General features: G+C 39.1%; 2 protein-coding genes and 1 pseudogene across 6 annotated transcripts; all 3 read right to left on the bottom strand.

The window, feature by feature from the left end:
• Nucleotides 1–1,599: 1,599 nt before the first annotated feature.
• PGGT1B (protein geranylgeranyltransferase type I subunit beta) lies at nt 1,600–56,069 on the bottom strand. Its single transcript, XM_006047270.4, has 9 exons — nt 55,902–56,069; nt 44,811–44,929; nt 30,980–31,047; nt 26,890–27,041; nt 24,859–24,991; nt 17,616–17,661; nt 12,613–12,797; nt 6,906–7,014; nt 1,600–3,884 (listed from the first exon to the last, which is right to left on the bottom strand). Exons 1-9 carry the CDS (start codon nt 56,039–56,041, stop codon nt 3,703–3,705), a joined length of 1,134 nt encoding a protein of 377 aa, XP_006047332.1. The 5' UTR covers nt 56,042–56,069; the 3' UTR covers nt 1,600–3,702.
• Nucleotides 26,941–90,699, bottom strand: CCDC112 (coiled-coil domain containing 112). 5 transcript variants are annotated; one of them, XR_003112484.3, is made up of 15 exons: nt 90,380–90,699; nt 80,622–80,743; nt 76,985–77,106; nt 71,033–71,122; nt 68,765–68,840; nt 68,006–68,396; nt 64,185–64,595; nt 62,327–62,422; nt 61,012–61,130; nt 60,616–60,783; nt 58,986–59,007; nt 58,708–58,823; nt 44,807–44,929; nt 30,980–31,047; nt 26,941–27,041 (listed from the first exon to the last, which is right to left on the bottom strand). XR_003112484.3 is itself a non-coding variant. In XM_025296427.3 (10 exons), exons 1-10 carry the CDS (start codon nt 90,491–90,493, stop codon nt 60,753–60,755), a joined length of 1,572 nt encoding a protein of 523 aa, XP_025152212.1. In that variant the 5' UTR covers nt 90,494–90,699; the 3' UTR covers nt 60,178–60,752. The 5 variants fall into 5 exon arrangements, 1 of the variants encoding a protein (XP_025152212.1); XR_006543096.2 differs by lacking the exon at nt 58,986–59,007 and adding an exon at nt 44,435–44,570; XR_006543095.2 differs by lacking the exon at nt 58,986–59,007 and adding an exon at nt 44,435–44,570 and having other exon boundaries at nt 44,811–44,929.
• LOC112587939 lies at nt 75,614–76,978 on the bottom strand (annotated as a pseudogene).
• Nucleotides 90,700–121,896: the final 31,197 nt, after the last annotated feature.

The raw sequence follows: 121,896 nt of genomic DNA, 5'->3' as shown, positions 1-121,896 counted from the left end.
TATGTAATTCTTAGCTTTTCCCATTTTTACTGATCTTGTTCTGAAACTATACGTTTCCTGTCGTAATAGTTTTTCATAGTGTCGTGGTCATGTCCTTCTGGTGTGCTTTCGCTGTCTGAGGGACGCTGGGCTCTCCTTCTGTTCCTTAAGACAGTTTTGAATAGGACTTGACAGTAATCCTTCTCAGGTTGTTTTTGGCAAAGGGAGTTTTCCTGTACTCTTACGGGGGAGCGGTGCCCTAGGACGCCTTTTCTTTGTTCTCTGGCCCTGTAAGCTCCTGTTTCACTTTCACAAAGTGATCACCTATGTCCATGTATCGTGTCTATGTATGCTGACGTTTCTTTCTATATATCTGGCCTCTCTTTTCTCTTGGTCCTGTGGTACCTATCTGGGCCACTTTGGATTCTAACTTGAGCAGGGCTTTGTCTCATTAGGTTTAAGGTGCAAACAGGACAGGGCCCAGGCTGCTCCCGCACAACGATTAGACCACACTATACTGATCTAACACTTACGTGCACGTGGGGACCTGTACGACCCCTTCCAGTTCCAGCTTGTGCTCTCAGACTGGCCCGCTGCACGTTCTAGTGAGAAAACTGTGGGCAGTGTGATAGCTCTGTTCTCAAGGCTAACAGAAACCAGCTGCCTGCCTTTCACTTCCTCCCACACACATGCTGAAACTACGCTGGTCAGTGGGTTGCCCCACACTGTATGTTGAGGTTCACGGGGACACCCTGTCAGCTGGTTTTGTAGAATGGGGTCTGTGGTAATCCTAGTTCCTCTAGGGTCGAATGGGAGACTCAGAAGCTACACTGCTACCATGATCTTTCTAGAGTTTAAATTCTGTGGGATCTCTATTATAGAAAAGAGAGGTTTTAAAAACAATTTGAAGATGGTTATAACAGAAATTATAATTAGGAGTTTACTGTATTCAGGTAGTATGCTAAGTACTTAATATGTATTATCTCATCTGACCTTCTGGAGAAGGAAATGGCAACCCACTCCAGTATTCTTGCCTGGAGAATCCCCTGGACAGAGGAGCCTGGCAGGCTACAGTCCAGGAGGGTCACAGAGTCGGACATGACTGAAGCGACTTAGCAATGCATGCATCTGACCTTCAGAAAACCTTGTTAGATCCCCTCACCTCACTTTATCAAAGGGGAAGTTAGGGTCCAGCATGACACTGGTGAACTGGCAGGTGTGGGACTTAAACCCCAGTCATCCGACTCCAGAGCACCTCTTTACGATAATGACACTGAAATATTATCAGACCCAACAAACCACAGTTTCAAACGATGTACCCCGCTGGAAAAAATTTCTATTTGAGTTTAAATATTTATAAATGATTATTTAAAAGATCTAATTAAAATGTACACATAGGTCAAGTCTAAAAGCACTTGTAGATGATAAATAGGTTGAATCGTGTTGTAACGACCTGATCAACCTTGTTTTCGTGCAGATGTCCAAAACAAGGGTTCTCCTACCACAGTTTAAAAAAATACCATACTGGAGGTGGGGAAAGAGCATAGGGAACAGATTGCGACTTCATAATCCCCCTTCTCGTTCTATTACCACTGCTAAAGATCAAGTATACATATGAAACAGTGCTTATAATTTATTTTATTCATACTTTCCTGTAAGTAACTATTTAGAAAAAGTTCAGAATAGCTTCTCCACAATTCACAATGGCCTGGTGGTTTTTTTGGTCAATATGCTGTTGTGGAATTGAACATTCACTGGCCAACAGTTTCTTAAGAATGCCTCTCAAGAGCATGCTAATTAGAATCGCACTGACATATGTAATCTTATGCTATTAAATTACACAAGGAGTTAGAAAATATTTAGCAGTTTTATGAAATACTTTTGACCTTGGAATTCTACATCATACGAATACAGATACTAACTTTTTTACACTTTCAACCACTAATGGCAATTCAGAATAAAAAACATTGGGGGCTTTTCATATAGTTCTAAAGCTATTACATATATGTCATTTTAACTCCTGATGTCTAAGAAATGTCTTAGTTTGAGATGCAGGTATCTTAATTTGTCAGGATTTAAACCAGTGCAAACTGGAATAATTCACGGGAGGATGACACCTGTTGTTAGGTTTATTTTTTTCCCCACCATCAGTTCTCTGATTTTATTTCTTTTAAAAAAAAAGAGTTAACTTTGGCAAATTGAGGTTTAAACTAAGCATGCAAATAATAAAGGAATCATTTTGTCATGTATATACTAGGTTTTCCCTGGGATCATTATTTAAGGGTACTTTTTTTCACCACTAAAAAATAAAAATTTAGATATTACATTACCTAAACAGTGATACCAGTAATTTAGTTTTTATCCTGATACTTGTAAACCTAAAAATCCAACATTTATTTTCACCAAGATTTTAACTTAAACCTAGTCCCTCAGGTGAAGTGTTTTCCTTCTCTGTTTCAGAACTACTCTCGTAACTCTGTCACTGAGCAAACGGTGATGGGTGTGATTCAACTGATTACTAATAAAGGGAAGTTTTTACACCACTCCTTTACAATTCAGGTAGGTCACAAAATGAAGAAAACAGAACAATGAAAAGCAAACCCCAGTCCTTAACCTCTAAGGGATACATTACCTTCGCACTTAGCTGAAAATATTACAAAAATATGAATGACTGTGTATGGAGCTATACCATTAAATTTAATTGAGAGGTGTTATTTTTTTTCACTTAAATGTTTACTTATTTAACTTCAAAAAATTAGAAAATCATCAGTTTGAAATCAGAAAAGCTAAAACACTGGGAGCAACAACAACAAAACCAAATGGCTAAAAATAACTCAGTTATAAAAATACAGTTTAAAATTTATCTCAGAAAAAGAAACAAAACCACTAAATGTTTTTCCCTCTAGGTAAGAGGGCTTTCCCTGGAGAAAGGAGGAAAAAAAAAAATGACTAATGATTCGAGATTAAAAGCAAACATAACTGTTATTTACCCCAACAACATCTAAAATAGATGACCCACACAGCACAAAACTTGCCCATTCACAATCACATACAGTTAAATTACTTTCTCCTCAGTTACATAATAGTCTTTTTATAACAATCTCCCTTTAGGAAATTACTGTATTAGTTAAGCCTATTCATTCTTGCTATGAAGTTAATTTCATTTATATAGGCCACAAAAGTTTAATTGGCACATTTTACTTAAAAATAAGACAAAATAAATCATTCTTTTTTAAAAAATTATGGGATCATCTGTTTTCAAAGAATAACCCCAGATACTTAATTCATTAAAGCAATGTTCCACCATAAGCAGTCAGGCTTTTTAAATGATCACTAAGTGCTCACCCGAAGACTACCACTGCTATGTGAACTTCTTTTGAAGATTCGTGTCCATTTGATAATATGATACAATTCTGTATCAAGTTTTTTTTTTTTAAAGATAACCTACATACATACAGTTAATTTGCCTCAAAGAACTTAGAAATACAGTATAAACATTTAAGAACCACGATGAAGTCCACTGTGGTTCAAACTTCAACAAAGATTTTCTTGAAACCTAGTACAAAGGTTACTGGCTCAAGACCATATCCCAAAGTGACATCGGCACAAGATTCGATTGTAAGACTACCTCTTAAAAAAAGAGCACACGTGGTTATCCATGGCTTTTAACCTTGAGCTACAGTTAGGCTACAAATCCTCCCCGGGCCCCCCGGCTAAAGTTAGTCATGTGGAGATGTGCACATTCTCTGAGCACTGTTTAGAGTCCTTGGTTTCCCAGCTCTGATGGAGATCTCGAAGGCGCTCAGAAGTCCGTGTGCTTACGTTCAGGGCTGGATGAACCTTACAAATGCCGCTTTCCTCCATTAGTGACAGGCCACAAATTCCAAAGTATGCATGCAAAGCATCTGAAAATAAGACATTTTTTTCATCACAACAGGCATTATTATTTGTACAAAATATTTAGCTACTTATCAGCTCATCCCTCCATTAAAAATACATTTAGAAAAATACTAGTTTTGAAATATTTGCTTTCTCAAACCTCAAATTTTTAAAAACTAGATGATCAAAATCAGATGATATTCAAGAAAATATCACTAACAAGGAAAACAGTTCCTAGCTTAAGAAGTGAGTCCACCAACATCTTCTGTGATTGAAGAATAAACAGGAAAAGTACTAGCAAAGACTCCTCACTTTAATGGGTTTTCTCTTTTGCTGACAACAGAATATGGAAACAAAGATGTTTCTATCATAAAAGGAAATTTTCTTCTTAAAAATGAAAATAAACAAACCTCAGAATCTAAGTAGCACTGCATTCCCTGCTAAGTTTTAACCCTGACAACTCCTAAACCACACAATGCCAACTCTGTGTTAAATGAAAGAAGCCTGAGCAAAATAACTCATTCTGGAATGCTGTACTATATTTAATTTTCCTATTTGAAGTAATGTCAGTCACTCTAAAAATATCCAACCTGAAAGTAAAAACAAACCCAGACGTTCTGTTTGGTTGTAATAATGTGGCTGTTCACACCAGAACGCCTCTGCGCTGGCCTCACTAGGGTCCCATCTTCCGGGGGCAGTAACCTTCTCCCATTAAATGACACTGCAATCACATGGCTGCTGCCTGCATGGCAGCCTCATATGGAGTCGTGAAAGTGCTCACAGTTCTGCCGTTATGGGAACACTTACAAAAAATAGATTTTGTACTAGTCAAAAGATTTTTCTATTTTTGAGTTGGTCATTATTTATAGCTTCATGGGCTATTAAGGTTCAAAACATCTTACCAAGTCAAAGTGTATCAAAAGAATGAAAGAGAAAGGTTGACTTACATAAATATCATTTAGTTTTTGCAACAGGAATGACAGATAGTTCTACTTATTCAGTGTTATTTGTGAAAAAGTTATTTCACCAGTTAGGCCCATGTTAATCCCCTTTTATGTTTTTTTCAGAGAATGCTTACGACTTCTTCTAGCTCACTTTCCTCTAATTTTCACACCAAAAAAAAAATTTGATTTTTCCTATTCTATTTTTCTTGCAGTTATGTTGAATTACAAAAGGCACAAAGCAACATTAAATTTTATTGTCTAGAAATGAGAAAACTTTTCTAGGAAAAAAATGCAACAGAAAATACACTCATAATAATGTAAAACAGGATCTTACACGTTCCAGGTAATGTAAAATTTTTATTCCTCAAAAGGATTTTTTATAAAAGCTAATGAAGTAGAAGTTAAACATTTCAAACCTTAAAAATAAATAATAATCTCATCTGTAGGTGGTGATGTATTCGAGCACTTTAGATGTAGAAATATACATTTTCTTCATAGTAAAACTTAATTCCTTTAATAAATTTTTCCTGTTAATGTATATAAATCTCTTTGTGTCAAATCTGTCAATAGACTGATTTATCAGAACCAAGCATAAGCTAATTTTAAAAAATCCTATTAAAATAATTTTTATAACTGCTCTGGAAACAAATCTTTTCCACATAAATTCAATTTATCATACAACGATTTCTACGCTCTGTAATGTATAGAATCGGAAGACACTGCAACATTTCTATAAAGAATATTACAACCAAGCATTTACACAAATATTAAACTTAGCAATTGACCTCTCTACAAAAAAGCTCTAAGAATTTTCTTTTAAAAAAGCTATTGTAAAAAATCAAAATGTATCTCAATATGTTTACATAAGAAATGCTTTTCAAGAATGTCATTTCCCTATTCTCATTATTTGTTAAAAATAGTACCATGTACTGGTTGAAAACAATGGAATTGATACCAAAACAATTGTTTTCTTGAGGGACTTTTAAAACATATTTACAGCTATGGGTTCCAGATGCCAAAATTTCTAAATATTCCCAGATGGCGCTAGTAGTAAAGAATCCACCTGCCAATGCAGGAGATGCACAAGACATGGGTTTGATCCCTGGCTTGAGACGATCCCCTGAAGTAGGAAATGGCAACCCACTCCAGTATTCTTGCCTGGAAAATCCCATGGACAGAGAAGCCTGGTGGGCTACACAGTCCATGGGGTCACAAAAAGTTGGATGTGACTGAGCAAGTAACACTTTCTAACACTTAGAAATAAAAAGCATTGCACTTTTTTTTTTTTTTAAAGAAGCATATTTTGCATGAAAAAACAAGTAAATATGGATATAAGGAAATATTCCTGCTTTCTACAGGTACAAAAATATGATTCCATGAGCCCTTTATTTGTATTTCAATTCAGGTACATATTCTGACCATAACAGTTCTATGACAAGAGATGAGGTAAAGAGGTTCTAGGCTAACAATAAAAACCATGATATTATTGAAATGTAAAAGCAATCATTTCTTGAATCTAGTTTCATGTATTTATAGCTAATACTTTGTCATTCTGCTTATCAAAAGTGTCAGTGTTCTGACTTATTTTTAACAAACTCTTGAATTGAGATTTTGGAGGCTGTAAATAGATCATTTTACTGGAGGTGAAACCTAAGAGGGAGGGGGAAGTAGCTTGGAGAATGACTTCTGAAAAGAGTAAGAATTAGTTCTCTTTTGGATTTAAGAGTAATTTATTCTATACATAGCTCAAGTGACAGCTAATACTCCTAAAGATTTTGGATGAACCAAATTATTCTATTTTGAACTGGGGCCATTCAGACCACCTGTCTTATTGTCTGCAATAACATAATACATTGCTAAGTGAAATATTTGGGAAAAAAGGCAAACTATACCAGTATCTTGATAATCAAACCCTTCCTTTACACCCTGAATATCCTAAATCTACTGTAAACTGAAACAATTTACCTTCTTAAAAACCTTACTTAAAGTAAGTTTATAACTGTGGCTATATTTTCTATCATATACCCTTTCTGACAAACGCTTAAAGATCTATTCAATAAATAAAACAAAGGTTGCTCTGGATTTACACAAAAAATAAACTACCTGGATGACTATCCGGCCACTTGGCAAATCCCCCAACGAGGCGATCTTGAGTTGATAAGATGTAATTTCTATTTTTCTCAAAGTTAGTATACTGGAAAATTTTCAGAAGCTGAAACGACAGTAACAAATATAAATTTACTGACATAAAACTTTCATATCAACCTGTGGCTCAATTTTCAGATATATATAATTTTAAAATGCTTTTCTCTAGTTAAGGCTCTCGAAGCAAGCCTAAGGGACTTGAACATTTAAAATTATCAACCACATTAACTTTTTAAAAATCATCTACTCTCATTTTCGTGACCCAGTCACTATTTCTTTCTTTTGAAACAGATCCAAATGACTTCTCTGCAACATATTCAAAACACAACTTGCCAATGTGTTCAACTTCACCAGTTATTTTTACAAGGGCAATTTTATTTACCCATATTCTAACTCTTATAATAGATTTCTGAACTGTTAGTTATGAACTATGCTGCTGCTGCTAAGTCGCTTCAGTCGTGTCCGACTCTGTGCGACCCCATAGACAGCAGCCCACCAGGCTCCCCCGTCCCTGGGATTCTCCAGGCAAGAACACTGGAGTGGGTTGCCATTTCCTTCTCCAATGCATGAAAGAGAAAAGTGAAAGTGAAGTCGCTCAGTCGTGTCCGACTCTTAGCGACCCCATGGACTGTAGCCCACCAGGCTCCTCCATCCATGGGATTTTCCAGGCAAGAGTACTGGAGTGGGGTGCCACTGCCTTCTCCTATGAACTATAGTAATGATAAGTAAAAATATTTCAAAAAAAAAGGACAATAAAAATTATTAACCACACGCTAAAGACAATTTTGAGAATAGTAAAAAATTAAAGCTCTTTAATTAAGAAAGATAAAAGGTGAGACAAATACAATTTTAGCATAAAAGATTAAGTAGCTTAAAGATTCAGGACATGTATTGCTCTTTTCCCCAAGATCCTATTAAATAGAAAAAACAAAGGATAAATCAAATTATGAAGAGAACAGGGTCAGGGGATGGTGGAAAGCTCAAGTGTCACAAAGCAGCTGAAGGTGTGCTAATAGTATTAGTCAGAGAGCCACAGAAAGTATTAAAGACCAACAAAGCAGCATCATGTCTCAAAAAGCAAAATAAGACCAATCAGAAAGTTACGGTACTAATAAGAAGCAAACTTACTCATTCATTTTTATTTAATTAATAGAATATAAGCAGAGACTCTTTAGACTCCTGATACTAGAAATGCTTTCTAGTATCAAGTGGCACATGGGTCATTATATAGAGAGAAGAAACTATAATCGTACTTAGTTAAGCAATAAAGAATATTTACACAATTCTAATAAGTGATTATTAGTTTTCAAATTTTATTATTATTATTTTTTAAATTTTATTTTATTTTTAAACTTTACATAATTGTATTAGTTTTGCCAAATATCAAAATGAATCCACCACCGGTATATCAACCTATAGGCAAAGCATAAAATATTTGATCATTGTTACTGAGCAAAATACGAATGTTACCTAACTTGACGTTATACAAAAAAGGTAAACGGACAGATTTAGAAGGAAGAGAAAGAGAAAAGGTTCAGAACTTAAAAAAAAAAAAAACAAAAAACCCAGTAACAATTTGCTGGAAAAAAGGGAGACCAAATTTTCATTTTTCACAACTGGGAATCAAAGATAATGTCTAAATGAGTCAAGTCAAGCAATCAGCATGTTTAAAGTTATTTAAAGTTATCCATAAGAATTAAAAATTTTAAAAGCTGCCTCTAGAAAGTTGTCAAAAGCCACCAAAATCATACAAAGAGACTCAAGAACGAACTTGAAGGGGCTTGTACTGGTCAGAGATGGGACAATCTGAGCATTAACAAGAACAATGTAATGGACTAAAACAGATACAACATTAAAATCTATGGGTTCACAATGGTACTCAAAGGGTAAAAAAGAAAAAAGCCCTAAAATCCAATTATTTTATTGGAAAACTGTAGAGGATGCTAGAGAACCAACTCAATGGATGGAATGAACATTATTAAAATTAAAATAAATAATCATCTGTCTTTCTCTGTACAACCACATCTTAAGTTAAAGTGAACTTCTTTACAAAAGGATACTCGTGAGTAAATTTACAGGGAATGATAGAATATCACCATTTAACAACCCCCAATGACATAATGGATTTAAGAAATGATCCTCGATAGCTGCTAAAACCATTCTGTAAGAAGATGATAAAGCTTTTACACACCAGCAACCAACAATCCAAAAGGAAACTAAGAAAGCAATTCTACTTGTAATGCTTCTAAAAGAAGCCACTAAATACTTGAGAATACATTTATCCAAGGAGGTAAAAGCTTTGTATGCAAAATACTATAAAACACTGGTGAATGAGATTAAAGATCTAAATAAATGGAAAAGCACCCCATCATCATGGATAGGAAGACACTGTTAAGATGTCAACACTACCCAAGCAATCTGTAGATTCAATGCGACCTCCATACAAATGTGAACAGCCTTTTTCCTAAGAAATGGGAAAGCCAATTCTAAAATTCGTGTGAAACTGCAAAAACAATCCTTAGAAAGGAAAATGTTGAGGACTCATACTGCTTGATAACGAAACTTACAATGCTACAATAATTAAAATAGTAAGGACCAATGCAATAGAATGGAGAGCATAGAAATAAATTCTCACTATACATCAGATGACTTTCAACAAAGGTGCCAAGACCACTTAATGAGTAAAGAACTGTCTTTACAATAAATAGTACTAGGAAAGCTGGATATCCACATGTAAAAAGATGAAGCTGAAGTCCTTGATTTACACCATTACAAAAATTAACTCAAAGTGGATCAAAGGCCTAAACTTAAGAGTTAAAACTAAAAACTGCTGTAATAAAACACTGGGGAAAATCTTCATAATATTGGATTTGGCAATGATTTCATGGAACAACAACCAAAAGCCCCGGCAACAAAAGAAAAAATAGATAAATCAGACACTTCTCCAAAGAAGATATACAGATGGTCAATAAGCACATCAAAAGATGCTTGATATCACTCATTATTCAGTTCAGTTCAGTCGCTCAGTCGTGTCTGACTCTTTGCGACCCCATGGACTGCAGCATGCCAGGCTCCCCTGCCCTTCACCATCTCCCAGAACTTGCTCAAATTCATGTCCAGGGAGGGAGGAGGGAGGAGGGTTCAGGATGGGGAACACATGTATACCTGCGGCGGATTCATTTTGATATTTGGCAAAACGAATACAATTTTGTAAAGTTTAAAAATAAAATAAAATTAAAAAAAAATTTATGTCCATACCCATCAGGATGGCTATTATAAAAATGGAAGAAACAAGCATTGGTGAAGTTATGGAGAAACTGGAGCCCTTATACATCACCAGGGGGAATGTAAAATGGTGCAGCCATTGTGAAAAACAGTTTGTTGGTGCCTCAAAAGGTTGAACACACAACTACCATATAATCCAGCAATTTCACTCCTAATTACCTAGAAAAAATGAAAGCAGGGACTTGAACAGATATTTTATACCAATGCTCATAACCACCTTATTCACAACAGCCAAAAGGTGGAACCAATCCAAGTGTCCACCAGCAGATGAACAGATAAACATAATGTGGTATACCTACAGTAGAATATTACTCAACCATAAAAAGGAATAAAATTGTGATATATATGACAATATTGATGGATCTTGAGAAATATAAGCCAGACACAGGACACATATTACATAATTCTACTTATATGATGTACCTAGAATAAGCAAATTCATAGAGACAGAAAGCAGAAAAGAGGTTACCAGGGGCTGGAGGAGTGGGAGAAAGGGGAGCTATTGTTTAATGAGCAGAGTTTATGTTTAGGGTGATGGAAGTGTTTGGGGTATAGATAATGGTAATGATTACACAACACTGATCCGTACACTCACAAATAGTTAAACTGATAAATATTACATTACATATATTTTACCACCGTTAAAAAAGGTGAAGAAAAACAGGTTGATGGGGAACTTTATAATGGATAAATCAGCTTTGACAACTCTGGAGCCCTTAGATCAAAAAGCAGAGACAACCAGAGACCGATTATATTATATTCCTCTTGATGTGACGCAATAGGAAATATACATTATCCTGACTTGATATTTAATGATATTAAGGAGTTATGGCTGAATTTTTAGAAGACAGAATATTACATTGCCATTCTTTAAATCACTACAGATGGTGACTGCAGCCATGAAACTAAAAGATGCTTACTCCTTGGAAGGAAAGTTATGACCAACCTAGATAGCATATTCAAAAGCAGAGACATTACTTTGCCAACAAAGGTCTGTCTAGTCAAGGCTATGGTTTTTCCAGTGGTCATGTATGGATGTGAGAGTTGGACTGTGAAGAGGGCTGAGCGCTGAAGAATTGATGCCTTTGAACTGTGGTGTTGGAGAAGACTCTTGAGAGTCCCTTGGACTGCAAGGAGATCCAACCAGTCCATTCTGAAGGAGATCAGCCCTGGGATTTCTTTGGAAGGAATGATGCTAAAGCTGAAACTCCAGTACTTTGGCCACCTCATGCGAAGAGTTGACTCATTGGAAAAGACTCTGATGCTGGGAGGGATTGGGGGCAGGAGAAGGGGACGACAGAGGATGAGCTGGCTGGATGGCATCACTGACTCGATGGACGTGAGTCTGAGTGAACTCCGGGAGTTGGTGATGGACAGGGAGGCCTGGCGTGCTGCGATTCATGGGGTCGCAAAGAGTCGGACATGACTGAGCGACTGATCTGATCTCATGTGATTCTTTAAAAAGCTATCTTTGTTTAATGATTGTACTGAAGAATTTCCAGATAAAGTAAAAAGGGGTTATCTAGGAATTGCTTTAAAATAATACAGTGAGGAGGAAAGTGAGTAGCTGTATGAATGAAGGCTGGCTTTGAGATGAGAACTGCTGAAATTGGCTACTGAACATATTAAGTGTTCATTATACAGCATTTTCTCTTTTCACTATGTTTGAAATTTTCCATAATTAAAAAAATTTAAATGGTGCACCAGATAAATGGTACTAGAAGTGAAGAGAATAGAAAAAACATTCTATTTTCTTTATTTATTTCAACCACATGCATAAAAAAATTAACATGTTATATAGATGATGAATATACTTTTGTTAGATTCCAGAATATCAGGCCTAGGTGATACTTGCAATTTTAGGATATAGAAAACTTGTGGGTACTCAATGGCTAATAATCTTATGGATTTACACAAATCAAAAGGTAGCAGAGATGGGGAAAATGTATGATCATATTAATGAATACATTTCAGAAGGCTTATACAAATAAATGAATAAAAACCAGGAAATTTTAAATGGTTTTTAAAGGAATTACCCGTGGTTTATCTTTTAAGGTATTTTCCCATAAATCCTTTACTGGTATGTTCAGACAGATCTTCCATCTAGATGGACTACTGGCAAGTTTCAGTTACAAGCTTTTTATAACACTACATAGGTTCTGGACACTAGAGTTCTATAAGAATAAAAATTTTTAAGTAGTAGAACAGGTAACTGAATTCTGTGGAAAAACCATACAGAAACCAGCTTTGCCAGAGCGACAGGAAAAACTTTTTGGCTTTAACCTAACAATATTTAATGAACATTAAAAAGACCAAACCCTTTAAGCACAGTTTTTATTAACAAAGAGTAAAAGTTTCTCATTTTTATTATTTCTCTTACCTTTAGAGTTGCTCCCACCCAAAAAGAGTAACAGGTGTCAACAGGCTTATTAGGTCTTCCATGATAACCATTCTGTTGTCTCATTATACACCACCTTTTTATTCGGTTCAATTCTTTTTCTGAAAAAACTTCTTCTAGTTTACCCATCAGGCACAGTGATGCAATGCCACAAAAAGTTGATCCTCCTGTTAATTAAAACCACACAGTACTTTAAACTTATTAGATGTCTAGGGAAGTAATATGAAATGATTAAAGAAAAAAAAAAATGGTTAAGTAATTCTAGAACGCAGTGAAAGAAAGGTAAAATTAAAAGAAATATAATTTTACTTTTATATTACTATTTTATTTACTTAAATCTCACTATTTAAAATAACCACTAGGCACTGAGGTCTTCAATATGCACTTGATGAAACAGAAAAAAGTTTAAAATAATTTAAAAGTATAAGAATCATTTTTTTAAATGAAAAACATAAGATTTAGAAAGTAGTTCAAAATTTTATGGTTAATGGGAGAGCTGAAACTAAAGTCTAGGACTACTATTTCCTGTCTACCACTCTTAAACACCTGAGTCTGATTTTAATTCCCTTAAAAATGACAGTGTACTGTTTATAACTAAGGTCCCATCTGCCTAAGCTACAGACTAATTTTTACATATAACATAAACTAGAGGCTTATATGCAGTCAGCTTCAGAAATTTAAGGAAGAAAAAGTGAAAGTCGCTCAGTCGTGTTCAACTCTGCAACCCCATGGACTATATAGTCCATGAAATTCTCCAGGCTGAATACCAGAGTGGGTAGCCTTTCCCTTCTCCAGGGGATCTTCCCAACCCAGGGATCAAGCCCAGGTCTCCCACACTGCAGGTGGGTTTTCTTCAGCAAAAATTATCTTAAGGAAGAAAAGTTCCTTAAAGGAATAGGAAAGGGAAAGAGTGTGTGTGTGTCGGGGGTGGAGAAGGAAACTGTATCTGGAAGTAGATGCACAATACGTATCAATGCTCACTATGCTAGACTGAAAAATGCCCCACCCCACCCCACCTTCCACCACTGCCCAGTGATACCCAGGTCCTAATCCCTGGAACACGGGCATGTTTCCTTATATGGCAAAATGGACTATGAAAATGTGATGGAAGTTAAGGATTTGAGATGGGGAGATTATCCTGGGTGGGAGACACCCTAAATGCAACCGTAGGTGTCCCTGCAAGAGAGGGACAGAGAGAGACTAAACTACAATCAAAAAGGAGGCAATGGAAGCAGAGACTCAAGCAATGTGATGGCAAACCAAAGAATGTCAGCAGTCCCCAGAAGGTGAAAGAGGCCAAGGGACAGACCTCCTGGCACCTCCAAAAAGAACCCACCCTGCTGACATCTTGATTTGAAGCCCTGTAAGATGCAGGTCAGACTTCTGGCCTCTGGAGCTATGAGAACAAATTTGCATTGTCTTACACCCCTAAGTTCATTAAAATGTTACAGCATCAAAGGAACCAATACAGTCACAAAGGTAACTCCTTTCCTCAGGAAATGAAAAGTCAGTATTTTTCCACATAGGAAAAAACAAACAAAAAAAATTCCACCACTTTCCATTGGCACTATCTGTTGTCAACTCCAAACAATCTGAAAATACTCCATATTTCCAATTTATTACAACTTCATCTATAGATTTTTATTGATTCTAGCTCTTTAAATAGATTGTTCCTAATATGCCTCATTTTGCAATTCTCCTTTTGGTGTTACAAATCTTGGTTATATTCTCTGGCAAAGGAAAAGTGAGCATTCGCTCTAGGAAATGTAAGGCAGCTATCACACTAAAATGGTCACTGTCAAAAAATAAAAACAAACAAACAAACAAATAAATAAAGAGTCACTGTAAGAACTATTTAGTCTTCAGATTTTCTTCCCAATGGAAAAAACAAAGAGGAAGATCTATGTTAGCAAGTGTATTAAAACAAAAGGAAAGCAAATATATCATAACCTTTTAATTTCTATTCAGCAACTATCAATCTTATTCCTCCTTCAATGACCTACTAGTTTCAATTTCTCTTTTAAGAAGCTGCCCATGACTTCAAGTATTACACATCATTAAATATAAAGCCTTTAACAAAAAGTACATAATTTTTAAAACTAACTACACCAAGAAATAAAGAGGTATTTAATTGCTACTCTCCAAAATAATTGTTGGAATTTTTTAAAGCAAGCCAGAACAATTCAAAATAAAAATACTCTTTACTTTGCCCAAACAACCCGATTTTGAAAATAACAACTTTTGAAGTAAGCTTGGACTCTGAAGAGCCAAACAGTTATTACAAAGTCTATGCTTTAAGCTAAAACTCACTTATCAACATTTATTCCTAAGAGGTTCCTATCTAAACAATTCTAAAAAACCAGTTCTAAAAACCTGGATTAAAAGTAGCATGGTAGAAGAGTGTAAGAGGCAGACATAAAAACAGCAAAAGACAGGTAACATTCTGACAGTAAGTATATTAAAAAACATTACTAAAACAGCAGGCACGAGAACTCAACTACAATATGCTTTTAAGGCTAAATATTAATAGGATTAGGTCAATGATTCCTACAAGCTTCAAAAAATTTCGAGAACATTCCATCATTATATTAAATTACAATTTAAGAACAGCTTCTCATAATAATGATCCAAATTCTAACCTTTGTTCATTATGCCTGAGTTGAAGAAGGTGATGTAAATAAATGACCTTCTTTATCGAAGGCAGTAAAAGAATATTAAGGCACATACAAGTAAGAAGAAGATTTCCAGATAGAGAATGGGATATGTATATATGGTTGGTTTGCAATTTTAAAAATGATCTGTGTTTGTCATTGGTTTGCAATTTTAAATAGGGGGCTTATTCAAAAATATCATTTGAGCCAATACCTGGAGGATGTGAAGACTGGGTGGCAACAGCAACTGTGTCACTGGTCACCAGTGCTTAGTAATGGAATACACTTGGAGCTGCACAAAGAGGCAATCTGGCGCCTGTAGGAATGTCTGAGAAGATGGGGTCTGAGCTCACTATTGTAAAGGATGTTAGTGGGCACCCTGGCTGAGGAGATACTGAGCAGTGCAGGAGACTTGGGGAACAGACACCAGAAAATGAGACTACGTTCTCTGGGATGTGAAGGAGAGAGTGCCGCTCAAATCTGATACTCTCTGATGGAAAGTAAGGAGAACAAACACGACGACTTCATAGAGTGCCCAAACTGCAGTGCTCGTTTTTAGAAAGAGGTCTCTCTTGCCAGTGTAGATAGGGATAAGACAAGGAAGGGAGACTATACCAAAGCCTTCCAGAACAGTACTTCTCAGCCTGTCTAACCTCACAGCACACAAGAACATTAAAACATCTGACATTTGTAGGACACTCAGTGGTGCCCTGAGGAGCTCTAGACACCCAGGTCTTGGCTGCCCCAAAAGCTGAGTGAGTAAGGAGCAAGTGAGCAATAGCTTGGCAGGCCTATAACCCTTCTGCAGCGTATCCTGTACCTTGGCACCCTGAGAAGGAAGCCCTCCCCTCTACAGCTTTAGTCCTGAAACGTACCAACCCAAAAAGAGAGGTAAAAAGAATATGTAAGCTTTTTGGCATGAACCACAGTCCATCAATGATGGTCTTGTTGGGTGAGAGCCTACTTGAGTCAAATGGACTCAAAATCACTACTTCTGTGACTCAGCAAGGCTTTTTTTTTCCATCAGAGAGTATCAGGTTTGAGCAGCCCTCTCTGCTTCACATTCCAGAGAGCGTAATACCGTTTTCTGGTGTCTGTTCCACAAGTCTCCTGCACTGCTAAGTATCTCCTCAGCCAGGGTGCTACTAACATCCTTTAGTAGAGGGCTCAGACCCGTCTCCTCAGACGTTTTTACAGATGCCAGAGTTCCTCTCTGTGCGACTGTCAGCGTGTTCCTCCTTACCAAGGGCTGAGGACCAGTGACACGGCTGCTACTGCCACCCCAGTCTCATACAGACTCAGGCACACACAAGAATTAACATGTCCTGATTACAGGATGGCTTCAAAGGAAAATCCCAGTGTTCTCTATGCCCCTCAGTGGCACACGCTCTACAAACACCACTGAAGGAGGGCGTGAGGGCATGAGAGAGGAGGAGCGACCCGAGAGGCCGAGCCCTAGGGGAAGCACAAGCATTACATTCAAAAAACTTTCATACCTGTCCTGTGGTTTACAAACCAGTTTCCCTCATATCTCTAACAAAGAAAGAACGCCTCTGAGGGACTCAGTGAGGAGCCTAAGCTGCACAGCGAGTGTTAGGGCTGACACCTGAATACAGATGTGTTCCGTCCACTCCCTCGTGCTAGCAGAGGGATGGACACGCCAAGGGAGCACAAAAACATGGCTGTGAGAAAGAGGAAATACGGGGTTCATTCAGAAAGCCTCCCTGATCTGAGCTCTTTTTTTAAGGAGCATGGAAGTATATTTTCTTCTACATGAAAATTTTCCACGTGAAGAGTTCAGGCTATTGATACGCTGACAGACTGCTGCTCACTCTTCTGGTTCTCCCAAAATTGAGGGAAAATGTGAGAGACTTGGATTAGTGTGTGTAGTGAACATATGCCATACACAAAAACGTTGTATCACTATGACTTAGTACAATTACATTAAAGAAGGTAAAAAAATGTTTTTTTTCACAAATTCATTGATTCATGTTCATTATTCTGTATCAAGCTTTTTAGTATTACACCAAGGAAAAGAACTTGCTCTTTTCTAACAATTTCTTAAATCCTCCCAAGATGCTTTCATGCAGCTAACAGTTGAAAAGATTACAGGAAAATACTGTTGAACATTCTGGTCTGAATAATCTCTGAATGATTACTGACCTAGAAGAGGCTCAAGTTGGCACAACAGTGTCAACAGGGAGAAGTAGGAAAGAAGACAATCAGGCTGCATCAAGAGTTGAGACAAACTTCTGAGGTCCTACATGTTGAAGATACCATGATGTTATTTAAAGACAAGAAAAACCACACATCCACTTATTTAAGATGCCTTACCATGAGATTCAAGTCCTGCTCCCTGTGCCAACCCATTGTCATAGGACTGAAAAAGAAAAACATATTCCATTAATACTGAAATAATAATAAATATGGTGTCTTGATGCAATTTTTCTTCTTGATCTAATTTTATCTCTCCCTTTTATCTTTCAAAATATGTATTTTTTCCCCACAATAAAATACATCTAGGCATTTTCAAATACCTGATCTTGTCTTATTCACCAAGCTGAATCAGTAAATGTATACACTAGGCACATTCTGAGAATAGACTGTTCAAAGATGGCATTTACATATTTAATCTTTACCCAATAAAAAGCCTCAACCTTTATTCCTCTCCCACTTGCAAGAGGTATGATTTTAAGGAAAACGTAAGGATTTCATACTCATATATATAACATTATAAATATAAAACAAATCTGTTTTGAGGCTTTTGGTTAGCTGAGGATAATGGTGTCCTACCTAAAATTTGAATTTCCCCACATATCCCACAAAATCAAAACAGGATAAGAATAATACAACTAAGCAATTATCCTTCAATTAAAAATAAATAAATATTTTTAAAAAAAGAATAATACAACTACATAGAACTGAAACTCTATCAAAGCTAGAAGACATGCTGAAGCTTCAAATTATCTGTCTACAGACAAAGAAACATCAAATCTCACACTCCTGACACACTTTTGCAGAGAGCAAGGGCAATTCATGAAAAATCGTAAGGAAGAGAGAGGAGGAATTACTGGCTTAAAAGGAAAGGCCTCCTTAAGTGTGAAATTATAGGAAATCCTTGTTTTGCACTCTTCCAATATACACTAATTCCAATAACATAGCATGCCTCACATTTCAGTAATAACAGTATAGTAACTATGAGCAACTGCAAAAAGTGCAAACTTGCTGCTAGGTCCTCAGTCCACAAATGACTACAGAAATAGCAGATGTGTATCATGAGCTATGAACATTCACACCACCTTTGTCCTAGTCTGTCTGTAACTGGTCACTGCACGTTATTCAGCACAGCAACGTATGTGGTTGTGCTGTTTCTTTGTATTTTAATGAATAACCAACGTGATGTTTGCAAAAAGTCAAAACCAAGGAAGAGCCTGGCCACCAAAGATAAAAGTGCAGTAAAGAAATGAAAAGCAGTAGCACTGAAAGTGAAATTGAGATCAAACAGAGTAATAGAAGACATAGTTATCATGATAGTGATGGTTGTTTGAGACTAGATATGAAGTCAGAAAAATTAAGTGAAGGCGAAATATCTACATGAATGAAGAAAGTGGCTATCATGAAAAGGAAGAAGATGTTCTAGACAAGTGATGTTGGCAAAAACTTCACATAAAAGGAATTCTCAGGTATTTCACAACAATGACAATGTAAAGGACAAAATGATGGAAGTTGATACAAACTTAGAAAAGGGTATAATCATTTACCAAGAGAGAAAAGATGCCTGCTCCATATTGTAAGTTATATGAGAAGACAAAGAATGTTGTTCAAACTACTCCTTATGAATTTTCTAAACTTATTCAACATTGCTAACTTCTTAAATTACAGTGTACTAACAAATATTGGTTTACCATTAAAATTTCTCTATACATTTATAACTGACAGTAACATTAATAGTTTTAAATGTTCTGGCAAAAAATTTATAAAGGTCACAGAACCAGTGTGGTTTTTCCCACTGGTGATTAAGATCACTTTGCATGCTTTCAGCCAGCACAACCATCATTATAGTCTGGGGCGACCAGTCAAAGCGAGGATGCCTGTACTGAGCACCGACCACAGGAAAGGGACTGAGGAGGGCATGCAAGTCAAGGTGGCAGTGTTCAAAGGGCGTAAGTCTGGTGAAGAGAGAAGAAGAAGAAAAAGGAAGAAGGAAGGGCCTTTTGAAGATCAGATAATAAAAGAAAACTCTAAGGAGCAAACTTTAAAAACCCAGGAAACAAAAAAGAACTCTCTCCTAGCAGAAAATCATAGAACTCACTAGCCTTCTCCAATCGCTAGCTACACAAACAAAAACACACTCTAAATTTAAAAAATCATACTTTGTTTCTCTGCACTGAAAAGATGGCACTCTTACTCAACTAGGAATTCTTGTAAGAAAAAACAAATCCACTAATGACTAAACAGAAAAAGACAAATCTACACAAAGGAATCTTGAGTCTCTGAGATGGAAACACGGCAATCAGGATGAAAACATCTCCATATAGGAAAATCTGCCTTCACCTCCAAAGTATGGTGAAAGCATAAGAAAATTACAGTAAAGCACCCCAAACTCAATTGTATACCCTCAAATAGCACTTGGGAAGTGAAAAGAGATTTAAAGTTAAAAAATGAAAAGGATAAACAGTAGGAAGAAATAAAGAAAATTAAATGATTTTAGGAAAAGACACTAAGGGGCATGTAAGAAAGGCTGAAAACCAAGAGAATAAAAATGAGATAAAGAAGTAAGTAAAAGGAGTTGAAGAGAAAGTGGTTGAAATGAAAGATGAGCAAAGAAAGAAATTTACACAAAATTGCAATATCTAAAGAAAAAAGAAAAACAATGGACTACAAGTAGGGGTCAGCAATCCGGAGCCTGCAGGCTAAACCTGGCCTGAGGCTGGTTTTCTGTAGCCCTGAAGTTAAGAAAACAGTCAATCTCAATCCTAATAAAATAAACGCAAATTTGGAAACACACCAAGGTATCATTTGTCACCCACCAGATTGGTAAAAATAAAAATACTGCAACAACATTCTATTGGTGAGTCTGTGTAGACAGGCACTCTCACACACTGGTGGGAATACACACTGGTTCCTATTTTTGGAGTGAAAATGAAAATTTATGTATGCATTTACTTTTTGATCAGGCAATTCCACTTCTAGGAATTTATTTTGCAAATATATTCCCAACAATACATAAGCATACATGCAGAAAGGATTAGTTTCAACACTGTTCGCCTTAGGAAAATACATACCCTATATATAGAATAGTTGGAAAAAACTATGATGTGCACATAATGGAGTACTACTAAACTGCAAAAAAAGAAAAACAAAGAATGAGGAGAATTTTTTTGACCTGATACAGGGTGGTTTTCAAGCTATACTGTTAAGTGAAAAAAGCAAAATGCAAAAAAGTACTCTTGAGTGAGAGAGGAGGATGAACTAGAAACTAAAGAGAACATTTACCTACAGAGTGAATGGGAACGTTGCGGCAAACACGGGAGTTAGGCCGAGGAAGGAGACCGAAGATAAGGGAGGCCCTTGCGAGTTACACGGTTGTGAACCTAAATTCTGACTTTCAGAAGCAAGTTAATATATCACATATTAAGGAAATAAAATCAACAAAGTTGGGGGGTGATCCTAAAGTAGAATCCAAACAAACAACTCTATTTCAAATAAATGACATAAACACACTAAAGGTTGGGGGTAAGGTGGTGGTGGAGGGAATAAAAAAAAAAAACCCAAGTGTGTTTTAAATATAACATTCTGACACTGTACCTGTGGGCTCTAAGCAAAAAGAACCAATGCATTCTGGATAATAGGAGTCAGGTTTGTCACCGTCCAAGAAGGAAGTTACACATGAAAAGAGGAAGATTGAAATGAACGGAATGGAGTTAAAAAAACGAAGATCATGGCACGCGGCCCATTACTTCATGGCAAATAGAAGGGGGAAGAGTGAAAGCTGTGACAGATTTGCTTTTTTGGGCCACAAGAATCACTGAGGATGGTTACTGCAGCCACAAAATTAAAACACGCTTGCTCCTTGGAAGAAAAGCTAATGACAAACCTAGATACGTAAAAAAGCAGAGACATCACTTTGCCTACAAAGGTCTGTATAATCAAAGCTATGCTTTTTCCAGCAGTCATGTAAGGATGTGAGAGTTGGACCATAAACAAGGCTGAATGCCAAGGAATTGATGCTTTTGAACTGTGGTGCTGGAGAAGACTCTTGAGAGTCCCTCAGAATGCAAGGAGATCAAGCCAGTCAATCCTAAAGGAAATCAACCCTGAATATTTGTTGGACTCAAGTTGAAACTGAAGCTCCATTATTTTGGCCACCTGATGAGAAAAGTGGACTCACTGGAAAAGATTCTGATGCTGGGAAAGATTGAAGGCAAAAGAAGAGGGCAGCAGAGAATGAGATGGTTAGACAGCATCAGTGGCTCAATGGATATGAATTTGAGCAAACTCTGGGTGATACTGGAGGACAGAAGAACCTGGCACGTACAGTCCATGGGGTTGCAAAGAGTCAGCGACTGAATAAATGGTGTTGGATTAAAATTAGTATGAACTCGGGCTGCCTTGGCGGCTCAGATGGTCAAAAATCTGCCTGCAATGCAGGGGACCCGGGTTCAAGTCCTGGGTGGGGAAGATCTCCTGGAGAAGGGAATGGGTACCCACTCCTGTATTCTTGCCTGGAGAATTCCATGGACAGAGGAGCCTAGCAGGCTACAGCCCATGGGATCAGAAAGAGTCAGACATGACTAAGCGCTTTCATCGTTTCATTAGCATGAATCCATGGTTTTTGATAAATAGATATAAACGTGTGGATGTGTGTAAGGGGATATCTGTGTATACATATACACATTTCCTACCTCTAAGAGAGGGGCTAGAAGCAATGACATCCTAGTACCAATGAGCACATTTTGTGCCCAAATCCTGGTTTCTAAATACCAGCCTTCAAAAAAAAGAAGAACCAGAATTTCTTGAAGAAATGACCAATTTTAGAACTGAGGCTGGGAAATTAAACTATGAACCTGGAATATTTTGTGCCAGAGAGCAAGGACGTGCTCAAAAATGAATGGGACACGTCAAAAGGGCTTAAGAGCCTGCATGACGGGGTTTTTGCTGGCTCAATCTGGGACACTATCAAAATAAATGATCAGTTCAGTTCAGTTCAGTCGCTCAGTCGTGTCCGACTCTTTGCAACCCCATGAACCGAAGCACGCCAGGCCTCCCTGTTCATCACCAACTCCCGGAGTCCATCCAAACCCAAGTCCATTGAGTCAGTGATGCCATCCAACCATCTCATCCTCTGTCGTCCCCTTCTCCTCCTGCCCTTGGTCTTTCCCAGCATCAGGCTCTTTTTAAATGAGTGATAGTTACAGATAATAACCCATTGAATCAAACAAGAATCTAGAGCTCCTATTGAAATTAAATAAATAAATATATAAAGGTAAAAGGAAAGCTTTTTGTAGCAGCAGAATTTTAACTGATAATTATAGAATGAATGGTAGAGCTGGAAAATCATCAATGCATGCTAACACTAGAGGATAAAAGTTTGATGAGGGACAGGAAATTTACATAGTCTCCAAGTATCGCACCATGAGATTCTAAATATAATCACAAAGGGAAAAGATGCTAACTTTACAGAGAAACATCTGGCATACACCACCTTAACCAAGTGATCAAAGTTAACATCACCAATAATAAGGCATATCAACAAGTTGTACCTCCAAATACAATGCACTAAGAAGAACGTGATATTATTTCTGCAATAATCATGCCACAATGCCTATCACTGTTAGGGAAATAGGGGAAAGTCTTGTTCAGGCTTCAGAAGCAGGACAGCAGCCCTCTGACCTGCTCTGACCTGTGTCGACACTGCCTGGATTCCACGCCTGCTGGCAAGCACAGCAAGTCAGGCAGCACTTCAGATTAGAAAGGGAGTTCATCTTGAAATTCTTGAGCCCCTGATGGTCTGGGCAATCCCTGCCCCCTCTCTGGAGGGTTTAATGAAATTCTATAACTCATAAGGTGAAACAAATCTTTCCACATTGTAGAAAGATTAAAGTAAAACCATACCCGCATTTTTGCACACAAACTGATAATGATATCAGCTTGTGGCCTAGGATTATGAACAGGAGCCCCCGAAACTGCGATTTGAAGTCTCACTGGTGGGTGGACGCACCTCCCCTGGACCCTTCTTAATTGGGCCTCCAGATTGCTGTTAACAAGGGACTTCCTAGCGCTGTTCAAGTCTGGATGTAGCTCAGCCCAATTTGGTGATGTATACACTGTTACTTCTATTTTTTATATTTCTTTTCAAATTATCTTTCTTCTATAAAAAACTGAAATTGTTTATGTGTGTAACAATGGTTTCAACAATGGTTTCTTTGGCTAACGAATCCTTTGAATGGAAAACAAAAGTAAAACTTTTGGCAAAACAATCACCCGTCTTTGTCTATAACATCAAACTCCTTTTGTCTTAAAACTTCTTTAAAGGTTTGTTCTTTCTGCCTCCCAAGGCTTTTAAAAATTTGTGCTATTGTATATTCTGTAAATTCTGATTTATATATTAAAAATAACTCTATTCCTCTAGGAACTTACATTTCTGCTCTGAAATATGGACTAGTAAAAGCTGAACTAACAGCCTAAAATATTTTAGTCTATAAAATAAAAATTTCATATTTAGTAAGTAAAATAAACCTGGGAAGCAGCACTTCTATTACTCTGATTTTATACGAAAGACTAAAAAGTAGAGCAAATGATATTTCTGGCTGAGACTAAAATTTCCTTACTATTGTTGATAAAAAAAAAAAAAGACTATATTGTGTGAAAGAATAACATTTCTACTTGATACTCTCCTTAAACCTTAGATTAAAAAAAAAAGAAAAAAAACAACCCACACATAAAACTATTTAGAAACCAAAAGTGATTCAAAAATCTATTGTCAGCCCAATCTTGCTACTTAAAACGGCTTAAGGAACATCTCACACCCAATATATAGGAATAATCTCACCAAGGGCACCACAATTCTCCTTTAAGTTTGGCTGTGACTTCTCAAGGAGCTCTACTAGGATAGGCTATCAACATTTACTTTGAGATTTTACTGTTTTTTTGCTTCCAAGGCTGACCAATTTCTTTCCACTAAAGACATTGTCTCTTTGGATACAATCAGATTATATTTAAAATTTAATGGCTAAAGAGTCAATCTGTCCTTGAAGATTATTTTTACATGGCTATTCTGATATATGATGTACCTAAAAAGCAATCTTATTACCCTATTTCCAAATTACTGCTATTAATAGGAGAGACGAGGCATGCCCCAGCTCTCATCAGTCGTGTCCGACTCTTTGCGACCCCATGGACTGCAGCACGCCAGGCTTCCCTGTCTATCACCAACTCCTGATGCGTGTTCAAACTCATGTCCATCGAGTCAGTGATGCCATCCAACCACCTCATCCTCTGTTGGCCCATTCTCCTCCCAGCTCTCCTATTTCAGCAATAATAACTAAAGGAGAGAGTCACTATCAACATAACTCACCATACTTCTTCTAATATAGTTGATAGTCTTTTTCATATCCATGCCAGACCAGTTGTTGAGCATATAGCAGATACAGGAAGCACAGTATACAAATCGCATGTCATTTTCACTGCCTTCAGGTACTGCACAAAAACTGAAAGTAAGAACAATATGATTTACTGTACTGTAATTCGTTTGTAGAGACAGCCACTTCATGTTTTCACTCGCAGAAAAACCTATCATTAATAATGGATTTAAAAATCATATACTACTTGTATTATTCAGTAAAGAATAGGACTATTAACTTGAATGATATAAAACTACCCCTAAATCATCACTCTGCTCCAAAGTTCTGGTGTCTGGGTAGCTTAACCCACGATCACAGCTACTCCTCTCCAGATGTCAACACTCCAGAGTAAGTTCGTCTACTCTCAGCCATGGAAAGCTGTGGCACAGTGGTCTGAGAATTCATGAGAGAAACAGGACCAGGTGAAACCTGGGAACTGTTGGTTTTGCCTATGTAAAATTTCTTCTCAATGTATATACAGATAACCAACATGATAACTGATCATATTGTTTTAATTTTTACCCATAAGTAGTTTTAGAGTCAGAGAAGGCAATGGCACCCCACTCCAGTACTCTTGCCTGGAAAATCCCACGGACAGAGGAGCCTGGTAGGCTGCAGTCCATGGGGTTGCTAAGAGTCGGACAGGACTGAGCGACTTCCCTTTCACTTTTCACTTTCATGCATTGGAGAAGGAAATGGCAACCCACTCCAGTGTTCTTGCCTGGAGAATCCCAGGAAGGGCAGAGCCTGTTGGGCTGCCGTCTATGGGGTCACACAGAGTCGGACACGACTGAAGCGACTTAGCAACAGTTTTAGAGAAGTATATAATAGTGTTTCATGTCTATTCTTTTATTTATAAACAAGGGTAAGATAGCAGTAACCAAAGACTATAGTGAAATACTGAGAAATTAGTGACATGTACTTGCTGTGTTAAGTATTTAGTTTTATAGTATTTCTGCTGCTGCTGCTAAGTCGCTTCAGTCGTGTCCGACTCTGTGCGACCCCATAGACAGCAGCCCACCAGGCTCTGCTGTCCCTGGGATTCTCCAGGCAACAACACTGGAGTGCGTTGCCATTTCCTTTTCCATTGCGTGAAAGTGAAGTCGCTCAGTCGCGACCGACTTGTGGCGACCCATGGACTGTAGCCCACCAGGCTCCTCCATCCATGGGATTTTCTAGGCAAGAGTACTGGAGTGGCTTGCCATTGCCTTCTCCATTATAGTATTTCTAATCAATGTCAATTTATCTCACATGTTTCCATTAATTTTCCCCTCATCAAGAGCAGTGTTTTTAAAATAATGACAGGAAAACACAGACAAGAGTAGACGGAACACAGATATAACATGGCAGGATTTGTCTGCCAAGTTTCCTCTTGAGACAGAATCACTACTGCTTTATTACTTCCAAGACTTAAAAAAATGCTTCACCTTAAAACTCTTTTTTGTTAGACCCATGACTCAAATCATCAAATATTAATGAACTCACTAACTTCTTTCTCTAGCCTTTAAAAATATCACAGAAACTACCTAAACTAGAATATAATATTCAACATTCATCCCTTTTTCCTCCTATAACTACCTTAAGGCATAAAAGTTTAGATTAAATAAACTTCTAAAACATTGAGACTAAATGTATGTCTGCTTCAAAATGTTAATTTTTTACCCAGAAGGTAAATTAAAGTAGATCCTAATCCTGAAACTATTAAACCACTTATTTATGGATCACTTACTGTCCTCTTAAAAAAAAAGTGAAATAAAAATGGAGTTCTATTATTGTGATTACTTTCATTTTCATTCACATAAGAAATATTTCATTGATTAGGCATTTCAACCATATTATACAGTGAACTTTTAGGTGGTTGGAATAAGAATTTATGACAAATTCTATAGGTCTACTATATTCATTTTTAGTTTCAAAAGATTTTTCTTTAAAAAAAAAAAAAAAAAAACAAGAGAGAGAGACAAGTAACAAAAAATGACCTGTACCTTCCATCTTCTAGCTGAAGGGCTCTCAAGCCTGCTAAGCAAGCTTCTTTATTTACCCGGCTTAGGTCGTCTCCAAGAATAACTAGGCATGAAAGGCCCGTGTAGGTCATTGCTATGTGGCCACTGTCGTAAGGATGAGCAGTCCCAGAATTCTAGATTCAAAATTAATATAATGTTAATTAGAAAACTGAATGAAATCTTACTCCATTATACAATTTGACAAGAAGTTTCAGTAAACAGTAAAATCAAATGTTGTTTTTACTGGCTTGTATAGACATCAGGTAGAGAAAAATAAAACTCAATTTCATGTATGTCTCAACATAAGTATTACTGCATACTATCCAGGCACGTAATTTTAAAATTTATCCTCAAGTTTTATGGAAGTAGATCTGATATTCAAATAAACCAAATTATTTAAACTTTCTATTTGATCAACCACATCAATTATTTAGAAAAGCATGTAGAAATAATTCTTTTCTGCCATACAAATTCAAATTAAGTGCCACAGTAGTAATTACCATTTACAAATAATACAAAACAATATAGTTAAAAAATCTTTTCCTATTCTCATACAGTTGAATTATTTGACTTTCTAATAACATTAACACTTAGAATAGCAAATAACAAAAAAATGCAAAGGCTTAAGATACTAACATTGAAAAATTCTCTGGAATAAAACAATCTAACTTTTAAAGTTTAGATCCCAAATGAGTACTGACTGTAAAGTGTTTTGTGAAGACTGTTAGACTAGTAATTGACCAGGCAGAGCTGGGGAATTAAACTAGGAAACTCATATTACCAAAATACTTACTGAATTAGTTTCAATGATTTGATGGTTCCAACAAAACTACAAAAGTTATCAAAAATCTCTTAAGGTTTATAAAATATGTGACTCCTTATAGGAAACCCTGTAGACTCCAGTTGGCACAGACACAGATAAAATTAACTTAAAAACTTTTTAAAATAAAAGTAAAAATGTAAAGCCAAGTAACTTAAGACTGCACAATACACAAAGCACTAAAAATTTTATAATTATTTTCAAATAGCCAATCCTATTAACTAATTATTTTAAAAAGCTAATTTCACTTAAAAAATTTTACATTGTACTAATTTATCTCTCTGTTAAGAAAGTTTTTATTTTGACAGACTAAGAGCACATTTTAAATTCATCTTTCTCACAGGCTTTCCTTCTGTTTTAGTTGGGCTCATCAATAACTACTTCAATACCTGAATAACTGCTCAAAATACTACAAAGTTAAAATGAATCTTATACAAAGACTTTGGTTAAAATAGACTCCATTGCTTTCTACAATAAATGTTAACCTCTACACTACTGAAAGGCATCAAATCCTGGCTCTATTACTCACGGGCTTGCTCATTCTGAAAAATGGAGATATTAGTGTCCACTTCACAGGGTTACTGTGAAGATTAAATAAAGTTACCGTCTATACAGATGCTAGTTATCTTACTGATGATGATGCAAGTGCAAGGCAAATACCAAAAGGGCCACTACTTCTTTGGAATCATGACCCAAGGGTCTTAGAACCACCGGTGACTTAATCAGAACACTTACCTGCTCACTGACCTTCTGTAGTTCTTTAGAGAATAAGTTGGTAAGGTGTTCAAATTTCCTCTAAATCTGAATTGCCCCACCTATCCAGTCTTACATATACAATTCCTTATACGGTCTCACAAATATGACAAGCAAATCTTCATTGTGGTGTCTCTTTCATTCTGAGTTTCTCCTTAGAACTTAAGCTCTGATATGCCTGGATACCTATTCCACATTTATAACTGACTTCTTAGAATTCTTTTTTGGTTGTTGTTGTTGTTCAGCTGTCAAGTCATGTCTGACTCTCTGAGATCCCACGAACTGCAGAATGCCAGGCTTCCCTGTCCTTCACCATCTCCTAGAGTTTGCTCAAACTCATGCCCACGAAGTCAGTGATGCCATCTCATCCCGTCGCCCCCTTCTCCTCTTGCCCTCAATCTTTCCCAGCATCAGGGTCTTTTCCAATGAACCGGCTCTTCACATCAGTTGGCCAAAGTATTGGAGCTTACTTAAACTAAATATCTGCTACGTTAAAAGCACTGTGGCAAATCCAAACATAAATCAAACATGTACCTTAATCGTGAAGGTAGAAGAGAAGTCTATTTAAGTACAGTACAAAACAGGATGCAGTATAAGTGTCATGATGGAAATACAATAATACATGGATAAAGATTTTTTTCTGCAGGATGAGAGAAGCTTGGTTAGGTACAGATGAAGAGGGGGCTTTAGGTAGGAGGAAAAGTAAAAGTAAAGCAGAGAAGGAAAAATCCTGGCTATGCAGTATGTGTTAAGGATAGTACACAGTTTCAAAGAGAATATGGGATTTGTTGGAAGAAAAACAGCGAGAAAAGGGGGTTGAGAGGATCCATCAGTGTTTCTCAAAATGTGTTCTGTGGCCACTAGTGGCCCTGAGCATTTTTCAGGTAAGTCAATGGCCTACAGGTGGTTTTAGAAGAAAAACTGATGATGTTATTTTATTTATATACTATATTAGAAAATCTTATTGCTCCCTCAGGTTCTCTTGGTTTCACCCCTCTCCTGGATTCTCAGCCACCACCCTAACAGACAACTCCTTGTGGGCCCGTATGATTCCACCAGAGCCTCTAGCTCCTTCTATCATTTAACATTCAGATTAATGCAACACAGAATGGAGTGGGACCCAGCTTCCCCAGAAAATGCCTAGGTCTCGATGAATTAGGGCCATAAATGGGTTTTAGGAGACTCTGTGAACCAAAGGCAAAAAAGGTTTCTTCTTAAACTTTATTCTTGTTATTTCAAATATGCTTTGGGGGAGGGGTGAGGGGGAAAAGGAAGCTGTTTCCTTAAAGTAATGTTATCAAAGAACTGTTTTACTCCAACAAGTGTAGGTATACATCTGTATACAGTATAGTGCCGTATAACGGTCATTATTATCAGGGTCATGACTTATAGAAATCCTGTCCATTATGACTAAATGCAGAGCTATCTCTAATTAGCACTGGCTTAAGTTGCAAAGTATGTTATGCATCAGATAAAAAGAACAATTTTTACGGATTTTTTTTCTAGATTCTCTAATAAAAGCAATGGGCATACGTGATTGGAGATACTTTAGCAAAGTCATATGACTCACATAGGCACGCTTGTCTACAGCTTAAGGCAAAGGAAGAAAGCTGAAGGGGTGCCTCTGTCAAATCATGCCACCTCCTCCAAAATCACTGCTATTTATTCCAAAATTTTGAAGCAGAGTACAGAAAAACTGGTAGCATGCCATTTACCTTCAGTTTGGAACCAGATACAAATCTTGATGTACTCAGTGTAGCCAGATATTGGCTTGTAAGCATTATATACGCAGGCCGATCCCATCTAGGAAAAAGTTTCTATTTTGTGAGGTCTTCTTCCACAAAATGATGAAGCTTTTCTCTGCTTTCTATTGTAGAAAAATACTTTGTACACAGAAGAAATACCTACAAAAGGTTGTTTGGGGTCTGCCTCTTTGAAGAAGAAAAAAGCTCCTGTCAGGACCCACAGATTTTCTGCACCTGCATGCACAGGTACCAAAGTCCTGCCTGAGCCTTGGCGACAACCTGCCTTTGTCATGAAGGTCGTCATAATCCATCACTACTTGGGCCTTGCATCAGTGCCTTGGCAAGAACGTTTTCTTTCATTCCTAAGAAATGTGAACCACATATATAAGTCCTACTGTAACACATGGAAGGTTTCTTAGAGAACAAATGTACTCGAGTACTTTATTCCCATTTTCTCCAGGAAATCACCAATAATTTGTACACACACACACACACACACACACACACGCAGGTGCAATAGCAACAAAAACATAATTTTTGTAACAATAGGAATTCCTGTGGGTTTATATACTGTGCATTATTTCAGGAAGGTGGGTACAGCTTTCCCTTAAAAAGTTACAGTTCATAAGACACACTTATTTAGCTACACTAAAACTTGGAAACCTGGTTCTTTCTATATACTTTCTTAGTTTTCTTTCGTACTAAAATCTGTACACTCCCCCTCCTCTTTCCTCCTAATCCAAACAGAACTAACCTTTGATGGATTGAATGGAATACCCAGATAGGAAGAGCCTCGGAAACCACAGCGATTTAGATTTGATCCTGGAAAATAAAAACATGTACTTTTAAAGTGTACCTTATTTTCACACAGATTCTAATGCAGTTCAGTTATACAATCTCTCAGAAAAAGCGTATTTTAGTACCAAAGCTTTGTCACTATCTCCATTTTGATGCTACCTAATGCTGAACGTCTGCTCTAGGAGCTTTACGCGGATTTCTTCATTTAATTTCCAAACCAAAATATGACTTCCTACCAGATATTTTTAATTTCAGCCTATGTCACTGAGTCAAAAATGTTTTCCTACCTTTTCTAAATGACGATTTTTCAAGTGATCAACATATTCAACCTCTCTTGCTATAGAACCGAAAGCAGATGCGCTGATCATAAGTGACATGTTCAAAGTAATAGCTGGTTAGCGACACAAATAGTCCCATCCAGTGTATTTTAACTTTAACTCACAGCTTCTTTACAGGGGAGAAAGGTTTAGGTATAAATTGTTCTACAGTTGCAGAAAATAAATGTACTTTATATTTTAGTATTAGATAGTCCTTCATTCTAAGTACAATACTTTGCTTTGTACAAAAGAACACTGAAGATAGAACCTGGTATCTGCTTATTCATAACATGCTTATTCACATAGATATTTTTCCTACTTAAAATTTTTCATTTTTCAAGATATCAATGGAATATAACTGGGAACCTAAGAAAGAAAATAGCTACACCCATGAGAAGGAATTCTTGTGCACTACTGATGGGAATGTAAACTGTTGTAGCCACTCAAAAAATTAAGACTAGAACCACCATGTGATCCAGCAATTCCACTTTTGGGTATATATATTTTAAAAAAATGGCATCATTTTATCAAACAGATTATCTGTAGTCCCATGTTCACTGCATTATTCATAATACCCCAGACATGGAAACCACATAACTGTCCAACTACAGAGGAATGGATAGAAAACATGTGAGGTATCTATAGACAAACATATATGTCACACACACAAGGGAGTATGACTTAGCCATCAAAAGATGGAAATTATGCTTCTTGCAACAATATGGATGAACCTAAAGGGCATTCAGTTCAGTTCAGTTCAGTCGCTCAGTCGTGTCTGGCTCTTTGCGACCCCATGGATGCAGCACGCCAGGCTTCCCTGTCCATCACCAACTCCCAGAGTTCACTCAAACTCATGCCAATTGACTCAGTGATGCCATCCAACCATCTCATCCTCTGTCGTCCCCTTCTCCTCCCGCCTTCAATCTTTCCCAGCATCAGAGTCTTTTCAAAGGAGTCAGCTCTTTGCATCAGGTGGCCAAAGTATTGGAGTTTCAGCTTCAGCATCAGTCCTTTCAATGAATATTCAGGACTGATTTCCTTTAGGATGGACTGGTTGGATCTCCTTGCAGTCCAAGGGACTCTCAAGAGTCTTCTCCAACACCACAGTTCGAAAGCATTCAGCACTCAGCTTTCTTTATAGTCCAACTCTCAAATCCATACATGACCACTGGAAAAACCCATAGCCTTGACTAGACGGACCTTGTTGGCAAAGTAATGCCTTGAGAACCCCATGGACAGCATGAAAAGGGCATCACATTAAGTGAAATAAACCACACGGAGAAAGACATACAGTGCATGTTACTTACATGTAGTAATCCAAACAAGCTGAACTCAGAGAGAGGAGAATACTAGTTGTCAGGGCTGGCAGGGAAGATGCTGGCCAAAGGGTACAAACTTTGAACTGTAAGGTGAATAGGATCTGGGGATCTAATGCATGTACAGCATGGTGACTGTACTGAACAATACTATACTGTATCCTTGCAAGTTAACAAGACCTTAAATAGCAGAACTTAAATTTTATCACCACACACACAAAAAGGTAATTCTGTGAGGGGAATGGAGCTGTTAACTAACCTTATTATGGTAATCATTTCACAGTATAAATGGACATCAAATAATCATGCTGTACACCTTAAACTTACATATATGTCAGTAATATCTCCAGAATGTTGGAAAGAAATTCAAAAATATAAATGAAAAAAATGGTCATACCCACATTAAAAAGATAAGTGTGGTTTTAAGAACTATTAGATGGAGAAGGCAATGGCACCCCACTCCAGTACTCTTGCCTGGAAAATCCCATGGATGGAGGAGCCTGGTAGGCTGCAGTCCATGGGGTCGCTAAGAGTCGGACACGACTGAGCGACTTCACTTTCACTTTTCACTTTCACGCACTGGAGAAGGAAATGGCAACCCACTCCAGTGTTCTTGCCTGGAGAATCCCAGGGACAGGGGAGCTTGGTGGGCTGCCGTCTATGGGGTCACACACAATTGAAGTGACTTAGCAGCAGCAGCAGCAAGAACTATTAAAAAATCAGCATGATAGAAATAGAAGGTAGGAATGTAGTACCAACAGACTGTATATGTATTACTATTAAAAAAAATCAAGCCAACAAACTATTACAATAGCTAGAACATGGAAGCAACCTAGATATCCATCATCAGATGAATGGATGAAGAAGCTGTGGTACATATACATAGTGGAATATTACTCAGCCATAAAAAGGAACACATTTGAGTCAGTTCTAATGAGGTGGATGAATCTGGAGTCTATTATAAAGAGAAAAACAAATATCGTATATTAATGTACATATATGGAGTCTAGAAAGATGGTACTGATGAACCTATTTACCGGGCAACAATGGAGATGCAGACATAGAGAAGAGACTCATGGACATGGGCTGGGGGGAGGAGGCGAGGGAGAAACAAATGGAGAGAATAACGTGGAAACACATACAGTACCACGTGTCAAGTAGATAAGCAACGGGAATGTGCTGTATGACTCAGGGAACTCAAACTGGGGCTCTGTGACACTGGTGGGAAAGGGTGGGGAGGTGGGAGGAAGGTTCCAGAGGGAGGGCACACATGCATCCCTACAGCTGATTCATGCTGATGTATGGCAGAAACCAACACAATACTGTGAAGCAATTTTCCTTCAATTAAAAATAAGCAAGTTTAAAAAAAAATAAGTTTGGGGAAAAAAATCAAGTTGACTTAAAAACTGGTTCTGAGGTGAGGAACTAGTTTCACATCCCTTCTGACTGGTGCACGAGTAATCATGATTGGTTTCAGGCACTAGACACTGTAACAGGGCTTCCCTTGTGGCTCAGCTGGTAAAGGATCCACCTACAGTGCAGGAGACCCCGGTTCCATTCCTGGGTCAGGAAGATCTGCTGGAGAAGGGATAGGCTGCCCACTCCAGTACTCTTGGGCTTCCCTTGTGGCTCAGAGGGTAAAGAATCCACCTGCAATGTGGGAGACCTGGGTTCAAAACCCTGGAGAAGGGAAAGGCTACCCACTCCAGTATTCTGGCCTGCAGAATTCCGTGGACTATACAGTCCACGGGGTCGAAAAGAGTCAAACACGACTGAGCGACTCTACCTTTAACACTATTCAGTTTTATATCTCCTGAAATACTTAGAATAGTAGCTTATACATTGATTCTCTGAGTAATTTAGGAAACTTCTTCCCTAAACTTAAAGCTCTGCACCAAGAATCTTCCCCCATTAACAACATAAAAAATTACTTAAAAATGAATACTATCTAATGGTGATAATGATTTTGATGACCATGGTTCTCTTACTTTTGCTAAAGACTTTTAAATTGGTAGGGCTTCCCTTGTGGCTCAGCTGGTAAAGAATCCGCCTGCAATGAGGGAGACCTGGGTTTGATCCCTGGGTTGGGAAGATCCCCTGGAGAAGGAAAAGGCTACCCACTCCAGTATTCTGGCCTAGAGAATTCTATGGACAGTCCATGTGCAAAGAGTCGGACATGACTGAGTGACTTTCCCTTTAAATTGGTAAGCCATTTAAGGCTTGCTAATACATCATGAGTCATAAAAAGGCTCATACCCTTTGACTTGGTAATGATCCACATGAATATCCACTCCAGTAACTTCGAAAATGAGATGATCATATGTGCAGAAACACTCAGGATAGTATTTTGATGATAAAAATTTTGAAGTGACATGAAAGTCCAATGGGTTAAATATATAACATATTTTACCTACTCAAAGAAAAGCAATGTATCTACTTTATTAAAAGCAATGATTTGGGAAAACTGCATAGTAACACAGAGAAATATATATGATCAAGTTAAGAGAAAAGCAGGGTACAAAAATATATGTGTATTGTGTTTATAATTAGGTGAAGTATCAGTTCACTTGCTCAGTTGTGTCCAACTCTTTGTGACCCCATGAATCGCAGCACGCCAGGCCTCCCTGTCCATCACCAACTCCCGGAGTTCACTCAGACTCATGTCCATGGAGTCAGTGATGCCATCCAGCCATCTCATCCTCTGTCGTACCCTTCTCCTCCTGCCCCCAATCCCTCCCTGCATCAGAGTCTTTTACAAGGAGTCAACTCTTCACATGAGGTGGCCAAAGTACTGGAGTTTCAGCTTCAGCATCATTCCTTCCAAAGAAATCCCGGGGCTGATCTCCTTCAGAATGGACTGGTTGGATCTCCTTGCAGTCCAAGGGACTCTCAAGAGTCTTCTCCAACACCACAGTTCAAAAGCATCAATTCTTCAGCACTCAGCTTTCTTCACAGTCCAACTCTCACATCCATACATGACCACAGGAAAAACCATAGCCTTGACTAGACGGACCTTTGTTGGCAAAGAAATGTCTCTGCTTTTCAATATGCTATCTAGGTTGGTCATAACTTTTCTTCCAAGGATAAGCGTCTTTTAATTTCATGGCTGCAGTCACCATCTGCAGTGATTTTGGAGCCCCCCAAAATAAAGTCTGACACTGTTTCCACTGTTTCCCCATCTATTTCCCATGAAGTGATGGGACCAGATGCCATGATCTTCGTTTTCTGAATGTTGAGTTTTAAGCCAATTTTTTCACTCTCCTCTTTCACTTTCATCAAGAGGCTTTTTAGTTCCTCTTCACTTTCTACCATCAGGGTGGTGTCATCTGCGTATCTGAGGTTATTGATATTTCTCCCAGCAATCTTGATTCCAGCTTGTGCTTCTTCTAGCCCAGCATTTCTCATGATGTACTCTGCATATAAGTTAAATAAGCAGGGTGACAATATACAGCCTTGACAGAAACTTATCATCAAAGCTTCAAAGGCAATAAATATAATATTTTGTGGGACATGAATAAAGCTGAATTTTGTCTTTGTTGTTGTCATCACAAATTACCACAGACTTAGCAACTTAAAACAATACTCATTTATTGTCCCACAATTCTGTAAGGTCAGACGTCCAAGGTAGGTCTCCCCAGGCTAAAATACCTGGTTTATGTTGTAGGGCTACATTCCTTATTGGAGGTTCTGGAGAACAATCTGCCTCTGAGTTCATTTAAGGTTGTTTGGCAGAACCAAGATCCTTGCAGTTGTAAGACTAAGGTCTCTATTCCCTTACCAGATGTCAGCTAGGGCACGCCCTTACCTCCCAGAGGGCACTCTTGCCATTTCCTGCATCTGGGCCCCTGTATCTCAGAATACAGCAATGGGGCCCAAATCCTTCTCATGCTTAGACTCTCTCTAGTTTCCCCTTCTGCAGCATCTCTCTCTTGTCCTCCTTCCCCGCATTTTTCTCTTTTGTCTTCTGTAATAAGGGCTTATGTGATTATACTGTGACTGTATGTGTAACAACCATAGACAACCTCCATATTTTAAGATTAGCTAATTAGTAACCTTATCTTCATCTGCAGCATCTGTAGTACCCAGATTAGTTTGACTGAATAAAGGGAACAGGAATTATGGGGGGAGAGGAAGTAACATCTTCAGAATTCTGCCTAATACTCTTTCCATACTCCAAACTAGATGTAACATTGTATTTTTTAAATTAAAAATAAATTATCCCCTCCTTACCAAGCTACGAGTGACTTTATCCTTTTAGGGTTATTTGTTTTAATCCATCTTGAATTGGGAGAGGGGTAATGTTAAACGATGTATTTTCCTAGGTCCTATATTTTATCTGAACCCTAAAATGTTTTACTATTATTATTTAACTTTTTCAATCAGCTTTTCCTTTTTTCCCTTTGGATTGCCTTTTTAAAAATCATCTTTTCAAGCTACTGATCTGCTGACAGTTCTCTATGAAAATCAAATCCTATTTCTACTTTTGATGAAAGAAAGCTGATTCCATGTTTCAGGTCTGAGTTCATACTTCCCTTAGGAAACCTTCTGGAGCCCCCACTAAGTCAGTTTCATATCGAGGCTGATATATAGTAGGGGCTTAATAAAGGGAAATTTCTTTAAAATAAAAATATCTTTTCTTCCATTTTCAAAAGGAAATCATCATCATCTTAAAAGATCACATCATCATCTTAAAAAATTCATCAGGCCATTCTTTTTGGTTCCTGTCAAGATTTGTCTGCTACTGTGAATTCTTTTATAATGCTAGTAAGCTTACCTATTTATGATAACTATTCAAGTACAAACATGCAATTTATTCCAAATTTACAACTGAATGCATATTCAGGATAAAGTTTAAACTTCTTTGGAGGGTTTTAGATAGCGCCCTCCAGTGTTCCTATGCAATACTAGCAAATAAAATGTGGTCTGGCAGATGAACATTATCAAATCTTGTTCGGAAAAATGTAGATGCTTTTGGGTCGTAACCTCGTCCACATCAAAACCCTCAGAGTAGGGCCTGAACTAATACATATAAGAAAGAAAAATAATCCCTGCCTTATTACACAGTCAGAATTGAGAACCAGTGATTTGGTGAATACATCCATAAAGTCTAACTAGTTTACCATGTTATATGGAAGTAGCTTAGACAGCTACGCATCATAAAAACCCAGATTACTTAAAAAATGAAACTGGGTCAACAGAAAGAAAAAGGAGCAGCAGCAAAAATGGGACTATGAATGGGTGTAATATACATATGGGTATTTATATGTGAGTATGTAGTTGTTGTCTAGTCACTAAGACATGTCCAACTCTTTTGCAACCCCGTGGATTGTAGCCCACCAAGCTCCTCTGTCCCTGGGATTCTCCAGGTGAGAATATTGGAGTGGGTTGCCATTTCTTCTTGAGCCAGCGATCAAACCCATGTCTCCTGTATTGGCAGGTAGGTTCTTTACCACTCGGTCACCAAGGAAGGCCAAGTATGTAGAGAGATGTATTAAAGAATAAAACATGTTTAGCTATCAATCATAAAGAAAAAAAATCCCTTTATCTGCATGCTTGCACATTAAAGATAAGTATTAAGCTACAAAGCTGACTTCTGCTTGATGACTGGGTCGTATCTGACTTACAACTTAGGATTTGGCTACTAAACTCAAAGAAACACCAGCCATGCCAAGCATCATAAAGACAATGTTTTCAGATATTCTCTAAAAAGCAAAGAAACTCACAGAATGTAAAACTTTAATGAGAGTTTAAAAAGATTTATTTTAGTCAGAAGAGTTACTTTGCTTTTCATAAGAAAATGCATTTGCCCTCTTTTAAAGAGAAAATTTTATTGAGACAAAATAAAAATACATAAAATATTATATTTAAATGCTGCCAATAAAAGATAACTCAAGCTAAAATATCACATCACTAGTGGTGTTGCGCTGCTTATATAATCCAAAACTTGTTTTGGTTATGTTCGTAACTTTCTAATTTTCATTTTCAAAGTTCTGTTATTGCACTATGCAAAAAGAATTCAAGTGAATATGGTGATTTTTTTTTTAATGTAAAAGTAGACATTTACATTTTATGGCTATAGAAATAATTTCTCACAGGTCTCAAGAAGCACAAGGTTTCCTAGTAAAAGAACATATCTTATATGACTCCTGTTAAGGGATGTCAATAAAGATCCACACAAGGTAAATAAAATGCTACATAGCTTAAAAAATGTTTTTTGTATCTATTTCCTAAATTCCACAGATTAGTTTTAGAATAGGACCTAGACCAGTTAAAGAGAAGGCAGGTGGGGGATTTTCTTTCATAGAAATTTGAAATTTAATAGCATTTTATCCAACAAAACAGTAAGCTGAGAATTTGGAACTGCAGGTGGGCTGTGAAAAGACTTGTGACACAGCATACCAGATAAGTGACTAAGGGCCGCCGGGGACATAAACCAACCCATGACTGGGACACTACCTTTACACAGAATTCTTGATCTACAATGCCTCCCAAACAAGTGTTCTATAATTTCTAAAATTTCTAACGCTCAGTTTAGCCACATGAAACTATACTTACATTTCCAGCATGTTGTTTAAAATAAAAAAAGGAAGCAAACTCACTGAAAGTCTACTAAAAAATTGAAATCATTGAACATTTTACATTTTAATATTAAACCACTTTATCTACATTTCCAAAGACTTAATTCTAATTTTTATGAGCTCTATTAAGGAAGAGATACCAGATTTATTTTCCTTTAGACACATAAGACAGCCTCAGAGTTCTCATGAAAAAATTCTTATCTCACAGAAAAATACACATGATAAAAAGAGCACTCAAAGCATGGGATCAGTATAGGGAAACCTGAAAATGAGAAACAGAAAGCCGTATTCTAACTTTGCTTCTAACATTAACTAGTTATATTACTGTGGACAAATGATTACTCTCTCTGGATACTCTCTCTGGATCTTAACATCTACTTGTAAACTGATGGACTATAATATTCCTTGTTTTGTTCTAGCTCCAAAATTGTCTGGTTGTGCCCCTGGTCAGAGAGGGTAACAAAGTCGCCGGGCTGATTCCTGGTGTTCCCTAAATACTTCCTGACATTGATGAGAAGGGCCCCAACCCTCCAATGGTCTGACCGCACACTTATTACTAGGATACCACTGGGATCTTTACACTCCTAGGATTAAATCGATGGCCAGGGGTAATTGTGATTAAATATTTACAAGGTACTTAATTGCCACACAGGACAGTTTCCACAAGGGACTATATACTTTCCCAGTATAGCAGCATGGGGACCTGGAGTCAGAAGCCAGGGATTCCAGTCTGACTCTCACTGACATTTGTGTGTGACCTCGGGCAGGCCTCTCACTCACTCTTCCTTTCAATATCTGCCCGACTTCTGGGAAAGGCAGACTGAGGGAAGAACAATGTGATGATGTATTTGAAAACTACAAAGTGTTAAATAATGCACTGAATTGTTCCTGCCAGTAGTAAAATGTCAATATTTGTGTACAGTCATATAAATTGGCTTAGTTTTTATTTGTGTTGTGTTTTGAAGAGAGGCTGAGATAAAGATTTCTTAACTCAAATTTTTAAAATACAGAATATTTATTGTCAGCATTCAAATAATGCAGAACTGTAGAATACAACAAAAGTACCTTATCCAGCCATCCCCTACCTCTGTTCTCATCTAGTTCCCCCTCCACAAAGGCTGTCTATGTATGCTTTTGGAGCTTTTCCTATACACTGATGTTAATAGGTTATTAAAACAAAACACCCCTGTACATGTTGGTATTTATCATTTAACTGCATCTGATGAACAGTTTCATCTAAGTACATATACAGATCTACCTCAATCACCTTACTGCGGGGGAGTACTCATTACTGGCCTACAGCTTATTTAACTGTTTCATTTTTGGTGGATACTTACTGTTTCTGACGTATTACTGTAACAAACAATGCCAACACATCCGTCTACACAGAGTTCTGTGCACATGTACTAGGTTCCTGAGGTTAGCAACAACTTACCACTAACCTGGAGGCTTTAATCAACAGAAATGTATTAACAACAGAAATGTATTCTCTCGTGGCTGTAGAGCCCAGGAGTTCAAAATCAAGTTGTCAGCAGGTTGGCTCCTTCCGAGGGCTCTGAGGGAAAGCCCAGTGTATACTCCCTCTTGAGTTTCTGGTGGGCATTCCTGATGCTCTTTACCACGCGGACCCACCCCTGAGCTCTGCGTCTGCCTTCACATGGCCTGTCCTCTGTGAGTAGCTCCCTTCCGTTCTCTCTGAAGGACACCAGTCACTCTTCTTGAGCTCCTTACCCTAATTATGCTTCCCAATTATGCTTCCAAATGCAGTCACCCTCTGAGGTTCTGGGTGCATATGCCTTTGGGGGACCATTATTTAACTAGATACAACACACACAAGGACAGGTGAGGGCAAAGACTCACACTCCTAAAATGCCCTTCCAAAGGCTACAACAATTTTTACTTCCACCAACAGAGTATTAAAGTGCTCCTTTCCCCACATTCTTACCAACTTTTAAAACCCTTTCAGTAAATTGATGTGTTAGGTAAAAAATAATGTTACTATTCTTGCTTCTACTGCATCTCCCTAATGTCTAGTGTCAGTCGACCCTCCCTTCATGTATCTAATGCCTACATGCGCTTCTTTCGTGAGGTGCCTATTCACACATCCCTCATTTCTGAGTGGCAGTGTGTCATCTTTTCCTCCATCTTTTAACAACTTCTTACAGTTCTGATATTAATATTTTGTCTGGTATATACAGTGGCACAATTTCCTCCAAGTCTGTTATTCATCCAACTTTATCTTTCACTATGTCACATTTAAAAATATTTATTTAATCAAATCTGCCAAATCTTTCCTTTATGGTCTCTGGGTTCTGTTTAACACTTTTAAGATTTTTGAGTCCCCTAGGATTTTATGTGATATCACAAAGTAGGACAAATAGAGAGTTATGAGTTATAGAAAGCATTCTATTCAGCTTGCAAATGCCCTACAAATGTGAAAATATTTGAGGAGCCAGAGGATGCTGTAGGCTAAATGTGAAAATACAGAAAAGAAAAAAAATAAGAAAAGGTATAAGTCATTTACAGTCCAACAACTGCTGATACGCAGTGATGCACTACGCATGAGAAGAGAAAAAAAATCTAAGACAGGTTCATTCACTGCCCTCCAGAAGTCTACAATTCAGACATAAGCAAAAATATTTTAAGCAACAGTTAAGCAGCAATGACTAAAAAAGTAAAAAATTAGCAATAGGCTTCAATCTATGAAGTACATGGAGTTGAAAGTACAATGGGAAAGAGAATTCTGATGGATCTCAAAAGAGATGGTAAATACACCCAAATTCAAAAAAATTTTAAACTTTCATCAAAGTATAATAAACAGCTTAATGAACTTCTTCAAAGTAAACTTACCTGTATAACCAGCTCTCTGCTCAGGAAAAAGTACATGACCAGCACCCAAGAAGCCCATCCTGCTTCCTTCTTGGCACTCCTCAAAGGCTCAGATTGGCTTTACTGACATTTTTACTTTGTATTAATAGAATAATATACTATTTATTTCTTTATCACAAAATATGTTTGCGACATTTATCCAAATTTTTGTATGTAGGTCTAAACTGTCCTTTCCCATGACTGTACAGTGATCCAGCGTGTGAATTCCGATACATCACTGATCTACAACACCAGTGATGGGTAGTTTGCATATTCCTACTCTGGGCTCCTGTGAAAAATACTGCTATGAATGACCATTCTAGTACATATCTTTTGGAGAACACATTTTTTCATTTCTGGTTGGCTACATACTGCTGCTACTGCTGCTAAGTCACTTCAGTCGTGTCTGACTCTGTGTGACCCCATAGACGGCAGCCCACCAGGATCCCCTGTCCCTGGGATTCTTCAGGCAAGAACACTGGAGTGAGTTGCCACTTCCTTCTCCAATGCATGAAAGTGAAAAGTGAAAGGGAAGTCGCTCAGTCGTGTCAGACTCTTAGCGACCCCATGGACTGCAGCCCACCAGGCTCCTCCATCCATGGGATTTTCCAGGCAAGAGTATTGGAATGGGGTGCCATTGCCTTCTCCGGGGTACATACTAGGGAGCAGAACTGCTGTCACAGAATGCACATTTGTTGCATTTTAGTAAATTTGTAAATTTAGTAACTTTGTTGCATTTTAGTAAATACTGCCAAACAGTAGCTATAAAATAGTTACAGTTGTGCAACATTCTCTTCAACATTTGTTATTTTCCACCTCTCTCATTTTGGTCATTCTAGTGAGTGCACAGCTAACACAATTATCAGAGATAATGGGACAGTTTCAGATGACAGTTGGCAAGGCTCTTGCAATAGAAGATCAAATGAGAAAAGTAAGAAGCCTTCAAAAAGAATATAGTATTAATTAGCTCAATCATGAAGCCAGCAAACAGTCCTTAAAGGCAGATAAAAATATAAAAGAAAGTACAATGAAAAAAATGACTAGTGTTCTGATAATTGTAACCTATAGCATGGGTTTCCTACATTTCTAGAGGGACCATAGCTATTTTATTCCAAGGAAATGAGTATCATAAGTAATGTCTAAAAGTAATATATTTTAGCACAAACTTCTTATAGAATAGCTTTGCTATATACCACAGTGTATAATTTCCTATCTGTACTATGTGAAATATATTTAGGAAACAACAATTTATAATTAGGACATGCACTGTTAGTAAACAAACAAAAATCACACATAATCTGTAACAAAACTACCTTACATCTGTTTAAGATTAATATCTAACTTTTTAAAAAATTTCAGACTTTCACTCAGACTAGTGAAAAAAAAAAAATTCTGATTAAAAAGGAAAATACAAATTACTTCCATTTTGCATGTGACTAGAAATTAACCTCACCTTAGCCACAAGCTCCTAGAGAATGAGAACCGTATCTCATAGTTTACAACAGTCCCTCTGTACAAGTTTAGCAGAGTATTCTTAGCAGAACATTCAATAAATACTACTCAGCAACATGTCAGAATCTATACTCATCAGTATATCACATATGCTGCTTCATGTCATTGGTGAAAAAGAATTAGATATTTATATCAGAATTCTGAAAGATCTAAAACTGCCTAATCATTTTTTAACAAGAATTCATTAATAGGCAAAGACTTTTTAAAATTATAAACAAACACTACAAACTTCAAGAATAATACAGTAGAAAGCTCAAACTATGTCCAAATGGCATCTGCTAATAGATCAAAGCTCTTTCTTTCTAAATAAAGCTTTGGTTTATTTTTTCCCCAAAGCTTACCTGGGTGAGATTATTCCAACCAATGAACCACATCATTAAATTATAAATGCTGACTCATAAAAGAAAAGTAAGCAGTGATCACACATAAGAAGTACATGACTTTCTGGGAGTTTATTTGGGCTTGATCTAATCCAACTCAATGTTAGCATTTCTAATATTTATAAGTTAAATCAATATTCGATACTTTAAACTTAATGGAGTGAACAACAGAGTTTATAAAACTTGTGTGTATTTAGCTGATCAGTAATTTATGAATTCTGATAATTAATTGATCAAAATATATAAAGTTTTAAGAACCATAAAAATGACTGAAGTATAACCAAGAGTTCTAAGAAACCATTAAAGAAACACTAATGGAACATTAGCAGGGAAAATCGTTAAGAGGCTGGAATGAAACTTTTTATGGCAAGTTTTTTTTCAGTGAAGAGACAAAAAGAATGGCTGAGAATGAAAAACAGAGTGAATGCTACAAAACTAACCAAACATAAATGTGGAATACAAGTCGTCGAGCAGATGTCAGGGTGGACATGCACAGCAGGACGGTGCACAAATTGCGAATCCCCGTTCAACCTCTGAGCAGTCGTCGCAAGGCACGATGCCTACCTTGGTCAGCACCTTGCTCAAACAGAAAGGGAGTGTCGCATTACAAGGAAAACGCAGATGAATAAAATACTGGGTTGGCCGAAAAGTTTGTTCGTGTTTTTCTATAAGATGTCACGAAAAACCCGAACGAACTTTTCAGCCAACCCAATATGATAATGGTTTGTGAGTACACGAAGATTTCCGAGTCCAACACACGTGTTACGCTAGGTACAGCTAGTCACACTAAAAATAAAATGCTAAAAACTCACTCACTGTCTTCTGTGGGAAGGACCTGCAGGGAGTAAATCCACTCTATTATATCATCCTTGTTCACCACATCTAAGGAGTCCAACATATCCAGCCCAGAGAGTGCGAAAAATGCAATAGTCAACCTAAAAAGAAAAAAATATAAAATTCCATCTTATCAAACCAATGAAGTCTTTCTGTTTCAGAAAAATAATAAACTCATTCTAACTTTACAATAATTTAAACAATAGCCCCAACTTGTGAAAACAGAAAAACCCAATTTAGTCTTATAATTTAATAATATCAATCAAATCTTTGTTTTAATTTCTAATAAAGGGATGTTTAAGGCTTAAGAACTCAATCCTACTCATCTGAAGTATACATGAATTCACTGAAGCCAGGTTATGAGCAACCTAAAGGCTAAAAGTAGAACTGAGAAAGAATTCCATGCACCTAGTCAGTATATATAAGGCCAAAAGGATGGAAAATATATACAAATCTCAATTTTCACTGATTCGCCAAGAGCAATTTATCAGTTCAGTTGCTCAGTCATGTCTGACTCTTCGCCACCGCATGGGCTGCAGCACGTCAGGCTTCCCTGTCCATCACTCCCGGAGCTTACTCAAACTCATGTCCATTGAGTTGGTGATGCCATCCAACCATCTCATCCTCTGTCATCCCCTTCTCCTCCTGCCTTCAATCTTTCCCAGCATCAGGGTCTTTGCCAAGGAGTCAGTTTTTCACATCAGGTGGCCAAAGTATTAAGAGTTTCAGCTTCAGCATCAGTCCTTCCAATGAATATTCAGGACTGATTTCCTTTATGATTGACTGGTTTGATCTCCTTGAAGTCCAAGGGACTCTCAAGAGTTTTCTCCAACACCACAGTTCTAAAGCATCAATTCTTCGGCGCTTAGCTTTCTTTATAGTCCTGCTCTCACATCCATACGTGACTACTGGAAAAACCATAGCTTTGACTAGACGGACCTTTGTTGGCAAAGTAATGTCTCTGCTTTTCAACATGCTGTCTAGGTTGGTAATAACTTTCCTTCAAGGGGCAAGCGTCTTTTAATTTCATGGCTACAGTCACCATCTGCAGTTATGCTTATACCTGGTGCTTAATTTTTAAGGATGTTAGAATAAATCTATCATTATTCAAATTTGTTTATAAATAATTTGATCCCTTGGGAAAAAAGGGGGAACAAGGAACACTAAAAATGCAAACGCATTTTAACTCCCATTTCCTAGAAATGAACAGTCTTTGATGAAATGGAACACTCTAAAGCAAAATCCTTCCCCTCCAAGATTGTGTGCTAACTCAGAAAGCTAAGCCTGTACTCTCATATAAAAACTGGCCCCCACAGTGGTTGCTTTTTACATGAAGAGTTTGTTACATATATAGTTCCTTTCCTGTTGAGATGCATTCTATGGTGTTGTCTGATTGAACATGGTTATCTCATTTCCACATTCTAATAATTCCTATGACTAACACTGACAAACTAGTACTTCAAATTATCTGGTCTAAAGTCTTCTTGCAGAGCCACTCAGTACATTCTATAACCTTTTATAGAGATCCCAAGAGAAAATTAAGCCTTAATGCACTAAGGCAATCACTATATATAATTAACCTCTCTTCTCTGCATTTAGAATGGTATTACTAACTTTAGGAGAAATGGAAAAATAGTCACTCATTTTTTTAAAGGGTATAATTCTCTCTCTAATCCCTGGTTGAAAAGGCTGGCATCCATTAGATAACAGGAGGAGAAATCAGAGAGCAATTTAATTCCAACCAAAGCTTTAATTCCAACCAAAAAATTAAAACTAGTGAGATATTGGTATATTCAAGAAGACACTCTGGGAGACTTACATTATCTAGAGATTGGAAAGTGGAAAGTGAAAGTCGCTCAGTTGTGTCTGACTCTTTGCGAATCCATGGACTATATATAGTCCATGGACTTCTCCAGACCAGACTACTGGAGTGGGTAGTTTATCCCTTCTCCAGGGGATCTTCCCAACCCAGACTTGAACCCAGGTCTCCCACATTGCAGGTGGATTCTTTACCAGCTGAGCCACAAGGGAAGCCCATTGAGAGATTATTATTATGTATTAGGCCCTGACCTGGAGAAGGAAATGGCAACCCACTCCAGTGTTCTTGCCTGGAGAATCCCAGGGACAGAGGAGTCTGGTGGGCTGCCGTCTATGGGGTCACACAGAGTCGGACACGACTAAAGCAACTTAGCAGCAGCAGCAGGCACTGACCTACAAAATTTCTCATTTATTATCTCAGTTTAATTCCAACAAGTCACTGAGATCCACTTGAATTAGAGAGGTGATTTATCTGAGTAAGATCAGGAATAAATGAAGGGGAGTGGAACCCCTTTATGTGGGAAGCAGTAGTTGAGAGCTCAGATGTGCAGTCAAATGAGCTAGCTTCAAATCCTCGGTTGGCCAATTTCCATCCATCTGTAATCTGGTTAAGTTACCTAACCCTTTCTAAGTCTTTTCTAAGTCAGCTTCCTTACCTGTAAATCACTGCACTTCACACAGTTATTGTGCTTACCTGCTCACAAGCAAGCACTAAATAAATGGAAGCTACTGCTATTGGTATTTCCTGATCTGAAGGGATAGCGCTAACATTCACCGTCTTAACACTACAGGCCTTTTCACTGGTTGGCAATCTCCACCACCCCCACCCCCAACCACTTCTCTAAAACCAAATGCTTTAGACGTGGGGAAAATTTCTACCTAACGGTACCCACATTTGAAAGTCACTTCTCTTGATGAAAATTATGTTTCATGAGATAAGATCTGCCTTGTGCATTGATATGCAGTCAAATAATTTACAGAATTAACTAACAAATAAAGGACCTGCAATATTACATCTAACCCTCCTGGAGAGCTATCACTGGGTTCAGTTTTGCTGAAATCTATAAAGTGAATGACTACAGTCAGGTAAAATAAGGCATCCAATAATTTAGTTTATTAAATCATTACTATGTGCTCAGTCACTTCAGTCGTGTCCAACTCTTTGTGACCCCATGGACTATCTAGCCCGCCAGGCTCCTGGGGTGGGCTGCCGCACTCTCCTCCAGGGGATCTTCCTGACCCAGGGACTGATCCTGCCTAGCCCGCATTGCTGGCGGAGCCTTTAAGCAAAATGAAGAGAGATGTAAGTGAGAGACAACGTGAAGACGTTGAGAGAACAATGATCTTCCCGTTACTAAAATATGTTACAGAAAAACGTAAACAAGGGGCTGTAAAAATAAGTAGGTATTATTTTTTAAATTAAAAGCAGAAGTCATCCAGTCCATCTCTTTCGTTTTCTAGCTCAAGATAATAAAATCCAAAGAACTCAGGTAACTTACTTCAGATTTCAGTGCTGGATCACCAACGGAAACCGCTGAAGGGGCTCTGAGTCAAAGGGTGTTTCTCAAGTATGGCGCAACTGGAATCGGCGTAAAGACAAACACCACACCAGCAGCAAATCCCGGAGGCCGAGACCTCACTACACAGCAAGGAAATCAGAAATCCTAGACGGAAGGCAGGGTCTGGAAGCTGGGGCGTGGGTGAGTGGGGATGGAAAGCAGTGAGCTTCTCGGTTGACTCTAGTGGGCAGCAAGGCTTACAGCACAGTGATGCTGCACTGGGCCAACACTGCTCCCAAGCGGCCATCCTGAAGACAGTTTGGTTCTCATCACTAGAGAAGGGTGCCCCTTGCTATCCAGTTGGTCAAGTGGGGTACGCTGCTATGATGCACAAGGCAGCACCATTCGAAAAAGAAGCATCTGGACCAAAATGTCACAAGTGCTGAGGTCTAGAAACTCTGCTCTCAAGTCTTACGGTTATCTGCATGCAAGTGTTACCTGAATCTTTTAAAATTATACTTGTACTATGGTATGGAAATCAGTCATCTGATGGTAAACTATTTTAAAACCTTGTATACTTATTAAAGGCTTCTTAAAGTCCAGCATTTTCAACCCATAGCACTTTAGACTAAGGTTTATAGGATTAACAGCACTATAGTGAAAAGACTGTTTATCAAATTTAGCATTCAGCAGTGGCTGGCAGAATAGAACCAAGAAGCCTTTGGAGCAAACATCCAGCCTTCCTCTAAGATAAGATAATAAGAAAATATTCTTTTGGGGACCATACTAGAGTTCTCAAGTAGTCCTAAAACTCTGAGAGCGAGATAATTAAATAATTCCTAGGGAATAAGAAGGAATTCTGGGCTGGGGGCCTCTGGGAGAAATAATGTGAGGTTTTATGGTGCCTGGGGTAGAGACCATCAGGCAACCTGTCTTGGTGCAGGCATCTAGAGGGGTGACTGCGCCCAGTACATGCTCCTAAGATGAGGCCAGGGAAGTACTTTTTACTTTATTACTTCTTCAGAGTGCATCTGTCTGTTTTCTTCCTTTCTTCTTTCCCCCAGAATTGAACTCTGAGTCTATAGCCTGAAAAACCAAAGTAAGCCATGTCTTCCTGCCCGTTCTCCTACTCTGAACATTACATATAAAAAGTTTAATCTTATATGGATGAAGAAGTAACATCTCCACCCCACTCCCCCTGAGCCCGATCAAGTTCCTTCACCAGCAGATCAATTTGCAGGTAAGAGACATGAACTAAATGATGCTTCCAAGAGGCCTCACATTTTTTAGACTTAAGAACAACTGTTTTCAGGCTTAGAAAACAGCACAAAAGAAATAAGAATTAAATAAAACCAAAAGAAAAAAGGAAAAACATTCTGTGCAGTGGGGGGGAAAAATCTAGCCATACTACTATTTGACTCTTGAATACAAGCTTGAACTGCATCGGTCCACTTATATGCTGATTTTTTTTTCCCAGTAAATGTGTACTACAGTGTACTACACACAATCTGAAGTTGTGGAACCTCTGGTAAGGAGAGCCTGGCCTCTGATATTCCACTGCACACCCTGGGCCCCAAGCCCCAAGCTGCTCAAGGACCAGCTGTGATATGATTTTCCTATGCTACTATCTGAGTATTGTACCATCAGGTCAGAGCAAGTGAATTATCATTTGGGGTATACCAGGAACACTGACTTATGGGAGTTAGGGATCAGGGCTTCCCTAATAACTCAGTTGGTAAAGAATCCGCCTGCAATGCAGGAGACCCTAATTCTATTCCTGGGTCAGGAAGATCTGCTGGAGAAGGGATCGACTACCCACTCCAGTATTCTTGGGCTTCCCTTGTGGCTCAGCTGGTAAAGAATCCACCTGCAATGTGGAAGATCTGGATTCGATCCCTGGGTTGGGAAAGATCTCCTGGAGGAGGGAAAGGCTACCCACTCCAGTATTCTGGCCTGGAGAATCTCATGGACTATATAGTCCACAGGTTCGCAAAGAGTTGGACACGACCGAGCAACTTTCTTTTCTTTTTTTTTTTTAATTTTATTTTTAAACTTTACATAATTGTATTAGTTTTGCCAAATATCAAATGAATCCGCCACAGGTATACATGTGTGCCCCACCCTGAACCCTCCTCCCTCCTCCCTCCCCATACCATCCCTCTGGGTCATCCCAGTGCACTAGCCCCAAGCATCCAGTATCGTGCATCGAACCTGGACTGGCAACTCGTTTCATACATGATATTTTACATGTTTCAATGCCATTCTCCCAAATCTTCCCACCCTCTCCCTCTCCCAGAGTCCATAAGACTGTTCTATACATCAGTGTCTCTTTTGCTGTCTCGTACATAGGGTTATTGTTACCATCTTTCTAAATTCCATATATATGAGTTAGTATACTGTATTGGTGTTTTTCTTTCTGGCTTACTTCACTCTGTATAATAGGCTCCAGTTTCAGCCACCTCATTAGAACTGATTCAAATGTATTCTTTTTAATGGCTGAGTAATACTTCACTTTCTTTTCATGGGAGTTGACTAGATTCTCAAATTTTGGGTCACTTGCTCTGCTACTTTTTACAAATTTCTTTACTGACATCTACCAGCATCTTCAACAATAGACTGCATTCCTGGCTAGATCTAAGGTGGGGCTATGGCCAAACCAGGGCTTTCCTGGTGGCTCAGTGGTAAAGAACCTGACTGCCAACACAGGAGACTCAGGTTCGATCCCTGGGTCGGGGAAGATCCCTTGGAGAAGAAAATGGCAACCCCTTCCAGTGTTCTTGCTGGGAAACCCCATGGACAGAGGCGTCTGGCAGGCAGGAGTCCATGGGGTCACAAAAGAGTCAGACACAAATTAGTGAGGACAACAACATGGCCAAAATCATGCTGCCGAAGAGCTCTTAATTATAAACAAACAGTTACATTAAGAAACAGAAGCACCACTGCTGATAAAATTAACAGTGGAAATGGAGAGTCTGGTAGTATACATTAGAAAGAATCATGAAGTTAAAATATACAGTACATAGAAGCACCAATAAATAATTATGAATGGATGGTAGAAAGATTCGTGATTTCCACAATTTTAAGCCGATTCTTCATTTATAATATCTTGAAACAGTAATTTTCAAGATATTGAAAATATCTTGAAATATTTTCAAGATATTAAAATATTTCAGCCTATATTTTACGCTTAAATATAGGCCTATAAATTGACTATTTAGAGTCAATTTATAACTAAATTATAATAGTTAGCTATTATAACTATAATAGCTCAGCCTATAAATATAATAGCTATAAATACATAGCCTATAAATATATAGCCTATAACTATAATAGCTCAGCCTATAAATATTTTCAAGAACAGTCACACATTTTTGGAATTAACATGCAAAATAAAATTTCTCCTGCAAACTAATTTTTAATAAGAAATGTTTACTGAATATCTACTACAGACTAGAAGTGAAATTCGTGTCTGACTCGGCCACTCCATGGACTATATATACAGTCCATGAAATTCTCCAGGCCAGAATACTGGAATGGGTAGCTGTTCCCTTCTCCAGGGGGATATTCCTAACCCAGGGATCGAACCCAGGTCTCCCGCATTGCAGGCAGATTCTTTACCACTACAGACTAGATGTCATGACAAAAATAAATAAGACAAACATCCTAAACTTAAGCAGGTTAAATTTGTGGGGAAAATTACGAAGTACCTATATCCTTCTGCCTCTTGTTCTCTAGTTGGCAGTTTCAACCCTAGAATTCTGGGATTCCTCCTTCCTTCTTCATCCTCTCCTTTCTATTCCTATTTCTGCTATCCCAGGACCTGGCTCCTGGATGACTGCAACAGCTTCAGTCACTACTGATGACTCTGGTTCTGGTCTTGTCCCACTTAATATAATAACCTATCTCAAGTCTAGTGATCACTCTGAAGTGCTTATCTAACCAGGAAGACTCACTGCTTGGCAACTTCCCATCACTCACATGATATTTAGTTCCCAGTTTCTTGACATGGCAAAGTCCACACCTACCCCTCCATACTAAATTCTAACCATACCTGCCTAACATTTTGAACCACTATTAAGAGAACTGACTGACGACGCTCTGGTCAACACTCGCCTATCTATCTTTATTGTCTTTGTCGTCCTTTTGCCTATAATCCACCCACTTACATGAAAACTCAACACATTTAATATTTAGCTCCAGGGTTACCTTTTTCCAAGAAGCCTCAGACTAGACTCTTCTCTGAGTCTCTCTTTGGGTGGAATTACACAGGTGCTTCCAGAATGCCCTGTGACGATCACAACCTTTGTGCGAACAAACTCACAGTGGGGCGGCAGGGGTCAGCAGCCTCAGCCTCACCTGGGAGCCTGTTGCAGCCGCAGCACCTTAGACCCCGCCCAGACCTACACCCTGAGAATCTGCATTTTGACAAGACCCCCAGGTGAGTCACATGCACGTTAGAGTTGGGGCGCACTGCTGCAATCATCTGTTTGTACTTTTGTTTCTTCTATTAGGCAAACTGTCTCAAATTTTAGTGGGCATGAGAGCCACCTGGGATGCCTACTATGCTGCTAGACTCCCAAGCCCACAAGAAAGTCCGACGCAGCAGATCTGGGGAGGGGCCTCAGGTATGTGTATTTTTATAAGCACCCCATTATCACTGATTGAGAGTCACACTGTCAGACTGTGATATACTTCAGATAAGGGAGGGAACCAAAGGACAGAGAAGTCTGTAGGTGGCTAAGTGGTGACATCACAGGATACACAGGGGATATGGGGGACACCAGAATAGAAACACTTTGTAAATGTCTTAAAAACAAAACGAATTGTCTAAACCCTTCTAGAAGAGCTGGATCTGTAAAAATAACATAATAGAATATGGTCAATATTTTGCTTCTCAATTTAAAAAGGCCTATTCTAATGCCCACTGCCCAAACACAAATGGCAACAATATCACATAACCAAAAAGCTCTCTAAACCATTCATGAAAAGAAACCTGCTCATTGATAAAGCTCACAATCCAAGGTCTATATTCACCTGAGTTAACTAGTAACTACCACTTTTCAGAAGATAAAAGAAAAACTTTGAGTGAACCTTTTAATTTTCATAAAGCCACTATTAGAAAAATAAAATAAAAATAAAATTATTCTATTGGTCAGGCTAAAAGAGAGAGAGAAATGATTTTGCCAAAATGATGTGTCAGAAAAAAAGAGTCTAAATATCTAGTTCAATAGTAGCCTTCCTAGGAGTCAGCTGCTTCCTATCTATCAGTAAAAAGAAATGAACACAAGAACACCTGAATCGTAGGTTCCGGGGGTCCCCAACCTCTAGGATCTAATGCCTGGTGATGTGAGTTGAAGCTGATATCATAATAGGAATAAACTGCACAATAAATGTAGTGTTCTCGAATCCTGCATCGAATCCCTCCCCACTCCCCTCCGTCCACAGAAAATCATCTTCCACGAACCTGGGTCCCTGGTGCCAAATAGCTCGGGTACTGCTGCTTTACACCATATCCTCATACCCAGACACATGGCAGCCCCTCAATAAATGCTTGTGGAATTTAACTACAATACTAGCTAACAGTTAGGACTTAGTTAACACGCTGTTTTATCTTAAGTAAAAATTTTGTGACTGATCCCCTTTGCTTAAAAAGTTGAAGCTTCTTTCACAAGCATCTTAAAGTCAGTTATGAATCACATACACCACAAAAGGATTTAATGCTGAACTAAGGAGAGTAAAAAGTTTGAATCAAGAAATACTGAAAAACTGCTAAAAAATCACTACAAAAACCAGTATGTGCAGAGTATCTTAAATGTGGTTATTAACTGAGCCATTAAAAAATCCGAAGTGATTAGGTAACAAACATGAAGCATAAAAAGAATATAATTAATACTTCTTTCCTAGCACAGTATATTACATATCTGTTATCTAATACACAATGCCTGGTGTAAATTCTAAGATTATATGGTTATTAAATCAATTGAAGTTAATTGTTTAATCAGATAATTTTTGCTGCTTTACTTATGCTATGAGCAAGATTAGAGTTTACTGCCAACATACATTAGTCTATATGGTTTTGTCCTTACTGAATTTTAAAGAGATCAAACACAGTGGCATTTTGAAAAAGCAACACAGACCTGTGGTAGCTACAAGCAAAGTTCAACTGTTCAACAGTCAAAACAGGATGACATTTTCAATTCAAATGCCTTAAATTCACATAAAATTAACCATCATAAACTGTGATTTACCAGTATATTTCTAAACATCCCAATCAATTGACTGAGTTTTGGAAATGCTAAATTTAATTTAGGTCAAAACATAGGCTCTACTAGTCAATCAATGCACATGGATGGAGAAAGGAATATAAATGATGCTTCACTCCTTCTTTAGCAAAAATCTGCTTATTTTTCAGGGCTAAGCTCAGAATGATCACCGAACAAAATTATGTACTTATTGCCTGCCTTTAGGCCAGATTAGTCAAGGATCTAGTGCAACGCTGTCCAGTAGGACTTTTTGAGATGACGGAAATGTTGAAACACAAAAGCCACAGGCCAATGTGGTGACTGAGCACTTGAAGTGTGGTAGCTACTGCAAACAGAGGAAGTGATTTTTAAATTTTATTTAACTTTAATTCAAATTTAAATTTTCAAATGTGGCTACCAAATTGGATGAAGCAGTCCAGGTGTTATAGAAGTAAACAAGAAAGACAAAAACTGTGCCTTCCTGAAGTCTACAATCCTGTGTGAAAGATATTAAACAAATCAATCAATCAATATATAATTTCAGGTGGTGACTCTTTTGGAAAGGGTGATTGGGGAAAGTCTAAGGAAATCTGGTTTAGGAACCTATTGAAAGCCCTATTGAAACTGCCTGCGTGTCTTGTTCAGCTGTCCTCCAGCACCTATATAATATTTCTTGACCGTGTATGCAGAAGTAATCTATAAAACTTCCCAAACTGACCCAGTCATGAAACGGTCAAACCGTTTAACCCCAGGCTCAGTTAAGAAAACACGGAGAGAGATCAGGGCAAAACCAATCTGCCTTCTCTTCCAAGCCAGTCCAAGGCATCTTTGGAATCTCACTTTGAAATACAGCAATGCAGAGCAAAGATCGCCTCCTCCTCTCGTTCTTCTCATCCCGACTTCTACTCTGAAGGGCTACTTTAGTTTCTTAGCCTCTGCCAGATCACAGTCCTCAGACAACCCTAACTCACAATACTACTGCAAATAAAACTTTAACAGGCTGCTCCAACCAACACTGCACCTTTTACGCCAATCCTTAGACTTATAATCCTGGAAAGTTCTTATCTACGGAAACCTTAGAGGCTCTCTGCCGCTCCTATACATTGAACGCCTTACAGACATTCAATGAAGAGTTAATGACCTTACGGAGGCAAGGGAAGCACTGGAGATTATTAGTTAAAATACGACAACAAATACTCTTTATACTCAGAAGTGAGGCCAAGTGACTCACAGGCTCGCGGAAGCAGCTCAGAGTTGATAGGAAAAAAATGTTTGCGAAGTGAAAAAGGGCGGAACCTGAAGATTCCAAAAGCCCGCGACTTCCAGCTCGTCCCACCCCTCTCGCCTTAGCTCGCGGGAGCAATGGGGACCGCACCACGGCCCGGGAGGCGAGGCAGTACCCAGTGGGCTGCGGCGCAGCCCCCTGCGGGCGCCCCCTAAGCCGCCAAGCTCCGCAGCGCCTTTCAAGGGGCCGGGCCCCGTGTCAGCCCCGCTGACTGCGAGCTACCAATTACCTGCTGGTTTCGAGCGAAGAGTAGCGCTCAGGCAAAACCTGGAGGCAGCGCTGGAAGAACCGCACGTGCCGGTCTCGCAGGAAATCCAACCGCTCTCCCTCTCCGCTCCCCGCCGGCCGCTCATCCTCCGTGGCCGCCATACTGCTACGGAAACGACGTCTGTGACGACCCGGAAGCAGTTGGCGCGGCTCGAAGGAAACCGAGGGGCGACACCTGGGAGGCGGCGTGCGTGGGGAGGGGGCGTGCGTCCGCCCCCACCCCAGCTGGCGATTGAAACTACACGCTGTCAACCGAAGGCCTTACGCGGCAATTTCTCCCTCAGATTTCCCCTTTGGTGGGGCACGATCTTTCCCTTTTGTACTCTAAGCCCAAAGCTTTGGAAACACCTCTTAAACCCTGTAAGATTCAGCCGACAAATCCTTCCAGAACTTTTATCTTCGTTCGATTTTTTGGGAAGAAGTGCAAGGTCAATAGCTTCAAAGTCGTTTTGAAAAAATTAGGGCCCTAAACAACATGAAGATGGTATATACGAAAACCGAAATAGGTCAGTATAGAGTTGCCAACAGATTCATTTTTGGAGGGCCACAGTTTTAAGCTGAATGGAGAAAATCTACAAAACTAATACAGAGATAACTAAATGCTCATTAAATCATTATCGACGCTACACAAGAGATGTTTCTAGTCCTCTAGAATACCAGGAATTGCATGTGCGTGCGCCCGCGCGTGCACACACACACAGCACTGTTGTTTCGCATAAGAGGGTTTGTATCGCGCACACACCACTGCTGATTTGCATACGAGGGTTTGTATCATTTTCTCTTAGGAGACTAGAGGTTTTACTCTTTAAGTCAGTGTGTCATCCAGCATCAATAATGCATCAATTTGCAACAGCAAATAAACGCTAGGTGTTCTCCAAATATGCATATGCTAGAAAATGAAACAGCATAAGCTTTTTTTAAATTTTCTTCAAAAAGAGGGATTTCAGTTGCTTCAGCCATACATTCTTCCCTTTAAAAGTTTATGAGGTAGTCTTAGGGGAAAATACCCACGCAAGGATCCGGTCTGATCTTTGCTCTGCATTGCTGTATTTCAAAGTGAGATTCCAAAGATGCCTTGGACTGGCTTGGAAGAGAAGGCAGATTGGTTTTGCCCTGATCTCTTTCCGTGTTTTCTTAACTGAGCCTGGGGTTAAACGGTTTGACCGTTTCATGACTGGGTCAGTTTGGGAAGTTTTATAGATTTTTACAGTCAGCTAATACAAGTTTACTAAAAAGCCTCTTGATGACAGTGAAAGTGGAGAGTGAAAAAGTTGGCTTAAAGCTCAACATTCAGAGAACGAAGATCATGGCATCCGGTCCCATCACTTCATGGGAAATAGATGGGGAAACAGTGGAAACAGTGTCAGACTTTATTTTTCTGGGCTCCAAAATCACTGCAGATAGTAACTGCAGCCATGAAATTAAAAGACGCTTACTCCTTGGAAGGAAAGTTATGACCAACCTAGACAGCATATTCAAAACCAGAGACATTACTTTGCCAACAAAGTTTCGTCTAGTCAAGGCTATGGTTTTTCCTGTGGTCATGTATGGATGTGAAAGTTGGACTGTGAAGAAGGCTGAGCGCCAAAGAATTGATGTCTTTGAACTGTGGTGTTGGAGAAGACTCTTGAGAGTCCCTTGGACTGCAAGGAGATCCAACCAGTCCATTCTGAAGGAGATCAGCCCTGGCATTTCTTTGGAAGGAATGATGCTAAAGCTGAAACTCCAGTACTTTGGCCACCTCATGTGAAGAGTTGACTCATTGGAAAAGACTCTGATGCTGGGAGGGATTGGGGGCAAGAGAAGGAGGGGACGACAGAGGATGAGATGGCTGGATGGCATCACTGACTCGATGGATGTGAGTCTCAGTGAACTCTGGGAGATGGACAGGGAGGCCTGGTGTGCTGCGATTCATGGGGTCGCAAAGAGTTGGACACGGCTGAGCAATTGATCTAATCTGAATACCAGTTTGGGCATAATTTTGTTAGCCTTCTTAGAAAATGTATTTCTTAAAAAGCATACCATGTGGGCTGGAGTTTTCACCAATCCAAAGCACCCTGAATAATGTTACATACTAGTAACTAATTATTCCAGGTATTCCTACATGTCTTTAACAAATACTGCATTAACAAACTGCCAGGTATGGGCAGAGGGCTGTCCTTGGTGCTTCTGTACAAACATGGAGGCCAAGAGTCATTGTCCATAGGTATGTCCAGTCTAGAGGAGTTTTCATTCCATGATTACAATGAAGATTTTTCTCACTTGCACAGATACACCACCAAATGGCTGAAGCTATTCAAAGCTCAGACAGAAAGACAATCTATTCAACCTGGCTCTTAGCAGGAAGCCAAATATTTCATCTGATTCTCAGCTCAAGAACCACTAATATGATCCAAATGGAGAAAATATTTCTATGGTGGACTCACTGAGAGAGAATATACTTCCTAGGCAAGTAATCACCCACCTTTTCATGGATGATTCTGACCATACAAGAATTCTGACATACATATGACAGAATCTAACCCTTCACATAGAATGTCTCTGCACATTATTAGCTAAAAAATGTAGACCACAAGTCTTCAAAGTATAGGAATCACAGAGTATCTATAAAACTGAATATTATTTAGCTATTAAATGATAATGTTTGAATTATATAGAAACAGAAAAATTGTACGTGCTGTAATGCTAAGTGATAATAGTATAGTATCTAAAATGTACTCTAAGAATAGCTATTTAAAATATGTAGGTATATTTTCAGAAGAAGTTACCTTTAGAGTAGTAGAACTGTGGGTGCTTTATAACATTTTTCCTTTAGTGTTTTTTCCTCAATTTCTTAATCCAGTGTAAGCCATGTTTATCTGACCTCTTTTCCACGAGCCTGTAACTGAAGACATTATGTTTACTCTGCATCCTTTATACAAAGGATCCATATGATAAATTCCTTATTTGTTTCAGATACAACTAGAAGGACAAGTTTCTTCAAAATACTATAAACAAAATTAAGCAAAAACTGTAAGAATCACCTCACCCAATACAATAGGCTTACCTTAAATGCGGGAAACAGAAAGCTGTATTTGTGTACAACAAAAAAGCAACATGTTAGAAAGCAATGCATAAGAAACCTTTACTTTGCTCTATCTTGTTGTTATTCAATTGTGTTTTTAAATTCTCTTGTCCTGTTCTTTGTATTTTATTTCTAAGCCACCTCAAATCATTTTAAAAAGTTAAGGAGAACAAGTGCAACAAATAAAATGGGCATTCCTGAGTAACAGTGTTTTATATTAATTCTCTCTTTTTGCACCAAGAATTGTATAAATAGAATTCAGTTTCCAAAATCTGGAAGCCATCTACTTTGAATATTAATTGTGAAATAAGAAAAGGTTTTAAACACTACTCCTAGTAAATTTGTATCTAAATCATTTGACCTAAATGATCAAATTATAATTGACATACTCTGAGATAAAAGTTATAAGAAATGAAGTTTCTTATATTTATCATGTATGTGATGCACTTCCTGTAAGGTGGGAACTACTTAAAGTTAGGAACTAAGATTTAAAAAAATTTTTTCATAAAATTGAGTCGAATGAAGTTTAATTGTGTTTTCATTTATAAAAGTTTGGAAATTTTAAAACTGACTCTTTTGACCAAACGTATTAGTCTAGCAATTTAAAAAAATTTAAATACTACTAAGAAATATCATAGTCCTTTAAAGTCAAGCTTTTCCGATGCTGTTAAAAACAAAACTTTCATATCTTGAGGCAAACAAAGCACCAAAGAAAACTGCATCAGCCGAGAAGATGTGAAGGACGCAGGTTTATAAACGTGTGGGCCCAGGAAGAAGATGTGAAAGACACAGGTTTATAAACATGTGGGCCCAGGAAGAAGATGTGAAGGACACAGGTTTATAAATGTGTGGGGCCGAGGAAGAAGATGTGAAGGACACAGGTTTATAAATGTGTGGGCCCAGGAAGAAGATGTGAAGGACACAGGTTTATAAACGTGTGGGCCCAGGAAGAAGATGTGAAAGACACAGGTTTATAAACATGTGGGCCCAGGAAGAAGATGTGAAGGACACAGGTTTATAAATGTGTGGGGCCCAGGAAGAAGATGTGAAAGACACAGGTTTATAAACGTGTGGGCCCAGGAAGAAGATGTGGGCCCAGGAAGGCTGAACGGAGACGTGGAACAGCTGAAGGAGACCAGTAAGATTGTATATCAATAATGCAAATAACAGAATATATAGGAGGTGAGAGGTGTATTTTTAAAATAAATATTTTCCTTATAAAACAAAGCATGCTTCAAACAAATACAAAATATTTGTTACACAAAAATGTAGTAACTGACAAATTACCAATCTGTTAAACTTAGAAAAAGTTCTAACTTATTTCATAACTCAAAAGAAAAAACTTAAAATTTTTGTTACTCAAGTTAATTTAGTTCCAAGTTATAAATGGTACAAAATCTTGGTTTAAAAATGTCACTCTATGATTGTCTCAATTTATTTTGCCATGCCATGACAAAAAAAAATCTTTCAAATGTTTTAAGTATTTAAATAAAATACTGTTTCTAACATAAACTTATTCAAAGAACTTTTACATCAGTAGGCCAACATGTATTAATTACCCTCTTAGTATAAACAAGAAATACTAATGACAATGCGTTGTAGAACTTAATACCTGCCAGTTCACATGCAACACAATAATCAATCTGAAGAGGCTAATAAAATTTTAAGGACATGGTCATTCTCTCCTCCTGTAACTCCATATGCTAACATTCTCATCAACTGAATGACAATTTCATGATCCCATATTTTCTAAACTCCTTGTCTCCAGGTTGGAATAGCCCTAAGGAGAAGAAGAAAAGAGTATAAATATATAGGGTATTTTTTTAAAGTCTTGATTAAATGTTAACTTTTAAAAAGTATATAGATGTGTTTTATCTATACACTCTTTAAAAAGTTTATAATAAACTATTTATTATAAAATATATATAAATTACATAAAATATATACAGTTCATATACAGTTTATTAGATTATTATAGAGTGAACACCCATTCTAACTCCTTCTTTACCTATGTGGGATATGTAGAAGTGGCCCAGAGCCTGTTGGTCCTATCTTTTTGGTCCGTTCTTCCCAACCTTTGGTAGGTTTGTAAAGTCTAGAGGGATCTCTACTAACATTGTTTTCAACCTGTAATCGGAAGTAAAATGAGTGTCAGTTAATTTAAACGAACTATTCAGTTTGTACTTGTAAGATCTTTAGTAACAGAAAGCAGGTTTAAGAAAAATATTTGATATTCCCTAGACAGAAATACAACTGTTAATAACCTCTTCAGTAAACTTCTAATTGTGCTCATACAGCTAAAATAAAATTTGGATTACATCAATCTACTAATAAAATGTTAATTTATTTTTTCTAGTTACTTTATTCTATTTTGCTGTTGTATTTTTTTGTATTTCTCTCATGAGGGAAATCGGAGAAGGCACTGGCACCCCACTCCAGTACTCTTGCTTGGAAAATCCCATGGATGGAGGAGCCTGGTAGGCTGCAGTCCATGGGGTTGCTACGGACACGACTGAGCAACTTCACTTTCACTTTTCACTTTCATGCATTGGAGAAGGAAATGGCAACCCACTCCAGTGTTCTTGCCTGGAGAATCCCAGGGACGGGGGAGCCTGGTGGGCTGCTGTCTATGGGGTCGCACAGAGTCAGACACGACTGAAGTGACTTAGCAGCAGCAGCAGCAGCATGAGGAAAATGTAACACAGCAAACTATGACAGACAATAAATTTAAGATAAATAACCACCAGTAAGTAGTCCTTTGTTTCACCTGTGAGAGTCACTAGTATCTTTATCACCAATGAAATTAAACAATGCTCATAGCTGCTATAGATCTAAAGTACAGGCTCATATAGGAAAAATGGGGGCTTCTCTGGTGGCTCAGACAATAAAGTATCCACCTGCAATGCAGAAGACCTGGGTTCGATCTCTGGGTTGGGAAGATCCCCTGGAGAAGGGAAAGGCTATCTACTCCAGTATTCTTGCCTGGAGAATTCCATGAACAAAGGGGCCTTGTGGGCCACAGCCCATGAGGTCGCAAAGAGTTATACATAAATGAGCAATTAACACTTTCACTTTTTTTTCACATAGGAAGAATGAAGAAAAGAATGAAGAGCAGGAAGAAAGAAGGAATTTAGGGTAAAAGAAAACGAGGTGCTTATAATGTGAAATGGTAGAATTAAAACAGTTGCTTTGTAATTTGTAAATAAATAAGTATGAAATAAAGGAGATGGAGATAAAAGAGAATTGGATTTTACGTTTGGAGCCTTACAAATAAAAGAAGTATGATAATAACAATGAAAATAATTAATCTCAGTGTACAGTACCTTTTCTTTTAATTTTGCCAGTTTTCTTTGTTTTTCTGCCTTCTCATCTTCCTTTAATTGTCTATTCAGAATTTTCAATTCAAGTTTATGTAAATCCTAAAAGACATATACCAACAAAAAAGATAACATTAAGAAGTAAAATTAACTAGAATTTATTTCAAAGTTTAGTTGCTTGCATATAAAATTAAATTACCTTAAACAGCGATATACCTTTAATATCAACTCTTCCCAAAAAAAGAAAACCTAAGAGCTTTATTTTCTCTGAATATCAGCGTAACACATGCACATCCTTTCTGAATCACTTTCTTTCAACTGTTTCTTTTCTTTTTTTTTTTTTATTTTTAAACTTTACAAAATTGTATTAGTTTTGCCAAATATCAAAATGAATCCGCCACAGGTATACATGTGTTCCCCATCCTGAACCCTCCTCCCTCCTCCCTCCCCATACCATCCCTCTGGGTCGTCCCAGCGCACTAGCCCCAAGCATCCAGTATCGTGCATCGAACCTGGACTGGCAACTCATTTCATACATGATATTTTACATGTTTCAATGCCATTCTCCCAAATCTTCCCACCCTCTCCCTCTCCCACAGAGTCCATAAGACTGTTCTATACATCAGTGTCTCTTTTGCTGTCTCAACTGTTTCTTGTTCTATTTTATGGGTCAATCTAAAACTTCCTTTCTTTTAATGGGTAAAATTTTCAGTTATCAATACAGAGATATCTGGTTTTAGATCTCTTGCATTATACTTTCTGTGCAATACAAGGTTTTCTTTTTTTCTAAGTCTTTTATTATATGACTTGCTTGCCTTTTTGCGGAATGGATCTTTGGTTGTTTAGGGAGATTTTTATTTTTATATATGAGCCAAAAGAAATACCATTAGTAATGTGTTATTTTTTATTATTTTCTTTGTACTTCCCTTATGTTTTGCTTTATAAGTGTTGCCTATATTTGCACATATATTTTGATGCAATTCATAAGTTATCTCTCACTTGTACTCTTTTTCATTTTAAAGTACCCTTCCTTGTCTTTTTTAAAATAATTGGACTGAATTCTGCCCTATCTGATGAGACTGCAACTTCTTTCTTTGATTAGGATTTTTCTTGTATACATTTGTTTAAAATCACTATAACCCTACCTCTCAGCAATAACCTTGATTCCTTTAAGTATATACTGAGTATAATGTGCTAGACCCTGGGGTAAAGCATGAACAAAAAGGACAAAACCTCTGCCTTCATGGAGCTTACACTATGGTAGGAAGCTGGACAGTGACCAAGGAAGCAAGTCACCTACAGGGAAAACCCAGCCAGTGTGGGAGAGCAGACGAGACCTTCATGGCCTGGACTGTGGCTGCCTTTCCAGTCTCGTCTCCTGCTGGCTTCCGTCTCCCCCTTGATACTGGCTTCCGTCTCTCCCTAAGAATACTGAAGTGTTTACAGTTTCCCCCATAAGCTACTGTTTCGTTCCTCCAAGCTGCCCATTCACGCTGTTCCCTCTGCTAGGAAGGAGCTCTCTTTCTTTCCCTTTCTTCTCTCAGGACTCAAGTATCGCCTTCTGCCCCACGCAGCTGTGTGAGCTTCCCTCGGTGCACTCCACCTCCCCAAGCTGTCTGTCCGCACCCCAAGCGCCACACTGTTTACCGTATCACAGCGAAGTCCCCTATTTGCACACCACTCATTCCCACTAGACTATAACCTACTAGAAAGCAGGGAGCACAGCCTACTTATTTTGGTGTACTAATGCTAGGTCCAGGCCAGATACGTAAGAAGCATTCAATTAATTTTTGCTGAATTGAGCCTGGAAGTAATACCTCCATGTGTATCACTGAAAAATTATTCAGGAAATGTATTTACTCACTCTTTCTTGAAACCTGGAAATTTCATCAGCAGCAGTTTTCCTTTTTTCTGCCTTTTCTGTCTTTTCCCGTATCTCCTTTTCAAGTCTCAAAAATTCTTCCTGTTCTTTCTTCTGTTGGGTGTAAGTCTCCAGCAGCAATTTCAGTTTACACTGGCGCTGACGCTCTCTCTGCTGTTTTTTCTCTTTCTCTTCCTCCTCTTTTAACTGGGAGGCGTTTTTCATTGACATTTCTATACTTCTCTGTTTTTTCCAAGCTTCAATGGCCAATTTTTGCTTCTTTCTTTGTTCTTCTTTTTGTTTTTGATTATCTTCCTGTTTATTATGAGAAAGTACTTGTATGCTGTCTTTTTCCTTTAATTTGAAAATTTCCTCCTTTTTTTGCTGCTTTTTGGTTTTCCAATGCTGAATAGACTATGTGGTTAAAAAACAACAATAGCAAGAAAAAAAAATTTTAATAACCAAAAGCATTTTATTTTTTATTTTATTTTAATTTGGCTGCACCATGAAGCATGTGGCATCTTAGTTCCCCAACCAGTGACCGAACCTGGGCCTCGACAGTGAAAGCACCAAGTCTTCACCACTGGATTGCCAGGGAATTCCCGCCAAAAGCATTTTAAAATACAACCTCAAATCCGTATCTCTTTCTACATAGTGACTGCGGTATGCTTGTTGCTTAGATTTGAAAAGTGGTTTTTTAAACCAATGCAACTTTTTTCTACTTCTCTTTGTAAAAAATTTAATGTATCTTTTAAAACACTAAATAATGGCTATTCCATTGGCCTTTCTCTTCCTCTTTGAATCACCAGGTACACAAGGACTACACCTCATGAAGTCTCCTCATCCCCTTTACCTCCTTCCTTGATGTTCAGGGGAAACAGTCCTTTCCTCTGATCATTTCACTTCTGCTTCCAAATTCTCTTTCTAGGCTTATAATCCTTTCTCAGTGACCCATCTCTGGTCAAATTCAGAAAAGGAGTTAAAAGTGAGGTAGGTGAGGATATGTGCTCTGAAGCCAGGTATCTGGGACCAAATCCTGGCTTTGCCATTTACTGGATGTAACCTTGGATGAGTCGCATGTGTCTGTCCTCATTTTGCTCATCTGTAAGTGGTAGGTAGCATTTCTCAAAGAGGGTTGTTCTGAAGTTTAAATGAGTCAGTGCCTGGCACATAGTGCTTCAAAAGTGTAAAAAAAAAAAAAGGAAAATAGCTTCATATCTTTATATGTGGGTATGTAAAGATTTAAAATTCTAGAGGCCTTTTCTATGCCATAAAGGAAACTGAATTACTTTCCCCTGAAGTTCCTCATGGTATATCATCCATTTTCATGAAATACATCCTTCTGCTGTGTGTACTATAAGCAAGACAATGTGAATAGGACCCACAGGTGATTAAACAATACCAGATGCCATCTACTCCAGTGCTACTCAAAGTACCAGTCCACAACAATATCAGGAATTCAAGCCGGAAGGTAAATCAATGTACTGCTTCTTTCAACGAGGAAGTTTTCTATGAAAAAACAGTCACTTGAACTAAATAGCATGCTTACTGGGTAGCTGATTCTTGTATAATCACAATAACACATTGAAGACCAGAAACAGTTTGCAAACTAACATCCAACCCATGGACCAAGTTTGACCAGCACCGCTCTAGGTGAGATAAGACATGCGCATAAATACTAGAACATATTTTAGAACATGCCATCGCATATCACACAAGACATATAAACAAGTGCTAGTGAAATTCTGAGGGGTGAGTAGGCAAAAGAAAGCAGCACATGATTTGGGCAGATGTAGATAAGTTAGCAGTGGAGGGTGGAAGAAAGAAGGAGGTTCCAGAAAGTGAGAACAAGATAAGCAAGAGGACGTGGACCAGAAAGTTCATGGAACATCTGAAAAGAAGTATGTTCATTTAGGCAAAACATACGATATATTAAAGGAAGTGGGAGATAAGAATGGTAAATTTTCTACTCAACCTTCTCAGCTCAACAGATTTAAAATGCATTTCTGGACTTGCCTGGCCACCCAGTGGTTAAGACTCCATGCTTTAATCACAGGGGGCATGGGTTTGATCCCAGCTCAGGGAACTTATAATATCCTGCATGCCGCAGGGTGCAGCCAAAAAAACCCCAAAACACAAAACTGCATTCCTGATGCTATACTCCCAAACTTCCCACTTCTCCTCGAACATGTCCTGCTTCCGTAAATGACATCTCCTCTTTCACACTCTTTCCTATATCACCCTGACATTCAATCAGTCATCAGGGATCAGGAAACACAGTGGCTGGGAACAAGAAGGGAAAGCCAGAATCTAGGTGGTTTACCTTTATTACAAGAAGCACAGTTAAGGAACACTGTCTGTTCCTTTACCCTAGACAGGTGGTTCTGAAACTTGAGCTTGTTAACAGAATAACCTAGAGGCTTTATTTAAACTCAGATTTTGGGGCCCCACCCCCTGACTTCAGACTAGGTCTGGGATTGGACCCTGCTAAATTCTAACAAGTTCCCAGGTGATGCTGACTTTGCTGGTCCTCAGACCACTTTGCTGGCCCCTGGAAAAAAATCTCAAATAATTCTTGTGTGTGAAATCACTCAGTCACGTCCAACTCTTTGTGACCCCATGGACTGTAGCCTACCAGGTTCTTCCGTCCATGGGATTTTCCAGGCAAGAATACTGGACTGGGTAGCCACTTCCTTCTCCAGGAGATCTTCCCAACCTAGGGATTGAACCCGGGTCTCCCGCATTGTAGGCAGACGCTTTACCGTCTGAGCCACCAGGGAAGTCCAAATAATTCTTATTAGATTGTTATTTTGAGTCTTTAAAAATGACTTATGTTTCAAAATGTTTTCTTCAAGTTTTAAGTGTCGACCTTATGAACATTCAACTTATTTTGGAGAGAAACAATAGCAACAACAAACCACCAGCTATTTCCTCTAATACTTTAAATGTAGAATCAAGTATTTCTTTAATGCTCCTTTTTGGGTATGTTGCCTGCTGAACCATCATACCTTTCTTGTCAAACCAAATCGAATTAAAGTTTATTGTGTTCAAGTCTACCAAAAAAAGCCTATGGTTCTTGACCAAGGGCAATTTCTACCCTCCAGAGGACGTCTGGTAATGCCTGGAGATATTTTGATCATCACATTTAAGGTGGTGCTACCAGCATCTACTGGGTGGAGGTCAAGGACGCTGCTCACCGCCCTACAGCGCACCGGACAGCCCTCACAGTGAAGAACTATCCAGTCCGAACAGTCACCAATGCCAGCGAGGAATCCTAATCTAAACCAGGGCCACAATAATATTTTTGTAAAAATGGGACCTTTTAGGTATTTGCTACAATTAAGAGTTACTCTACTCTGGGGTCGCCAAAACTTTGAGTCTTTTAAAATAAGTAGTGCAACTAAAGTTCCAAAACTATTTAGAAACTTTTGAGTCAAACAATTTTTTTTTCCTACTGCCCTCTTTATTTTCTGTTGAAAATAATGTAGACTTCACTAGTAAGATGACTTATCAAAAGCCTGGTTAAATCTGAATTTCCCATTTCCAGTGCACACAGGATGTTACCATTGTCAGATGTTTTCTGACTCATTGTATTATTTCTTAGAGTAGATTATGCTGGGTGTTGAGTATGTCAACTATAGTTCCACTAAAATGACTTAACTTCTCAATACCTCAGTTTCACCTGCTTTGAGACGGGGGAAAACTGTTAACATATCTCATAGGCTTGCACTAAAGTTAATAATATATGTTAAAAAGTGTAGCACAGTCCTAGTCCTAGAACACAGAAATATACAGTAAATAATAGCTATTACAATTCTTATTACCTCTTTTTTTCTTTCTTCCAGGGCCAGAAATTTTTGATACCATTTCTCATGCTGTTGAACTTCATCCTGCGTTCTTCCGGGAAGGTGCTCCAGAACTTCTCCCATGAACGCTGGCTTCCCTTTATGCTTGCTTCTCATCTTCACAAAGTTCTGGTGGTCATAATCATCCCAGCCCCCCTGGCGCCCTCCCGTCTGCTGAAGGAACGTTTCAAACTCTACCACTTCTTCTGGAAGAGCACTTGGTGTGACTTTGTCCACAGGAACTTTGCTCGATGCTGCTCTGAAAGCCTTCTCTGTTTCTGAATTACCCAAAGCCCATGTGTCAATTTTTCTTGATATGGCATTCAACTCATTATTAGTTGTTTTCTCTTCTTTAATAAGCTCTTCATATCTAAAATTTTAAAAATAAAAGTTTGAAAAATAAGATACAAACCAATCCATATTAGCCCTTTGTTTTCCTTCAAATTTTATTATTCCCAACTCTTGATATCTTCTCCACTTCACATTATTAACATTTATAAATCTAAGCCTTCAAAGAGTTTCCTCAGAGGAAAAAACAGTCTTCCAAACTCTTATTTGAAAATTCACTTTAAACATGAAAAGCAGTCTAAAACCTAAAGCAAAAGAGAAGTATTATGCTGCTTTTGTGTAAGACTAGTATTAAATTTGTAACAATAAAATAGTTTACATACAACTACCTAAAAAGTTATTGAAAAATAAAGGTAAATAATTTTAAATTAAAATGTGTTTAAAACATACATCAACCTCTGCTCTTCCTTAAAAGTGTTAATTGCATTTTCAATTTCCTCCATCATTTCTCTGAGCTTTTCAACAACTGTAAAAAAAAAAAAAGGAAAAATTATGCCATATTTTATTATGACTAAGAATTAAAAATTAGGAAGAAAATTAGAATGTTCTCTTAATTAAAAAACATTTCTCAGCCTAAAGGATAAGAAAAAAATGTACTTTTAAAAAGTAAATTTTTATGATTGCAATTTTTTTATCACAGATTTTTTCCTAAGCATACATACCTTACATATTATTTTTTTTTCCAAAAAAACTTCTATATCACATATGTTTTCTGTGACTTGCACTTTTTCTTTAACAATATGTTGTAATTAACTTTCCATATCAACATACATATGGTACTTCATTCTTTGTATGGCTACATGGCATTTTGTTGTCTAATGCTACCCTAAATCATTAATTCTCCAACTGATGAATCTTTAAATAGATGCAATGCTGAAGTAACTATCTTTGCATACTTCTGCATGCTCAAATAAGTATTTTTATTTTTTAATTTTCATTTTATATTAGACTGTCATCGATTAACACTGTTGTGCTAGTTTCAGGTGTACAACAAAGTGATTCAGTTACAAATATACATGTATCTATTCTTTTTCAAATTCTCTTCATATTCAGGTTATTATATAATATCAAGCAGAGTTCCCTGTGCTGTACAGTAGGTCCCTGTTGCCTATTTATTTTGCAGTACGTACATGTCAATGCCCAACTCCCAATCTATCCCTCCCCCCTCAAATAAGTATTTTTAGAGGATAACTGATCGCTATAAAAAGTATGCCCACTTTAGAGTATGTAAAATACTGTCACATTGTCCTTCAAAGAGGCTCGAGCTATTTACAGCTCCTGGGAGTGCTCCTGCTCATGTAATTCCAGCCATTTCCAAAATAATCAAAAATTTATTATCATTGATTTAACTGACATTTTTATAATAATTAATAAGCCTGAGCACTTTCCCATATGTGTTTTGTGTTTCTTTGGCTATAATATGCAACTTATAATCTTTGCCTATTCTCTTGATCCTTTGTTGCTCGAATTTGTAGACACTCTTTACACATTATGGATATTAGCTTTTTAAGTTACATATATATTGCTAATATTACCCTAATTTGTATTTCAACTTTTCTGATAGGTTTGTGGTATTTTTGAATGGTCAATTATGTCCACTTTTTTCTTTATGATTTCTGACTTTTGTCATAAATTATAATATAATCATAAAAATAGTAATCCATGTTCTTTTCTCATATTTTTAATGGTTTTGGATATTTACTATTTTAGTGATTATGCCATAAGCAGTGCATCAGTGCTCTACGTGCCGTCTCACTTCATTCCCACAACTCTGAGTTAGGCTGTATGATTATCTCCATTTCAGAGCTCAGTAAGTGAAAGTTCAAACAGACTGAGTAACTTGCCTAAAACCACGTACCTGACAATTCAAGGATTTGACCCAGCCTGTGTCTGATTCTTAAGTCCATGCATCTTGAGCACTTTACTGTACTGCTTTGATCTCTCAGGAATGAACGTTGGTATAAGGAAAGAGGTAAGGACACTATTTCGTCTTTCACAAATGACTGAAATTTGCCCTAATACTACTTAGCCATTTCCTCAGGTATTTGAAATGCCTCTGAAAGGCAATAATTTCAATTAGCAAATGATGGGAACAGTAGGCAAAGAATCAAGAATCGTTTCCTCTTTATCAGCTGAACCTGAATCTTTGCACACCAGATTCTTCATCTGAAGCTGCTGCTGCTGCTAAGTCCCTCAGTCGTGTCTGACTCTGTGCAACCCCAGGAACTCTAGTCCACCAGGCTCCTCTGTCCATGGGATACTTCAGGCAAGAAAACTGGAGTGGGTTGCCATGCCCGCCCCCAAGGGATCTTCTCGATTCAGGGATCAAACCTGTATCTCTAAGTCTCCTGCATTGGCAGGCGGCTTCTTTACCACTAGTGCCACCTGGGAAGCTCTCTTCATCCTATATATGACATTAATATCTGTTCTACTTCATAATTTATAAGCATTTGATAGCATTTTAAAGACTAAAAAAAATACATAAACAGCAGATATTACAGTTTTCCAGTTTCCTTATTAATCTCTAACAAAAAGTAAGGTTTAGCTCCTCCATTAATGCCAAACAGAAAAATTTATTTTAAAAGTATATATTTTTCTAATGAACAATAGGAAAAACTAATACATAAAAAAAAAAATAGAAAATGTAAATTTACTTACAATCAGGTGTAGGCTTCGCATCTTTTAACTGATGCTGAAGTTTCTTTACATTGTTGTATATTTTGGCCAACTGTTGCTGGATTTTTGCTCCTGTAAGGAAGAAGGACATCACCAGATGGTCAACACAGAAATCAGATTGATTATATCCTTTGAAGCCAAAGATGGAAAAGCTTTATACAGTCAGCAAAAACAAGACCAGGAGCTGACTGTGACTCAGATCATGAACTCCTTATTGCCAAATTCAGACTTAAATTGAAGAAAGTAGGGAAAACCACTAGACCATTCAGGTATGACCTAAATCAAATCCCTTATGATTATACAGTGGAAGTGAGAAATAGATTTAAGGGACTAGATCTGATAGACAGAGTGCCTGAAGAACTATGGATGGAGGTTCATGACAATATACAGGAGACAGGGATCAAGGCCATCCCCATGGAAAAGAAATGCAAAAAAGCAAAATGGCTGTCAGAGGAGGCCTTACAAATAGCTGTGAAAAGAAGAGAAGTAAAAAGCAAAGGAGAAAAGGAAAGATATAAGCATCTGAATTCAGAGTTCTAAAGAATAGCAAGGAGAGATAAGAAAGCCTTCCTCAGCGATCAATGCAAAGAAATAGAGGAAAAGAACAGGATGGGAAAGACTAGAGATTTCTTCAAGAAAATTAGAGATACCAAGGGAATATTTCATGCAAAGATGGGTTCGCTAAAGGATAGAAATGGTATGGACCTAACAGAAGCAGAAGATATTAAGAAGAGGTGGCAAGAATACACAGAAGAACTGTACAAAAAAGATCTTCATGACCAAGATAATCACGATGGTGTGATCACTGACCTAGAGCCAGACATCCTGGAATGTGAAGTCAAGTGGGCCTTAGGAAGCATCACTATGAACAAAGCTAGTGGAGGTGATGGAATTCCAGTTGAGCTATTTCAAATCCAAGATGATGCTGTGAAAGTGCTGCACTCAATATGCCAGCAAATGTGGAAAACTCAGCAGTGGCCACAGGACTGGAAAAGGTCAGTTTTCACTTCAATCCCAAAGAAAGGAAATGCCAAAGAATGCTCAAACTACCGCACAATTGCACTCATCTCACTCGCTAGTAAAGTAATGCTCAAAATTCTCCAAGCCAGGCTTCAGCAATACGTGAACTGTGAACTTCCAGATGTTCAAGCTGGGTTTAGAAAAGGCAGAGGAACCAGAGATCAAATTGCCAACATCTGCTGGATTATCGAAAAAGCAAGAGAGTTCCAGAAAAACATCTATTTCTGCTTTATTGACTATGCCAAAGCCTGTGACTGGGTGGATCACAATAAACTGTGGAAAATTCTGAAAGAGATGGGAATACCAGACCACCTGACCTGCCTCTTGAGAAACCTGTATGCAGGTCAGGAAGCAACAGTTAGAACTGGACATGGAACAACAGACTGGTTCCGAATAGGAAAAGGAGTACATCAAGGCTGTATATTGTCACCCTGCTTATTTAACTTCTACGCAGAGTACATCATGAGAAACGCTGGGCTGGAAGAAGCACAAGCTGAAATCAAGATTGCCGGGAAAAATATCAATAACCTCAGATATGCAGATGACACCACCCTTATGGCAGAAAGTGAAGAGGAACTAAAAAGCCTCTTGAGGAAAGTGAAAGAGGAGAGTGAAAAAGTCGGCTTAAAGCTCAACATTCAGAAAACTATGATCATGGCATCTGGTCCCATCACTTCATGGCAAATAGATGGCAAAACAGTGGAAACAGTGTCAGACTTTATTTTTTGGGGCTCCAAAATCACTGCAGATGATGACTGCAGCCATGTAATTAAAAGACGCTTACTCCTTGGAAGAAAAGTTATGACCAACCTAGATAGCATATTCAAAAGCAGAGACATTACTTTGCCAACAAAGGTCTGTCTAGTCAAGGCTATGGTTTTTCCAGTGGTCATGTATGGATGTGAGAGTTGGACTGTGAAGAAAGCTGAGCACTGAAGAATTGATGCTTTTGAACGGTGGTGTTGGAGAAGACTCTTGAGAGTTCCTTGGACTGCAAGGAGATCCAACCAGTCCATCCTAAAGGAGATCAGTCCTGGGTGTTCATTGGAAGGACTGATGCTGAAGCTGAAACTCCAATACTTTGGCCACCTCATGTGAAGAGTTGACTCATTGGAAAAGACTCTGATGCTGGGAGGGATTGGGGGCAGGAGGAGAAGGGGACGACAGAGGATGAGATGGCTGGATGGCATCACCGATTCGATGGACGTGAGTTTGGTAGACTCCAGGAGTTGGTGATGGACAAGGGAGGCCTGGCGTGCTGCGATTCATGGGTCACAAAGAGTCGGACATGACTGAGCGACTAAACTGAACTGAACTACTGAAGGAAGAAGGATGTACTTTAAAGTAAGTCTATGACAATTGTGGTTACCAATTCAGGATTCTTCACACAAGACTGATCACCCTCACCTAGTAAATTATTGAAGAACAATTAAAGAACAAAAGATGGTTTATGAGTGTTAAAATAGCCCGAACCAACTCTTGCTGTAAACAAAGCATCTAATTTTGTCTAATCTTTTAAGGCACAACAGGTTAAGTCTTATTATAACCTGTGCCAGGGAAATGTCCTTAGAAATATTTTTTTAACTCTGGAGACTGAGTTATTGGACACTCCAATACATGGATCAGTAGCATAATTTTAGTCATGTTTTATTTTTTAACAGTTTTTTCCTTTTTGCTATACTTTGCAGACATAGAGTTGATCTCAATTATTGTTAGAATATTAAAACTGTATTGCCAACATTAACACCCAGTGAGAATTAACTTTATCTAACCACACCATCTAAGGCGGGCTGGTGACACCCACTGGTGTCATAGTCATGGTCTTGAGGAGATGTCTCAGGTGCCATTTACTGGTGTCTATGCTATAGGTTTCGCTGTAGCTCAGATGGTTACGAGTCTGCCTGCAATGCAGGAGACCTGGGTTCAATCCCTGGGTCAGGAAGATCCTCTGGAGAAGGGAATGGCAACCCACTCTAGTATTCTTGCCTGGAAAATCCCATAGACAGAGGATCCTCGTGGGCTACAGTTTGTGGGGTCACAAAGAGATGGACACGTCTGAGAGACTAACGCTGCTATTGCTATACTACAGGCTGCCAAGCGCAGCCAAAGGACCAGTCTCAAGTAAGGTGCTAGGCCCACAATAGAAGCCTGAAGAACAAAGGGTCTCAAAGCCATTTTCAGATGCTCTGTATCATTAGCAGGAAGACTGGATTCTTCTTTAATATTTCCCTTCTGAAGTAGTAACCTTACTGTAATTACTTAAATTATTAGCATAAAGTCAAATACTCATATTTATATACATATTCATATAATAATATTTGATCATCCTCTTTGGGTAGTTTACTTATCCACCTCCCCCTTATTTTTTTTTGCAACTCTTCCACAAATGAACATGAAACACCAAACGGCTCTGTTCAAAAGTCCTTAAAAACAATCATTTTTTTAAAAAGTTTATCTTTAGGCTGGAAGCCAGTGCTAATATTCAAAACAAACCCAAATATGCATATATGACTTTGGCTTTTTCCATTTTTTATTAAAATTCCAGAGTTCTATAAAAGTAGAAACTTTACCCAATGTATTTTATAGGGTCTTACTCATTTTTAGGAATTTTAAGTCAAGAAACTTCCCTAGTAATCAGGAAAGTGTTTTCTGTTGTTTTACATTTGCCATAGTTTGAACAGCTACAATGATACCACTATAGAGAAAATGATCTTTTATTAATTCATTTGGAACTGACATTCTGCACTATAGGCAAAGCATTCAAGTACAACATTACATAAATGCATGCTAAAATGTGACATAATATTTGAGGTAAAGCATAGCTATTTAATGCTTTGGAGCTGAAACATGTGAAAGGGAAATTTCTATATCCTTATATTAATGCAGTGCATTCCTTCTTCTCCAAGATAAGATAAACACAAAGTATAAATAAAGAGAAGCAAAACTGTAGACAAAGGGAAATTAGAAAATAAAAAGAAGTGCCTTAAAAGGGAGAAAATCAAGTGACTTAAAATGCACAGAATGGAGATACTCTACTTAATGACATGATGGAGAGACAGCAAGATCAGCCTTTTTTGTCTGTAAAAGAACTGAGGGATATTAAGAAACATTAATATTAAACAAGGGATGCTCAGATTCTTCTATGAATCAAAGAGGAGAACTAGAAATCTGGCATTTATGTTAGGTCTCATCATTCCAACAGATGAAAGAGAATGATTCTTGCCACCGTCTGACAAAAGATGACTTTTTAAAATAGTGCAATCTTATATTCTGAAAGGAAAAACTTACTAAAAATTTCTTTTAATTAACTATAAAGGTGTCACATGAGCAGTATAATCTCTATGTAATAAGTCTTAATATTTTATAAAGCTCAGTTGGTTGATAACCATTGCTGTGCTGTGCTGTGCTAAGTCAATTCAGTTGTATCTGACTCTTTGCGACCCTATGGACCGTAACCTGCCAGGCTCCTCTGTCCACGGGATTCTCCAGGCAAGAATATGGAGTGGGTTATCATACCCTCCTCCAGCGACATCTTTCTGACCCAGGGATCAAACCCACATCTCTTATGTCTCCTGTATTGGCAGGTAGGTTCTTTACCACTAGCACCACCTGGGAAGTCCCTGAAAACCATTACTTTTCCTTTAATCAAAGTTAAGAAGTGTTTTTACTGTAAAATAAGGACTTTACAGTTTAAAAAATCTACTCTACAAGGAAACAAGGTATTCTTGTAAAATTCTTTTTAAAGGCCAACATTTAGTACAGTTAGTAATTATTAATATTCATAACAAGCAGTAGAACATATTCACCGTACAATCTCTAACACTTTCTTATATATTAGGTTGGCCAAAAGGTTCATTTGGGTTTTTCCATAACATCTTACAGAAAAACCTGAACGAAGCTTTGAGCCTACCCAATACTATTTCATCAGATGCACAGACAGCTCGCCTATGGTAGAAATGGCAGGTTTTATTAATATACCACAGACAAGTAAACTCAGGTTTAAGCAACTATGTGACTTGAGCACTTTAACGGTCATACAGGTTCTGAATCTGTTGATGCTTACTGAGTCTGGGATTCAGTCAATAGGATCCTGGTGATGAGCTAAGACCAGACACCCAGTAATCAGTTTTCCTTTATTTTTCAAATTTGTTGCCCATAATCAAAGCTTTATTTAAAAACTGACACCAAAATACGAGAGTGTTGTTCCAAACCTTGCAAAAAATTAAATATAATTACATTATCTTGGTAGATTAACTGGAATCACTGAACTGAAAAGGCTTTCTGCGACAGGACACAGATTCAGGAAACTGTGTGGATCATTAGTATTGCTTTCTTCTAAATGAACATCCTTCTGAGTCTGGCCTTTCCTCCTATTGGCTGGCACAACAGTTGAACAACCTACACCAAATACCACTGTGTAAGCCTGGCTGTAAGTTATCTTGTAGCTACCTGGACATTTTACATACATAAAGTAAGAATTTGGACTTTGAACCAGCTGTGTCTTTTTATGTTTTTTCTGTTCCTCTTCCAAGGAAGGCTACAGTGCACCTCCAGCTAAAGGCATGCTGATCCTTTTGCAAGCCCAGCCTGTGCAGATCTTTAAGGCACCTTCCTTTACTTTAAAATAATGTAGTATCATTAACTGATTTGACAACCAGAAAACAAAACCCTCTTTTTCCTATTAAGACGAAATATACACAGCAAACAATCCAGTTATAACAATCCAGTTATAAATATCCAGACTCAATAGTGACCCCCCCAAAATAAATATATATCCTTAAAAGATAAACTCATTACACCAACTAGAATGTATCTTGATAGAGACTGTAACAGTCACACACAAGGACAACGCACAGGGCAAAACTATGACTTTATATCTCTCAATGAGTTTTGTTCATCATGAGCTCAACTTACTTTCTGTTTTCCTGCTGTTAATCAGTTTATTTTCCAATTCTTCCAGCATACTATGTTCAATTCTGAAGTCACTTTTTTGGTTGTAGAAATGACTGTGTTTGTCTTTTTCTAGATTAATAACCCTTTAGGGAAAAAAACAAATAGTATAAATATGATTTAAGTACATTTTTAATTGTTTAAAATATGGATATACTTACAATCCATACTTTGTATTAATTCATCAAAGGATTCAAAATGAAATTACTTGGATCAATAAGGCTATGGAATGAAAACAGTAGTTAGGAAAGTGTTGTGTGTGTGTATACTAGTCGTTCAGTGGTGTCCGACTCTGTGACCCCACAGACTGTAGCCTGCCAGGCTCCCCTCTGCTCATTGAATTCTCCAGGCAAGAATACTGGAGTGGGTTGCCATTCCCTTCTCCAGGGAATCTTCCCAAACCAGGGATCAAACCTGGGTCTCTGGCATTGCAGGCAGATTCTTTACCATCTGAGCCACAAGGGAAGCAAAATGCACTACAGAAATGCAAGTTATTAATGCTAGTAAAACTAAAACTTCAAAAGGCAAACAATCTATGAAGGCAGGGATTTTAGTGTTTTTATGGGATATTTACATTTATGGGATATCTACATTTACTTCAAAGCTTCTTCATCTCATCCTTGCTCCTTGGCTTTAATCCATCTACCAGTAAGGACTTCTAATGTTAGCTTGAACCCAGGGGTAAAACAAAACAATTTACCATCAAGAAACTTTTCGGTTGGACAAAGAAATTTATTTTCTCAACATCTATTTTCTTTCTCCCACAAGGTGGAAATTAATATAAATACTTCTCCACTAATTCTGAATTTAATGAGTGGTAGAGTATCTCTGGTCACTGATTTCCTTTCCTCTATTCTGAGGGGCAACTGTATAAGGCAGAGTTTCCCAATCTTTTTCACTTGCCAACCAAGAAAAGAATTTAATATAAAAGGCACACTGAGGTAAATAGATGAGAATGCCACAGGCCCTACCTGGCTGCCCCAAGGTTGAGGGAGTCAGAACTTCAATCTATGTTGGGAGGGAGGAAGGGGGAGAACAGAGACATCAAAAAGCTTTTAGTCTGCAGGTCAGTCTAACAGGCTGCGGGCAGCTCCTGGAGCCCTGCACTGAGCGCCAGCCTGTCTCGACTCTGGCTGGGGTGGGGAAAGGCACTGAAATCAAACAGAAATGCCCATCATGGACACAGGCTATGCTACAACAGTAAGTCATGCTTTGTTACTCCTGGATTCGAAATATTGACCCATAAAGATATTCAAAATGTAATAATGGAGACAAATTGCCAAACAAAAAGAGATGCTCAACCTCTCTCGTAACATGAGAAAAGACTGAAACTATACCATGGTAACATGGTGTACCTATCAGACTGGTGGAAAAAAAAAAACACACAAGTTTAATATATTCTGATGATAAAACTGTGGGGAAATGGGTCCTCTCATATATTGTTGGTGAAATCATAAATGGCCTATCAAGGATAATTTAGAAATTATTCATTATTCATCACAATCATGAATAATCAGAAATTATTCATTACAATCGCAAATTCATATACCTTTGATCCAGCACTTCTACTTGTAGGAATTTTTCCTAAAGATACACTCATAGATGTGCAAAATGATATGAACCTCCATGGATGCTCCAATTAATTAAGCGTTTATTTACTATAACTTAACATTTTCTGTAATCTAATGTCTATCACTAAGGGGCAGATTAAATAAGTGATGGTACACGCATACACTGGAAAACAACGCAGTACCATGTTCTACGTACTGATAAGGAAAGATCTCCAAGATACACTCCTTTTTAACAAAAGTTTTACATGAAAATGTTAAGACATACTAGAGAATGGTAAACTGATTCCCCTCATATGGTTCCATATGATATACCTCATATCACTCTAACTCAACAATTTTACCTGTCTTTTCCTCTCTTTCATCTACCTTTTCTTATCTTTCTTCTTCCTTTTTTGCTTAATTACTCTAAAGGAAATCCACTACATTATGTACTTCCACCCCAACATACTTCAGTGTGCATTTCTAGAGATTATGAGTATTTGATTTGTATAATTATAATACCATTATCATGCCTGAACAAAACCAATAACTTCTTGGTATCTAGGATATACTCTTAAGTTAAAAATACAAAACAAGATGCACAAGAATGTATATATAGTATACTACCATTTATAAAAAAAAAAAAAGGAACCATTTGCATATGTATTTTTATGTCCTTAAAAAAGCATATAAAATACCTGTGAAGGATATACAAGAAACTAAAAATGGTTGTTTGGGGAGAAGGGAAATGGGTGATATGGGTCACAGGTGAAACAAAGACCTTCCACTATGGATCCTTTGATATGAATTAATTTTTGAATTATGTGAATATATAACCTATTCTGAAAATAAAAATATTACAAATGGTGTTCTTCCCTTTATATTCAATGAGAATTGTTTGATTCAATTTCAATGGATTTTTCTAATACTCTTTCAATGAGTTTTTCCAAAACGTTATAACAGATGAAGAAAGCCTAATCAGAGTTATAAAACCTATACACAGATAAGGTACCTATCTATACTGGCATAATCTAACTGGCTTGCTATATTTATGTACATTAATCATCTGGCAGATTATCTTATCTAGAAAGAAACATAAACCAGAAATCTTAACCTAGAGTCCAATTCTATCTAAGATAATGCATTTTATAAATTAAAAAAAAACTGTAGTTTATCAAATTCTGAGTATTAAAAATGAAAGAATTAAACCGATACAGTCAGAATTCAGTCTCACAAGGCTGCGCTATGGTATAACTTGTTAAAATTCAAACAGTATACTATTTATTGGTAGAATTTCTAAACAGACAACTGCCAATAATTCTGGTCCAGAGATCATTTCGTACAAAAGCCTCCTTTTCTCTTGGTTCTTCAGCAAATTGATACTGCATAAATCCAGAGCAGTGTATTATAAAGCCTCCAACTATAGGAGAGGGCTAGCTGCTCTGAGCTCCAGTTCTTTTACCTTTACTCATTATATTTATTAAATCATATGGTGCTACTAACAATGGTGAACATTCAGTAAACATCACTGGTTATTTAAAAATACATAAACACTAAAACTTAAATGCCACCTTCTCAATTTTTCTAGTCATAATGTACAGGGTAGATCTGAAAGAGACAGAGACCAAGGAAGGGAGACCAATTAAAAGGCCAATAAAAAAAAGAAACAAAAACCTCAAGAGTACAGTAGGACTCTTCATTAAAATTATTCACTCAAAAATATTTACCAAGTGCTTACTTTGCTAAGTCAAAATGTATCCAATCTGTTACTTGATATATGTGATCTAAAGAAATCCTTTATTCTCCTTGATATACACTGATGCAAAATAGTGAAATTAAGATTTAAAGAACTCTACTTAAAATTAACTTTATATTAAATAGTTTACTATCATTTGTATATTTCACACTTCTCACGGGCCCCTTGTTTTACATTTGAAAGACTAGTGACTAGTCTTTGGTATGGGATTAGATAGAGTGGAGGAGAATTAACTTTATTTGTTCGTAATAAAATGATGAGTAATGTTCCTTGAAGATAATGTTCTTATACTTACTGATTTTTATATTTTTCAGCTGTACGTATGAATTCTGCTTTCTTAGTTCGACTAACTTTCTGCTTCCAGTTTTGAAGCTGAAAAGGACGAATTCCACCTGAAGTACCGAGACAGCCATCATTCTGAAGAGAAAACAAAGATAAATTTATCCTCAAAAATAAAAATGGTGGGAGATGAACATGGAATTTTTTTCAGAGCGTCTGCTGTCCTTAGTTGCTCAGTGGTGTCCGACTCTCTGCGACCCCATGGACTGTAGCCCACCAGGCTCCTCTGTTCATGAGGATTCTCCAGGCAAGAACACTGCAGTGGGCTGCCATGCCTCCTCCAGGGCATCTTCCCAACCGAGGGATCGAACCCAGGGCTCTGGTATTGCAGGTGGATTCTTTACTGTCTGAGCCACCAGGGAAGCCCTTTTTTCAGAGATAAAACATCAATAATGGAGTTTCTCAAGGGATAATTTTGGGGCCAATCTTATTTAATTTTCAAAAATACAGCTCGTGGAAGAAGGAATATGTGTTTTAAAATGCTAAATTAGTGAGAAATGTAAAGTCTTCAGGGAGTTTTATAAAAATCTCTAATTCTTTCATTCATTCATTCATTCACCAATATGCATTAAACACTTACGATGTGACAGGTGCTGGCCTAGACACTAGGGAAACAAAGATGGGCCATGATAACATGTGTGCGCTGCGTGCTAAATTGCTTCAGTAGTATCCAACTCTTTGTGACCCTAGGGACCACAGCCTGCCAGGCTCCTCTGTGCATGGGATTCTCCAGGTAAGAATACTGGAGTGGGTTGCCATGCCCTCCTCCAGGGGATCTTCTGAACCCGAAGACTGAGGAATCGAGCCCACATTTCTTATGTCTCCTGCACTGGTAGGCGAATTCTTTACCATTAGTGCCACTGGAGGCCCATGATAATAGGGCCTCTGCCTTAAAATCTAGAGAGGGAAACAGACTTAAGAAAAGAGTAAATAAGCGATACATTTAAAAAAAAAAAAAAAAGCCAACATTGTAAGGCCTATTAAGGAAATAAACAGTGCTGAGATGAAGATAATGGGGCCAAGGGATTGTTTTGTTTTGTTTTTTTTTCTTTTCAGTTAGAATGGCCACAGAGGTCTATTTGAGGGGATGATGTTTAAGGAAGAAAGGAGCCAGCCAGGCCAAAAGCTGCAGGGAAAGGTGTGCCAGGCAGAGGGACCAGCATGTTCAAATGCCCTCCAGCAGAAAAAAGCTTAGCTGGTTCAAGCAGAGCAAAGGCAATTGTGACATAAGATGAGTGAAACGCAGAGCTTTGTAGGAGTTGAGGGTATAGAACCAGGCAAGTGGCATATCACACCAGCATTTTAAGGCACTACAGGAGTCTGAATTTTACTGAAGGGTTTAGAGTAGGAGAATGCCATAATACATTAATTTTTAAAGAAAATCTTTCTATTTTTTAAAGAAAAAATTCAGGGAAGTGGAGGAAGAGGGGAGGCAAGGCTGGAAGCAGGAGAATCAATAGACAGGTGATGCAGCAACAAAGAAAAGGAACGATGGTATTCAGGTCTACCAGGGTGATGGTGGAGACTAAAAGTAAGAAGCCTAAACGTATCTTGGAGGTATAACCAAGAGGAACTGCTGACAGCCTGAGAGATTAAAAAGAAAATAAAGGAACCAAGACTTCAAATTTCAAGGAATGAGCAAACAAGAATAAAGTAATGATTTTAGGTTAATACTTCTAAAATTGAGATTTACTTCACATACCATAGAATGTGCACATAAAGTTTACAATTTAGTGTTTTTTACTATATTCACAAAGTCGTGCAATCATCAACACTATTTGTTGCTGCTGCTGCTGCTAAGTCACATCAGTCGTGTCTGACTCTGTGTGACCCCATAGACAGCAGCCCACCAGGCTCCCCCGTCCCTGAGATTCTCCAGGCAAGAACACTAGAGTGGGTTGCCATTTCCTTCTCCAATGCATGAAAGTGAAAAGGGAAAGTGAAGTCGCTCAGTCGTGTCCGACTCTTAGTGACCCCATGGACTGCAGCTCACCAGGCTCCTCCGTCCATGGGATTTTCCAGGCAAGAGTACTGGAGTGGGGTGCCATTGCCTTCTCCGCAACACTATCTAGTGCCCGAATATTTCCATTATACCCAAAAGAAAGCTCGCACTCATTAAGCAGCCAGTTCCCATACCCTTTTCCCCACCCAATTCCTGGTAATCATTAATCTCCGTTCTGATTCTATGGATTTGCCTATTCTGGACAATTAGCATAAACAGGATCATACAATGTACAACCTTCTGTGTCTGGCTTCTTTCACTGAGTATAATATTTTAAAGAATCATTCATGTTGTACTGTGAATCTGTACTTCATTCCTTTTCATGGTTAAGTAATATTCCACACGACTCTAACATATTTTGTTTACTCATTACCTGACAGACAATTGGGTTACTTTCACTATTTGGTCACCATGAATAATGTTACTAAGAACATTTATGTACAAGTTTTAGTATGAATTCAATTTTCTTGGGTATTTCTAGCAGTGGAATTTCTGAATCACAGTTAATTCTTTACTTTTCCATTTGTGTTATTTTTTATTGTTACAGTGGAAGCATTCCTGTAAGTCCTTTATCAGATAAATGACCTGAAAATATTTTCCCCAATTCTGAGTTCTTTTCACTTTCCTGATAATATCCTTTGAAGCACAGAAGTTTTGAACTTTTGAAGAACTATCCAACTGTTTTCCACAGTGGCTGCATCATTATATAATTTTTACATTGCCATTAGCAATGTAAAGGAGTAATGTAAAAATGTAAAAAATGTAAGGGAGTTCCAGTTTCTTCACATCCTCACCAACATTTGTTAGTGTCTGTCTCTTTTACTATAATCATCCTACTGGATGTGAAGTAGTATCTCACAGTGGTTTTGATTAGCCCATAATGACTAATGATGCCGAGCACCCTTTCATGTACTTATTGGCTATTTCTTTGAAGGAATACCTACTTATATCTTTTACAATTTTAAAAACTGGGGTGTCTTTTTGAGTTTTAAGAGTTTTATATTTTTAGATATGTCCTTATCAAAATATGATTTGCAAATGTTTCTCTCCCATTCAGTAGGTCATCTTTTCATTTTGCTGATATTCCCTTTATTGTGCAGAATCGTTTCAGTTTGATGTAGCCTCCTTCATTTTTAGATAATTATTTTGCTGAACACAGAATTCTTGGTCAACAGTCCTTTTCTTTCAGCATTTCTAACAGCATAACTACGTCTGTTATCCCATGGGGCTTCCCAGGAGGGGCTAGTGGTAAAGAATCCACCTGCCAATGCAGGAGACATAGACATGCATTCGCTTCCTGGGTCCGGAAGATCCCCTGGAAGAGGGCACAGCAACCCACTCCAGTATTCCTGCCTGGAGAATCCCATGGACAAAGGAGCCTGGTAGGCTACAGTCCACAGCACTGCAAAAAGTTGGGCACAACTGAAGCAATTTAGCATGCACACATACTATCCCATACTTTTGAAGTCCAAGGTTTCTGTTGAGAAATCAGTTGTTAATCTTATTGAGAATGCCTAATATGTGTTGAATTGATTTCTCTGTTGGTGCTTTCAGAATTTTCTTTTTGTCTCTTTTTACAGTTTGATTATGACATGTCTAGGTATGGATCTTGAAGTTTACCAAATTCCAATAATGTGTAGATCAATACTACAGCCATCATTTCTTCAAAAATTCTTTCCCACTTTTCCCTCTCTCCTTCTGGGACTCTCATTAGCTGTGACATCTGATGGTGTCTCACAGGTCTTTAACACTCTGTTCACTTTTCTTCATTCTTTTCTTCTTTAGATTCCTCATTCTGGATAATCTAAATTGACCTACCTTCTTCTGCCAGCCCAAACGCAGTGCTGAGTCTTTCTAGTGAATTTTTCATTTGCATTTTTGTACTTTTTAACTCCAAAATTTCTATTCCATTCTTTTGCTATAACTTCTCTCTTTATCAGTTTGGTTCAGTTCAGTCGCTCAGTCGTGTATGGCTCTTTGCCATCCCATGGACTGCAGCACGCCAGGCTTCCCTGTCCATCACCAACTCCCAGAGTTTACTCAAACTCATGTCCATTGAGTTGGTGATGTCATCTAACCATCTCATCCTCTGTTGTCCCCTTTTCCTCCCACCTTCAATCTTTCCCAGCATCAGAGTCTTTTCAAATGAGTCAGTTCTTTGCATCAGGTAGCCAAAGTATTGGAGTTTCTGCTTCAGCATCAGTCCTTCTAATGAATATTCAGGACTGATTTCCTTTGGGATGGGCTGGTTGGATCCTTGCTGTCCAAGGGACTCTCAACACAGTCTTCTCCAACACCACAGTTCAAAAGCATCAATTCTTCGGCGCTCAGCTTTCTTTAAGTCCAACTTTCACATCCATACATGACTACTAGAAAAACAATAGCTTTGACTAGACGAACCTTTGTTGGCAAAGTAATGCCTCTGCTTTTTAATATGCTGTCTAGGTTGGTCATAGCTTTTCTTCCAAGGAGCAAGCGTCTTTTAATTTCATGGCTGCAGTCACCATCTGCAGTGATTTTGGAGCCCTCCAAAATAAAAGTCTTTCACTCTTTCCCCATCTATTTGCCATGAAGTGATGGGACCAGATGCCATAATCTTTGTTTTCTCAATGCTGAGTTTTAAGTCAACTTTTCACTCTTTCACTTTCTTCAAGAGGCTCTTTAGTTCTTCTTCACTTTCTGCCATAAGGCTGGTGTCATCTGCATATCTGAGGTTATTGATATTTCTCCTGGCAATCTTGATTCCAACTTGTGCTTCATCCAGCCCAGCATTTCTCATGATGTATTTTGCATATAAGTTAAATAAGCAGGTGACAATATACAGCCTTGATGTACTCCTTTCCCGATTTGGAACCAGTCTGTTGTTCCATGTCCAGTTCTAAGTACTGCTTCTTGACCTGCATACAAATTTCTCAGGAGGCAGGAGTCTGGTATCCTCATCTCTTTAAGAATTTTACACAGTGTGTTGTGATTCACATAGTCAAAGGCTTTGGCATAGTCAATAAAGCAGAAGTAGATGTTTTTCTGGAACTCTTGCTTTTTCGATGATCCAGCCGATGCTGGCAATTTGATCTCTGGTTCCTCTGCCTTTTCTAAAACCAGCCTGATGCATCTGGAAGTTCATGGTTCACATACTGTTGAAGCCTGGCTTGGAGAATTTTGAGGATTACTTTGCTAGCATGTGAGATGAGTACAATTGTGCAGTAGTTTGAGCGTTCTTTGGCATTGCCTTTCTTTGGGATTGGATTGAAAACTCACCTTTTCTAGTCTGTTTATAGATATTTTCTATTTGGTGAGACACCATTCTCATACTTTATTTTTTTAGAAATGGTTTTCTTTAGCTTTTTGAACATGTTTAAATCAATAATTTAAAATCTTTATCTGTTATGTCCAACATTTGGTCATCTTAAGGGACAGTTTCTTTTTACTATTCTGTTTTTTTTAATTCTTCTGTGTGTGGACCATATTTTCTTATTTCTTTGCATATCTCATAATTTGTCAGCAACTCAACACTTTAAATAATACACAATGTGGCAACACTAAAAATGAGATTTTTTTCCCCTCTCTCCAAGGTCTGCTGTTGGTGCTGGGTTTTTTTCAGTCATTTCTCTGAACTAATTCGGTAAAGTCTGGATTGTTTGTGTGGCACTGAAATCTCTGCTTTGTTAGCTGTCAGTGAATGATTGGTTGATCAAAGATTTTCTTAGATGTCTTGAACCTGTAAGTCCCCACACTTTGAGGGGGTCTGTGTGCAAGCTGGAACATGGCATCAGTACTGGGGCAAGCAGTTTACAACTCCACTTTAGCCTTCACTTCTTGTTGTACAGTTTCGAGGTCAGCCAAAGATGAGAGCTCAGGCCTTCTTAGGCTTTCTCTGGTTGCATTCATTTCCTATCACTACTGTAACGAACTTGCCAAAAAAACCAGTTTACCACAAATTTAAGAGACTTAAACACCACAAATCTATTCTTTTACTGTTTTGGAGGTCAAGTCTAAAATTAAGGTGTTGAAAAGACTGCATTCTTTCTGGAGATCCAGAGAATTTACTCCCTTACCTTTTTTCAGCTTTTAGTGGCCACCTTCATTCCTTGGCTCATGGCCGCCTCCTCACATCGCACTGCCTCTTGCTTTCACTGTTACATCTCCTCTTGGTTCTAATCCTCCTGCTTCCCTCTTACAAGGACTCTTGTGAATACACTGGCCCACCCAGATAATCCTGCATAAACTCCCCACCTCAAGAGCCTCAACTTAATCACATTTGCACAGTTCCTTTTATCACATGAGGTCACACTTTCACAGGTGCTGGGGGTTAGGATGTGACTATCCTTGAGGGAACCTAATGATACAGTGAGGATGCACACTGACTTACAATCCACTCTGTCTGAGGCAGATGGAAATAAATGGCTGACATGGGGCAGAGAAGGACTGTCCAAGCAGCTGTCTGGGACAGGCTTGCTTGTAAAAGTATATTAATAACAAAGGATTCCCCCTCCCCTATTTGTGCTTATTGTGTATTATTTGTGTTTGTTGTATACAACATTAAAGGAAATGTCAAAAGAGGACCAAAAAAAGGTGTGTGGGGGGGAATTCTTCACTCTGCCACACCTGGACATATACACAGCCCTATTCATTTGTGTGATCTTCTAGAGGAAATCCATTTTGAGTAATTATGTAAAGTCAGAAAAGTAATGTGGTTATTACTCAAGGCCCACCCCAGTCAGCTGAATGCCATTAAATACAGGTCATCACAGAGAGGGCACTAGAGACAAAGAGAGGACACAGCCCTACTCTGGAGCAAAACTGGGACATACACTCGTGTGATACAGCCAGAGATACGTCAAAAAAGTCATAATTCAATGTGCTAAAAAGATCAAGAGGAAGATGGCATCTAAGAGGAGAATCAAGAAATTTGTAGTCTTTGGTCTTGAAAAGCAATGGCTGAGAGGAATTATGAACAAATAATATACGAACATTAAAATACATAGATAGGGTACATTACTACTCTTCCTAATGATGAATCAGAAGATTTCACACTCTATGGAGGCTGTAAAATAAAATAAAATACAATATAGTTCTAAAACTTCAAAGATAATTGTTCCAAAATAATTTAAGGGAACTGGTATAGACTGAATTACCACTCCCCTAATTCACATGTGGAGGCCCTAGATTTGGAGGTGGTGCCTTTAAGGAAGTAATTAAGGTTAAATAAGCTCATAAGGATAGGGTCCTAATCCATCAGGACTGGTGTCCTTATAAGAAGAGGAACACCAGAGAACTCTCTCTCTGCATGTGCACAGACAAAGGGCCACGTGAGGACACAGCAAGAAGGCAACTGTCTACAAGCCAAAAACCAACCCCAACGGCTCCTTCATCTTGGACAAGATCTCGGCTGGATCTTTTCAGCCTCCCAAAGTGTAAAAATATATATATATATATATATATATATATATATATATATATATATATATTTCTGTAATCTAAATCACTCAGTCTGTGGTATTTTATTATGGAAGCCCGGGCAGGCTAATCTAGGAACCTTAGTGTTTTGGCAGATACCTCTAATATCATGAGGCTGTCACGAGGAAAATGATCTCTTCTCAGAAAAATGTTAGCTGTTTCACTGTCAGGGTCATAGATTCATGAAATCCTATGACAAGTATTCAAGTCCAGAGCTGGGCTACAGAATCTGAGTCTATAACGTGCATGTGTTTGTATGTATATATGTGTGTGTGTGTGTGTGTGTGTGTATATGTGGTATGTTGGGGGGTACAAAGAAGGATAACACATAAACTCCTCAAAAGTCACAAGATGCTAGAGATTCTAATTCTTTTTTAAAACCCAAACACCCTTGAGAAATTCTACCTCGTTACTGCCACAATAGCCAACCATGAGGCTCTGCCTTCTCTAAATTGGTGAGAGCGTATAAAATCGGGTGTCTCAACTTCAGCCCTACTGATATTTTGAACCAGGGAACTTTTTGTTGTGGGGGCCGCCCCTCAGCCTGTACCGGCTAGATGCTAGTAACACACACAACCTTCCCCACAGTCCACCTGCAGTTGTGACAACCCAAACTGTCTCCAGACATTGCTAAATGTGAGGGGCTGATGGAACAGTTGAAACAGCTCCATAGGTGATTCTGATCCAACACTGAGGAAGGCAAACCTCTGAGAATCACTCTAGTGGGCAGGAGTGTGCGTCAGTAACAATACTAAGCAACTTGTGAGATATGCAAACCAGGATGAAGTGGAATTTCTGGAAATACATAAAGACACTGTATCTCCTTAGAGGAAGAAAATGATGGAAGCTGTCATCAGCTCATAACAGCCTTCCTTCAGGTTTGGATTAATCCACAAACATTTAGGGAGTGTCTACTACGTTTCTGGAGTAAACAAGCATAGTTTTTGGTGCTGGGGATGTAACAGTGAATAAAATTTCCAAAAGTTTCTTCCCTCATAGAGGGCAGGGTTTACATTCCTAGATGGAGTGGAGAAAGACAACACACAAAAAATGAATATAAAATATGTAGTATATTATAGGATAAGTGCTATAGAAAAAACCTAAAAAGAGAACGGTGTGCTAGGTAAAGGGATTCAGTTTGGGGAGGTCAAAGAAAGGATCACTGAGCTGATTGCATTTGAACAAAGATATCTGAAGGTGGAGATGGTGCTGGCCATGAGACCAGGAAGGAAGAGCATTCCAAGCAGAGGGAACAGCAATTGCAAAGCTCCTGAGGTAGGAGTGTGCTCGCCTGTCTGAAGGACCACAGGAAGCCAGTCTGGCTGCAGCAGACCCAGAGCAGGGGACTGGAGATGAGGTGACAGGGAGATCTTGGGGGCAGCTCAGAGGCCCTGTAGAGTCTAAGGTGTGGAACATGGTGAAAACGTTTGCTTTCACTCTGAGGGATCTGGGCAGACAAGTGTCATTCCTGAATGGTCTGGTTGTTGTGAATATGTCAGGAAGGCAAGAGTGGGTGAATAGAAACCAACTAGGCAAGTGTTTCTGCTAAGGGAGAAATGATGGTGTGGACATGGGTAGTAGTGCTTGAAGTGGGATTCTTGACTTATTCTGAAGATAGGGCAGACAGGAATTGCCTGTGCTTTGGGTGTGGGCTGTGGGAGAATGCGGAGGAGTCGAGATCTTTGACAAGAGCTGCTGGCTCCAACGATTCTCCTCCGGGAATCCCCTAGTCTTTACTGCAGAGAAAGGGGTCCCAAGAAGATCTTTGGAAACACATCTGCCTCAGAGATCATCCCAGTTTGATTCCTCCTTGTGTTCCCAGCGCTGACACAATAATAGAGCAGCCATCAGTCACTGGGCAGATTCTCTCTCTAACCAAGCACTGTACCAGGGGCTTCCCAGACAAGGTGCACGGCTCAGGAAGGTGCGTATGATCAGATCCAACGCTTACAGAAGAAACGGAGTCACGAGAGGTTAAGTGTGTTCCTGTCACAGAGGCAGAGCCAGGGTTTCCACCCAGACTTTCTTGCACTCCCAAACCACCAGGGAGGGGGCTCCGTAACAGCAGTTAAAAATGCACGAGCGAACAAAGCACAAGGCTAGCAAGCGCCAGGCCCCGAGCGAAGGGAGGCTAACGGCCGCGGCTCCCGCCTCCCGGCCGCGCTGCAGAGGACACCTTTCAGCCGGGGACCAGTCCCGCGCCTCCGGCGCCCGCAGCCCCCTCAGACCCACCTCTGCCTCCTCCATTTATTTACCTGTTGCGGCACCGCGGCTCCCACGCCGGTTCCCGGGGCCGCGCCCGCCCCCGCCACAGCCCCGGCTACGGCGGTGGCAGCCGCCGCCACCACGACCGTCGTCAGGGCGGCCATCTTTTCACGCCGCGCCGCGCGCTCCAGCGGCGGCCACCCGGGTCTGGGGTGGAGGGCTTCGGTTGTGCGGAGATCCGGGCTCTGCCGGGGCGGCGGGGCTCCTCCACCGGGATGCCAAGCGCGACGGAGAAACGGGGCGGAGCCGGGCCGCGGGGCGAGGCGAGGCGGGGTCGGAACCAGGGCGGGGCCGGAGCGCGGAACGGAGGCTGGGGCGGGGCGGGGCGAGGCTGGGGTGGGGCGGGGCCGGAGCGCGGGACGGAGGCTGGGGCGGGGCGGGGCGAGGCTGGGGCGGGGCGGGGCAGGGGAGGGCGCCGAGCGGGGCGGGGGCTGGGGCCGGGCGGGGCGGGGCGGGGCGGGGTCGGAACCGGGGCGGGGCGTGGGGGCCGGTGGCCGGGGGCGGGGGGTGGGAACCCGGTCGCGGGGTGGGCTGTGCCGTGCTGTGTGGGGCGGCAGTATTGATATATCACCGTCCATGTATCTACTCTTACTTGGCAAAAATATTTCTCCTGCCCCCGGTTCCTTAACTGCCAGGAAAATTCACTGTCTTTCACTGTCATACTTAAATTTATTCATGTCATATATATATTATATCGGAGAAGGCAATGGCACCCCACTCCAGTACTCTTACCTGGAAAATCCATGGACGGAGGAGCCTGGTAGGCTGCAGTCCATGGGGTCGCTGGGAGTCGGACACGACTGAGCGGCTTCACTTTCACTTTTCACTTTCATGCATTGGAGAAGGACATGACAACCCACTCCAGTACTCTTACCTGGAAAATCCATGGACGGAGGAGCCTGGTAGGCTGCAGTCCATGGGGTCGCTAAGAGTCGGACACGATGGAGAGACTTCACTTTCACTTTTTACTTTCATGCATTGGAGAAGGAAAGGGCAACCCACTTCAGTATTCTTGCCTGGAGAATCCCAGGGACAGAAGAGCCTAATGGGCTGCCGTCTATGGGGTCGCACAGGGTCGGACACGACTGAAGCGACTTAGCAGCAGCAGCAGCATATATATTATATAAATAGGTATCTATATATTCATAGATATAGGTACTTTGGGCTTCCCTGGTGGCTCAGGCGGTAAAGCGTCTGCCTGCAACGTGGGAGGCCTGGGTTCGATCCCTGGGTTAGGAAGATTCCCCTGGAGAAGGAAATGGCAACCCACTCCAGTACTTTTGTCTGGAAAATTCCATGGACAGAGGAGCCTGGTCGGCTACAGTCCACGGGATCGCAGAGTCGGATACGACTTAGCAACTTCACAAAAAAACAAAGATAGATTACTTTACATAATAGAACTATTTTCTAGGTTTCTACTAAGTTCTGGTGAAACTGAGTATAAAATGAAAAAACACGATTGATGAGCCTGAACAATAAACGATATTTCACATTTTCAAACAAACAAAACAGAGCATGCCCCACACCATCAGATATCAGAAGCAGGAATGGCCCACTCCAAGGACTTGGCCAAAGAGAAGAGAAATTTCAAAGATACAGTGTTGGGAAGGTGGGGGAAAAGGCAGAGATGACTTCTCCAGTCAAGGCATGGGCAACCAGTCAAAATTCAGCTAGTTTGTGAATACCTTGCATTTTCTTCCTTTAAAGGAATAGATTCATCCATTAAATCAATATCCAGCTGACAGCCCTGGAAAATTAACTGTTGAATCAGGTGAACACACAAGGTTCCTTCCAAACTTCTAGCAGTGACTTCAAACAAGTAAACAGTGTATTTACTGAACATTTACTTTGAGCCAGCACTGTTCTAAATAATCTAGAGAAGTAGTACTATTATCATTTTCATCTCATGGATATAGTTAAGTAACACAAGATCATACAGGTGGGAACTAGAATACAAGCTTGGGTGGCCTGACTCCAGAGACCAGTCGGGTAGAAATGTTAAATAGGCAGATGGATAAATGCTTCTGGAGCCCTGGACAAAGACTGGAGCTAAAGATATGAATTTGGTCTTCATCTCCATAAGATATTTTAAGAAAATATCTTAAAAGACCTAACGAGACCACTCAGGAAGAGTACAAACTGGAGTCTGGAAAGTGAGGCCTAGAACTCTCCAACATAGATGACATGGACAGTGGGAGAGGTCCGTAAGAAGAGGAGAGGTCCACAATCCTATGGAAGGTAGTGTTTCAAGAAGGAGAGGATGATCAACTGTGCTCTGCTGCCCAGAGGCTGAGTGACATGAAAATAGAACTGATGGTTAGATTTGACAATGCAGAGGCCACTGGATACTCTTAAGGGAATGTGGTAACAATATGCAAAATACCTGCTTTAAGATTTTTCCTGTTTTGTTAGGATGAAAAATTCTCCAAAACAAAATGATTAAGAATCTCATAACCTTCATTATCTCCTCCACCATCTCAGCCAGGCTTTGATCCTGGTTCCTCAGTTCCTCCCTACTCAGAGTGGGTTATTCTGTTCCATGCCTCTCTCCTAGGATCTCTGGAGAGAAGTATTATTCCTTGGCTTGTGGAAACATTACTCCAGTCGTCACCTGTATGGTTGCATGGCCTTCTCTCCCCTGTGTCCGTGTCTCTGTGTCCAAATTTCCCTCTTCTTATAAGGGCACCAGTCATTGAATTAGGGTTCTTTATAATCCCATATGACCTGATGTTAACTTTATTACATCTGCAAAGACCTGGTTTCTAAATAAGGTCACATTCAGAGATACTGGGCATTAGGACTTCAGCATATCTCTTTAGAGGATACAATTCATAGCACATATATAATACTCTATACCTTACACTTTTTAACTTAATATATCCTGTAACTCTATAAAGAAAGCTGAGCGCCAAAGAATTAATGCATTTGAACTGTGGTATTGGAGAAGACTCTTGAGAGTCTCTTGGACTGGAAAAGACCCTGATGCTGGGAAAGATTGAAGGCGGGAGGAGAAGGGGACAACAGAGGATGAGATGGTTGGATGGCATCACCGACTCGATGGACACGAGTTTGAGTAAGCTCCGGGACTTGGTGATGGACAGGGAGGCCTGGCATGCTGCAGTCCATGGGGTCACAAAGAGTCTGACATGAGTGAGCGACTGAACTGACTGAACTGATTCTGTAACTCCTTGAAGTAAATTCACAGAAATATTCCTTATTTTTAAAAAATGAATGCATAATACTCTTATTCTAAAAAAGATTGAAGGCAAAAGGAGAAGGGGGTGGCAGAGGAAGAGATGGCTAGAATTTGAGCATGGGGACACAAAGAGTCAGACATGACTTAGTGAATGAACAACCACAATGCCCAACCACAGCTAGTCATCTATCTGGCTTCCCTGGTAGCTCAGACAGTAAAGAATCTGCCTTCAGTGCAAGAGACCTGGGTTTGATCCCTGGGTTGGGAAGATGCCCTGGAGAAGCAAATGGCAACTCACTTCAGTATTCTTGCCTGGAGAATCCCATGGACAGAGGAGCCTGACGGGGTACAGTCCATGGGGTTGCAAAGAGTTGGATACAACTGAGGGACTGGCATCTGGTCCCATCACTTCATGGGAAACAGATGGGGAAACAGTGGAAACAGTGTCAGACTTTATTTTTTGGGGCTCCAGAATCACTGCAGATGGTGATTGCAGCCATGAAATTAAAAGATGCTTACTCCTTGGAAGAAAAGTTATGACCAACCTAGATAGCATATTGAAAAGCAGAGCATTACTTTGCCAACAAAGGTTCGTCTAGTCAAGGCTATGGTTTTTCCAGTGGTTATGTATGAATGTGAGAGTTGGACTGTGAAGAAAGCTGAGTGCCGAAGAAATGATGCTTTTGAACTGTGGTGCTGGAGAAGACTCTTGAGAGTCCCTTGGACTGCAAGGAGATCCAACCAGTCCATTCTGAAGGAGATCAGCCCTGGGATTTCTTTGGAGGGAATGATGCTGAAGCTGAAACTCCAGTACTTTGGCCACCTCATGCGAAGAGTTGGCTCATTGGAAAAGACTCTGATGCTGGGGGGGGATTGGGGGCAGGAGGAGAAGGGGACGACAGAGGATGAGATGGCTGGACGGCATCACTGACTCGATGGACGTGAGTCTGAGTGAACTCCGGGAGTTGGTGATGGACAGGGAGGCCTGGCGTGCTGCGATTCATGGGGTCGCAAAGAGTCGGACACAACTTAGCGAATGAACTGAACTGAACTGAACTGAGGGACTACACTTTCACTTTCAGTCATCTATTGACAAACTGAGGATAGGTTACTTCCAATCTTTTGCAGTTACAGTGTTGGGGAAGAAATTTTTTTCCTCTGCCTTTCTAGGTTCTTCTTGTAGTCTAATAATTAAATTGACATGAGACAGATTAACAGAAAATGGTCAAATTTTAACTCCACACATATGGGAGTTCACGGAAATATGAGACTCAAAGAAATGACTAAAGCAGGCAGCTTTTATATTGTTTAGACAAAGAAACAATAGATTTCTTTGTGAAGAACTGACAAAGACACTTAGGCTTGGGTACTAATGAGTGAAGAAACAAAGCAGAGTCGTCTCTGTCTTGAATTTTCTATCCCTGGACATAAAGATGTCCCATGCCCTGGTGCTCAGAGGCTGCCTTTTGGATGGGAGATTTATTTCCTGATTTCAGGGGAAAGAGGGCAGGGTCAGAATGTCCTTCTTGCACTGACTGGTTCTCAACTTGAATTCAAAACAATCAATATGTCAAAGTAGCATACTTTGGATTGGTCTGCCCCGAACTCCATCACAAGTAATGATCATTACTTGAGCCACCAGGGAAGCCTGGTAATGATCATTAGTATTTCATATTTGGGGAAGTGTACCTTCAGTGGAATTGCTGAGTCAGATGATAAATGCAAAGGCAATGTAGTTAGATATTGCTAAATTCCCTTCCATAGAAAGTTGTACCATTTTGCACTCCCACTAGCATTGCCTAAGGGTGCCTGTTTCCTTATTATTTGCCATCACAGTTCTTCAAATCTTTGTATTTTAGACAATCTCAATAGGTGAGAAATAGTATGTGTAAGTAATGTTAATATGCCTTTCTCTTGGTATGAATGAAGCTCTTTTTTGTAAGTTGAAGGACATCGGCTTTTTCTTTAAATTCTGTTCATATCTTTCCTCAATGGTATTTGGTCTTTCTCTTTCCAGGTTTTAAGAGCTCTTTATCACTTAAGTGATTGTGATTTTTTTTGATATAAATTGCAAGTATTTTCTTCTGGATTTTAATTTGATTAGTTGACTTTTGCCTCTTTCCCCCTTTGCTTTGAAAAAGTTTATTTTTATGGAGTCAAGTCTGTCAGTGTTTTAGTAATTTCTTTGGTGCTTCTGGATTGATAATCAGAGTTGGAAAGGTTTTTCTCACTCCCAGTTTATAAAGAAATGAATCTGTTTTCTTTTGCAGTTTTATTTTTTTTCTCACTCCCAGTTTATAAAGAAATGAATCTGTTTTCTTCTGCAGTTTTATTTTTTACATTTATATATCTGGATTATTTGGATTTCATTCTGGTATCCAGGATGAAATATGGATTCAATTTTACTTTTCCCAAACGGCTATCTAGTTATGCCAAAAACATTTATTAAAAACAGTATATTTTCACCAGTGACTTGAGGTATCACTTTTCCCATATAATTGTTCTATGTTAAATATTTTATTCTAGTCTGTCATTCTGTATATCTAGTTCTGTATCAATGAAGATGCTTTTTTAAATTTATAGGGCAATAATAAAATGTTTTAGTATCATACAGGGCTAGTTCCTCTCATTGTTCTTCTTTATGGGATTTTTCTGCCTTTTCCTAATCCCCAAAGAACTTTAGAATTAAGAGTCTACTTTAAGAGAAGAATCGCAATATTCTTAATGGAATTACATTAAATTTTTTCTTAACTTGGGAAGAATTTACATAAGTATGATGTAGAGTTGCCCTACCCGTGAATAAAGGTATGCCTTTCATTTGTTCAAGTCTACTTTTGCACTTTTGAAGAATGAATATTTTAAGCTTATTCCTAGGTTTTAATAATTTTCTATTGCAACTACAGGTGTGATTTACCCTCCCTTGATATCCTCTAGTGTTATCCTTTGGATATATAAACACTTGATTTTTCTTTGTTAGTTTTTATATTGCTACTTTAATCAATTGTTACTTTTGGTTGTACAGTTAAGAATGATTTCTTAATTTTATATTTTTACATTAAGGGTTTCCCTTTATACAATTACATTATCTGCAAATAGAGATAATGTTATCTGTTTCTTTCTAGTTCTCACACTTACTCCAGACAGGAAGACAGAAGAAGGCTGTCAATTTGGGTTCCCCTTCCCAGGTGGGGCTAGTGGTAAAGAACCTGCCTGCCAAAGCAGGAGACATAAGATACCTGGGTTTGATCCCTGGGTCAGGAAGATCCCCTGGAGGAGGGCATGGCTCCTTACTCCAGTATTGTTGCCTGGAGAATCCCATGAAGAGAGGAGCCTGGTGGGCTACAGTCCATGGGGTCACACAGAGTTGGACACAAATGAAGCAACCAGCATGAAGTCAGATCATGAAACAAGGACTTAGAAGAGGCAAATTTTTTGTCTTAATAATTATGCAGAGATCACTATTGCATGATGAAACAGTTATGATCCATCCCAAAGTCACAGAATAATATGCTGAAAATGTGTGGAACTGCTCTAGACAGTTAAGCAAAATCACATATACTCTCATGCCTGGGCACCGGATTTATTCTTTTATATAAGGCTTAATTAATAACAAAATATTTGTATTATCTTCTTAAACACTAATAAATGGATAACTGTATGGTGAGCTATAGAATTCATCAGTATAAACTGACAGGGCTAGAATAAGGTTGTCTCATCTTGACTTCAGAAATTAGAATACAAACTAACCATTACCTATGTGGTGTTAGTCGCTCAGTTGTGTCCGACTCTGTGACCCAATGGACTGTAGCCCACCAGGCTCCTCTGTCCATGGGATTTCTCAGGCAAGAATACTGGTGTGGGTTGCCATTTCCTTCTCCAGGGGATCTTCCCAACCCAGGGATTGAACCCAGATCTTCTTCACTGCAGGCAGATTCTTTACCACTGAGGCACCAGGCAAGCCCTATTACCTATGTAAGAGATGATAACTTCTCCACAATTTCCATTTCATTCTCAAATAAAAACAGCTGAACTCCTTCCACTAACTTTTAAATGACTATCCCCATGCAAAATGTTCAATTGTTTAAACAGCTATATTTCTAGAAACTGAAAAGAGAAAGTGATTTAAAGAGTTCCCAGTCTTTCAGCTCTTTTTTTATAGTTCCTGGGTAATGTTAGAATTCCTTAACCATATACTCTTCAACAGGCTGTCAGTTCCCTAGGGATGGGCTGAAAATATTTATTGTTGAACAATAACAACAACAGCCAAAGCAACAACAGTGGATCTTTACATCAAATGAAACTGTTAAGACAATTCGAAAGTAGGTCTAGATAAAAGGGGAAAATGTGAACATTTACTTTAAAAATAACAATCTTCACTTTTGATGACCTATTGGTGCCAAACACTCTTATCAACACACATAACTACTCTTTGCTATAAATAAATGAAGTTTGAGAATCTTGGTCAATAAACTTTCTAAGATAATATAGCTAGAATATGGCAGAGCCAAGCATCAAGCCTGGCTCTGACTTGGATCTAACTTAATAGTTAAAACTTATTTTCCTAAAGCAAAAACAAAGTCAAACAAAAAAGCCTCTAAGTCTCTTTTCTTCTTTTGAAAAATATTTTTTTCCTTGGAGACAAGTGAAAATAAAGAAGACAATCACTTGTGTTTGAATGGATGTTGATTATTCTTTTTCGGGTGGTCCTAGCTTTACATCTTTCAAATCAGCCTTAGGAAATGAAAAATCTTTAGTACGGTTGACAGTTTTATGACTACACCCCTTAATCCCAATAGAGCACTTTTCCCTGAAAATTCAAACCCATCTGATGAACATGAACCTACCATTAAAAATTAATTTCAGAAGTCATTCTTCTGCAGGGTCATTCTTCTACAGTTGGATAGAAAATTAAACTCATGTATCATACATATATATTCCCTTGGATTTATACAAAAAAATGTCAGGAACTCCTAGCTCATAGGAACACAATAAATTTTCAATGACGTATTTACTCTTACTTGAGAATTTTAAATCATTTCTTTATATAAATGCGGAAGTTAAGAAATTGTACATCATGAAAATGATACAGAAAATATTACTGAATGGTTGGGACTTCTGTAATGTTTGAGGTTTATTTACAATTACATATATTAATTTGAGCAGCTATATACTGGCTACCTCTGGGCTTCTTTTTATGTGAGAAAAAGAACTATTTTTTAAACCAGTGTTTTTTGAAGTTTTGTTACATATAAACTGAGATAATCTTAACATTTTAATACTAGCTGGTGCTTATGTCGCTTCAGTTATGTCTGACTCTTTGCAACTCCATGGACCATAGCCCACCAGGCTCCTCTGGCTATGGAATTTTCCTGGCAAGAATACTGGAGTGAGTTGCCATGCCCTCCTCCAGGGGATCTTCTTGACCTAGGGATTGAACCCATGTCTTCTGTGTCTCCTGCACTGCAGGTGAATTCTTTACTGCTGAGCCGCAGGGGAAGGCCCAGATGGTGCTTATGCATGCATGCATGATCAGTGGTGTCGGACTCTTTGCGACCCCATGGACTGTCAGGCTCCTCTGTCCATGGGAGTCTTCAGGCAAGAATACTGGAGTGGGTTGACATTTCCTTCTACAGTGCTTATAACATATAACAGAAAGGAAATGTCTAGTGATAGGCATAATTTGGAGCACAGAGACACTATATGACTTGCTCACATTGGAAGGAAAATCAATAAGTGTTAGGGCCATTATCAATGAAAGACTATAGATACCAAACCAGGTTTCCAAGGACAGGAAAGTACAAGGAAGTGGACAGCCCACCCTGACTTGGGCAGCACTGAAAGATTGCTCAGAGGGTGATATTGATCTGTCTGCAGGAAGTACTTGGTGGAAACCTTAGTGGAATCAAATGAGAAAGAAAGAAAGAAAAAAAGGAAAGGTTTTGGTGTGCTTGACTTGGCTATTGGTCAGTGTAAATGAATAAGATTTGCTTCCTCTGTCTGTCAATATTTCTGCAAAGGCTAGTCCTTAACTTGGGAGGCAGGGGTGCTCACTTACTTGGCAGAGCTTGGGATTGTAGCTATCAGACATCTATTGCAGAATTTTTTTCCTTCTTTAAGACTGTCAGGCCACGGGGAGACTATATGAAGAAGGGCACAGACAGGAGCTTTCAATATGGAGTAGATTAGATGATAGATTGATAAGATAATTCCAACTGACATATCCTGAAATGTATTTATTGAAAACATAGATTATACTGTTTTGTTTTTTTTTTTTAACACTCATGAAATGGGTCATTTTTGTCACAAAAACGACCATCTATTTCGGCCACCAAAACTTCAATAAATGTCAAAAAGCAGAAACAATGCAGATATAATCCTCTGATCACACACCCGCATACACAAAACTGAAAAGACATAAAGACTCTATTACATAAATATTTAAGACTCCCAAGTCAAAGAAAATATGAAAACTAAAACTGCAATCTAATTAAAATACGTTGGTAACACTACAAACCAACATCCATGGAATACAGCTAAATCCATCCTTGGAAGAAAATAAGCAATTTCAGTAGTTATATTAGTAAATAAGGAAGGATAAAAATAAATGAACTAACCACTCAACTCAAGAAGATGGGGAAAAAATCAATAATCAAAACAGAAAAAAAGGAAAAATGAATTAAGAAATATAAAAGAAAAAATAAAACAAAAAACAGGGAAATGACAATTCTAATGAATAAATTTAACCAGTTAAGACAGATAAATCACTGGCTAACCTGATCAAGAATTAAAATCAAGAAAGCCCCACTAAACATTCATAAGAAAAATGAAAAAAAAAAAAAGAATCACAGGAGGCAACTTTGCTCACAAATGTCTGCAGATAAATTTGAAAATCCAGATGAAATGGATCATTTCTCTAAGAAAATACAATTTACTAAAGTTGGAAAATTAAAAACCTAAATTAAATATTAAAAACCTAAGAAAAAGGAAAAAATATTAAAATGGTAGGTTCCCAAAGAGCACCAGGCCCAGAGGACTTCATAGGCTAATATTATGAAACTTAATAGAACAAACAGCCTCTGATGCATTTTAAATTGTTCCAGAGCAGAGATAAAGAGTGGAAAACTTCCACATTCTAATAGCAGCACATGTTTGTTACCAAAAACTGACAGCAATAACACAAAAAAGAATATGAATATTGATGCAGAAAATGTTTACCAAGTTTCAGCAAACAGAATCCAGTAACATATTGGAAGAATTAAAAGAAAACTACTTTGCCCCCACCCAGTATCATAAGAGCATTTCAGTATCATTTCCCATGTTATGCCGTGGGTGGGTACCACCCGCTGGCTCACTCAGCATCTACTTCAGCTTCTCTTTGGTGTGCCATCTATACTGCAGAGACGGAAAAGCTCAGAATCCTCATTTCCCAGGCTCCCTTGTAGTTAGGGTTCACAATGTAAAAATCAATTTTGCTAATCAGATGCATTTGTGTGAAATTCCATTTCAGAACTAAACTGAGTAGGGGAAGACACAGTGGTGAGGCACGTTTTTCCAGGACACGTCATGGCAGATGCAGTAAAACTCTGCAGCTGCCAATTCTAGCATCAGTCTCCTTATTCAGAGGTATGAGAGAGAAGAAGGTATGCTCCTGCAGCTAAGAATTCTGGTAGCAACTTCTTGTTCCCACACCACATGAAGACAGCGTGCTCTTGGAGCTAAGAGTGCAGGCGTGACTTCCTACTGTGGCAGGGGGAGCGGGTCTCCTGGCGGGCCAGGTCTACAGTGTGGATTTGGGCGATATTCCCAGAGGAGCTTGCATCTCTAGCTCTCCACTGATTCATAAGCAGTTTATTCCCTGTACTAAATCCCTTTCACTTTTCTGCAAGTGAACTCTGGCTGATAAAATAGGTTAAAAGGGAGAAAAAAGTATACAATTTTCTTCAAATATGCTGGAAAGGCATTTGATGAATTTCAACATCCATAATTAATTTTTTAAATAGGAAAGATCCATATTTCTTAAAAGCCAGTATTTATGTTTAGTGAGGAAACACTAGAAGTATTCCCATTAAAATCAACAACAAGACAATTATGTCCACAGTCACCACTATTATTTAGCATAACTCTAGAGGCTTAACCAATGCAATTAGACAAGAGAAATACATAAGAGGTAAAAACACTGGAAGAGTGGTACATTATTATTATTCATAGATAACTGTATACCTGCAAAACCCAATAAACTCAGTTAAAAATCTGTTGTAAACAATATGAGAACTTATGAGATGATGGATACCAGATTAGTGTGTAAAAATGAATTGCCTTAATTTATACAAACAACCAGTCAGAAGACATCATGGATATGCCAATTTAAAAAAAGCAAAAAAAAAAAGAAAAAGAAAGAAAAGACATAAACACCAAAATTGCAATAGCAAAAAAGGAAAATATGAATACATACTTATATGTATGTACACCTATATGTACACCTTATATGTATACATATATGTACACCTACACCTAACTTATATGTATACATACATATTTACATGTATGACTGTATACATACATGTATATGTATGCTTATTTAACTTATATGCAGAGTACATCATGAGAAACGCTGGACTGGAAGAAACACAAGCTGGAATCAAGATTGCCGGGAGAAATATCAATCACCTCAGATATGCAGATGACACCACCCTTATGGCGGAAAGTGAAAAGGAACTCAAAAGCCTCTTGATGAAAGTGAAAGTGGAGAGTGAAAAAGTTGGTTCAAAGCTCAACATTCAGAAAACGAAGATCATGGCATCCAGTCCCATCACTTCATGGGAAATAGATGGGGAAACAGTGGAAACAGTGTCAGACTTTATTTTTCTGGGCTCCAAAATCACTGCAGATGGTGAATGCAGATGTGAAATTAAAAGACGCTTACTCCTTGGAAGGAAAGTTATGACCAACCTGGTGGGCTGCTGTCTGTGGGTCACACAGAGTCGGACACGACTGGAGCGACTTGGCAGCAGCAGCAGCAGATAGCATATTCAAAAGCAGAGACATTACTTTGCCAACAAAGGTCCGTCTGGTCAAGGCTATGGTTTTTCTTGTGGTCATGTATGGATGTGAGAGTTGGACTGTGAGGAAGCCTGAGCACTTCTGAGTGCTTCTGAGGAAGAATTGATGCTTTTGAACTGTGGTGTTGGAGAAGACTCTTGAGAGTCCCTTGGACTGCAAGGAGATCCAACCAGTCCATTCTAAAGGAGATCAGTCCTGGGTGCTCTTTGGAAGGAATGATGCTAAAGCTGAAACTCCAGTACTTTGGCCACCTCATGCGAAGAGCTGACTCACTGGAAAAGACTCTGATGCTGGGAGGGATTGGGGGCAGGAGGAGAAAGGGACGATAGAGGTTGAGATGGCTGGATGGCATCACTGACTCAATGGACGTGAGTCTGAGTGAACTCCGGGAGTTGGTGATGGACAGGGAGGCCTGGCGTGCTGCGATTCATGGGGTCGCAAAGAGTCGGACACGACTGAGGGACTGAACTGAATTGATACATATAAATATGTGCAAAAAAGTTAAACTGAAACACAGGGCCTAACGAAGATGACATTGAAATTAGTAACTCCTTTAGAGAACACTTATACGAAAGGATAACTTTCTTACCCATGTATGTCTGAAAGTGCTTTTACTTTGCTCATACCTGAAGGAGAGAGCCTGGCTCAGTAGAATACTCTAGAGAAAGAAAGAAATTCTCCCTCACAAACACTGAAGATATCGTTCTCTTTTCTATTCTACCCAGTATTGCCACTGAAAAGTCCAGGAACAATCTGATTCTTTTCCACCTATAACTAATCTCGTCCTTTAACTTGGAAGCTCTTTAAAAAAGCAAAAACAAAAGCAAATCATCTGTCAGAAATCTGAGCAGAACTCAACACCTACCAAATCCAGGAGAGCATGTTCTCTCCTGGATTTGTTCTCTAGCGTGTTCTCTCCATTACATCTGACCCCAGAATGCCTATTTAATATAGAAAATCGAACACCAAAAGTGTAAGCAAAATTAATCTTCAACCAGTTCAGTTCATATTCTTTAATGATTTCCCAGCAGTGAAATTTGAAAACCTCATCTTTGCTTCTCATTCTCAAACAGAAAACTGCATTTTAGTTTTTATCCACCAGATGGCACCTGAGAAACAATAAACAACAGTAGAGAGACTGATTCTTAACAAAAGAAAAAATTTTTCATCTTTTATGCATGAAAATTAGAATGTTCTTCTTAGGATATATCAGCATTTAAGGCAATGGCAACCCACTCCAGTGTTCTTGCCTGGAGAATCCCAGGGACGGGGGAGCCTGGTGGGCTGCCGTCTACGGGGTCGCACAGAGTCGGAGACGACTGAAGTGACTCAGCAGCAGCAGCAGGGTATGAAGGCACATACCAGTTAAAACCCAGGAAGGAAAATAAAAACATTTACTCTCATATTCAGTTTCTCAAATACAGTCAACTGACATTCAGTCTCTCAAATAGATTTCACTTTCCCAAATTTTATACTAAATCTAAGAAGCCTTTTTAGTGAAAATTGTTAGAATAGTTTTTAATACTACTAATTTCTATATGATATAAACAGTTAAAAAACTCAACTTATTTCAGAATATAAACCAAAAGATTAGAGACTTGTAACTTTGACGTTCACAAGTTAATGTTTACCAATAATCTCGTTCATCTTTGATAATCTATTATTCCCTATTGTGTGTGACCAGGCTCCTTAAATGACCTACAAACCCTGCATTTTGTGGCCCATCTTCCTGTTTTCCTTTTCTTCTAAATAGAAAATTAGAACATATTTGGACACATATACTAAATGAGGACTAACTTTAGACAGAGTTACCAAATACAAGAGCAAATAAATGTCTTTTTTTTTTAACAACTATTTTTGTCCACTGACCAAGTGGTATGTGAATAACAAAACCACTGGTCATTTATGAAGCAAATCTTAGGTGAAATTACACTTATATTTTTTTCAGTAGGAATTTTTTTATCACCCTCATTCACTCACTCAGGAATCAAGCACAGATACAACACTAAATCCTTTCATAGGGTTTTCTTCTTTCCTGGGGAAATTACTGGGGTTTCTCAAGTAGGACTCTGCAGCGCAATTACCACCTCTTAGCTGGGTGCAGGGGTGGGACAGCTCTTCCAGTCAGGAAAGAGCTTGGATGGGGGACTTTCCCAAGCACCGCCACAGCATGGCACAGGGATCATGAATGGAATCATTCCATGAGTCATCCCATAAGTATTAATCACATATTCAGCAGCTGTTTTATTGAATAATCATTAAGTGCCATTTACACGAGAAGGCAATGGCACCCCACTCCAGTATTCTTGCCTGGAAAATCCCATGGATGGAGGAGCCTGGTGGGCTGCAGTCCATGGGGTCGCTAAGAGTCGGACACGACTGAGCGACTTCACTTTCACTTCTCACTTTCATGCATTGGAGAAGGAAACGGCAACCCAGTCCAGTGTTCTTGCCTGGAGAATCCCAGGGACGGGGGAGCCTGGTGGCTGCAGTCCATGGGGTCGCACAGAGTCGGACACAACTGAAGCGACTTAGCAGCAGCAGCACATTGATTTAAGCTGGGGCTACAATGCCAAATGAGACATGTCCTCGCCCCTAAAATGCTTACGATCCTTTAGGGAAGACAGATGTTCAAGGAAAACCAACAAGCGAAGTCCAGCGTGGCCCATATAAATACAATGTACAGTATATTATGGGAATACCCAACCCAGTGTAAATTAGATTTGGGATCAGAGGTCCTCAAGACAGTTTTCTTAAAGAGGAGACACCCAAGCTTAGTTTTCAAGGACAAAGAAAGGGCAAACAACTGTTTAGAAGAGAAAATAATCTGAGAGAGGGCACAGAGAAATGAGACCCAATGGCTTATTTAGGGAACTGGAAGACAGTTAACTAGAAGCTAGTTAATCCCTCCACTGCCACTCTCACAACCCAACCCCACCCAGTGAATAATTCCCTCTTTTTTTTGCACATGAGAAAAAAAATAGAGATAACAGAAAAGTTTCAAAATGAGTGACAGTTATAGGAAACACAGGTTTACAAATCAGCACAAGCTGCTATTACCAGTTTTCTAGAGAAAATAATTGACTCTAGTGAGAATATACTGCATCTGCAAGAGATGCTCTTGTAGTCTGGGTTGCAAGAAGCCTACAGGAAAAGCTGAGGAGCTGCCACTTTCTAAGGAGATGCCACGTCAGGAAAGCGACAGTGAGGGGAAGTGTAGTGAGGGAGGCTGGAGTGCGCCTGTGGTTGGTAACATGTAGAGTTAAGCTCCATCTCATGGGGTGTGTGCAGTAAGACCAGATAAGCTACTGCATCGCAAGGCAGCCAATCAGGGGAAGGGAAAGGGAAGGAATTTATCTGTTAGCTCTTTCCCACTCCTCATTTTCCCACTGGTCATGAGTCTGCCCCGTGGAGCATTAACTACCCTGGCAAGGCAGACTCAGTCTCCCCAGGCATGGAGGGGAAGCTGAGGTCAGACTGTTTCACCGAAGTGGGCATTTGTCATGTTATTTGGCTACTCATTACCTTTGGGCTCATTTTGTATTTGGAGAATGTACTAATTTAAGAGTCTGCTCTCCAGAGAAATCATAAACTCTTTTGGCACCTTAGATTTGAGGATGTAGGGTCCAGATTCTGCCAGTCAGACCCACCTGACTGAGAACTCCATGGAGAGGTGAGCACGGTACCTTACAGACTCCATCATGACAGGCAGACGGAGAAGCAGCACCTCCTAGAGGCCATGGCCAGACGTCCTAGCAGGAGCCTTTAGTTTCTTTTTTTTTTCTTTTTTTTTTTTTAATTTTATTTTATTTTTTAAACTTTACATAATTGTATTAGTTTTGCCAAATATCAAAATGAATCCGCCACAGGTATACATGTGTTCCCCATCCTGAACCCTCCTCCCTCCTCCCTCCCCATTCCATCCCTCTGGGTTGTCCCAGTGCACCAGCCCCAAGCATCCAGTATCGTGCATCAAACCTGGACTGGCAACTCGTTTCATACATGATTAGAGACTTTAGTTTCTAGCACTGGGGGTAGGAGACGGGCTGTCTGGACCCTGGGAGACAGGGACAGCGGGGTATCCTCTAGAGCCATCCTCCTATGTAACCTGCATGTGGCTCCTGGTCTCAGAGCATCCATGGTTGATTCTCTTGTCCTCACTAAGATTCTGAGAGCTACTTAAAACCTTTAATAATTTTTTTTTTTTTTTTGCTTAAACTAAAGTATGTGTTTTTTTAAACTCAGGAATCTTGAAAGATTCATGTAGCCTAAAAACAAATTTGCAGTTGTCTTTAAATCATGACACACTTCTAATCTTAGATCTGATCATTTATGTGAAACATGTCTCATTAATTTCAATTCCATATCCTATAATCGAAGAGTCTTAGGCATAGAAGGATCCTTTCAGAGGCATTTTATCACTTACCGTTGGCTTTGAGCAGATCTTCCTATCATACCACACTCATTTGAGGGAACCAAGTTTCTCCTGAAACAAACAAACTAAAGGTAATTTTTACTAGTTCAAATGTTTTTGTGTCAGCCATCCAATGAGCAGGGCTGAGAGGCCACTCTTGGGAAACTTTATTTATCTGAGAGACAGGTGAAGGGCCTACAGGCTGTAACCTAATTTAGTCAAACACTTCTGGTAGGAAAAAAACCAGTGACCTATAAATCAGTAATTTTACTGTAATAGCTAGAGAAACCAGGTCACTATTTCCAGCCCTAAGTTTGTCCCCTGGTCTCTTAGCATTTAACTATGTCATGAATTTCCTTTTGATAAGGTTTATTAACAAACTTAAAAGAAGAATCAAAAATTTAAGGCAAAACCCACAGTGAAGATCCACAGTGAAAAACAAAAGCATTGGGACAAAATATCTTTGACCAGCATCGTTAAAACAAGCCTGTCAAATGCCAGGAGTGTATCCAGGGGACTTGAGCAGTTCACTTTAGGGAAATAGTCAACTGGCCCATAAAGCTGTCTTGATTCAAATTCAAGTTCACCAGATATTTCTCAACTGAGAGAGGTCCCAGTGAAGTAGTTGAGGGTTTATGGACTCTTGCTTACATGCGTGCATGCTAAGTCGCTTCAGTCATGGCCAACTCTGTGGGACCCTATGGACTGTAGCCCACCAGGCTCCTCTATCCATGGGATTTTCCAGGCAAGAACACTGGAGTGGGTTGCCGTGCCCTCCTCCAGGATGGACTCTTGAGTCAGACCTAAGTTCAAACCTAGATTCTCCCATTGACCCACTAGCTGTGCAAACCTTGAGCAAATTACTTAACTGGTTCTGGTCATTTTCTTTGCATGGGTTGTTTGTGAGGTTTAAATAAGGTTGTAGAGCCGTCTGCACCCTGGCAGAGCCCAGCAAGAGCCCCAGAGCCCCAGACCCTGTTTTTCTACACACATGTGCTTCCCTTTAAACTGCTCTCAGGGGAGCACTCTGTGGAGAAAGCCAAATGTGTGGTTCCAGGAAAGACTGGCCTTTCTAAGCCACCAAACAGATGAAAAGCTTTTTTTATTTTATAAACTCCATTTAGAAAATGCATTTTGTTACATGATTAGAGCAAATGCCCAATATTTAATTTGCTTCAGTAAAATCAGGGGCCAATCCTCTTTCAGTTCATTAAAAATAAAATCCTACTGGAAGACACACTTCTCATCTGTCCCATTTTGAAATTCTCACTCAAACCTGTGTCTATGAGAAATTCAGAATTCTTGCTAGGGTCTTCCTTAAGTTTGTTCAGACCAACATTCAATAATTTACATGAAGAATATTAAAGCTTAGTCAAGACTATAACATTTTCAGATCATTTGCTTGACATTTAAAACTTCCAGATTTAAATATGTAGTTGAATTTGTTCATTTTTTTTAATAATTGTCTAGTATGTAAGTTCTGTGGTTTTTGTTTTTTTTTTTGATAATTGTCTGTCTCTCTTCACTAGTATATAAGTTCTATTCTAAAATCTCACCTGGTACATAGTAGGAACTTAATAAGTCACTGTTGAGTGAATAAATGAATGGTGAATGAACCAGTAAGCTTTTTGCCACACAACTGAATAAACAGTATCTGGGCTAGAAAATAAGATCTGTACTAGGCTAAGCTTCTTTCATCTAAATACACAGAATATTACATGTAGTTTTTCTTTTCATTAAATTATTTGAAACTCTTCCCTGTTTTTGATTTCTCAAGTTTATCTAGAACTTTTCACATGTATGAACTGTGTACATTTTACCTTGCATGCAGATTTAAATACATTTTCAATGACAATATCCATGTACTGTTGACAAATGAATTAGACATGTTTGGTCCTAAGAGACATTCCTGAAGAACAGATGCCTGCTTTCATGGTGGTCTTGGTTTGCCAGTGTAGGTAATTTAAGGGGCTGTCTAGATCTCACATTCTGTGTGGGATATTTGTCTAATTTTGGTACTAATGCAAAAGAACTTATGGTTGAGGTCTTTCCAAGAGTTAATGACATCATTTCTTCCATATGACAAATCCAGTTTTAGTTTTTGTGAAAATATAAGAAAACTACTCTTGCATATGTAGCTTCATAGGTGGCATAGTGGTAAAGAATCTGCCTGTCAATGTAGGAGATGTAAGAGATGTGCGTTTGATACCTGGGTCAGGTCGATCCTCTGGAGTAGGAAATGGCAATGCACTCCGGTATTCTTGTCAGGAAAATTCCATGGACACAGGGGCCTACAGTCCACGGGGTCACAAAGAGTCAGACATGACTGAGCGAATGAGCAGGCACTCTCACATACAACATGATTTTCCTTAATGGACTTTTATATGTTAATAACTTTTTATGTTTTTTTTTTTTAAATCTGGAAATGGAACCATTAACCAAAAGTTCAAAAGTGTTTATAAGTGATTTTTGTTCTCTTCTGAAAGAGGGACTTGATTGACCTTTTGACCATGCTTCTAGAGGAAAAACTACCTGAAAGGAAAAAATTACCTGCAGACATTTTGGTGAACTCAGCACTCTGAGAAATTTCATTTGTCTGCTGGCCTTAGTGGCACTTTGATGAAGATTAACAAGGAGGAATGGAATTGCTAGTTAAAACACACGTCTATAGACCTTTCAAGTAGGAAAGCCCAGCCTAAGGGGCAGGAGACAGGATGTGCCTATCCGAACATCATCTTTTGGAAGCACATCCCGGAGACCTCTGCCTGACACAGTCTCTGCCACCTTTTACTAACAACACTCCAACTACACCTTGCTCTTTGACCCAAATTAATTTTCCCTAGAAAGTTCTTATTTATTTATTTATTTATTTTTTACTGTTCTTTACCTCAAGACTTTTGGTAAATTGTGAGGTAAAAACCTTGCTGACTCATTCATTCTTCATCAAACAACTACTTATTAAGGACCAATCATGTACCAGGGAAATTCTAGGTTCTCACAGAGTTCATGTACTCATGGAGGAAGATGGTTATCAAATAAGCACATAAGATAATTTCAGTTAGTAGCGAGGGCTCTGCGCAGAATGGAACAGGAAGATGTAATGGAGAACATGAGTGGGAGATCTTGAGAGCAAACGGGTTGGGGGTGTGCCATCTGAGCTGAGATGCGACACACGAGCAGGACGCGGCAGCCCCGTGGAGATGCAGGCACACGGTGTGCCAGGCAGGCAGAAGGGCGAGGGGAGCAGGCACACAGCTCGGGCGGGAGAGCCTGACACATGCCGGGACGGAAAGCAGGCGTACGTGATGGATTCCCGTGAGCAGGCGGGAGGCGGGTGGCAAATTGAGGTCAGAGAAGTAGCAGAGCGGGATCGCAAAATTCTGATTTTAGGTTAAAGTGAGAAGTTGGTGAAAGATTTTAGTCAAAGGAGGGACATAATCTGGTCTGTGTCTTCACAGATGGAGCGGCATGCTGTGTGACAAATGGATTTATGTTAGCTTTGTGATTTGGACTGATATCAACTCATCTAGGAGTTCTCCTGGGGTCAGCGAAAGGGCTGTTATTTTCATTTTCTGTTTTTGGCAAATCCAGATTAGTTTCTCTTTCTCCTTATCTTTAGACGTGACCTCCAGAAATAGCAGGGCCTTCTAGGTGATAACCTTTCCCGTCCCCAGAGGACATGACCATCACGATCTAGTAGAGGAGAGAAGCAGTCCGCTGCCTCCTGCTTTCCGAGCAAACACATCTGTTTGTCTGACCTGGGAAAGCCATGCTGCAGCTCTGCCGAGACCCGGGGATTTTTGACAGGTCAGCTATACTCAATTAATCAGAGTGACTGCAGTTTCCTCTGAAAGTAGGAACCAGTTCTATCAGGTTACTGCCCTCATGACAGAGGCCTGTAACAGAGGCCTAAGACACGGCCACCTGTACGGGTTTCCGTAGTGTGAGGCTTCAGAATGACGACTGAAGGATACACTACTTGAAGTCTGAACGGCACTAGGCCCTCAGTGAATGGGTGAGACTGTGCCCCGAGACTTCTGTGTCAAGTTTAACAACAGTAACAACAACAGCCCCCACTTCCCGAACACTGAGTTTTTGCCAAGCATTCATCCAGCTCAGGTATGGCAAACTGCTGTAAAGGACCAGACAGGAAATGTTTTCAGTCTGTGGGCCAGATGGTCTTGTTGCAAGCAGAGCTCAGTTCTGCTGTTGCAGTGAGAAGGCAGCCAGAGTTAACAGGGAAGGAACGGGAACGGCTGTGTTCCAGAGACACTGAATTTTCCCCAACGGGGTGGGGCTGGGTGAGGGCCACAGGACGCAGCTTGAGGGCCCCTGATCTAAATGACTTACTTGTACTAACTTACTTGGTCTTCAAAGCACTCCGATCATACCCTTTACTTTACAGAGGGACTGTGGCACAGAGAGGTCATATGGATGGGGTGGCACAGCCCATACCCTAGAGCGGAAGCGCACACCCACACAGCGTGACCCACACAGCATAGAGGCACCTCAAGTGTGGCGCGGCCAGGACTTGCCCTGGGCTGAGCCATCTGCAGACTCCATCAACAAGGTTTACAGGTTCTCTGGATTCTTTATAAGATGCCTACCTCACAGGACTGTCAGAGAACAGAGTGTTGGGGAACGGAATGAGGCAAACAGCACGATGCTTGTATCTGCACAGTGCTTTGGAGGATCTGCAAAGTCACCGCACACTGTGCCCTTTATGTGATATTTGAGGGGTACCTGCGGTCTCCGGGCTATTGGGGGCACTTGTGCCTGGGTATGTGTGAACATCTGGGCTGTTCACAGAAGAACTATAATATTAGCAGCCACATGGAACAACGGACTGGTTCAAAATTGGGAAAGGAGTACGCCAAGGCTGTATCTTGTCACCCTGCTTATTTAGCTTATAGGCAGAGTACATCGTGCAAAATGCTAGGCTGGATGAAGCACAAGCTAGAATCAAGATTGCCGGGAGAATTACCAATAACCTCAGATATGCAGATGACACCACCCTTATGGCAGAAAGCGGACAGCAACTAAAGAGCCTCTTGATGAAGGTGAAAGAGCAGAGTGAAAGAGCTGGCTTAAAACTCAACATTCAAAAAACTAAGATCATGGCATCTGGTCCCGGCCGATAGATGGGGAAACAATGGAAATAGTGACAGGCTTTATTTTCTTGGGCTCCAAAATCACTACAGACGGTGACTGCAGCCACAAAATTAAAAGATGTTTGCTCCTTGGAAGGAAAACTATGACCAACCTAGGCAGCATATTAAAAAGCAGAGACATTACTTTGCCCACAAAGGTCCACCTAGTCAAAGCCATGATTTTTCCAGTAGTCATGTATGGATGTGAGAGTTGGACCATAAAGAAGGCTGAATGCCAAAGAATTGATGCTTTTGAACTGTGGTGTTGGAGAAGACTCTTGAGAGTCCCTTGGACTGCAAGGAGATCCAACCAGTCCATCCTAAAGGAGATCAGTCCTGAAGATTCATTGGAAGGACTGATGCTGAAGCTCCAATACTTTGGCCACCTGATGTGAAGAGCTGATTCATTAGACAATACCCTGATGCTGGGAAAGATTGAAGGCAGGAGGAGAAGGGGACGATAGAGGATGAGCTTTTTGGCATCACTGACTCAATGGACATGAATTTGAGCAAGTTCTGAGAGATGGTGAAGGACAGGGATGCCTGTCATGCTGCAGTCCATGAGGTCATGAAGAGTTGGACTTGACTGAGCGACTGAACAACAACAACAGAGAGTTCTCCAGGCTTCCCAGGTGGCTCAGTGGTAAAGAACCTGCCTGCCAATGCAGGAGACACAAGTTTGATCCCTGGGTCAGGAAGATCCCCTGGAGGAGGAAATGGCAACCCCTTCCAGTGTTCTTGCTTGAAAAACTCCATGAACAGAGGAGTCTGGTGGGCTACAGTCCATGGGTTCACAAAGAGTCAAACGCAACTGAGCATGCACACAAGATTTTTATACTTCTGTTTTTTCCCCTACATATCCCATGTGATTATTGTGAGGATCAAATAAATGGGAAAGAAACACAGAGAATAGTGGAGAATAAAGAATTTCTGGGATAACAGAAATTCAGTAGCATAAACTACACATAGAGTGAGACATTTTATGCTTTATTTCTCTAAATATATGGATAAGTATGCTGGGGAACTCTCCTGGATTTTTAAGAGATTAATAAACATACCTGGGTTAAATACATGGGGAGGTTTCAAATACCCATTATCCAGTTTATTCTAACTGTATCATCTGCATAGCTAGTTCAATACCAACACCTGGAGTTTGACACTGGTAGAACACGCAGAGCGTATTCAGTTGTACCAGCATCACATGCCCTTATGCGTGTGTGTATGTTTGTGTTCAGCTCTATGTAATTTTATCACACGTGTAGATTAATGTAACCACCACCGCAATCAAGACACAGAACTGTATCATCAACACCAGGCTGCCTCCTGCTCCTCTTTTACAGCTATGCCCTCCCTGCTTAAACCATGGCAACTACTAATCTGTTCTCCACAGTGCTAATTTTGCTACTTCAAGAATGTTACACAAATGGAGTCATACAGTATTCAATGCCATATATATTGAGATTGGCTCTTTAACTCAGCTTAATTCCTGTTGTGTATATTGACAGTTCATCTTTTTATTGCTGAGAAAGGATGGACCACAGTTTGTTTGAGCTCTTAGGCACTGAAGGACAGTTGGGTTGCTTCCAGTTTGAGGTTATAATGAATACAGCTGCAGTGAATATTTGTGTACATGTTTTACATAAACATACACTTTCATTTCTCTGGGATAAATCCCCCAAAGGGCAATTGCTGGGTCATATGATAAGCACATGTTTAGTAGTAAAGAAACTACCCAACTGTATTCTGGAGTAACTCTACCACTTTATTCCTATTTGTTTATAAAGCATACGTTAACTAAGAAAACTCCTTTGTAATCTAATATTAACTATAATATTTACTCTGTAATTCTTAAAATTACAGGGAAGCCTGACATGCTGCAGTCCATGGGGTCACAAAGAGTCTGATACGACTTAGCGACAGAACAACAACAAATTTTAAAAAACTTAATAAAGTCATTATTTTGCCACCTCATAAATTACAAACCTAATCTTATATCAGTGAAGGCAATGGCAACCCACTCCAGTACTCTTGCCTGGGAAATCCCATGGACGGAGGAGCCTGGTAGGCTGCAGTCCATGAGGTCACTAAAAGTCAGACACGACTGAGCGACTTCACTTTCACTTTTCACTTCCATGCATTGGAGAAGGAAATGGCAACCCACTCCAGTGTTCTTGCCTGGAGAATCCCAGGGACAGGGGAGCCTGGGGGGCTGCCATCTATGGGGTTGCACAGAGTTGGACACGACTGAGGCGACTTAGCAGCAACCTTATATCAGATCTGTTTTTAACTTAAAATCCACCCAATGATGGAAGAGAATGTAATCCTCTTCTCTTCATGTCCCTACTACTGAACACATTTTATGCAGTTGATCTTTCTTGATGTTTATCTCTCTAATCTTATAAAAACAAGACAGTCTCTGTAAGACTCAGGAACATATTTTTCTCTTCTTTTTATAAGATGAGACTATAAAGCAAAATGAAAACAAAAGATTCTTCTAACATGCTATAGTTTAAGAGCAGAAAATATAAGCTCTTACTGAGTTGACTCAAAAGTACATTCAAAAAAAACACAGAGGAAGTTGATTTTTATCCCTTCTTTTCCTCTACATTTTCATGGAAGTAGACCAAAAGATCAAATAGGAGAAACTTTTCTTTCTGAAAAAAAAATCAAAAAGTGCTTAGAAGGAAAGGTAGTCTTCTATATATAAAGAACAAACAGCAATGAGATCAGCTGAGGTGACACAATTTCATTGATTTCAGAAGAAAAGAGTTCATGATCTCAGGTGCAATATTTATGACTCAACTAACAAGTTTTGTTGAGAATCCATGATATGCCAGACACCATGCTAGGTGCAGTAGGGAAATAGGAATTTAAAAACATAGGGTATTTTCCAACCACTTCCTGTCCAGCTGGGAGACACACTGTCCCACAAAAAGAGATGGGAGAATGAAACAGAACCGCAGATACTTAAAGATAATAGCTGCACTTACACTGGTTGTGGGCCAAACAGTGGGCAGACTGCTTGGCATGCTCCTCGTTACTCAATCCTCACAACAACCCTATGAGGCCACTGCCGTCATGCCCATTTTACGGATGAGGAAACTGAGGCTTGGAGAGTAAGTTAAAATGTCACATGTCTCTTACAACAGTCTGCTTTTTCATGTTTACTAAAAACCAAATGGTTTTTGGTTATGTACTCATGTACATTATCTTTCCTGCCCCAAGGAGGAGTGAAGAAGTGCTCTCTCTACAAATGTGTGGCCTGAGCTGGGCAGCAGCTGTAAGGCACAGGTATGGCACAGAGACTCATTCATATCAGTTCAGTTTAGTCAGTCATGTCTAACTATTTGAAACCCCATGGACTGCAGCATGCCAGGATTCCCTGTCCATCAACAACTCCTGGAGCCTGCTCAAACTCATTTCCATCAAGTCGGGGATGCCATCCAACCATCTCATCCTCTGATGTCCCTTTCTCCTCCTGCCTTCAATCTTTCCCAGGATCAGGGTCTTTTCAAATGAGTCAGTTCTTCACATCAGGTGGCCAAAGTAATGGAGTTTCAGCTTCAGCATCAGTCCTTCCAATGAATAATCAGGACTGAGTTCCTTTAGGATAGACTGGTTGGATCTCCTTGCAGTCCAAGAAACTCTCAAGAATCTTCTCCAACATCACAGTTCAAAAGCATCAATTCTTTGGTGCTCAGCTTTCTTTATAGTCCAATTCTCACATCTATACATGACTACTGGAAAAACCACAGCTTTGACTAGATGGACCTTTGTGGGCAAAGTAATGTCTCTGCTTTTTAATATGCTGTCTAGGTTGGTCATAGCTTTTCTTCCAAGGAGCAAGTGTATTTTAATTTCATGGCTGCAGTCACCATCTGCAGTGATTTTGGAGCCCCAAAAAATAAAGTCTCTCACTGTTTTCCCATCTATTTGTCATGAAGTTATGGGACCAGATGCCATGATCTTCGTTTTCTGAATGTTGAGTTTTAAGCCAACTTTTTCACTCTCCTCTTTCACTTTCATCAAGAGGTTCTTTAGTTCTTCACTTTCTGCCATAAGGGTGGTGTCATCTGCATATCTGAGGTTATTGATATTTCTCCCAGCAATCTTGATTCCAGCTTGTGTTTCATCCAGCCCAGCATTTCGCAAGACATACTCTGCATATAAGTTAAATAAGCAGGATGACAAGATACAGCCTTGACGTACTCCTTTCCCTATTTGGAACTAGTCTGTTGTTCCATGTCTGGTTGTAACTGTTACTTCCTGACCTGCATACAGATTTCTCAGGAGACAGAAAAGGTGGCCTGGTATTCCCATCTCTTGAAGAATTTTCCAGTTTGTTGTGATCCACACAGGCAAAGGCTTTGGCATAGTCAATAAAGCAGAAGTAGATGTTTTTCTGGAACTCTCTTGCTTTTTCCATGATCCAGTAGATGTTGGCAATTTGATCTCTGGTTTCTCTGCCTTTTCTAAATTCACCTTGAACATGTGGAAGTTCACGGTTCATGTATTGCTGAAGCCTGGCTTGGAGAATTTTGAGCATTACTTTACTAGTGTGTGAGAAGAGTGCAATTGTGTGGCAGTATGAACATTCTTTGGCATTGCCTCTCTTTGGGATTGGAATGAAAACTGACCTTTTCCAGTCCCGTGGCCACTGCTGAGTTTTCCAAATGTGCTGGTATATTGAGTACAGCACTTTCACAGCATCATCTTTTAGGATTTGAAATAGCTCAATGGGAATTCCATCACCTCTACTAGCTTTGTTCGTAATGATGCTTCCTAAGGCCCACTTGACTTCACACACAGGATGTCTGGCTCTAGGTGAGTGATCACACCATCATGCTTATCTGGGTCATGAAGATCTTTTTCGTATGATTCTTCTGTGTATTCTTGCCATCTCTACTTAATATCTTCTGCTTCTGTTAGGTCCATACCATTTCTGTCCTTTATCGAGCCCATCTTTGCATGAAATGTCCCCTTGGTATCTCTACTTTTCTTGAAGAGATCTCTAGTCCTTCCCATCATATTGTTTTCCTTTATTTCTTTGCATTGATCACTGAGGAAGGCTTTCTTATCTCTCCTATCTCTCTTATTTCTGCTATTCTTTGGAACTCTGCATTCAAACAGGTATATCTTTCCTTTTCTCCTTTGCCTTTCGCTTCTCTTTTCAGCTATTTGTAAGGTTTCCTCAGACAACCATTTTGACTTTTTGCATTTCTTTGTCTTGGGGATGGTCTTGATCACTGCCTCCTGTACAATGTCACAAACCTCCGTCCATAGTTCTTCAGGCACTCTGTCTATCGGATCTAATCCCTTCAATCTGTCTGTCACTTCCACTGTATAATCATAAGGGATTTGATTTAGGTCATGGCTGAATGGTCTAGTGGTTTTCCCTTCTTTCTTCAATTTAATTCTGAATTTTGCAATAAGGAGTTCATGATCTGAGCCACAGTCAATTCCTGTTCTTGTTTTTGCTGACTTATAGAGCTTCTCCATCTTTGACTGCAATATGATTTCGGTATTGACTATCTGGGGGCGTCCATGTGTAGAGTCTTCTACTGTGTTGTTGGAAGTGGGTGTTTGCTATGTCTAGTGTGTTCTCTTGGCAAAGCTCTGTTAGCCTTTGCCCTGCTTCATTTTGCACTCTAAAACCAAATTTGCCTGTTACTCCAGGTACCTCTTGACTTCCTACTTTTGTATTCCATTCCCCTATAATGAAAAGGACATCTTTTGGGGGTGCTAGTCCTAAAAGGTCTTATAGGTCTTCGTAGAACCATTCAACCTCAGTCTCTTCAGCATTACTGCTTGGGGCATAGACTTGGATTACTATGATATTGAATTGCTTGCCTTGGAAACGAACAGAGATCATTCTGTCATTTTTGAGATTGTACCTATGTACTGCATTTTGGACTCTTTTGTTGACTCTGATGGCTACCCCATTTCTTCTAAGGGATTCTTGCCCACAGTAGTAGATATAATGGTCATCTGAGTTAAATTTGCCCATTCATACATGTATATTCTGACATGTATATTCATCAATATACAACTGTATACTGAACTCACCTGAGCTTCAGGAAGATGGAGTTAGAGCCCAGATCTTTCCCTTTCCAGACAACTTTTTTTCATTTTTTTAATTTTTCCTTTGGCCACAGAACCCCCTTTTGAAACATTTTACACTGAAGAAAAGGAAAAAATAAGAATTGCTTTGGTTGAAGTACGGGTTTAGGGAGGGACTGGAGTCCCACCTGCCCTCACCAACTTCCTCCCCTGGAGGCCTCTGAGGGGCTCACACTGAAGCAGTGACCATACGAAGCCCTGCTGACTCTAGACTCTGAACAGAAGAGGCACAGGAACTGGTTGGCTGCAAGGAGGTGAGAGTCCTGAGGAGAAGAGAGGCAGATGAAGGTGCTGGTGCCCACAGAGGCCTGTGCCAGCGGCCCCTCACCCGCTTGCTGGCAGCAGGGCGTCACACTTACAGCGTCGATGATCAGAGGCAGGTACTTTTAAAGGGGTAAAATTTTAAGCTACTCACAGTTATCTGCACCTAAACCTAGCAAAGAACCAAAGGTTTATAATAGCCAGGAGACAGAAGAAAATGCAGAGGAAGAAGAAAAAGGCTGTTCAAACTAGCAAGCCAGGGGTTAAAAAGAAACTCTCTTGACTTCACAGCATTGCAGAGATCCAGCCCCGAGTGTGGAGTTTGTGGCCAGAAACCTTCCTGCCACCTGAAGCGCGTGAAATCCTGTAAAAGAGCAGAGACAGTTCAAGGCACAACGCAGCTGGAGAAAGCAGTGCCTGGATGCTGGAATGGGACTCTTACAGAAAATAGAATACGATCGTCCAGACTTCAGAAACCTGATACAAAACATGAGGTCATTGAGCTGCTCTTCAAAATGAGCAAATCTTTTAAAGTAGATTTTATTGCTTCCAAAATTATTTTGTTCTTTGGAGGCTTGCTTTCTTACTTTGGTACCATGTGGTTTTCTTTTGACTTCTTAGATGAAAAGAAAATGAAATACATTTTGATATTTGGCAAAACTAATACAATTTTATAAAGTTTAAAAATAAAATAAAATTTAAAAAAAAGAAAAGAAAATGATAAATATATTCAACATTTACAACAAGTCCCAAATTATATATTTTCAAGAGACGGAAGTTTCACTCTTGTGTTTCTGATGTAAGTCTTTGATATTCTGCCAGGATATGATTTTGAGCCATTAATCCATTAGGATGATACAAAAATCTAATGTCCTCTGCCCCCATGACCCACAGTGAGAGACATTCAACAACGACAAAAAGCTGGCAGGACAGATGATGTTTCATAGAGCCCACTGGCAGATTTCAAGGTCAGAGATGTCCAAAAGAGGAAAATTTCCTAGAGAGTTTCTATGTAAAGGTTCTTAGTGTCTTTTTCCTGTGACAATTCTGAATCACTCATCTTCCCTTTGTGCAGAGCTAAAAGATGAGAACGAGATGTCAGAGCCCACATACCTACCTCTCCAAATCCTTTCAATTAACAAGATCCATATTTTTAAAATAAATAAAGGAATGCTAGAAAACAAGGACTGCCATAACAGATGTTTTGAAAATTCCTTGAAAGACAGCAAGAAGTGGGCTGAGAGAGGACACTGCTGGAGAGCTGCTGCAGGCGAGGATCTGTCTGGCAAGCACTCCCAGGTCAGAGACGCTGCGTTCCAGATACAGAGGCATGAGGCTCCCTCACTGTTGGGAGGACATATCGGTGCACACTTTACTGACGACAATGCGGAGGGATGGGTCAACATTTTAAACGTGCCACGATTTTCAAACCAGAATTTTCATTTCTAGAGAGTTTTCTTAGAAAAATACATATATATGTGCCCAAAGAATACAAAGATATTCATTACGGTAGTGATGGCATTATGATATATGCATGTAATAGATACACAGCAGTGGAGAAAAAACTGTGCAGTGTCATGTAAATATCATGTACTAGTAGGTACTATCATGTAAAGGGTTCCATGATATTGTGCTAACTTGTTTTTAATTTATAAGTTTTTAAAAAGTAAAACAACACATAAGCCTAATTCCACTTACGTTAAAATTTTCAATGACTATTTTTCTATCCATAGATCTATAAATATATATGTATATATTTATATAAATGGATATAACATTTTCTGGAAGGGTATACATCAAACTGCTAGCTGTGACTGTCTTCTTCTATGTACTTCTATAGACTTTAGACTTTTAAATTAGAATATATTCATATATTATATAAATTTTTTTAGGAAACCAGGTATTTCAAACATCCAAGGCACATGTTTAATGAATTGCTAATTAGTAGTTCATTAGTCAAGATACTACTCTGCTTATTCTGAGTCTCACAGCTTTTAAAAATTGGTGATAGATGTTACAGTGGGGGCCAAGGGCTGTGGTCGCACCCACGAGGCCTCTGTGGGTACCTCCCCGGCTGGGAGGAGCTGGAAGTCCCTTGTTACTGCCCCATGGACACTGCCTGGGGAGGGAGGGCGTCTCCTTGCCATTGGATGGTGGCGACTGCCCTGATGCTACCTGGTGGGAAGCAGGGGATGCCTATCACTGACCCTGCAGGGTGGAAGGCCAGGTCCCGCACGCTCCCACCTGACATCACAAAGCTGCAGGGCTGTTACTGTCTGGCAAGCACAGTGGCTTTTGACCTGGTCTTTTCTGACACCCTCTTCTGACAGTCTGTGGGAAGTAGAAGTCTAGGCTCCCCACTCGTTCTTATCTAAATGCTTTCTGTCTTACTAGACTGCCCTTTCCAGGGTCCTTTGGTTACAAACAGCAGGCTTTTGCTAGGCTTTATTTGTGTCTGTATCCATTGGCTTTTCTGAGGGGCTAGCTTCTTTAGCTCAAAGTCAGGAATAAAGAAGGCAGAAGGGAAAACCCAAAGAATTAAATACCAAGTTGTTCCATGGAGTCCTCTGGCCGATGCTGGTCTGCCTTCTCTCTCTACCTTTCGGAGTATTTTTATTTTTGTTTTATATAAAATGTCTAAGGTTATTAGTTGCACTTGGTGGGAGCAGTAGAGAAAAGTGTGTCTACTCTACTCCATCCTTTTAGAAGTGTAAGTCTACATTCTCCTTTGAAAATGTTCTCTTAGTCTACAAAAAAAATGCTTATTCTCACAAGTAAAACAATAAAAAACATATAAAGAAAACCTTAATAATATAAACTGCCTCCATTACCCCTCTATTACTATCCCCCTTTCCAAGATAACCAATATTCCTGACCCAGGGTATATTCTTTCATCTTTTCCCCATGTTAGTACAAACATACATAAACAGAAGTATGCACTTTTGTTTCTGTAAAAATGGTTTTCTACTTGTCAAAGACAAGCAAGCTTCGCATTGCACTAAAGTTTAGAAATTACTGCACTATTATTAAAACAGTGAACGGAACATTAACAAAGAGAACTGATGTTCAAAACTACAGACAATACTCTGTGCTTTAATTGTGTGGGAGAAAAACAAAGAAGAAAAGAAAAAGAGAAAGGAAGACAACATCTAGAGATTTTTCTGAGTTTGTGTGTGTGTGTATATATATATATATATACACACACACACACACATATCTGAAGTGATTAAAACAGGTGTAATTTACATACTCTTTTGCACTTGGAACCTGATCCTGGGCCACATGAAAGGGGCTGCCCTGTGAGTG

The sequence above is a fragment of the Bubalus bubalis genome, chromosome 11 (genome assembly GCF_019923935.1).
Source record: "Bubalus bubalis isolate 160015118507 breed Murrah chromosome 11, NDDB_SH_1, whole genome shotgun sequence".
Classification (NCBI taxonomy): Eukaryota; Metazoa; Chordata; class Mammalia; order Artiodactyla; family Bovidae; genus Bubalus; species Bubalus bubalis.
Note: the sequence above shows the minus strand (reverse complement) of the source record. Positions and strands in the feature narration are given on the sequence as shown.

Bases quoted from the DNA above. Each gene is read 5' to 3' on its own strand.
- CCDC112 (XM_025296427.3), bottom strand. From the start codon at position 90,493: ATGGCCGCCCTGACGACGGTCGTGGTGGCGGCGGCTGCCACCGCCGTA. The intron at 68,841-71,032 runs GTAAGTAAATTT...TTTTTTTTACAG, and splicing joins TGCGAAGCCTACACCTGATT to TTGTTGAAAAGCTCAGAGAA. The intron at 62,423-64,184 runs GTGAGTAAATAC...TATGTCTTTTAG, and splicing joins TTTCCAGGTTTCAAGAAAGA to GATTTACATAAACTTGAATT.
- PGGT1B (XM_006047270.4), bottom strand. From the start codon at position 56,041: ATGGCGGCCACGGAGGATGAGCGGCCGGCGGGGAGCGGAGAGGGAGAG. The intron at 12,798-17,615 runs GTAAGGCATCTT...TTTAATTAACAG, and splicing joins AGCAGGACTTGAATCTCATG to GAGGATCAACTTTTTGTGGC. The intron at 3,885-6,905 runs GTAGTTTATTTT...TCTTATTTTCAG, and splicing joins GTGGCCGGATAGTCATCCAG to ATGCTTTGCATGCATACTTT.